Here is a 140,000-nt window from a genome sequence, read left to right as displayed (position 1 = left end):
AACCGAAAGTGAAAGTGAAACCGAAAGTGAAACCGAAACCGAAAGTGAAACCGAAACCGAAAGTGAAACCGAAACCGAAAGTGAAACTGAAACTGAAAGTGAAACCGAAAGTGAAAGTGAAACCGAAAGTGAAACTGAAACCAAAAGTGAAACCGAAACCGAAAGTGAAACTGAAACCGAAACCGAAAGTGAAACCGAAACCGAAAGTGAAACCGAAACCGAAAGTGAAACTGAAACTGAAAGTGAAACCGAAAGTGAAAGTGAAAGTGAAACCGAAACCGAAAGTGAAACTGAAACCGAAAGTGAAAGTGAAACCGAAAGTGAAACTGAAACCGAAAGTGAAAGTGAAACTGAAAGTGAAACTGAAACTGAAAGTGAAACCGAAAGTGAAAGTGAAACCGAAAGTGAAACTGAAACTGAAAGTGAAACCGAAACCGAAAGTGAAAGTGAAACTGAAAGTGAAACTGAAAGTGAAACCGAAACGGAAAGTGAAAGTGAAACCGAAAGTGAAACTGAAACTGAAACCGAAAGTGAAAGTGAAACCGAAAGTGAAAGTGAAAGTGATAGTGAAAGTGAAACCCAAACTGAAAGTGAAACCGAAAGTGAAAGTGAAACCGAAAGTGAAAGTGAAACCGAAACCGAAAGTGAAAGTGAAACTGAAAGTGAAACTGAAAGTGAAACTGAAACCGAAAGTGAAAGTGAAACCGAAAGTGAAAGTGAAACCGAAAGTGAAACCGAAACCGAAAGTGAAACCGAAAGTGAAAGTGAAATCTAGAACCTGATCTAGAACCTGATCTAGAACCTGATCTGGAACCCGATCTAGAACCCGATCTAGAACCTGATCTAGAACCTGATCTAGAACCTGATCTAGAACCTGACCTAGAACCCTGACCTAGAACCCTGATTTAGAACCATAACCTGGAACTTGAGCCTGGAATTGCAACCTGGAACTCGAGTCTGGAGCTGTAGCTTTGAATTTCAGATTAAATATGGCGGCTGCTAAGTATTTCCGGCAAAAACATGGCCGCCCCCATGTATTTCCGGCAAAAACATGGCCGCGCCCTATATTTCCGGGAAAAACATGGCGGCGCCCTATATTTCCGGTTCAAAATGGCCGCGCCCATGTGGTTATGCTTAATTATAGTGTCGTGCTTGTGTGTGGCTTTAAAACGCGGCGCCGAGAAGCGCGTGAAAAACGGCACCGAATGCCGCGCTGTCGCGCGGCATTCGGTGCCGTTTTTCTCGCGCTTCTCGGCGCCGGGATTTGGGATTCTCGATTTGATTTTTTTCCGGGACAAAATGGCGCCGCGCATGCGCCGTGGGGGCTTCCGGGCGGGTGCCGTCGCGCCGGTGACGCGCTTCCGGTCAAGATGGCGGCGCCCGTGCCGGGGGGTTTACCGGAGCCGCGCGGCCGCGGGAGCGCCCGGCGCCGACCCGGAACGACCCTCCGGCGCGCTGGCGCGCGCCGGAGGGTCGTTCCGGGTCGGCGCCGGGCGCTCCCGCGGCCGCGCGGCGCTTGGGTGTGTGACGATGGTCGGGATTGTTTCAGGGGCTTCGGGACGGGTTTTTTGGCGCGGCGGGGTCGGCGGCGTGTGTTCGGGGTGTGGTGCTTGTGTTACGGTGTGTTTTTGTCGTGTTTCTGGACCTATTTTATTAAAAATGTTAATGTTTATATTTTTTTACAAAATGGCGGCCGTGTGATGTCATCGGGGCGGAGCGCCTTGACGGGCAGGCGGGGGGGCGGTGCCGGGGGGCGGGGCGGCGTGACGGACGGCTCGGGGGCGGTACCGGTGGGCGGGGCGACCAGGACGGCAGTTCCGGGCGGTTGCCGTGGCGCCGGTGACGCACTTCCGGTCAAGATGGCGGCGCCCGTGCCGGGGGGTTTACCGGCCCCGCGCCGCCGCGGGAGCGCCCCGAGCCGACCCGGAACGACTCTCCGGCGCGCTGGCGCGCGCCGGAGGGTCGTTCCGGGTCGGCTCGGGGCGCTCCCGCGGCGGCGCGGGGCTTGGGGGGGTGACGGTGATCGGGACTTTTTCTGCGGCTTCGGGACCGATTTTTTGCAGTGGCGCGGTCGGCGGGGTGTGTGCGGGGTGGGGTGGTTGTGTTATCGTGTTGTTTTGTCGTGTTTTTGTATGTATTTCATTAAAAATATGAATGTTGATATTTTTTTACAAAATGGCGGCCGTGTGATGTCATCGGGGCGGAGCGTGTTGACGGACAGCTGCGGGGCGGTGTCGAGGGGCGGGGAGGCGTGACGGGCGGCTCGGGGGCGGTGCCGGGGGGCGGGGAGGCGTGACGGGCGGCTCGGGGGCGGTGCCGGGGGGCGGGGAGGCGTGACGGGCGGCTCGGGGGCGGTGCCGGGGGGCGGGGCTCGGTGACTGACACGCGTGGGGCGGTCCCGAGGGGCGGGGCCGCGTGACGGATGGCGCGGGGGTGGTGCCGGGGGCGGGGCCGTGGGGAGGGGCTGGGGGACGGACGGCGTGGGGGCGGCCCTGGGGGGCGGTGCTGGGGGTGGGGTGGCGTGATCGACGGTTATGGGGCGGTCCTGAGGGGCGGAGCGGCGCCGGGGGGTGGTGTGGTGTGATGGGCAGCTCGGGGGCTCTGCTGGGGTTGAGGGGTGGTGTTTTGGTGGGTGTTGTGTTGATTGGGGGGGGCTCCCCTTGTTGCTGCCGTGTTGGGAGTGGGGGTGCTGGGGTGGGGGGCTGTGTTTGGGGCTGGGGTGTGCTTGGGGGGTGGGGGTATGGGATGGAGGGGTGTGTATAGGGGGTGGGTGCTTGGGAATGGGGGGTGCATAGGGGGAGTGGGTGCTAGGGGATGGGGGGGGTGTGCAGTAGGGGTGGGTGCTTGGGGATGGGGGGTGTGCAGGAGGGGTGGGTGAAGGGCTTGGGTGAGTGCTAGGGGAGGGTCATTGGTGTGTCAGGAGTGAGTGAGAGTGGGATAGGGGTGGGGACTAGGTATGGTGTAGGTGTGAGGGGGTGGCGGCCCCCCATATAGTATATATACTATAAAGAAAAAGAATAAAAACTATAAGTCTGGTGCAGCAGTAGAAGGTTTTGTGCTCCCGGGGAGTAAGTGGTATGTATTTTATAATTTTTATTTAAATTGTTTTTTTACTCCCCGGGAGCACAAAAGGTTCTACTGCTGCTTTTTCTAAGTTTAACTTTGAAGCTAGAAAGCAAAACAAGAAGTTAGAGAGGAGAGAAAAGAGTTAAAGTTTGAGGGAAAGAAAATAGAGAGAGAGTGAAGAGAAACAAAGTCAGAGTCACAGAGAAAAGGGAAAGAGAGGGGGAGCAAAAAGAAACTAAGTCCAAGTCAGAGTCAGAGTCAGAGAGAAAAGGGAAAGAGAGGGGGAGCAAAAAGAAACTAAGTCCAAGTCAGAGTCAGAGTTACAGAGAAAAGGGAAAGAGAGTCAAAGTGAAAAGAAAGAGAGGGACAGTGGAGAGAAACCAACTCTACTTCCTTTCCATCTAACTCAGAGGCAGAGAGAAAGGAAACAGAGACAATTCCTGTTCACTGTAACTCGGAGTTACGGTGGAAAGGAATAGAGTCCAGTTTCTTTCTGTCTAACTCAGAGCTAGAGAGGAAGGAAACAGAGTTGGAGAGAAAAGAAACCGAGGGAGAGTGGAGAGAAACCGACTCTATTTCTTTTCTGTCTAACTCAGAGGCAGAGAGAAAGGAAACTGAGACAATTCCTGTTCACCGTAACTCGGAGTTACGGTGGAAAGGAATAGAGTCCAGTTTCTTTCTGTCTAACTCAGAGCTAGAGAGGAAGGAAACAGAGTTGGAGAGAAAAGAAACCGAGGGAGAGTGGAGAGAAACCGACTCTATTTCTTTTCTGTCTAACTCAGAGGCAGAGAGAAAGGAAACTGAGACAATTCCTGTTCACCGTAACTCGGAGTTACAGTGGAAAGGAAGCAAGTCCAGTTGCTTTCTGTCTAACTCGGAGCTAGAGGGAAAGGAAACAGAGTTGGAGAGAAAAGAAACAGAAAAATAGAGTGAGCAACAGTGACAGAGACTTAGAGAAAGTTAGAAAGAGATTGAAAAGCAAGAAATAGAACGAAAATAATGACTACACCACACCAAAAACACAAGAGCCATGGGGGGAGGGGGGAGGGGGATGAAAGTTTATTCACCTTTATTTACTGAATTTATTTACACTACAGCAAAACACAGAGAAACTAGAGACAAATACATTACAATACAATCCATGTACACACTGAAAAATTCCTAATTCACATACAGAGTAATACAGCAAAACACAGCAGCAAATGCAAATACAGAACAATACAAGCCAAATATGTATTAACAGAATATAACTACTTCTACAGTTCTGAAAAGGTCAATACATGCTGTTTCATTATTACTGCTATGCCAAACCACAAGGAGCACACAGAAAACACAATACTCATTCGCCACAGAAGCCGGCTTCAGCTCGCACACATACTCACCTTCACTCTCCTCTCCACCGCCCCGTTATAATCCTGCTGTCGGTGGTCCTCGGGAACGTGGTTCCCAGGAGCCTGAAAACCAGCCTGCCTGACGAAAACCTCGGTCCGGGGCCGGTCCGTGCCCAAACTTTGGCGATGACTGTCGCCTCGCAGACCGGCCGGGACCGAGGAAAAAAAACCCCAGCTGGGAGGGAAAAAAAAAAACCCCCCCCAGCTGGGGATTTTTTATTCTAAATTTAAAAGTGAATTGCAAGTCCTGAAAAGCAAAAGCAATGCATACCAGGTTAGAACCACTCCATACACACCCCCCTCCTACCCCACGGGAACTCGGTTCCCGGGGGGCCTCGAATTCAGCCTGCCTGACGAAAACCTCGGTCCGGGGCCGGTCCGTGCCCAAACTTTGGCGATGACTGTCGCCTCGCAGACCGGCCGGGACCGAGGAAAAAAAACCCCAGCTGGGAGGGAAAAAAAAAAAACCCCCCCAGCTGGGGATTTTTTATTCTAAATTTAAAAGTGAATTGCAAGTCCTGAAAAGCAAAAGCAATACATACCAGGTTAGAACCACTCCATACACACCCCCCTCCTACCCCACAGGAACTCGGTTCCCGGGGGGCCTCGAATTCAGCCTGCCTGACGAAAACCTCGGTCCGGGGCCAGTCCGTGCCCAAACTTTGGCGATGACTGTCGCCTCGCAGACCGGCCGGGACCGAGGAAAAAAAACCCCAGCTGGGAGGGAAAAAAAAAAAAACCCCCCAGCTGGGGATTTTTTATTCTAAATTTAAAAGTGAATTGCAAGTCCTGAAAAGCAAAAGCAATACATACCAGGTTAGAACCACTCCATACACACCCCCCTCCTACCCCACGGGAACTCGGTTCCCGGGGGGCCTCGAATTCAGCCTGCCTGACGAAAACCTCGGTCCGGGGCCGGTCCGTGCCCAAACTTTGGCGATGACTGTCGCCTCGCAGACCGGCCGGGACCGAGGAAAAAAAACCCCAGCTGGGAGGGAAAAAAAAAAAACCCCCCCAGCTGGGGATTTTTTATTCTAAATTTAAAAGTGAATTGCAAGTCCTGAAAAGCAAAAGCAATACATACAAGGTTAGAACCACTCGACACAAACGCACACCCCCCTCCTACCCCACAGGAACTCGGTTCCCGAGGGGCCTCGAATTCAGCCTGCCTGACGAAAACCTCGGTCCGGGGCCGGTCCGTGCCCAAACTTTGGCGATGACTATCGCCTCGCAGACCGGCCGGGACCGAGGAAAAAAAACCCCAGCTGGGAGGGAAAAAAAAAAAACCCCCCCAGCTGGGGATTTTTTATTCTAAATTTAAAAGTGAATTGCAAGTCCTGAAAAGCAAAAGCCATACATACGAGGTTAGAACCACTCGACACAAACGCACACCCCCCTCCTACCCCACGGGAACTCAGTTCCCGGGGGGCCTCGAATTCAGCCTGCCTGACAAAAACCTCGGTCCGGGGCCGGTCCGTGCCCAAACTTTGGCGATGACTGTCGCCTCGCAGACCGGCCGGGACCGAGGAAAAAAAACCCCAGCTGGGAGGGAAAAAAAAAAAACCCCCCCAGCTGGGGATTTTTTATTCTAAATTTAAAAGTGAATTGCAAGTCCTGAAAAGCAAAAGCCATACATACAAGGTTAGAACCACTCGACACACATGCACACAAGCAGACCCTGACCCACTGACTCTCACAGACAGACACACTCTGACACACAGCAGGAGACTAACTCACACAGTGACCGCAACCCTTATTTGAAACACTCTGCTGAACAAAATGCCCTGAGATATCTTCTCACTGCTGCTTCTCAACATCAAACGGTAGATCCTCAGAAAATAGGCATCAGAGACCTGCAAGACAACACAAGGTGGTCAGTGAGGAATTCTATGGTAGCTATGACTCAGCCACCCTCTAGGCCCACATATTTTCTACACAAAAACCTGATAGAAAAAAGGACCTGTAACCTTTTATAATTGTTCCACCTAACTCTAACTATGTGCCAGGGCAGGGCAGCTCCAAACCAATGCAGTTAAAGTTAAGTTACAGAGGCAGGCACAATGCAGTTAAAGTTAAGTAAAGTTACAGAGGCAGGCACAATGCAGTTAAAGTTAAGTAAAGTTACAGAGGCAGGCACAATGCAGTTAAAGTTAAGTAAAGTTACAGAGGCAGGCACAATGCAGTTAAAGTTAAGTAAAGTTACAGAGGCAGGCACAATGCAGTTAAAGTTAAGTAAGGTTACAGAGGCAGGCACAATGCAGTTAAAGTTAAGTAAGGTTACAGAGGCAGGCACAATGCAGTTAAAGTTAAGTAAGGTTACAGAGGCAGGCACAATGCAGTTAAAGTTAAGTAAGGTTACAGAGGCAGGCACAATGCAGTTAAAGTTAAGTAAGGTTACAGAGGCAGGCACAATGCAGTTAAAGTTAAGTTAGGTTACAGAGGCAGGCACAATGCAGTTAAGGTAACTTAGGTTACAGAGGCAGGCACAATGCAGTTAAGGTAACTTAGGTTACAGAGGCAGGCACAGTGCAGTTAAGGTAACTTAGGTTACAGAGGCAGGCACAATGCAGTTAAGGTAACTTAGGTTACAGAGGCAGGCACAATGCAGTTAAGTTAAGTTACAGAGGCAGGCACAATGCAGTTAAGTTACAGAGGCAGGCAGAATGCAGTTAAGTTAAGTTACAGAGGCAGGCAGAATGCAGTTAAAGTTAAGTTAGGTTACAGAGGCAGGCAGAATGCAGTTAAAGTTAAGTTAGGTTACAGAGGCAGGCAGAATGCAGTTAAAGTTAAGTTAAGTTACAGAGGCAGGCACAATGCAGTTAAGGTAACTTAGGTTACAGAGGCAGGCACAATGCAGTTAAGGTAACTTAAGTTACAGAGGCAGGCACAATGCAGTTAAGTTAAGTTACAGAGGCAGGCACAATGCAGTTAAGTTAAGTTACAGAGGCAGGCACAATGCAGTTAAGTTAAGTTACAGAGGCAGGCACAATGCAGTTAAGTTAAGTTACAGAGGCAGGCACAATGCAGTTAAGTTAAGTTACAGAGGCAGGCACAATGCAGTTAAGTTAAGTTACAGAGGCAGGCACAATGCAGTTAAGTTAAGTTACAGAGGCAGGCACAATGCAGTTAGTTTTACAGAGGCAGGCACAATGCAGTTAGTTTTACAGAGGCAGGCACAATGCAGTTAGTTTTACAGAGGCAGGCACAGTACAAGGCAGTCGCAGGCAATGTCTGCCGGGTGAACGTGGCGATAGCTGCGGATGCGAAGGCCGGTTCCTCGGACGAAAAAATCCACGATGACGTCGAGAGGCTGAGATGGCCGATGACGTGAAATGTGAGAGAACGAGAAGATGGATTGGAAATGCCCTGCCCGGCAAAAGCTCTGGGGAGCTTGCAAAGAAACCCTCTCCCTTGGCTTCAGAGGGGCCTATCCCACTACAGCCCTGTCCTCTAACTTAACTTCAAAATGCCAACTCACCTGCACATCTCTGCTCCTGGCCAGGCTCGGGGCAACACCGACTCCTGCAAAGACAGAAAAGAAAAAAGCACTGAGTTACTGTCACAATGCACAAGGTGGAATTCCCAATGTGGTTCCTTTATTCCATCTTGGACTACAAAAGCTTGTCAGCCAACCAGGGACTGAAACAGAAGAAAAACCTCTCAGTCCCACTTCTCATACTCAAAGATCCCCTGTAAAGTTCTGATGACAGAGCCCTCAAACGAGTGTGGGGTGCTTTGCCCTGAGGCATGTGCTGTTTTTAAAAAATTCGAGTCACCTCCCTTGCTTTCTAGACACTGCTCACCAACGTGGCAGGCTAGGGGCGGCTGAGGTGAAACGTCTTTCCCCTGATAATGACTGCACGATAAACCTGCAACCCCTTCTGTCTCTCAGAATCCTGTCCGTGACACCGATGTGTGTCAGGATCCACAAGGTGGGATTTGTGATGTGGTTCTTTCCTTCTATCTTAGAGAACGAAAGATTAGCAGCAAACCAGGGACTTTAAACAAAAACCTCTCAGTCCCACTTCTCATACTCAAAGATCCCCTGTAAAGTTCTGAAGACAGAGCTCTCAAACGAGTGTGGGGTGCTTTGCCCGGAGGCATGTGCTGTTTTCAAAAAATTCGAGTCACCTCCCTTGCTTTCTAGACACTGCTCACCGGCGTGGCAGGCTAGGGGCGGCTGAGGTGAAACGTCTTTCCCCTGATAATGACTGCACGATAAACCTGCAACCCCTTCTGTCTCTCAGAATCCTGTCCGTGACACCGATGTGTGTCAGGATCCACAAGGTGGGATTTGTGATGTGGTTCTTTCCTTCTATCTTAGAGAACGAAAGATTAGCAGCAAACCAGGCACTTTAAACAGAAAAACCTCTCAGTCCCACTTCTCATACTCAAAGATCCCCTGTAAAGTTCTGAAGACAGAGCCCTCAAATGAGTGTGGGGTGCTTTGCCCTGAGGCATGTGCTGTTTTTAAAAAATTCGAGTCACCTCCCTTGCTTTCTAGACACTGCTCACCGGCGTGGCAGGCTAGGGGCGGCTGAGGCGAAACGTCTTTCCCCTGATAATGACTGCACGATAAACCTGCAACCCCTTCCGTCTCTCAGAATCCTGTCCGTGACACCAATGTGTGTCAGGATCCACAAGGAGGGATTTGTGATGTGGTTCTTTCATTCTATCTTTGAGAACTAAAGTTTAGCAGCAAACCAGGGAATTAAACACCAAAACACACACAGCTTGCACGCACCTGTCCTTCAGCATCCTGGGCTGGGATATCTTGCAAGTAGGCCACCTAAAATAAAAAAAACCAAGGGATTAAAGTTATAGCAGAAACTGCGACCCCAACAAAAACAACTGCTTCTCTCCACCAACCGAGGCTCACCTTCCACCTGCTTTGCCTTCTCCGCTACTTTCCAGCTTTACTTCCTAGAAATAAATACAAAGAGCAGAGCTGTAACAAAGTGACCGCTTCCAGCCCCGCTGCAAAGTAAAACCGTGACAGACCTTCTCAGGGGAACCCCCTCATCTGGGACAGGTGTTCTGCCAGGAGGTCAATCCATCTGCATCTGAAAGAAAGTTAGGAAAAAAGTCAAAGTGCTGCAGGGTAACTGCACAGCTCCAACCACCTGCTGCCAACATAAGAATACCACCTAGACTCCAACTACAGCCTGTACTACAAGTCTCTGATTACAAGTGCCCAGGACTTATCCTTAAACACCTACAACCGGGCTGGGCGCCAGGGCAGAGCAGCTCCGGACCAAATACCCCCAGACACCCGTGACACGTGAGACGAGCGGACGTGACAGGGAGATAAAACTCTCTGAGACAAGAAAGTCCTCACAAGGACCGAGAGAATGCTGAACAAGATGACTGAAGAGGGACCCAAGGAGAGCCTGCTGGGCTCCGATGACCCTGGAGGAAAAAGATGCTAAAGGAACAAGTATTTTCCAAGAACCACAGAGACGGATGCCTGAGAATCCTGTGGCTGGAAGCCTCTGCCTGCCTTTGAATCGGCACAAGTCCTTATCCGCTGTAAAGAAACACTGCTGCATATAGCTGTCGACACAGCTGAGAACGAGACCTAAAAAGACATCCAATCACGTGCTTCTAAAGACAGATGCGATTCTGATGCCTGTCCGACCTCCCAAATCAAAGCTTCGCCAGCGCCGGGCCGAAGAACGCAAAGATGGGAGATGAATGGAATGACCCCGGGGTTTCTCATAAGCCCCTGGGAGGGCTAAGGCAATAGAGATGTTACACAAGATGCACATAAGACACAGAAGGCACGAGAGACAAGTGACAACACACCCTGGGACTGCTCTGCCCTGTTCGCCTCAGCATTGCAAACCAAAGTGAGGCTTTCCTTCACTGGGGCCTATGGGGTCATTTCCAGAACCTCCCCATCCCCAAAGCTCACTCAAAAACCCAAACCGATCTCAGTCCCGACCCGCCGCCCTGCTTTGATCCCCTCTGCGGGCTCCACTTATCTCACAGAGGGCTGAAGATGTGAGTCACAGAGAGAGGCCGGTCAGGAGCCAAACAAAGCCACCTCGCTGTCTGGGAAGTTCTTCTCTCACCGGGCTGTTGTCTCAGACAAGTATCATCACCTATGATAAAGAAAACCAAATATAAGAACACAATCTAAGTGGCATATTCACCAAAACCCAACTCCTACTCACCATCTCTTAGGAACTCCCAGGTCCTCCGGCCACACGCTTTGGCCACGTTCCGGGGTGGATGTCATCGTCGCAGGGTACACCTTGGATAAATGGAGAGGAGGTAATGTAGCATCGCTGAAAGTTGACCACGCCCTCGCCGCTCCTTGCGACGTCCCCGACTCGCCGTGACTCCTCGGCCGCACCTAAAGGGTACCCGGACCGCACCGACACGTGGACGAGGTCGAGGCTTCGTCACGGACTCCGGTAATATTTGCTGGGGCTCACCAGAGAAGCAAACCAGGTCTCCTAGCAGGTCAGTGAGGGGGTCTCAGCACAGCATCAGGAGGCAGCCTAAAACACACAAACAAGCAGGGACTTGCACCAAAAACTGAGACCCCAGCAAGAACAACTGCTTCTCTTCACCAACTGAGGCTCACCTTCCACCTGCTTCGCCTTCCCTGCTGCTTTCTGGCTTTACTTCCTAGAAATAAATACAAAGAGTAGAGCTGTAACACAGTGACCGCTTCCAGCCCCGCTGCAAAGTAAAACCGTGACAGACCTTCTCAGGGGGATCCCCTCATCTGGGATGCGGCGCTCTGCCACGAGGTCAATCCGTCTGCATCTGAAAGAAAGTTAGGAAAAAAGTCAAAGTGCTGCAGGGTAACTTCACAGCTCCAAACACCTTCTGCCAACATAAGAATACCACCTAGACTCCAACTACAGCCCGTACTACAAGTCTCTGATTACAAGTGCCCGGGACTTATCCTTAAACACCTACAACCGGTCTGGGCGGCAGGGCAGAGCAGCTCCGGACCAAATACCCCCAGACACCCGTGACACGAGGGGACAGGACAGGGAGAGAAAACTCTGAGACAAGAAAGTCCTCACAAGGACCGAGAGAATGCTGAACGAGATGACTGAAGAGGGACCGAAGGCGAGCCTGCCGGGCTCAGATGACCCTGGAGGAAAAAGATGGGAAAGGAACAACTTTTTCCAAGAACCGCAGAGACGGATGCCCGAGAATCCTGTGGCTGGAAGCCTCTGCCTGCCTTTGAATCGGCACAAGTCCTTATCCGCTGTAAAGAAACACTGCTGCATATAGCTGTCGACACAGCTGAGAACGAGACCTAAAAAGACATCCAATCACGTGCTTCTGAAGGCAGATGTGAATCTGACGCGTGTCAGAGCTCCCAAATCAAAGCTTCGCCAGCGTCGGGCCAAGGAACGCAAAGATGGTAGATGAACGGAATGACCCCGGGGTTTCTCATAAGCCCCTGGGAGGGCTAAGGCAATAGAGATGTTACACAAGATGCACATAAGACACAGAAGGCACGAGAGACAAGTGACAACACACCCTGGGACTGCTCTGCCCTGTTCGCCTCAGCATTGCAAACCAAAGTGAGGCTTTCCTTCACTGGGGCCTATGGGGTCATTTCCAGAACCTCCCCATCCCCAAAGCTCACTCAAAAACCCAAACCGATCTCAGTCCCGACCCGCCGCCCTGCTTTGATCCCCTCTGCAGGCCCCACTTATCTCTCAGAGGGCTGAAGATGTGAGTCACAGAGAGAGGCCGGTCGGGGGCCAAACAAAGCCACCTCACCGTCTGGGAAGTTCTTCTCTCACCTGGCTGTTGTCTCAGACAAGTATCAGCACCTATGATAAAGAAAACCAAATATAAGAGCACAATCTTAGTGGCATATTCACCAAAACCCAACTCCTACTCACTCTCTCTTAGGAACGCCCGGGTCCTCGGGCACCACGCTTCGGCCATGCTCCGAGGCAGAACCCGTCATCGCAGGGTTCGCCTAGGATAAACGGAGAGGAGCGATGTAGCGTCGCTAAAAGTTGACCGCGCCCTCGCCGCTCCTTGCGACGTCCCCGACTCGCCGCGACTCCTCGGCCGCACCTAAAGGGTACCCGGACCGCACTGACACGTGGACGAGGTCAAGGCTTCATCACGGACTCCGGTATTATTTGCTGGGGCTCACCAGAGAGGCAAACCGGGTCTCTTGGCAGGTCAGTGAGGGGGCCTCAGCACTGCATCAGGAGGCAGCCTAAAACACACAAACAAGCAGGGAGTTGCACCAGAAACTGAGACCCCAGCAAGAACATCTGCTTCTCTTCACCAACTGAGGCTCACCTTCCACCTGCTTCGCCTTCCCTGCTGCTTTCTGGCTTTACTTCCTAGAAATAAATACAAAGAGTAGAGCTGTAACACAGTGACCGCTTCCAGCCCCGCTGCAAAGTAAAACCGTGACCGACCTTCTCAGGGGGATCCCCTCATCTGGGATGCGGTGCTCTGCCACGAGGTCAATCCGTCTGCATCTGAAAGAAAGTTAGGAAAAAAGTCAAAGTGCTGCAGGGTAACTTCACAGCTCCAAACACCTTCTGCCAACATAAGAATACCACCTAGACTCCAACTACAGCCCGTACTACAAGTCTCTGATTACAAGTGCCCGGGACTTATCCTTAAACACCTACAACCGGGCTGGGCGGCAGGACAGAGCAGCTCCGGACCAAATACCCCCAGACACCCGTGACATGAGGGGACATGACAGGGAGAGAAAACTCTGAGACAAGAAAGTCCTCACGAGGACCGAGAGAATGCTGAACGTGATGACCGAGGAGGGACCGAAGGCGAGCCTGTCGGGCTTGGAGGACCCTGGAGGAAAAAGATGCTAAAGGAACAACTTTTTCCAAGAACCGCAGAGACGGATGCCTGAGAATCCTATGGCTGGAAGCCTCTGCCTGCCTTTGAATTGACACAAGTCCTTATCCACTGTAAAGAAACACTGCTACATATAGCTGTCGACACAGCTGATAACGAGACCTAAAAAAACATACTATCACATGCTTCTAAAGACAGATGCGATTCTGACGGGTGTCCGAGCTCCAGTATCGAAGTTTCGCCGGCATCGGGCCGAGGATCTCAAAGATGGGAGATGAATGGAAGGATCTTGGGTTTCTCATAAGCGCCTGGGAGGGCTAAGGCAAGAGACACGTTGCACAAGATGCACAGAATATACAGAAAGAACGAGAGACAAGTAACAACCCACCCTGGGACTGCTCTGCCCTGCCCACCTCAGCATTGTTAGCTAAAGTGAGCCTTTCCCTCACTGTGGACCCCGAGGCCATTTTTCAAACCTTCCCCTCCCCATAGCTGACTCAAAACCCCTAAATGGTGTGAATCCTACCCCACCGCCCTGCTTTGATCCCCTCTGTGACCATGGCCCTTGACTTATCTCTCCGAAGTGAATCTGTGCGAGAGGCCAATCCGCTGCTAAGGAAAGCTGCTGCGGGGGCGGTTCCCTTTTGTGTTACAATGAATCTGCTGAGAAAATCTGAAGTATCGCACTTGACGTGGCCTAGAACTTCTAGAAATTGCAATCCTGCTAAAAAAAAAAAAGCCAAGAAGAAGAGTCATGATAAAAGCATCTTATTTCCCCTGAACCCCCAACCCAAAATCATGAGCTTAAATACTCCCTGTGTTCAATATTGTTTTCTTCAAGGTGTTTTCAAAGCTTCGGCTGCTGCAAATGCCCAAAAGATGCCTGCTCTTAGCAGGCTAAAGTAAATTGAAAGAGCTGCTTCACTGAAATGAGAGAGGAGCTCTTTACCCCCACTGATTCCCCTGGAGGGAATAATGCCCCTTAGCACAGCCTGGGGTTAATATACCCCTAATTGGGCCCGCCTCTTTTTCCCACGATGCCTGGGAAAGGGGAGGCGGCAAATCCCACCGGGTATAAAAGCCCTCAGAGGGACCGTAGCTGTTTGGCTCCTCTGAGTTAAATTTGAGGCAAGAAGCTCCATGTAGCAGAAGACTCTTTAGGAAAAAACAGTGTTTTCTTTTTTGCTACAGTTACTCCAAACAATGAAGCAAAGAAAAAAAAAAGGTAAGAAGAAAAACTTTGTGTTTCAGCAGTGTTGCCAGCTAAGTTGGATAATTTATAGACTTGCATAATTATTTTTCAGTGATTACTAAGTAGCATTGCACCTGTGATTAACTAGAGTGGAGAAGAATAGTATTGATTCGGATGGTGTCTCATAGGGACCTTTAATCAGGGCTCTCTACATTCTGAATAAAAATAAGAAAAAGAATGGACTCCCAGGTGCCATTACCATTACATACCTGCTGGCCTCGCTCCCGTCGCAGATATTTGGTGCCAGGGTGTGGGTAAAATTGCCCAAAAATGTAGCTTTAAACCCTTGAAATTCTGGAAAAGGCAAAGCTTAAAATGAGCAAATGGGACAGCTAACTCCATTTAAACAGATACAGTGGTAAATAAATGGCTTCTCCCCGTTAATTTAAACCCCTCAAATATTGGGGAAAAGAGTGGTTTTCCTCGCTTTAAATCTCTCTGTTGATGGAAAAGGGGGCATTTTTCCCTTAATTCAGATGCATAAAAAAGCATCATCCATGCTTTCCCTTTCCACTTAAAGTGGAAAAAAATAGAAAATGGGCAGTCTCTATCAATTAATACTTCTAACAGCACAGAAAAGGCAGAGTTACCTCCAATTGAGACTACTAAAATTGCAGGGAAAGTGGATTTCTCTTCAATTTGAACACAGGCAACGGTGGAAAAGGAAGCTTTTTCCCTCAGCTAAAACCCCTTTTTTCCTGATAACCCATCCCTTCTTTGGGGCGCTGAAAAAGGAGTGCTGAGGTGGAAGAGCAAAGATGAAAACTGGTGCCTTTTCCCCCCCGCCCCACCCGATTCCCCGGGGAGCATGCATGCTGCCCCACCCACTCAGAGGTCACTGCTCAGCAGGACGGGCTTTTCCCTCAGCTTTCTCTTAAAGTGACACTTCCCACCGGGGTAGAACCGGCTGCTCCCCACATCGCTGCTGGGTGCCGTGACCCTCGTTCCCAGAGAAACTCCCAGGATGCCCCCGCTGGCCCCTCTGGCGGCTCCCTGCACAGGTCTACCCAGGTTACCTCCTAAAAACTGCCTCTGCCGTGAGCTGCTCCCTTCTCGTCCTCACCAGTCACGCCTGGAGCTGCTGCACCTTGGGGTGGGGGTGGGGCGGAGAAAGGTACTGCCGGTCATTCCCTCCTCTACGTGTCCCACTGTCCGTTCCCGAAACGCTGGGGTGCTGGGCTTCCATTTCCGTGATAGAGAACCGGCCTCCTCCTCCGGGTGCCGAGGCTGCAATTGATATTCTGCCACATAAATCCCCTGCGTGCTGGCTTTGTGATTACTGAGGAAATTGCTCACAGGGTACTAGGCGATTACCGGTTACTGACTTCTGCTTCCCTTGAGCGGTGGGGGATTTGGCTGGCTTGTTTAAGGGTAATCCTGACCAAACCCGAGCGCCCCTGTCGCTGCTCTGCCCTGAATTTCAGTGAAATATCAATATAGTTTATAAATGCTCCCTGTGGTCACCGCTCAGTCTTTCCCCGCGCAGCCACGGGGACCAGGCTTGCTCTGTTCCTTTGATGCCGGCCCTGGGGGTCCCGCCTGGATGCTGGTGTCAGAGACACGAGCTGCGGAATGCTAAAAATACTGCCTTTTAAAGTGAAAATTCTATTAAGCCCATCTAAAATGATCAAAATAACTACGTGTATTAATAATTGCTGGGTAAAGCTTTTCAGGGAAGAAAATAGCCGTTTTGGTAGTGCGGATCCCGTTTTGACGATATTTCATTCTTTTGGGTTTGGGAATCCTGCCAGTATAACACATCTGAGAATTAGTATTTTGTAATTGGATATTTTGAAAAGGGGTGATTTTCATATTTTGGAACTTGATAGTTTACTATTTTGAAACGGAATCATTTTGGTATTTTGGAACCCGCTATTCTGGTATTTTGCTATTGGGTTATTTGAAAAATTTGCAACTCGGTGATGGGAAACTGGGTTACGCTGGTATTTTTGGACTAGTTCTGGAATCTTAGAAGTGGGTTACATTGGTATTTCTGCATTTGCTATTTTGGGAATTGGAAACTGGGGGGTTTTTTGGGTACTTTGGAAATGGTTATTCTGGTATTTTAAAACTGAGCTTTTGGAATCTAGTTCTTTGCTGTTTTGAAATTTGGGGTACTATTTACTTGAAATCAGTTTATTCTGGCATATTGGAACGCAGTTTTTCAAGGCTTTGTTTTGGTGTTTTGCGACATGACCTTTTTTAGTGTTACCACTTGCATTTATGATAGTCTCAATTAGAAGCAAGTCTGCCTTTTCAGTGCTGTTTGGGGTATTAATGTCCTGTAGAGAGACAAAATACTGAGCAATTGGTTAATCTTACCATGTTGCAGGCGGATAAATTTAGTCTGACACTACCTGAGGTGGCTGGGCGTAGGTGAGACACAATCTGCTGTGGGGGCGAAGGGCCGGTGGGCATCTTTGACCCCAGACCATTTACATCTGACCCATGAACTTTGAATGCCAGACTTGTCACTTAAATTATTGACCCCTTATTTCAGAGTTTTGACCTTGACCTCAGCCCTTCGACCTTGCCCCAACAGCAATATCACTGAATTACAGTGATTTCAGCATATAAATGCTACCATAGTTATCTCACCCAGCAGTGTCAATCCAATTATCAGTCTCTTTCCCAGCCCTACAGTGATTATAGCAAAAACCCGAGAGACCCCTTCCGTGGCCAAGTCATTTCAACTCTTGCCCAAAAGCTTTATTTCAAAGCTACCTCTGTTCCTCCAGTTCCAGATGAGTTTCTACGACTCAGCTGGTTGAAACTTCCACGGCTTCAAGGAGCAGGATCATCCTCTTCGGTCGGGTTCTCCCACTACAGTCTCTGAGCCCACACCACAGTCAATATGCCATCCCCACAGTGACTACAGATCCAACCCTAGAATGTTCTTCCCTGACCCAGTGATTTCAGCTCTTGGCCCACAAGCTTTATTTCACTGCAAGCAATCTTCTAGCACCAGATGCGCATTTCTCCAACGCTGCTAGCTGAAAATTCCCCAGGTTCAATGAGCAGGATATTCCTACTGTCTCCAACTCTGAAACATTTCAGCTCCCACCCTACAGCTTATAAGCCATCCCCACAGTCAATATCCCAGCCCCACAGTGATTTCAGCAGCAGCCCTACAGTGGCTATCAAAGACGCAGGCAAAATACCAGAACTGCCAGAGGTTGAGGTCCCCTGTTACATACCCATATTTTTCTACCCTGCCCATCTTGTTCTATTTCCAGTCACAGAACCCAGCCCCAACATCCATATCACAGACCTACAGTGATTCCAGCACACAGATCCTACAGTGGCAATCCCATTATCAGTCACTATCCCAGCCCCACAGTGATTTCAGCTCTTGGCCCACCAGCTTTATTTCACTGCAAGCTCTTCTTCCAGCTCCAGATGCATATTTCTTCAGTGCTGCTGGCAGAAACTTCTCCAGGTTCAAGGTGCAGGATCTTCCTCCTGTCTCCAGCTCTGCAAAATTTCAGCTCCCACCCTAGGGCTTATAAACCGTCCCCACAGTCACTATCCCAGCCCCACAGTGATTTCAGCGCCAGCCCTAGAATGCCTTCCCTGCCCATTGATTTCAACGCCAGCCCTGGAGAGCCCTTCCCAGCCCCAGCGATTTCAGCTCTTGGCCCACAAGATTTATTTCACTCCAAGCTCTCTTCTTCCAGCTGCAGATACATGTTTCTCCAACGTTGCTGCCTCAAACTTCCACAGGATCTAGAGCAGGATCGTCCTCCTGTCTCCAGCTCTGCAACATTTCAACTCCCACCCTAGGTCCTAAAGGCCCACCCCACAGTCAATATCCCAGGCCCACTGTGAATTCAGCACTAGTCCTACAGTGCTTATTGCAGACGCAGGCAAAATCCCGACTCTGCCAGCGTTTCAGCTCCCATGTTACGGTCCCTTTTTTTTGGCCCTACCCATGTTGTTCTATTTCCATTCAAAGGACCCAGCCACAACATCCATCATCACAGGCCTACAGTGATTCCAGCAGACAACTCCTACAGAGGCAATCCCATTAGCAGTCCCTATCGCAGTCCCATAATGAATTCAGCACCAGCCCTAGAGTGGCAATCACAGATGTAGGCAAAATCCCAGCAATGCCAGAGTTTCAGGTCCCATGCTCCAGTCCCATTTTTTTGGGCCTACCCATCTTGTTCTATTTCCAGTCACAGGACCCAGCCCCAACATCCATATCACAGGCCTACAGTGATTCCTGCACACAGACCCTACAGTGGCAATCCCATTATCAGTCCCTATCCCAGCCCACAGTGATTACAGCGCCAGCCTTGGAGAGCCCTTCCCTGCCCCAGTGATTTCACCTCTTGGCCCACAAGCTTTATTTCACTGCAAGCTCTCTTCTTCGAGCTCCAGATGTGTGTTTCTCCATCGCTGCTAGTTGAAACTTCCCCAGGTTCAAGGAGCAGGATGTTCCTCCTGTCTCCAGCTCGGCAACATTTCAGCTCCCACCCTAGGGCCTAGAAGCCCACCCCACAGTCAATATCCCAGACCCACAGTGATTTCAGCAGCAGCCCTACAGTGGCTATCAAAGACACAGGCAAAATCTCTAACCCAAACCCATTTCAGCTCCCGTGTTACAGTCCCATTATTTTGCCCCTACCCATCTTGTTCTATTTCCAGTCCCAGGACCCAGCCCCAACATCCATATCACAGGCCTACAGTGATTCCAGCACACAGATCCTACAGTGACAATCCCATTATCGGTCCCTAAACCAGCTCCACCCCTGGAGTGCCATTCCCAGCCCCAGTGATTTCAGCTCTTGGCCCACAAGCTTTATTTCACTCCAAGCTCTCTTCTAGCTGCAGCATATGTGTGCTTCTCGAACGCTGCTGCCTGCAACTTCCCCAGGTTCAAGGAGCAGGATGTTCCTCCTGGCTCAAGCTCTGCAACATTTCAGCTCCCACCCTTGTGCTTATAAGCCGTCCCCATAGTCAATATCCAAGCCCCACAGTGATTTCAGCGCCAGCCCTAGAATGCCTTCCCAGCCCCACATTGATTTCAGCTCTAGCCCTGGAGAGGCCTTCCCAGCCCCAGTGATTTCAGCTCTTGGCCCACAAGCTTTATTTCACTGCATGCTCTCTTCTTCCAGCTCCAGATGCGTGTTTCTTCAATGCTGCTGGCTGAAACTTCTCCAGGTACAAGGCGCAGGATCTTCCTCCTGTCTCCAGCTCGGCAACATTTCAGCTCCCACCCTAGGGCCTAGAAGCCCACCCCACAGTCAATGTCCCCGCCCCACTGTGAATTCAGCACCAGCACTACAGTGGCTATCAAAGACGCAGGCAAAACCCTGGCACTGCCAGTATTTCAGCTCCCATGTTATGGTCCCATTATTTTGCCCCTACCCATCTTGTTCTATTTCCAGTCACTGGACCCAGCAGCGACACCCGTATCACAGGCGTGCAGTGATTCCAGCAAACAAATCCTACAGTGGCAATCCCATTAGCAGTCCCTATCCCAGCCCCACAGTGATTTCAGCTCTTGGCCCACAAGCTTTATTTCACTGCAAGCTCTTCTTCCGGCTCCAGATGCGTGTTTCTTCAGTGCTGCTGGCTGAAACTTCTCCAGGTATAAGGCGCAGGATCTTCCTCCTGTCTCCAGCTCGGCAACATTTCAGCTCCCACACTAGGGCCTAGAAGCCCACCCCACAGCCAATGTCCCCGCCCCACTGTGAATTCAGCACCAGCGCTACAGTGGCTATCAAAGACGCAGGCAAAATCCCTAAGCCGTTTCAGCTCCCCTGCTACGGTCCCATTATTTTGCCACTACCTATCTTGTTCTATTTCCAGTCCCAGGACCCAGCCCCAACATCCATATCGCAGGCCTACAGTGATTCCAGCACACAGATCCTACAGTGGCTATGACATTGTCAGTCCCTATCCCAGCCCACAGTGATTTCAGCTCTAGCCCTGGAGTGCCCTTTGCCAGCCCCAGTGATTTCAGCTCTTGGCCCACAAGCTTTATTTCACTGCAAGCTCTTCTTCTGGCTCCAGATGCGTGTTTCTTCAGTGCTGCTGGCTGAAACTTCTCCAGGTACAAGGCGCAGGATCTTCCTCCTGTCTCCAGCTCGGCAACATTTCAGCTCCCACACTAGGGCCTAGAAGCCCACCCCACAGTCAAAGTCCCCGCCCCACTGTGAATTCAGCACCAGCGCTACAGTGCCTATCAAAGACGCAGGCAAAATCCCTAACCCGAACCCATTTCAGGTCCCCTGTTACGGTCCCATTATTTTGCCCCGACCCATCTTGTTCTATTTCCAGTCACAGGACCCAGCCCCAACATCCATATCACAGGCCTACAGTGATTCCAGCACACAGATCCTACAGTGGCTATGTCATTGTCAGTCCCTATCCCAGCCCACAGTGATTTCAGCTCTAGCCCTGGAGAGCCCTTCCCAGCCCCAGTGATTTCAGCTCTTGGCCCACAAGCTTTATTTCACTGCATGCTCTCTTCTTCCAGCTCCAGATGCGTGTTTCTTCAGTGCTGCTGGCTTAAACTTCTCCAGGTACAAGGCGCAGGATCTTCCTCCTGTCTCCAGCTCGGCAACATTTCAGCTCCCACCCTAGGGCCTAGAAGCCCACCCCACGGTCAATGTCCCCGCCCCACTGTGAATTCAGCACCAGCGCTACAGTGGCTATCAAAGACGCAGGCAAAATCCCTAAGCCGTTTCATCTCCCCTGCTACGGTCCCATTATTTTGCCCCTACCCATATTTTTCTATTTTCAGTCACAGGACCCAGCCCCAACATCCATATCGCAGGCCTACAGTGATTCCAGCACACAGATCCTACAGTGGCTATGACATTGTCAGTCCCTATCCCAGCCCACAGTGATTTCAGCTCTAGCCCTGGAGAGCCCTTTCCCAGCCCCAGTGATTTCAGCTCTTGGCCCACAAGCTTTATTTCACTGCAAGCTCTTCTTCCGGCTCCAGATGCGTGTTTCTTCAGTGCTGCTGGCTGAAACTTCTCCAGGTATAAGGCGCAGGATCTTCCTCCTGTCTCCAGCTCGGCAACATTTCAGCTCCCACACTAGGGCCTAGAAGCCCACCCCACGGTCAATGTCCCCGCCCCACTGTGAATTCAGCACCAGCGCTACAGTGGCTATCAAAGACGCAGGCAAAATCCCTAAGCCGTTTCAGCTCCCCTGCTACGGTCCCATTATTTTGCCCCTACCCATCTTGTTCTATTTTCAGTCACAGGACCCAGCCCCAACATCCATATCGCAGGCCTACAGTGATTCCAGCAGACAGATCCTACAGTGGCTATGTCACTGTCAGTCCCTATCCCAGCCCACAGTGATTTCAGCTCTAGCCCTGGAGAGCCCTTCCCAGCCCCAGTGATTTCAGCTCTTGGCCCACAAGCTTTATTTCACTGCATGCTCTCTTCTTCCAGCTCCAGATGCGTGTTTCTTCAATGCTGCTGGCAGAAACTTCTCCAGGTACAAGGCGCAGGATCTTCCTCCTGTCTCCAGCTCGGCAACATTTCAGCTCCCACCCTAGGGCCTAGAAGCCCACCCAAAAGTCAATGTCCCAGCCCCACAGTGAATTCAGCACCAGCGCTACAGTGGCTATCAAAGACGCAGGCAAAACCCTGGCACTGCCAGTATTTCAGCTCCCATGTTATGGTCCCATTATTTTGCCCCTACCCATCTTGTTCTATTTCCAATCACAGGACCCAGCAGCGACACCCGTATCACAGGCCTGCAGTGATTCCAGCACACAGATCCTACAGTGGCAATCCCATTAGCAGTTTCTATCCCAGCCCCACAGTGATTTCAGCTCTTGGCCCACAAGCTTTATTTCACTGCAAGCTCTTCTTCCGGCTCCAGATGCGTGTTTCTTCAGTGCTGCTGGCTGAAACTTCTCCAGGTACAAGGCGCAGGATCTTCCTCCTGTCTCCAGCTCGGCAACATTTCAGCTCCCACACTAGGGCCTAGAAGCCCACCCCACGGTCAATGTCCCCGCCCCACTGTGAATTCAGCACCAGCGCTACAGTGGCTATCAAAGACGCAGGCAAAATCCCTAAGCCGTTTCAGCTCCCCTGCTACGGTCCCATTATTTTGCCCCTACCCATCTTGTTCTATTTTCAGTCACAGGACCCAGCCCCAACATCCATATCGCAGGCCTACAATGATTCCAGCAGACAGATCTTACAGTGGCTATGTCACTGTCAGTCCCTATCCCAGCCCCACAGTGATTTCAGCTCTAGCCCTGGAGAGCCCTTCCCAGCCCCAGTGATTTCAGCTCTTGGCCCACAAGCTTTATTTCACTGCATGCTCTCTTCTTCCAGCTCCAGATGCGTGTTTCTTCAATGCTGCTGGCTGAAACTTCTCCAGGTACAAGGCGCAGGATCTTCCTCCTGTCTCCAGCTCGGCAACATTTCAGCTCCCACCCTAGGGCCTAGAAGCCCGCCCCACAGTCAATGTCCCAGCCCCACAGTGATTTCAGCCGCAGCGCTACAGTGCCTATCAAAGACGCAGGCAAAACCCTGGCACTGCCAGTATTTCAGCTCCCATGTTATGGTCCCATTATTTTGCCCCTACCCATCTTGTTCTATTTCCAATCACAGGACCCAGCACCAACTACCGTATCACAGGCCTACAGTGATTCCAGCACACAGATCCTACAGTGACAATCCCATTATCGGTCCCTAAACCAGCTCCAGCCCTGGAGAGCCCTTTCACAGCCCCAGTGATTTCAGCTCTTGGCCCACAAGCTTTATTTCACTGCATGCTCTCTTCTTGCTGCACCAGATGATTGCTTCTCCAACGCTGCTGCCTGCAACTTCCCCAGGTTCAAGGAGCAGGATGTTCCTCCTGTCTCCAGCTCTGCAACATTTCAGCTCCCACCCTAGTGCTTATAAGCCGTCCCCACAGTCAATGTCCCCGCCCCACAGTGATTTCAGCCGCAGCGCTACAGTGGCTATCAAAGACGCAGGCAAAATCCCTAACCCGTTTCAGCTCCCCTGTTACGGTCCCATTATTTTGCCCCGACCCATCTTGTTCTATTTTCAGTCACAGGACCCAGCCCCAACATCCATATCACAGGCCTACAGTGATTCCAGCACACAGATCCTACAGTGGCAATCCCATTATCAGTCCCTATCCCAGCCCCACAGTGATTTCAGCTCTTGGCCCACAAGCTTTATTTCACTGCAAGCTCTTCTACCGGCTCCAGATGCGTGTTTCTTCAGTGCTGCTGGCTGAAACTTCTCCAGGTACAAGGCGCAGGATCTTCCTCCTGTCTCCAGCTCGGCAACATTTCAGCTCCCACCCTAGGGCCTAGAAGCCCACCCCACAGTCAATGTCCCCGCCCCACTGTGAATTCAGCACCAGCGCTACAGTGGCTATCAAAGAAGCAGGCAAAACCCTGGCACTGCCTGCATCTCAGCTCCCATGTTACGGTCCAATTATTTTGCCCCTACCCATCTTGTTCTATTTCCAATCACAGGACCCAGCACCAACACTCGTATCACAGGCCTACAGTGATTCCAGCACACAGGTCCTACAGTGGCAATCCCATTAGCAGTTTCTATCCCAGCCCCACAGTGAATTCAGCACCAGCCCCACAGTGGCTATCAAAGACGCAGACAAAATGCCTAACCCAAACCCATTTCAGCTCCCGTGTTACAGTCCCATTATTTTGCCCCTACCCTTCTTGTTCTATTTCCAGTCCCAGGACCCAGCCCCAACATCCATATCACAGGCCTACAGTGATTCCAGCACACAGATCCTACAGTGGCTGTGACATTGTCAGTCCCTATCCCAGCCCACAGTGATTTCAGCTCTAGCCCTGGAGAGCGCTTCCCAGCCCCAGTGATTTCAGCTCTTGGCCCACAAGCTTTATTTCACTGCATGCTCTCTTCTTCCAGCTCCAGATGCGTGTTTCTTCAATGCTGCTGGCTGAAACTTCTCCAGGTACAAGGCGCAGGATCTTCCTCCTGTCTCCAGCTCGGTAACATTTCAGCTCCCACCCTAGGGCCTAGAAGCCCACCCCACAGTCAATGTCCCCGCCCCACTGTGAATTCAGCACCAGCACTACAGTGGCTATCAAAGACGCAGGCAAAACCCTGGCACTGCCAGTATTTCAGCTCCCATGTTATGGTCCCATTATTTTGCCCCTACCCATCTTGTTCTATTTCCAATCACTGGACCCAGCAGCGACACCCGTATCACAGGCGTGCAGTGATTCCAGAAAACAGATCCTACAGTGGCAATCCCATTAGCAGTCCCTATCCCAGCCCCACAGTGATTTCAGCTCTTGGCCCACAAGCTTTATTTCACTGCAAGCTCTTCTTCCGGCTCCAGATGCGTGTTTCTTCAGTGCTGCTGGCTGAAACTTCTCCAGGTATAAGGCGCAGGATCTTCCTCCTGTCTCCAGCTCGGCAACATTTCAGCTCCCACACTAGGGCCTAGAAGCCCACCCCACAGCCAATGTCCCCGCCCCACTGTGAATTCAGCACCAGCGCTACAGTGGCTATCAAAGACGCAGGCAAAATCCCTAAGCCGTTTCAGCTCCCCTGCTACGGTCCCATTATTTTGCCACTACCTATCTTGTTCTATTTCCAGTCCCAGGACCCAGCCCCAACATCCATATCACAGGCCTACAGTGATTCCAGCACACAGATCCTACAGTGGCTATGACATTGTCAGTCCCTATCCCAGCCCACAGTGATTTCAGCTCTAGCCCTGGAGAGCCCTTTCCCAGCCCCAGTGATTTCAGCTCTTGGCCCACAAGCTTTATTTCACTGCAAGCTCTTCTTCCGGCTCCAGATGCGTGTTTCTTCAGTGCTGCTGGCTGAAACTTCTCCAGGTATAAGGCGCAGGATCTTCCTCCTGTCTCCAGCTCTGCAACATTTCAGCTCCCACACTAGGGCCTAGAAGCCCACCCCACAGTCAATGTCCCCGCCCCACTGTGAATTCAGCACCAGCGCTACAGTGGCTATCAAAGACGCAGGCAAAATCCCTAAGCCGTTTCAGCTCCCCTGCTACGGTCCCATTATTTTGCCCCTACCCATCTTTTTCTATTTTCAGTCCCAGGACCCAGCCCCAACATCCATATCGCAGGCCTACAGTGATTCCAGCAGACAGATCCTACAGTGGCTATGTCACTGTCAGTCCCTATCCCAGCCCCACAGTGATTTCAGCTCTAGCCCTGGAGAGCCCTTCCCAGCCCCAGTGATTTCAGCTCTTGGCCCACAAGCTTTATTTCACTGCATGCTCTCTTCTTCCAGCTCCAGATGCGTCTTTCTTCAATGCTGCTGGCTGAAACTTCTCCAGGTACAAGGCGCAGGATCTTCCTCCTGTCTCCAGCTCGGCAACATTTCAGCTCCCACCCTAGGGCCTAGAAGCCCACCCCACAGTCAATGTCCCCGCCCCACTGTGAATTCAGCACCAGCGCTACAGTGGCTATCAAAGACGCAGGCAAAATCCCTAACCCGAACCCATTTCAGCTCCCGTGTTACAGTCCCATTATTTTGCCCCTACCCATCTTGTTCTATTTCCAGTCCCAGGACCCAGCCCCAACATCCATATCGCAGGCCTACAGTGATTCCAGCACACAGATCCTACAGTGGCTATGACATTGTCAGTCCCTATCCCAGCCCACAGTGATTTCAGCTCTAGCCCTGGAGAGCCCTTTCCCAGCCCCAGTGATTTCAGCTCTTGGCCCACAAGCTTTATTTCACTGCAAGCTCTTCTTCCGGCTCCAGATGCGTGTTTCTTCAGTGCTGCTGGCTGAAACTTCTCCAGGTACAAGGCGCAGGATCTTCCTCCTGTCTCCAGCTCGGCAACATTTCAGCTCCCACACTAGGGCCTAGAAGCCCACCCCACAGTCAATGTCCCCGCCCCACTGTGAATTCAGCACCAGCGCTACAGTGCCTATCAAAGACGCAGGCAAAATCCCTAACCCGAACCCATTTCAGGTCCCCTGTTACGGTCCCATTATTTTGCCCCGACCCATCTTGTTCTATTTCCAGTCCCAGGACCCAGCCCCAACATCCATATCACAGGCCTACAGTGATTCCAGCACACAGATCCTACAGTGGCTATGTCATTGTCAGTCCCTATCCCAGCCCACAGTGATTTCAGCTCTAGCCCTGGAGAGCCCTTCCCAGCCCCAGTGATTTCAGCTCTTGGCCCACAAGCTTTATTTCACTGCATGCTCTCTTCTTCCAGCTCCAGATGCGTGTTTCTTCAATGCTGCTGGCTGAAACTTCTCCAGGTACAAGGCGCAGGATCTTCCTCCTGTCTCCAGCTCGGCAACATTTCAGCTCCCACCCTAGGGCCTAGAAGCCCGCCCCACAGTCAATGTCCCAGCCCCACAGTGATTTCAGCCGCAGCGCTACAGTGCCTATCAAAGACGCAGGCAAAACCCTGGCACTGCCAGTATTTCAGCTCCCATGTTATGGTCCCATTATTTTGCCCCTACCCATCTTGTTCTATTTCCAATCACAGGACCCAGCACCAACTACCGTATCACAGGCCTACAGTGATTCCAGCACACAGATCCTACAGTGACAATCCCATTATCGGTCCCTAAACCAGCTCCAGCCCTGGAGAGCCCTTTCACAGCCCCAGTGATTTCAGCTCTTGGCCCACAAGCTTTATTTCACTGCATGCTCTCTTCTTGCTGCACCAGATGATTGCTTCTCCAACGCTGCTGCCTGCAACTTCCCCAGGTTCAAGGAGCAGGATGTTCCTCCTGTCTCCAGCTCTGCAACATTTCAGCTCCCACCCTAGTGCTTATAAGCCGTCCCCACAGTCAATGTCCCCGCCCCACAGTGATTTCAGCCGCAGCGCTACAGTGGCTATCAAAGACGCAGGCAAAATCCCTAACCCGTTTCAGCTCCCCTGTTACGGTCCCATTATTTTGCCCCGACCCATCTTGTTCTATTTTCAGTCACAGGACCCAGCCCCAACATCCATATCACAGGCCTACAGTGATTCCAGCACACAGATCCTACAGTGGCAATCCCATTATCAGTCCCTATCCCAGCCCCACAGTGATTTCAGCTCTTGGCCCACAAGCTTTATTTCACTGCAAGCTCTTCTACCGGCTCCAGATGCGTGTTTCTTCAGTGCTGCTGGCTGAAACTTCTCCAGGTACAAGGCGCAGGATCTTCCTCCTGTCTCCAGCTCGGCAACATTTCAGCTCCCACCCTAGGGCCTAGAAGCCCACCCCACAGTCAATGTCCCCGCCCCACTGTGAATTCAGCACCAGCGCTACAGTGGCTATCAAAGAAGCAGGCAAAACCCTGGCACTGCCTGCATCTCAGCTCCCATGTTACGGTCCAATTATTTTGCCCCTACCCATCTTGTTCTATTTCCAATCACAGGACCCAGCACCAACACTCGTATCACAGGCCTACAGTGATTCCAGCACATAGGTCCTACAGTGGCAATCCCATTAGCAGTTTCTATCCCAGCCCCACAGTGAATTCAGCACCAGCCCCACAGTGGCTATCAAAGACGCAGACAAAATCCCTAACCCAAACCCATTTCAGCTCCCGTGTTACAGTCCCATTATTTTGCCCCTACCCTTCTTGTTCTATTTCCAGTCCCAGGACCCAGCCCCAACATCCATATCACAGGCCTACAGTGATTCCAGCACACAGATCCTACAGTGGCTGTGACATTGTCAGTCCCTATCCCAGCCCACAGTGATTTCAGCTCTAGCCCTGGAGAGCGCTTCCCAGCCCCAGTGATTTCAGCTCTTGGCCCACAAGCTTTATTTCACTGCATGCTCTCTTCTTCCAGCTCCAGATGCGTGTTTCTTCAATGCTGCTGGCTGAAACTTCTCCAGGTACAAGGCGCAGGATCTTCCTCCTGTCTCCAGCTCGGTAACATTTCAGCTCCCACCCTAGGGCCTAGAAGCCCACCCCACAGTCAATGTCCCCGCCCCACTGTGAATTCAGCACCAGCACTACAGTGGCTATCAAAGACGCAGGCAAAACCCTGGCACTGCCAGTATTTCAGCTCCCATGTTATGGTCCCATTATTTTGCCCCTACCCATCTTGTTCTATTTCCAATCACTGGACCCAGCAGCGACACCCGTATCACAGGCGTGCAGTGATTCCAGCAAACAGATCCTACAGTGGCAATCCCATTAGCAGTCCCTATCCCAGCCCCACAGTGATTTCAGCTCTTGGCCCACAAGCTTTATTTCACTGCAAGCTCTTCTTCCGGCTCCAGATGCGTGTTTCTTCAGTGCTGCTGGCTGAAACTTCTCCAGGTATAAGGCGCAGGATGTTCCTCCTGTCTCCAGCTCGGCAACATTTCAGCTCCCACACTAGGGCCTAGAAGCCCACCCCACAGTCAATGTCCCCGCCCCACTGTGAATTCAGCACCAGCGCTACAGTGGCTATCAAAGACGCAGGCAAAATCCCTAAGCCGTTTCAGCTCCCCTGCTACGGTCCCATTATTTTGCCCCTACCCATCTTTTTCTATTTTCAGTCCCAGGACCCAGCCCCAACATCCATATCGCAGGCCTACAGTGATTCCAGCAGACAGATCCTACAGTGGCTATGTCACTGTCAGTCCCTATCCCAGCCCCACAGTGATTTCAGCTCTAGCCCTGGAGAGCCCTTCCCAGCCCCAGTGATTTCAGCTCTTGGCCCACAAGCTTTATTTCACTGCATGCTCTCTTCTTCCAGCTCCAGATGCGTCTTTCTTCAATGCTGCTGGCTGAAACTTCTCCAGGTACAAGGCGCAGGATCTTCCTCCTGTCTCCAGCTCGGCAACATTTCAGCTCCCACCCTAGGGCCTAGAAGCCCACCCCACAGTCAATGTCCCCGCCCCACTGTGAATTCAGCACCAGCGCTACAGTGGCTATCAAAGACGCAGGCAAAATCCCTAACCCGAACCCATTTCAGCTCCCGTGTTACAGTCCCATTATTTTGCCCCTACCCATCTTGTTCTATTTCCAGTCCCAGGACCCAGCCCCAACATCCATATCGCAGGCCTACAGTGATTCCAGCACACAGATCCTACAGTGGCTATGACATTGTCAGTCCCTATCCCAGCCCACAGTGATTTCAGCTCTAGCCCTGGAGAGCCCTTTCCCAGCCCCAGTGATTTCAGCTCTTGGCCCACAAGCTTTATTTCACTGCAAGCTCTTCTTCCGGCTCCAGATGCGTGTTTCTTCAGTGCTGCTGGCTGAAACTTCTCCAGGTACAAGGCGCAGGATCTTCCTCCTGTCTCCAGCTCGGCAACATTTCAGCTCCCACACTAGGGCCTAGAAGCCCACCCCACAGTCAATGTCCCCACCCCACTGTGAATTCAGCACCAGCGCTACAGTGCCTATCAAAGACGCAGGCAAAATCCCTAACCCGAACCCATTTCAGGTCCCCTGTTACGGTCCCATTATTTTGCCCCGACCCATCTTGTTCTATTTCCAGTCCCAGGACCCAGCCCCAACATCCATATCACAGGCCTACAGTGATTCCAGCAGACAGATCCTACAGTGGCTATGTCACTGTCAGTCCCTATCCCAGCCCACAGTGATTTCAGCTCTAGCCCTGGAGAGCCCTTCCCAGCCCCAGTGATTTCAGCTCTTGGCCCACAAGCTTTATTTCACTGCATGCTCTCTTCTTCCAGCTCCAGATGCGTGTTTCTTCAATGCTGCTGGCAGAAACTTCTCCAGGTACAAGGCGCAGGATCTTCCTCCTGTCTCCAGCTCGGCAACATTTCAGCTCCCACCCTAGGGCCTAGAAGCCCAGCCAAAAGTCAATGTCCCAGCCCCACAGTGAATTCAGCACCAGCGCTACAGTGCCTATCAAAGACGCAGGCAAAACCCTGGCACTGCCTGCATCTCAGCTCCCATGTTACGGTCCCATTATTTTTCCGCTACCCATCTTGTTCTATTTCCAATCACAGGACCCAGCACCAACATCCGTATCACAGGCCTACAGTGATTCCAGCACACAGATCCTACAGTGGCAATCCCATTAGCAGTCCCTATCCCAGCCCCACAGAGAATTCAGCACCAGCCCCACAGTGGCTATCAAAGACGCAGGCAAAATCCCTAACCCAAACCCATTTCAGCTCCCGTGTTACAGTCCCATTATTTTGCCCCTACCCATCTTGTTCTATTTCCTGTCCCAGGACCCAGCCCCAACATCCATATCACAGGCCTACAGTGATTCCTGCACACAGATCCTACAGTGGCTATGACATTATCAGTCCCTATCCCAGCCCACAGTGATTTCAGCTCTAGCCCTGGAGAGCCCTTCCCAGCCCCAGTGATTTCAGCTCTTGGCCCACAAGCTTTATTTCACTGCATGCTCTCTTCTTCCAGCTCCAGATGCGTGTTTCTTCAATGCTGCTGGCTGAAACTTCTCCAGGTACAAGGCGCAGGATCTTCCTCCTGTCTCCAGCTCGGCAATATTTCAGCTCCCACCCTAGGGCCTAGAAGCCCACCCCACAGTCAATGTCCCAGCCCCACAGTGATTTCAGCCGCAGCGCTACAGTGCCTATCAAAGACGCAGGCAAAACCCTGGCACTGCCAGTATTTCAGCTCCCATGTTATGGTCCCATTATTTTGCCCCTACCCATCTTGTTCTATTTCCAATCACAGGACCCAGCAGCGACACCCGTATCACAGGCCTGCAGTGATTCCAGCACACAGATCCTACAGTGGCAATCCCATTAGCAGTCCCTATCCCAGCCCCACAGTGATTTCAGCTCTTGGCCCACAAGCTTTATTTCACTGCAAGCTCTTCTTCCGGCTCCAGATGCGTGTTTCTTCAGTGCTGCTGGCTGAAACTTCTCCAGGTACAAGGCGCAGGATCTTCCTCCTGTCTCCAGCTCGGCAACATTTCAGCTCCCACACTAGGGCCTAGAAGCCCACCCCACAGTCAAAGTCCCCGCCCCACTGTGAATTCAGCACCAGCGCTACAGTGCCTATCAAAGACGCAGGCAAAATCCCTAACCCGAACCCATTTCAGGTCCCCTGTTACGTTCCCATTATTTTGCCCCGACCCATCTTGTTCTATTTCCAGTCCCAGGACCCAGCCCCAACATCCATATCACACGCCTACAGTGATTCCAGCACACAGATCCTACAGTGGCTATGTCATTGTCAGTCCCTATCCCAGCCCACAGTGATTTCAGCTCTAGCCCTGGAGAGCCCTTCCCAGCCCCAGTGATTTCAGCTCTTGGCCCACAAGCTTTATTTCACTGCATGCTCTCTTCTTCCAGCTCCAGATGCGTGTTTCTTCAGTGCTGCTGGCTTAAACTTCTCCAGGTACAAGGCGCAGGATCTTCCTCCTGTCTCCAGCTCGGCAACATTTCAGCTCCCACCCTAGGGCCTAGAAGCCCACCCCACAGTCAATGTCCCCGCCCCACTGTGAATTCAGCACCAGCGCTACAGTGGCTATCAAAGAAGCAGGCAAAACCCTGGCACTGCCTGCATCTCAGCTCCCATGTTACGGTCCAATTATTTTGCCCCTACCCATCTTGTTCTATTTCCAATCACAGGACCCAGCACCAACACCCGTATCACAGGCCTACAGTGATTCCAGCACACAGGTCCTACAGTGGCAATCCCATTAGCAGTTTCTATCCCAGCCCCACAGTGAATTCAGCACCAGCCCCACAGTGGCTATCAAAGACGCAGACAAAATCCCTAACCCAAACCCATTTCAGCTCCCGTGTTACAGTCCCATTATTTTGCCCCTACCCATCTTGTTCTATTTCCAGTCCCAGGACCCAGCCCCAACATCCATATCACAGGCCTACAGTGATTCCAGCACACAGATCCTACAGTGGCTGTGACATTGTCAGTCCCTATCCCAGCCCACAGTGATTTCAGCTCTAGCCCTGGAGAGCGCTTCCCAGCCCCAGTGATTTCAGCTCTTGGCCCACAAGCTTTATTTCACTGCATGCTCTCTTCTTCCAGCTCCAGATGCGTGTTTCTTCAATGCTGCTGGCTGAAACTTCTCCAGGTACAAGGCGCAGGATCTTCCTCCTGTCTCCAGCTCGGTAACATTTCAGCTCCCACCCTAGGGCCTAGAAGCCCACCCCACAGTCAATGTCCCCGCCCCACTGTGAATTCAGCACCAGCACTACAGTGGCTATCAAAGACGCAGGCAAAACCCTGGCACTGCCAGTATTTCAGCTCCCATGTTATGGTCCCATTATTTTGCCCCTACCCATCTTGTTCTATTTCCAATCACTGGACCCAGCAGCGACACCCGTATCACAGGCGTGCAGTGATTCCAGAAAACAGATCCTACAGTGGCAATCCCATTAGCAGTCCCTATCCCAGCCCCACAGTGATTTCAGCTCTTGGCCCACAAGCTTTATTTCACTGCAAGCTCTTCTTCCAGCTCCAGATGCGTGTTTCTTCAGTGCTGCTGGCTGAAACTTCTCCAGGTATAAGGCGCAGGATCTTCCTCCTGTCTCCAGCTCGGCAACATTTCAGCTCCCACCCTAGGGCCTAGAAGCCCACCCCACAGCCAATGTCCCCGCCCCACTGTGAATTCAGCACCAGCGCTACAGTGGCTATCAAAGACGCAGGCAAAATCCCTAAGCCGTTTCAGCTCCCCTGCTACGGTCCCATTATTTTGCCACTACCTATCTTGTTCTATTTCCAGTCCCAGGACCCAGCCCCAACATCCATATCACAGGCCTACAGTGATTCCAGCACACAGATCCTACAGTGGCTATGACATTGTCAGTCCCTATCCCAGCCCACAGTGATTTCAGCTCTAGCCCTGGAGAGCCCTTTCCCAGCCCCAGTGATTTCAGCTCTTGGCCCACAAGCTTTATTTCACTGCAAGCTCTTCTTCCGGCTCCAGATGCGTGTTTCTTCAGTGCTGCTGGCTGAAACTTCTCCAGGTATAAGGCGCAGGATCTTCCTCCTGTCTCCAGCTCTGCAACATTTCAGCTCCCACACTAGGGCCTAGAAGCCCACCCCACAGTCAATGTCCCCGCCCCACTGTGAATTCAGCACCAGCGCTACAGTGGCTATCAAAGACGCAGGCAAAATCCCTAAGCCGTTTCAGCTCCCCTGCTACGGTCCCATTATTTTGCCCCTACCCATCTTTTTCTATTTTCAGTCCCAGGACCCAGCCCCAACATCCATATCGCAGGCCTACAGTGATTCCAGCACACAGATCCTACAGTGGCTATGTCACTGTCAGTCCCTATCCCAGCCCCACAGTGATTTCAGCTCTAGCCCTGGAGAGCTCTTCCCAGCCCCAGTGATTTCAGCTCTTGGCCCACAAGCTTTATTTCACTGCATGCTCTCTTCTTCCAGCTCCAGATGCGTCTTTCTTCAATGCTGCTGGCTGAAACTTCTCCAGGTACAAGGCGCAGGATCTTCCTCCTGTCTCCAGCTCGGCAACATTTCAGCTCCCACCCTAGGGCCTAGAAGCCCACCCCACAGCAATGTCCCCGCCCCACTGTGAATTCAGCACCAGCGCTACAGTGGCTATCAAAGACGCAGGCAAAATCCCTAAGCCGTTTCAGCTCCCCTGCTACGGTCCCATTATTTTGCCCCTACCCATCTTGTTCTATTTTCAGTCACAGGACCCAGCCCCAACATCCATATCGCAGGCCTACAGTGATTCCAGCAGACAGATCCTACAGTGGCTATGTCACTGTCAGTCCCTATCCCAGCCCACAGTGATTTCAGCTCTAGCCCTGGAGAGCCCTTCCCAGCCCCAGTGATTTCAGCTCTTGGCCCACAAGCTTTATTTCACTGCATGCTCTCTTCTTCCAGCTCCAGATGCGTGTTTCTTCAATGCTGCTGGCAGAAACTTCTCCAGGTACAAGGCGCAGGATCTTCCTCCTGTCTCCAGCTCGGCAACATTTCAGCTCCCACCCTAGGGCCTAGAAGCCCAGCCAAAAGTCAATGTCCCAGCCCCACAGTGAATTCAGCACCAGCGCTACAGTGGCTATCAAAGACGCAGGCAAAACCCTGGCACTGCCTGCATCTCAGCTCCCATGTTACGGTCCCATTATTTTTCCGCTACCCATCTTGTTCTATTTCCAATCACAGGACCCAGCACCAACTACCGTATCACAGGCCTACAGTGATTCCAGCACACAGATCCTACAGTGACAATCCCATTATCGGTCCCTAAACCAGCTCCAGCCCTGGAGAGCCCTTTCCCAGCCCCAGTGATTTCAGCTCTTGGCCCACAAGCTTTATTTCACTGCATGCTCTCTTCTTGCTGCACCAGATGATTGCTTCTCCAACGCTGCTGCCTGCAACTTCCCCAGGTTCAAGGAGCAGGATGTTCCTCCTGTCTCCAGCTCGGCAACATTTCAGCTCCCACCCTAGTGCTTATAAGCCGTCCCCACAGTCAATGTCCCCGCCCCACAGTGATTTCAGCCGCAGCGCTACAGTGGCTATCAAAGACGCAGGCAAAATCCCTAACCCGTTTCAGCTCCCCTGTTACGGTCCCATTATTTTTCCGCTACCCATCTTGTTCTATTTCCAATCACTGGACCCAGCAGCGACACCCGTATCACAGGCGTGCAGTGATTCCAGCAAACAGATCCTACACTGGCAATCCCATTAGCAGTCCCTATCCCAGCCCCACAGTGATTTCAGCTCTTGGCCCACAAGCTTTATTTCACTGCAAGCTCTTCTACCGGCTCCAGATGCGTGTTTCTTCAGTGCTGCTGGCTGAAACTTCTCCAGGTACAAGGCGCAGGATCTTCCTCCTGTCTCCAGCTCGGCAACATTTCAGCTCCCACACTAGGGCCTAGAAGCCCACCCCACAGTCAATGTCCCCGCCCCACTGTGAATTCAGCACCCGCGCTACAGTGGCTATCAAAGAAGCAGGCAAAACCCTGGCACTGCCTGCATCTCAGCTCCCATGTTACGGTCCAATTATTTTGCCCCTACCCATCTTGTTCTATTTCCAATCACAGGACCCAGCACCAACACCCGTATCACAGGCCTACAGTGATTCCAGCACACAGGTCCTACAGTGGCAATCCCATTAGCAGTTTCTATCCCAGCCCCACAGTGAATTCAGCACCAGCCCCACAGTGGCTATCAAAGACGCAGACAAAATCCCTAACCCGAACCCATTTCAGCTCCCGTGTTACAGTCCCATTATTTTGCCCCTACCCATCTTGTTCTATTTCCAGTCCCTGGACCCAGCCCCAACATCCATATCACAGGCCTACAGTGATTCCAGCACACAGATCCTACAGTGGCTGTGACATTGTCAGTCCCTATCCCAGCCCACAGTGATTTCAGCTCTAGCCCTGGAGAGCGCTTCCCAGCCCCAGTGATTTCAGCTCTTGGCCCACAAGCTTTATTTCACTGCATGCTCTCTTCTTCCAGCTCCAGATGCGTGTTTCTTCAATGCTGCTGGCTGAAACTTCTCCAGGTACAAGGCGCAGGATCTTCCTCCTGTCTCCAGCTCGGTAACATTTCAGCTCCCACCCTAGGGCCTAGAAGCCCACCCCACAGTCAATGTCCCCGCCCCACTGTGAATTCAGCACCAGCACTACAGTGGCTATCAAAGACGCAGGCAAAACCCTGGCACTGCCAGTATTTCAGCTCCCATGTTATGGTCCCATTATTTTGCCCCTACCCATCTTGTTCTGTTTCCAATCACTGGACCCAGCAGCGACACCCGTATCACAGGCGTGCAGTGATTCCAGCAAACAGATCCTACAGTGGCAATCCCATTAGCAGTCCCTATCCCAGCCCCACAGTGATTTCAGCTCTTGGCCCACAAGCTTTATTTCACTGCAAGCTCTTCTTCCGGCTCCAGATGCGTGTTTCTTCAGTGCTGCTGGCTGAAACTTCTCCAGGTATAAGGCGCAGGATCTTCCTCCTGTCTCCAGCTCGGCAACATTTCAGCTCCCACACTAGGGCCTAGAAGCCCACCCCACAGTCAATGTCCCCGCCCCACTGTGAATTCAGCACCAGCGCTACAGTGGCTATCAAAGACGCAGGCAAAATCCCTAAGCCGTTTCATCTCCCCTGCTACGGTCCCATTATTTTGCCCCGACCCATCTTGTTCTATTTCCAGTCCCAGGACCCAGCCCCAACATCCATATCACAGGCCTACAGTGATTCCAGCACACAGATCCTACAGTGGCTATGACATTGTCAGTCCCTATCCCAGCCCACAGTGATTTCAGCTCTAGCCCTGGAGAGCCCTTTCCCAGCCCCAGTGATTTCAGCTCTTGGCCCACAAGCTTTATTTCACTGCAAGCTCTTCTTCCGGCTCCAGATGCGTGTTTCTTCAGTGCTGCTGGCTGAAACTTCTCCAGGTATAAGGCGCAGGATCTTCCTCCTGTCTCCAGCTCGGCAACATTTCAGCTCCCACACTAGGGCCTAAAAGCCCACCCCACAGTCAATGTCCCCGCCCCACTGTGAATTCAGCACCAGCGCTACAGTGGCTATCAAAGACGCAGGCAAAATCCCTAAGCCGTTTCAGCTCCCCTGCTACGGTCCCATTATTTTGCCCCTACCCATCTTTTTCTATTTTCAGTCACAGGACCCAGCCCCAACATCCATATCGCAGGCCTACAGTGATTCCAGCACACAGATCCTACAGTGGCTATGTCACTGTCAGTCCCTATCCCAGCCCCACAGTGATTTCAGCTCTAGCCCTGGAGAGCTCTTCCCAGCCCCAGTGATTTCAGCTCTTGGCCCACAAGCTTTATTTCACTGCATGCTCTCTTCTTCCAGCTCCAGATGCGTGTTTCTTCAATGCTGCTGGCTGAAACTTCTCCAGGTACAAGGCGCAGGATCTTCCTCCTGTCTCCAGCTCGGCAACATTTCAGCTCCCACCCTAGGGCCTAGAAGCCCACCCCACAGTCAACGTCCCCGCCCCACTGTGAATTCAGCACCAGCGCTACAGTGGCTATCAAAGACGCAGGCAAAATCCCTAAGCCGTTTCAGCTCCCCTGCTACGGTCCCATTATTTTGCCCCTACCCATATTGTTCTATTTTCAGTCACAGGACCCAGCCCCAACATCCATATCGCAGGCCTACAGTGATTCCAGCACACAGATCCTACAGTGGCTATGACATTGTCAGTCCCTATCCCAGCCCACAGTGATTTCAGCTCTAGCCCTGGAGAGCCCTTTCCCAGCCCCAGTGATTTCAGCTCTTGGCCCACAAGCTTTATTTCACTGCAAGCTCTTCTTCCGGCTCCAGATGCGTGTTTCTTCAGTGCTGCTGGCTGAAACTTCTCCAGGTATAAGGCGCAGGATCTTCCTCCTGTCTCCAGCTCGGCAACATTTCAGCTCCCACACTAGGGCCTAGAAGCCCACCCCACGGTCAATGTCCCCGCCCCACTGTGAATTCAGCACCAGCGCTACAGTGGCTATCAAAGACGCAGGCAAAATCCCTAAGCCGTTTCAGCTCCCCTGCTACGGTCCCATTATTTTGCCCCTACCCATCTTGTTCTATTTTCAGTCACAGGACCCAGCCCCAACATCCATATCGCAGGCCTACAGTGATTCCAGCAGACAGATCCTACAGTGGCTATGTCACTGTCAGTCCCTATCCCAGCCCACAGTGATTTCAGCTCTAGCCCTGGAGAGCCCTTCCCAGCCCCAGTGATTTCAGCTCTTGGCCCACAAGCTTTATTTCACTGCATGCTCTCTTCTTCCAGCTCCAGATGCGTGTTTCTTCAATGCTGCTGGCAGAAACTTCTCCAGGTACAAGGCGCAGGATCTTCCTCCTGTCTCCAGCTCGGCAACATTTCAGCTCCCACCCTAGGGCCTAGAAGCCCAGCCAAAAGTCAATGTCCCAGCCCCACAGTGAATTCAGCACCAGCGCTACAGTGCCTATCAAAGACGCAGGCAAAACCCTGGCACTGCCTGCATCTCAGCTCCCATGTTACGGTCCCATTATTTTTCCGCTACCCATCTTGTTCTATTTCCAATCACAGGACCCAGCACCAACATCCGTATCACAGGCCTACAGTGATTCCAGCACACAGATCCTACAGTGGCAATCCCATTAGCAGTCCCTATCCCAGCCCCACAGAGAATTCAGCACCAGCCCCACAGTGGCTATCAAAGACGCAGGCAAAATCCCTAACCCAAACCCATTTCAGCTCCCGTGTTACAGTCCCATTATTTTGCCCCTACCCATCTTGTTCTATTTCCTGTCCCAGGACCCAGCCCCAACATCCATATCACAGGCCTACAGTGATTCCTGCACACAGATCCTACAGTGGCTATGTCACTGTCAGTCCCTATCCCAGCCCACAGTGGTTTCAGCTCTAGCCCTGGAGAGCCCTTCCCAGCCCCAGTGATTTCAGCTCTTGGCCCACAAGCTTTATTTCACTGCATGCTCTCTTCTTCCAGCTCCAGATGCGTCTTTCTTCAATGCTGCTGGCTGAAACTTCTCCAGGTACAAGGCGCAGGATCTTCCTCCTGTCTCCAGCTCGGCAATATTTCAGCTCCCACCCTAGGGCCTAGAAGCCCACCCCACAGTCAATGTCCCAGCCCCACAGTGATTTCAGCCGCAGCGCTACAGTGCCTATCAAAGACGCAGGCAAAACCCTGGCACTGCCAGTATTTCAGCTCCCATGTTATGGTCCCATTATTTTGCCCCTACCCATCTTGTTCTATTTCCAATCACAGGACCCAGCAGCGACACCCGTATCACAGGCCTGCAGTGATTCCGGCACACAGATCCTACAGTGGCAATCCCATTAGCAGTCCCTATCCCAGCCCCACAGTGATTTCAGCTCTTGGCCCACAAGCTTTATTTCACTGCAAGCTCTTCTTCCGGCTCCAGATGCGTGTTTCTTCAGTGCTGCTGGCTGAAACTTCTCCAGGTACAAGGCGCAGGATCTTCCTCCTGTCTCCAGCTCGGCAACATTTCAGCTCCCACACTAGGGCCTAGAAGCCCACCCCACAGTCAAAGTCCCCGCCCCACTGTGAATTCAGCACCAGCGCTACAGTGCCTATCAAAGACGCAGGCAAAATCCCTAACCCGAACCCATTTCAGGTCCCCTGTTACGGTCCCATTATTTTGCCCCGACCCATCTTGTTCTATTTCCAGTCCCAGGACCCAGCCCCAACATCCATATCACAGGCCTACAGTGATTCCAGCACACAGATCCTACAGTGGCTATGTCATTGTCAGTCCCTATCCCAGCCCACAGTGATTTCAGCTCTAGCCCTGGAGAGCCCTTCCCAGCCCCAGTGATTTCAGCTCTTGGCCCACAAGCTTTATTTCACTGCATGCTCTCTTCTTCCAGCTCCAGATGCGTGTTTCTTCAGTGCTGCTGGCTTAAACTTCTCCAGGTACAAGGCGCAGGATCTTCCTCCTGTCTCCAGCTCGGCAACATTTCAGCTCCCACCCTAGGGCCTAGAAGCCCACCCCACAGTCAATGTCCCCGCCCCACTGTGAATTCAGCACCAGCGCTACAGTGGCTATCAAAGACGCAGGCAAAATCCCTAAGCCGTTTCAGCTCCCCTGCTACGGTCCCATTATTTTGCCCCTACCCATATTGTTCTATTTTCAGTCACAGGACCCAGCCCCAACATCCATATCGCAGGCCTACAGTGATTCCAGCACACAGATCCTACAGTGGCTATGACATTGTCAGTCCCTATCCCAGCCCACAGTGATTTCAGCTCTAGCCCTGGAGAGCCCTTTCCCAGCCCCAGTGATTTCAGCTCTTGGCCCACAAGCTTTATTTCACTGCAAGCTCTTCTTCCGGCTCCAGATGCGTGTTTCTTCAGTGCTGCTGGCTGAAACTTCTCCAGGTATAAGGCGCAGGATCTTCCTCCTGTCTCCAGCTCGGCAACATTTCAGCTCCCACACTAGGGCCTAGAAGCCCACCCCACGGTCAATGTCCCCGCCCCACTGTGAATTCAGCACCAGCGCTACAGTGGCTATCAAAGACGTAGGCAAAATCCCTAAGCCGTTTCAGCTCCCCTGCTACGGTCCCATTATTTTTCCGCTACCCATCTTGTTCTATTTCCAATCACAGGACCCAGCACCAACATCCGTATCACAGGCCTACAGTGATTCCAGCACACAGATCCTACAGTGGCAATCCCATTAGCAGTCCCTATCCCAGCCCCAGAGAGAATTCAGCACCAGCCCCACAGTGGCTATCAAAGACGCAGGCAAAATCCCTAACCCAAACCCATTTCAGCTCCCGTGTTACAGTCCCATTATTTTGCCCCTACCCATCTTGTTCTATTTCCAGTCCCAGGACCCAGCCCCAACATCCATATCACAGGCCTACAGTGATTCCTGCACACAGATCCTACAGTGGCTATGACATTATCAGTCCCTATCCCAGCCCACAGTGATTTCAGCTCTAGCCCTGGAGAGCCCTTCCCAGCCCCAGTGATTTCAGCTCTTGGCCCACAAGCTTTATTTCACTGCATGCTCTCTTCTTCCAGCTCCAGATGCGTGTTTCTTCAATGCTGCTGGCTGAAACTTCTCCAGGTACAAGGCGCAGGATCTTCCTCCTGTCTCCAGCTCGGCAATATTTCAGCTCCCACCCTAGGGCCTAGAAGCCCACCCCACAGTCAATGTCCCAGCCCCACAGTGATTTCAGCCGCAGCGCTACAGTGCCTATCAAAGACGCAGGCAAAACCCTGGCACTGCCAGTATTTCAGCTCCCATGTTATGGTCCCATTATTTTGCCCCTACCCATCTTGTTCTATTTCCAATCACAGGACCCAGCAGCGACACCCGTATCACAGGCCTGCAGTGATTCCAGCACACAGATCCTACAGTGGCAATCCCATTAGCAGTCCCTATCCCAGCCCCACAGTGATTTCAGCTCTTGGCCCACAAGCTTTATTTCACTGCAAGCTCTTCTTCCGGCTCCAGATGCGTGTTTCTTCAGTGCTGCTGGCTGAAACTTCTCCAGGTACAAGGCGCAGGATCTTCCTCCTGTCTCCAGCTCGGCAACATTTCAGCTCCCACACTAGGGCCTAGAAGCCCACCCCACAGTCAATGTCCCCGCCCCACTGTGAATTCAGCACCAGTGCTACAGTGGCTATCAAAGACGCAGGCAAAATCCCTAAGCCGTTTCAGCTCCCCTGCTACGGTCCCATTATTTTGCCCCTACCCATCTTGTTCTATTTTCAGTCCCAGGACCCAGCCCCAACATCCATATCGCAGGCCTACAGTGATTCCAGCAGACAGATCCCACAGTGGCTATGTCACTGTCAGTCCCTATCCCAGCCCCACAGTGATTTCAGCTCTAGCCCTGGAGAGCCCTTCCCAGCCCCAGTGATTTCAGCTCTTGGCCCACAAGCTTTATTTCACTGCATGCTCTCTTCTTCCAGCTCCAGATGCGTCTTTCTTCAATGCTGCTGGCTGAAACTTCTCCAGGTACAAGGCGCAGGATCTTCCTCCTGTCTCCAGCTCGGCAACATTTCAGCTCCCACCCTAGGGCCTAGAAGCCCACCCCACAGTCAATGTCCCAGCCCCACAGTGATTTCAGCCGCAGCGCTACAGTGCCTATCAAAGACGCAGGCAAAACCCTGGCACTGCCAGTATTTCAGCTCCCATGTTATGGTCCCATTATTTTGCCCCTACCCATCTTGTTCTATTTCCAATCACAGGACCCAGCACCAACTACCGTATCACAGGCCTACAGTGATTCCAGCACACAGATCCTACAGTGACAATCCCATTATCGGTCCCTAAACCAGCTCCAGCCCTGGAGAGCCCTTTCCCAGCCCCAGTGATTTCAGCTCTTGGCCCACAAGCTTTATTTCACTGCATGCTCTCTTCTTGCTGCACCAGATGATTGCTTCTCCAACGCTGCTGCCTGCAACTTCCCCAGGTTCAAGGAGCAGGATGTTCCTCCTGTCTCCAGCTCTGCAACATTTCAGCTCCCACCCTAGTGCTTATAAGCCGTCCCCACAGTCAATGTCCCCGCCCCACTGTGAATTCAGCACCAGCGCTACAGTGCCTATCAAAGACGCAGGCAAAATCCCTAACCCGTTTCAGCTCCCCTGTTACGGTCCCATTATTTTGCCCCGACCCATCTTGTTCTATTTTCAGTCACAGGACCCAGCCCCAACATCCATATCACAGGCCTACAGTGATTCCAGCACACAGATCCTACAGTGGCAATCCCATTATCAGTCCCTATCCCAGCCCCACAGTGATTTCAGCTCTTGGCCCACAAGCTTTATTTCACTGCAAGCTCTTCTTCCGGCTCCAGATGCGTGTTTCTTCAGTGCTGCTGGCTGAAACTTCTCCAGGTATAAGGCGCAGGATCTTCCTCCTGTCTCCAGCTCGGCAACATTTCAGCTCCCACACTAGGGCCTAGAAGCCCACCCCACAGTCAATGTCCCCGCCCCACTGTGAATTCAGCACCAGCGCTACAGTGGCTATCAAAGACGCAGGCAAAATCCCTAAGCCGTTTCATCTCCCCTGCTACGGTCCCATTATTTTGCCCCGACCCATCTTGTTCTATTTCCAGTCCCAGGACCCAGCCCCAACATCCATATCACAGGCCTACAGTGATTCCAGCACACAGATCCTACAGTGGCTATGACATTGTCAGTCCCTATCCCAGCCCACAGTGATTTCAGCTCTAGCCCTGGAGAGCCCTTTCCCAGCCCCAGTGATTTCAGCTCTTGGCCCACAAGCTTTATTTCACTGCAAGCTCTTCTTCCGGCTCCAGATGCGTGTTTCTTCAGTGCTGCTGGCTGAAACTTCTCCAGGTATAAGGCGCAGGATCTTCCTCCTGTCTCCAGCTCGGCAACATTTCAGCTCCCACACTAGGGCCTAGAAGCCCACCCCACGGTCAATGTCCCCGCCCCACTGTGAATTCAGCACCAGCGCTACAGTGGCTATCAAAGACGCAGGCAAAATCCCTAAGCCGTTTCAGCTCCCCTGCTACGGTCCCATTATTTTGCCCCTACCCATCTTTTTCTATTTTCAGTCACAGGACCCAGCCCCAACATCCATATCGCAGGCCTACAGTGATTCCAGCACACAGATCCTACAGTGGCTATGTCACTGTCAGTCCCTATCCCAGCCCCACAGTGATTTCAGCTCTAGCCCTGGAGAGCCCTTCCCAGCCCCAGTGATTTCAGCTCTTGGCCCACAAGCTTTATTTCACTGCATGCTCTCTTCTTCCAGCTCCAGATGCGTGTTTCTTCAATGCTGCTGGCTGAAACTTCTCCAGGTACAAGGCGCAGGATCTTCCTCCTGTCTCCAGCTCGGCAACATTTCAGCTCCCACCCTAGGGCCTAGAAGCCCACCCCACAGTCAACGTCCCCGCCCCACTGTGAATTCAGCACCAGCGCTACAGTGCCTATCAAAGACGCAGGCAAAATCCCTAACCCGAACCCATTTCAGCTCCCGTGTTACAGTCCCATTATTTTGCCCCTACCCATCTTGTTCTATTTCCAGTCCCAGGACCCAGCCCCAACATCCATATCGCAGGCCTACAGTGATTCCAGCACACAGATCCTACAGTGGCTATGACATTGTCAGTCCCTATCCCAGCCCACAGTGATTTCAGCTCTAGCCCTGGAGAGCCCTTTCCCAGCCCCAGTGATTTCAGCTCTTGGCCCACAAGCTTTATTTCACTGCAAGCTCTTCTTCCGGCTCCAGATGCGTGTTTCTTCAGTGCTGCTGGCTGAAACTTCTCCAGGTACAAGGCGCAGGATCTTCCTCCTGTCTCCAGCTCGGCAACATTTCAGCTCCCACACTAGGGCCTAGAAGCCCACCCCACAGTCAAAGTCCCCGCCCCACTGTGAATTCAGCACCAGCGCTACAGTGCCTATCAAAGACGCAGGCAAAATCCCTAACCCGAACCCATTTCAGGTCCCCTGTTACGGTCCCATTATTTTGCCCCGACCCATCTTGTTCTATTTCCAGTCCCAGGACCCAGCCCCAACATCCATATCACAGGCCTACAGTGATTCCAGCACACAGATCCTACAGTGGCTATGTCATTGTCAGTCCCTATCCCAGCCCACAGTGATTTCAGCTCTAGCCCTGGAGAGCCCTTCCCAGCCCCAGTGATTTCAGCTCTTGGCCCACAAGCTTTATTTCACTGCATGCTCTCTTCTTCCAGCTCCAGATGCGTGTTTCTTCAGTGCTGCTGGCTTAAACTTCTCCAGGTACAAGGCGCAGGATCTTCCTCCTGTCTCCAGCTCGGCAACATTTCAGCTCCCACCCTAGGGCCTAGAAGCCCACCCCACAGTCAATGTCCCCGCCCCACTGTGAATTCAGCACCAGCGCTACAGTGGCTATCAAAGACGCAGGCAAAATCCCTAAGCCGTTTCAGCTCCCCTGCTACGGTCCCATTATTTTGCCCCTACCCATATTGTTCTATTTTCAGTCACAGGACCCAGCCCCAACATCCATATCGCAGGCCTACAGTGATTCCAGCACACAGATCCTACAGTGGCTATGACATTGTCAGTCCCTATCCCAGCCCACAGTGATTTCAGCTCTAGCCCTGGAGAGCCCTTTCCCAGCCCCAGTGATTTCAGCTCTTGGCCCACAAGCTTTATTTCACTGCAAGCTCTTCTTCCGGCTCCAGATGCGTGTTTCTTCAGTGCTGCTGGCTGAAACTTCTCCAGGTATAAGGCGCAGGATCTTCCTCCTGTCTCCAGCTCGGCAACATTTCAGCTCCCACACTAGGGCCTAGAAGCCCACCCCACGGTCAATGTCCCCGCCCCACTGTGAATTCAGCACCAGCGCTACAGTGGCTATCAAAGACGCAGGCAAAATCCCTAAGCCGTTTCAGCTCCCCTGCTACGGTCCCATTATTTTTCCGCTACCCATCTTGTTCTATTTCCAATCACAGGACCCAGCACCAACATCCGTATCACAGGCCTACAGTGATTCCAGCACACAGATCCTACAGTGGCAATCCCATTAGCAGTCCCTATCCCAGCCCCACAGAGAATTCAGCACCAGCCCCACAGTGGCTATCAAAGACGCAGGCAAAATCCCTAACCCAAACCCATTTCAGCTCCCGTGTTACAGTCCCATTATTTTGCCCCTACCCATCTTGTTCTATTTCCAGTCCCAGGACCCAGCCCCAACATCCATATCACAGGCCTACAGTGATTCCTGCACACAGATCCTACAGTGGCTATGACATTATCAGTCCCTATCCCAGCCCACAGTGATTTCAGCTCTAGCCCTGGAGAGCCCTTCCCAGCCCCAGTGATTTCAGCTCTTGGCCCACAAGCTTTATTTCACTGCATGCTCTCTTCTTCCAGCTCCAGATGCGTGTTTCTTCAATGCTGCTGGCTGAAACTTCTCCAGGTACAAGGCGCAGGATCTTCCTCCTGTCTCCAGCTCGGCAATATTTCAGCTCCCACCCTAGGGCCTAGAAGCCCACCCCACAGTCAATGTCCCAGCCCCACAGTGATTTCAGCCGCAGCGCTACAGTGCCTATCAAAGACGCAGGCAAAACCCTGGCACTGCCAGTATTTCAGCTCCCATGTTATGGTCCCATTATTTTGCCCCTACCCATCTTGTTCTATTTCCAATCACAGGACCCAGCAGCGACACCCGTATCACAGGCCTGCAGTGATTCCAGCACACAGATCCTACAGTGGCAATCCCATTAGCAGTCCCTATCCCAGCCCCACAGTGATTTCAGCTCTTGGCCCACAAGCTTTATTTCACTGCAAGCTCTTCTTCCGGCTCCAGATGCGTGTTTCTTCAGTGCTGCTGGCTGAAACTTCTCCAGGTACAAGGCGCAGGATCTTCCTCCTGTCTCCAGCTCGGCAACATTTCAGCTCCCACACTAGGGCCTAGAAGCCCACCCCACAGTCAATGTCCCCGCCCCACTGTGAATTCAGCACCAGTGCTACAGTGGCTATCAAAGACGCAGGCAAAATCCCTAAGCCGTTTCAGCTCCCCTGCTACGGTCCCATTATTTTGCCCCTACCCATCTTGTTCTATTTTCAGTCCCAGGACCCAGCCCCAACATCCATATCGCAGGCCTACAGTGATTCCAGCAGACAGATCCTACAGTGGCTATGTCACTGTCAGTCCCTATCCCAGCCCCACAGTGATTTCAGCTCTAGCCCTGGAGAGCCCTTCCCAGCCCCAGTGATTTCAGCTCTTGGCCCACAAGCTTTATTTCACTGCATGCTCTCTTCTTCCAGCTCCAGATGCGTCTTTCTTCAATGCTGCTGGCTGAAACTTCTCCAGGTACAAGGCGCAGGATCTTCCTCCTGTCTCCAGCTCGGCAACATTTCAGCTCCCACCCTAGGGCCTAGAAGCCCACCCCACAGTCAATGTCCCAGCCCCACAGTGATTTCAGCCGCAGCGCTACAGTGCCTATCAAAGACGCAGGCAAAACCCTGGCACTGCCAGTATTTCAGCTCCCATGTTATGGTCCCATTATTTTGCCCCTACCCATCTTGTTCTATTTCCAATCACAGGACCCAGCACCAACTACCGTATCACAGGCCTACAGTGATTCCAGCACACAGATCCTACAGTGACAATCCCATTATCGGTCCCTAAACCAGCTCCAGCCCTGGAGAGCCCTTTCCCAGCCCCAGTGATTTCAGCTCTTGGCCCACAAGCTTTATTTCACTGCATGCTCTCTTCTTGCTGCACCAGATGATTGCTTCTCCAACGCTGCTGCCTGCAACTTCCCCAGGTTCAAGGAGCAGGATGTTCCTCCTGTCTCCAGCTCTGCAACATTTCAGCTCCCACCCTAGTGCTTATAAGCCGTCCCCACAGTCAATGTCCCCGCCCCACTGTGAATTCAGCACCAGCGCTACAGTGCCTATCAAAGACGCAGGCAAAATCCCTAACCCGTTTCAGCTCCCCTGTTACGGTCCCATTATTTTGCCCCGACCCATCTTGTTCTATTTTCAGTCACAGGACCCAGCCCCAACATCCATATCACAGGCCTACAGTGATTCCAGCACACAGATCCTACAGTGGCAATCCCATTATCAGTCCCTATCCCAGCCCCACAGTGATTTCAGCTCTTGGCCCACAAGCTTTATTTCACTGCAAGCTCTTCTTCCGGCTCCAGATGCGTGTTTCTTCAGTGCTGCTGGCTGAAACTTCTCCAGGTACAAGGCGCAGGATCTTCCTCCTGTCTCCAGCTCGGCAACATATCAGCTCCCACCCTAGGGCCTAGAAGCCCACCCCACAGTCAATGTCCCCGCCCCACTGTGAATTCAGCACCAGCGCTACAGTGGCTATCAAAGAAGCAGGCAAAACCCTGGCACTGCCTGCATCTCAGCTCCCATGTTACGGTCCAATTATTTTGCCCCTACCCATCTTGTTCTATTTCCAATCACAGGACCCAGCACCAACACCCGTATCACAGGCCTACAGTGATTCCAGCACACAGGTCCTACAGTGGCAATCCCATTAGCAGTTTCTATCCCAGCCCCACAGTGAATTCAGCACCAGCCCCACAGTGGCTATCAAAGACGCAGACAAAATCCCTAACCCAAACCCATTTCAGCTCCCGTGTTACAGTCCCATTATTTTGCCCCTACCCTTCTTGTTCTATTTCCAGTCCCAGGACCCAGCCCCAACATCCATATCACAGGCCTACAGTGATTCCAGCACACAGATCCTACAGTGGCTGTGACATTGTCAGTCCCTATCCCAGCCCACAGTGATTTCAGCTCTAGCCCTGGAGAGCGCTTCCCAGCCCCAGTGATTTCAGCTCTTGGCCCACAAGCTTTATTTCACTGCATGCTCTCTTCTTCCAGCTCCAGATGCGTGTTTCTTCAATGCTTCTGGCTGAAACTTCTCCAGGTACAAGGCGCAGGATCTTCCTCCTGTCTCCAGCTCGGTAACATTTCAGCTCCCACCCTAGGGCCTAGAAGCCCACCCCACAGTCAATGTCCCCGCCCCACTGTGAATTCAGCACCAGCACTACAGTGGCTATCAAAGACGCAGGCAAAACCCTGGCACTGCCAGTATTTCAGCTCCCATGTTATGGTCCCATTATTTTGCCCCTACCCATCTTGTTCTATTTCCAATCACTGGACCCAGCAGCGACACCCGTATCACAGGCGTGCAGTGATTCCAGCAAACAGATCCTACAGTGGCAATCCCATTAGCAGTCCCTATCCCAGCCCCACAGTGATTTCAGCTCTTGGCCCACAAGCTTTATTTCACTGCAAGCTCTTCTTCCGGCTCCAGATGCGTGTTTCTTCAGTGCTGCTGGCTGAAACTTCTCCAGGTATAAGGCGCAGGATCTTCCTCCTGTCTCCAGCTCGGCAACATTTCAGCTCCCACACTAGGGCCTAGAAGCCCACCCCACAGTCAATGTCCCCGCCCCACTGTGAATTCAGCACCAGCGCTACAGTGGCTATCAAAGACGCAGGCAAAATCCCTAAGCCGTTTCATCTCCCCTGCTACGGTCCCATTATTTTGCCCCGACCCATCTTGTTCTATTTCCAGTCCCAGGACCCAGCCCCAACATCCATATCGCAGGCCTACAGTGATTCCAGCACACAGATCCTACAGTGGCTATGACATTGTCAGTCCCTATCCCAGCCCACAGTGATTTCAGCTCTAGCCCTGGAGAGCCCTTTCCCAGCCCCAGTGATTTCAGCTCTTGGCCCACAAGCTTTATTTCACTGCAAGCTCTTCTTCCGGCTCCAGATGCGTGTTTCTTCAGTGCTGCTGGCTGAAACTTCTCCAGGTATAAGGCGCAGGATCTTCCTCCTGTCTCCAGCTCGGCAACATTTCAGCTCCCACACTAGGGCCTAAAAGCCCACCCCACAGTCAATGTCCCCGCCCCACTGTGAATTCAGCACCAGCGCTACAGTGGCTATCAAAGACGCAGGCAAAATCCCTAAGCCGTTTCAGCTCCCCTGCTACGGTCCCATTATTTTGCCCCTACCCATCTTGTTCTATTTTCAGTCACAGGACCCAGCCCCAACATCCATATCGCAGGCCTACAGTGATTCCAGCAGACAGATCCTACAGTGGCTATGTCACTGTCAGTCCCTATCCCAGCCCCACAGTGATTTCAGCTCTAGCCCTGGAGAGCTCTTCCCAGCCCCAGTGATTTCAGCTCTTGGCCCACAAGCTGTATTTCACTGCATGCTCTCTTCTTCCAGCTCCAGATGCGTGTTTCTTCAATGCTGCTGGCTGAAACTTCTCCAGGTACAAGGCGCAGGATCTTCCTCCTGTCTCCAGCTCGGCAACATTTCAGCTCCCACACTAGGGCCTAGAAGCCCACCCCACGGTCAATGTCCCAGCCCCACTGTGAATTCAGCACCAGCGCTACAGTGGCTATCAAAGACGCAGGCAAAATCCCTAACCCGAACCCATTTCAGCTCCCGTGTTACGGTCCCATTATTTTGCCCCTACCCATCTTGTTCTATTTCCAGTCCCAGGACCCAGCCCCAACATCCATATCACAGGCCTACAGTGATTCCAGCACACAGATCCTACAGTGGCTATGACATTGTCAGTCCCTATCCCAGCCCACAGTGATTTCAGCTCTAGCCCTGGAGAGCCCTTTCCCAGCCCCAGTGATTTCAGCTCTTGGCCCACAAGCTTTATTTCACTGCAAGCTCTTCTACCGGCTCCAGATGCGTGTTTCTTCAGTGCTGCTGGCTGAAACTTCTCCAGGTATAAGGCGCAGGATCTTCCTCCTGTCTCCAGCTCGGCAACATTTCAGCTCCCACACTAGGGCCTAGAAGCCCACCCCACAGTCAATGTCCCCGCCCCACTGTGAATTCAGCACCAGCGCTACAGTGGCTATCAAAGACGCAGGCAAAATCCCTAAGCCGTTTCAGCTCCCCTGCTACGGTCCCATTATTTTGCCCCTACCCATATTGTTCTATTTTCAGTCACAGGACCCAGCCCCAACATCCATATCGCAGGCCTACAGTGATTCCAGCACACAGATCCTACAGTGGCTATGACATTGTCAGTCCCTATCCCAGCCCACAGTGATTTCAGCTCTAGCCCTGGAGAGCCCTTTGCCAGCCCCAGTGATTTCAGCTCTTGGCCCACAAGCTTTATTTCACTGCAAGCTCTTCTTCCGGCTCCAGATGCGTGTTTCTTCAGTGCTGCTGGCTGAAACTTCTCCAGGTACAAGGCGCAGGATCTTCCTCCTGTCTCCAGCTCGGCAACATTTCAGCTCCCACACTAGGGCCTAGAAGCCCACCCCACGGTCAATGTCCCCGCCCCACTGTGAATTCAGCACCAGCGCTACAGTGGCTATCAAAGACGCAGGCAAAATCCCTAAGCCGTTTCAGCTCCCCTGCTACGGTCCCATTATTTTGCCCCTACCCATCTTGTTCTATTTTCAGTCACAGGACCCAGCCCCAACATCCATATCGCAGGCCTACAGTGATTCCAGCAGACAGATCCTACAGTGGCTATGTCACTGTCAGTCCCTATCCCAGCCCCACAGTGATTTCAGCTCTAGCCCTGGAGAGCCCTTCCCAGCCCCAGTGATTTCAGCTCTTGGCCCACAAGCTTTATTTCACTGCATGCTCTCTTCTTCCAGCTCCAGATGCGTCTTTCTTCAATGCTGCTGGCTGAAACTTCTCCAGGTACAAGGCGCAGGATCTTCCTCCTGTCTCCAGCTCGGCAACATTTCAGCTCCCACCCTAGGGCCTAGAAGCCCACCCCACAGTCAATGTCCCCGCCCCACTGTGAATTCAGCACCAGCGCTACAGTGGCTATCAAAGACGCAGGCAAAATCTCTAACCCAAACCCATTTCAGCTCCCGTGTTACAGTCCCATTATTTTGCCCCTACCCATCTTGTTCTATTTCCAGTCCCAGGACCCAGCCCCAACATCCATATCACAGGCCTACAGTGATTCCAGCACACAGATCCTACAGTGGCTATGACATTGTCAGTCCCTATCCCAGCCCACAGTGATTTCAGCTCTAGCCCTGGAGAGCCCTTTGCCAGCCCCAGTGATTTCAGCTCTTGGCCCACAAGCTTTATTTCACTGCAAGCTCTTCTTCCGGCTCCAGATGCGTGTTTCTTCAGTGCTGCTGGCTGAAACTTCTCCAGGTATAAGGCGCAGGATCTTCCTCCTGTCTCCAGCTCGGCAACATTTCAGCTCCCACACTAGGGCCTAGAAGCCCACCCCACGGTCAAAGTCCCTGCCCCACTGTGAATTCAGCACCAGCGCTACAGTGGCTATCAAAGACGCAGGCAAAATCCCTAACCCGAACCCATTTCAGCTCCTGTGTTACAGTCCCATTATTTTGCCCCTACCCATCTTGTTCTATTTCCAGTCCCAGGACCCAGCCCCAACATCCATATCGCAGGCCTACAGTGATTCCAGCACACAGATCCTACAGTGGCTATGACATTGTCAGTCCCTATCCCAGCCCACAGTGATTTCAGCTCTAGCCCTGGAGAGCCCTTTCCCAGCCCCAGTGATTTCAGCTCTTGGCCCACAAGCTTTATTTCACTGCATGCTCTCTTCTTCCAGCTCCAGATGCGTGTTTCTTCAATGCTGCTGGCTGAAACTTCTCCAGGTACAAGGCGCAGGATCTTCCTCCTGTCTCCAGCTCGGCAACATTTCAGCTCCCACCCTAGGGCCTAGAAGCCCACCCCACAGTCAATGTCCCCGCCCCACTGTGAATTCAGCACCAGCGCTACAGTGGCTATCAAAGACGCAGGCAAAATCCCTAAGCCGTTTCAGCTCCCCTGCTACGGTCCCATTATTTTGCCCCTACCCATATTGTTCTATTTTCAGTCACAGGACCCAGCCCCAACATCCATATCGCAGGCCTACAGTGATTCCAGCACACAGATCCTACAGTGGCTATGACATTGTCAGTCCCTATCCCAGCCCACAGTGATTTCAGCTCTAGCCCTGGAGAGCCCTTTCCCAGCCCCAGTGATTTCAGCTCTTGGCCCACAAGCTTTATTTCACTGCAAGCTCTTCTTCCGGCTCCAGATGCGTGTTTCTTCAGTGCTGCTGGCTGAAACTTCTCCAGGTATAAGGCGCAGGATCTTCCTCCTGTCTCCAGCTCGGCAACATTTCAGCTCCCACACTAGGGCCTAGAAGCCCACCCCACGGTCAATGTCCCCGCCCCACTGTGAATTCAGCACCAGCGCTACAGTGGCTATCAAAGACGCAGGCAAAATCCCTAAGCCGTTTCAGCTCCCCTGCTACGGTCCCATTATTTTTCCGCTACCCATCTTGTTCTATTTCCAATCACAGGACCCAGCACCAACATCCGTATCACAGGCCTACAGTGATTCCAGCACACAGATCCTACAGTGGCAATCCCATTAGCAGTCCCTATCCCAGCCCCACAGAGAATTCAGCACCAGCCCCACAGTGGCTATCAAAGACGCAGGCAAAATCCCTAACCCAAACCCATTTCAGCTCCCGTGTTACAGTCCCATTATTTTGCCCCTACCCATCTTGTTCTATTTCCAGTCCCAGGACCCAGCCCCAACATCCATATCACAGGCCTACAGTGATTCCTGCACACAGATCCTACAGTGGCTATGACATTTTCAGTCCCTATCCCAGCCCACAGTGATTTCAGCTCTAGCCCTGGAGAGCCCTTCCCAGCCCCAGTGATTTCAGCTCTTGGCCCACAAGCTTTATTTCACTGCATGCTCTCTTCTTCCAGCTCCAGATGCGTGTTTCTTCAATGCTGCTGGCTGAAACTTCTCCAGGTACAAGGCGCAGGATCTTCCTCCTGTCTCCAGCTCGGCAATATTTCAGCTCCCACCCTAGGGCCTAGAAGCCCACCCCACAGTCAATGTCCCAGCCCCACAGTGATTTCAGCCGCAGCGCTACAGTGCCTATCAAAGACGCAGGCAAAACCCTGGCACTGCCAGTATTTCAGCTCCCATGTTATGGTCCCATTATTTTGCCCCTACCCATCTTGTTCTATTTCCAATCACAGGACCCAGCAGCGACACCCGTATCACAGGCCTGCAGTGATTCCAGCACACAGATCCTACAGTGGCAATCCCATTAGCAGTCCCTATCCCAGCCCCACAGTGATTTCAGCTCTTGGCCCACAAGCTTTATTTCACTGCAAGCTCTTCTTCCGGCTCCAGATGCGTGTTTCTTCAGTGCTGCTGGCTGAAACTTCTCCAGGTACAAGGCGCAGGATCTTCCTCCTGTCTCCAGCTCGGCAACATTTCAGCTCCCACACTAGGGCCTAGAAGCCCACCCCACAGTCAATGTCCCCGCCCCACTGTGAATTCAGCACCAGTGCTACAGTGGCTATCAAAGACGCAGGCAAAATCCCTAAGCCGTTTCAGCTCCCCTGCTACGGTCCCATTATTTTGCCCCTACCCATCTTGTTCTATTTTCAGTCCCAGGACCCAGCCCCAACATCCATATCGCAGGCCTACAGTGATTCCAGCAGACAGATCCTACAGTGGCTATGTCACTGTCAGTCCCTATCCCAGCCCCACAGTGATTTCAGCTCTAGCCCTGGAGAGCCCTTCCCAGCCCCAGTGATTTCAGCTCTTGGCCCACAAGCTTTATTTCACTGCATGCTCTCTTCTTCCAGCTCCAGATGCGTCTTTCTTCAATGCTGCTGGCTGAAACTTCTCCAGGTACAAGGCGCAGGATCTTCCTCCTGTCTCCAGCTCGGCAACATTTCAGCTCCCACCCTAGGGCCTAGAAGCCCACCCCACAGTCAATGTCCCAGCCCCACAGTGATTTCAGCCGCAGCGCTACAGTGCCTATCAAAGACGCAGGCAAAACCCTGGCACTGCCAGTATTTCAGCTCCCATGTTATGGTCCCATTATTTTGCCCCTACCCATCTTGTTCTATTTCCAATCACAGGACCCAGCACCAACTACCGTATCACAGGCCTACAGTGATTCCAGCACACAGATCCTACAGTGACAATCCCATTATCGGTCCCTAAACCAGCTCCAGCCCTGGAGAGCCCTTTCCCAGCCCCAGTGATTTCAGCTCTTGGCCCACAAGCTTTATTTCACTGCATGCTCTCTTCTTGCTGCACCAGATGATTGCTTCTCCAACGCTGCTGCCTGCAACTTCCCCAGGTTCAAGGAGCAGGATGTTCCTCCTGTCTCCAGCTCTGCAACATTTCAGCTCCCACCCTAGTGCTTATAAGCCGTCCCCACAGTCAATGTCCCCGCCCCACTGTGAATTCAGCACCAGCGCTACAGTGCCTATCAAAGACGCAGGCAAAATCCCTAACCCGTTTCAGCTCCCCTGTTACGGTCCCATTATTTTGCCCCGACCCATCTTGTTCTATTTTCAGTCACAGGACCCAGCCCCAACATCCATATCACAGGCCTACAGTGATTCCAGCACACAGATCCTACAGTGGCAATCCCATTATCAGTCCCTATCCCAGCCCCACAGTGATTTCAGCTCTTGGCCCACAAGCTTTATTTCACTGCAAGCTCTTCTTCCGGCTCCAGATGCGTGTTTCTTCAGTGCTGCTGGCTGAAACTTCTCCAGGTACAAGGCGCAGGATCTTCCTCCTGTCTCCAGCTCGGCAACATATCAGCTCCCACCCTAGGGCCTAGAAGCCCACCCCACAGTCAATGTCCCCGCCCCACTGTGAATTCAGCACCAGCGCTACAGTGGCTATCAAAGAAGCAGGCAAAACCCTGGCACTGCCTGCATCTCAGCTCCCATGTTACGGTCCAATTATTTTGCCCCTACCCATCTTGTTCTATTTCCAATCACAGGACCCAGCACCAACACCCGTATCACAGGCCTACAGTGATTCCAGCACACAGGTCCTACAGTGGCAATCCCATTAGCAGTTTCTATCCCAGCCCCACAGTGAATTCAGCACCAGCCCCACAGTGGCTATCAAAGACGCAGACAAAATCCCTAACCCAAACCCATTTCAGCTCCCGTGTTACAGTCCCATTATTTTGCCCCTACCCTTCTTGTTCTATTTCCAGTCCCAGGACCCAGCCCCAACATCCATATCACAGGCCTACAGTGATTCCAGCACACAGATCCTACAGTGGCTGTGACATTGTCAGTCCCTATCCCAGCCCACAGTGATTTCAGCTCTAGCCCTGGAGAGCGCTTCCCAGCCCCAGTGATTTCAGCTCTTGGCCCACAAGCTTTATTTCACTGCATGCTCTCTTCTTCCAGCTCCAGATGCGTGTTTCTTCAATGCTTCTGGCTGAAACTTCTCCAGGTACAAGGCGCAGGATCTTCCTCCTGTCTCCAGCTCGGTAACATTTCAGCTCCCACCCTAGGGCCTAGAAGCCCACCCCACAGTCAATGTCCCCGCCCCACTGTGAATTCAGCACCAGCACTACAGTGGCTATCAAAGACGCAGGCAAAACCCTGGCACTGCCAGTATTTCAGCTCCCATGTTATGGTCCCATTATTTTGCCCCTACCCATCTTGTTCTATTTCCAATCACTGGACCCAGCAGCGACACCCGTATCACAGGCGTGCAGTGATTCCAGCAAACAGATCCTACAGTGGCAATCCCATTAGCAGTCCCTATCCCAGCCCCACAGTGATTTCAGCTCTTGGCCCACAAGCTTTATTTCACTGCAAGCTCTTCTTCCGGCTCCAGATGCGTGTTTCTTCAGTGCTGCTGGCTGAAACTTCTCCAGGTATAAGGCGCAGGATCTTCCTCCTGTCTCCAGCTCGGCAACATTTCAGCTCCCACACTAGGGCCTAGAAGCCCACCCCACAGTCAATGTCCCCGCCCCACTGTGAATTCAGCACCAGCGCTACAGTGGCTATCAAAGACGCAGGCAAAATCCCTAAGCCGTTTCATCTCCCCTGCTACGGTCCCATTATTTTGCCCCGACCCATCTTGTTCTATTTCCAGTCCCAGGACCCAGCCCCAACATCCATATCGCAGGCCTACAGTGATTCCAGCACACAGATCCTACAGTGGCTATGACATTGTCAGTCCCTATCCCAGCCCACAGTGATTTCAGCTCTAGCCCTGGAGAGCCCTTTCCCAGCCCCAGTGATTTCAGCTCTTGGCCCACAAGCTTTATTTCACTGCAAGCTCTTCTTCCGGCTCCAGATGCGTGTTTCTTCAGTGCTGCTGGCTGAAACTTCTCCAGGTATAAGGCGCAGGATCTTCCTCCTGTCTCCAGCTCGGCAACATTTCAGCTCCCACACTAGGGCCTAAAAGCCCACCCCACAGTCAATGTCCCCGCCCCACTGTGAATTCAGCACCAGCGCTACAGTGGCTATCAAAGACGCAGGCAAAATCCCTAAGCCGTTTCAGCTCCCCTGCTACGGTCCCATTATTTTGCCCCTACCCATCTTGTTCTATTTTCAGTCACAGGACCCAGCCCCAACATCCATATCGCAGGCCTACAGTGATTCCAGCAGACAGATCCTACAGTGGCTATGTCACTGTCAGTCCCTATCCCAGCCCCACAGTGATTTCAGCTCTAGCCCTGGAGAGCTCTTCCCAGCCCCAGTGATTTCAGCTCTTGGCCCACAAGCTGTATTTCACTGCATGCTCTCTTCTTCCAGCTCCAGATGCGTGTTTCTTCAATGCTGCTGGCTGAAACTTCTCCAGGTACAAGGCGCAGGATCTTCCTCCTGTCTCCAGCTCGGCAACATTTCAGCTCCCACACTAGGGCCTAGAAGCCCACCCCACGGTCAATGTCCCAGCCCCACTGTGAATTCAGCACCAGCGCTACAGTGGCTATCAAAGACGCAGGCAAAATCCCTAACCCGAACCCATTTCAGCTCCCGTGTTACGGTCCCATTATTTTGCCCCTACCCATCTTGTTCTATTTCCAGTCCCAGGACCCAGCCCCAACATCCATATCACAGGCCTACAGTGATTCCAGCACACAGATCCTACAGTGGCTATGACATTGTCAGTCCCTATCCCAGCCCACAGTGATTTCAGCTCTAGCCCTGGAGAGCCCTTTCCCAGCCCCAGTGATTTCAGCTCTTGGCCCACAAGCTTTATTTCACTGCAAGCTCTTCTACCGGCTCCAGATGCGTGTTTCTTCAGTGCTGCTGGCTGAAACTTCTCCAGGTATAAGGCGCAGGATCTTCCTCCTGTCTCCAGCTCGGCAACATTTCAGCTCCCACACTAGGGCCTAGAAGCCCACCCCACAGTCAATGTCCCCGCCCCACTGTGAATTCAGCACCAGCGCTACAGTGGCTATCAAAGACGCAGGCAAAATCCCTAAGCCGTTTCAGCTCCCCTGCTACGGTCCCATTATTTTGCCCCTACCCATATTGTTCTATTTTCAGTCACAGGACCCAGCCCCAACATCCATATCGCAGGCCTACAGTGATTCCAGCACACAGATCCTACAGTGGCTATGACATTGTCAGTCCCTATCCCAGCCCACAGTGATTTCAGCTCTAGCCCTGGAGAGCCCTTTGCCAGCCCCAGTGATTTCAGCTCTTGGCCCACAAGCTTTATTTCACTGCAAGCTCTTCTTCCGGCTCCAGATGCGTGTTTCTTCAGTGCTGCTGGCTGAAACTTCTCCAGGTACAAGGCGCAGGATCTTCCTCCTGTCTCCAGCTCGGCAACATTTCAGCTCCCACACTAGGGCCTAGAAGCCCACCCCACGGTCAATGTCCCCGCCCCACTGTGAATTCAGCACCAGCGCTACAGTGGCTATCAAAGACGCAGGCAAAATCCCTAAGCCGTTTCAGCTCCCCTGCTACGGTCCCATTATTTTGCCCCTACCCATCTTGTTCTATTTTCAGTCACAGGACCCAGCCCCAACATCCATATCGCAGGCCTACAGTGATTCCAGCAGACAGATCCTACAGTGGCTATGTCACTGTCAGTCCCTATCCCAGCCCCACAGTGATTTCAGCTCTAGCCCTGGAGAGCCCTTCCCAGCCCCAGTGATTTCAGCTCTTGGCCCACAAGCTTTATTTCACTGCATGCTCTCTTCTTCCAGCTCCAGATGCGTCTTTCTTCAATGCTGCTGGCTGAAACTTCTCCAGGTACAAGGCGCAGGATCTTCCTCCTGTCTCCAGCTCGGCAACATTTCAGCTCCCACCCTAGGGCCTAGAAGCCCACCCCACAGTCAATGTCCCCGCCCCACTGTGAATTCAGCACCAGCGCTACAGTGGCTATCAAAGACGCAGGCAAAATCTCTAACCCAAACCCATTTCAGCTCCCGTGTTACAGTCCCATTATTTTGCCCCTACCCATCTTGTTCTATTTCCAGTCCCAGGACCCAGCCCCAACATCCATATCACAGGCCTACAGTGATTCCAGCACACAGATCCTACAGTGGCTATGACATTGTCAGTCCCTATCCCAGCCCACAGTGATTTCAGCTCTAGCCCTGGAGAGCCCTTTGCCAGCCCCAGTGATTTCAGCTCTTGGCCCACAAGCTTTATTTCACTGCAAGCTCTTCTTCCGGCTCCAGATGCGTGTTTCTTCAGTGCTGCTGGCTGAAACTTCTCCAGGTATAAGGCGCAGGATCTTCCTCCTGTCTCCAGCTCGGCAACATTTCAGCTCCCACACTAGGGCCTAGAAGCCCACCCCACGGTCAAAGTCCCTGCCCCACTGTGAATTCAGCACCAGCGCTACAGTGGCTATCAAAGACGCAGGCAAAATCCCTAACCCGAACCCATTTCAGCTCCTGTGTTACAGTCCCATTATTTTGCCCCTACCCATCTTGTTCTATTTCCAGTCCCAGGACCCAGCCCCAACATCCATATCGCAGGCCTACAGTGATTCCAGCACACAGATCCTACAGTGGCTATGACATTGTCAGTCCCTATCCCAGCCCACAGTGATTTCAGCTCTAGCCCTGGAGAGCCCTTTCCCAGCCCCAGTGATTTCAGCTCTTGGCCCACAAGCTTTATTTCACTGCATGCTCTCTTCTTCCAGCTCCAGATGCGTGTTTCTTCAATGCTGCTGGCTGAAACTTCTCCAGGTACAAGGCGCAGGATCTTCCTCCTGTCTCCAGCTCGGCAACATTTCAGCTCCCACCCTAGGGCCTAGAAGCCCACCCCACAGTCAATGTCCCCGCCCCACTGTGAATTCAGCACCAGCGCTACAGTGGCTATCAAAGACGCAGGCAAAATCCCTAACCCAAACCCATTTCAGCTCCCGTGTTACAGTCCCATTATTTTGCCCCTTCCCATCTTGTTCTATTTCCAGTCCCAGGACCCAGCCCCAACATCCATATCACAGGCCTACAGTGATTCCAGCACACAGATCCTACAGTGGCTATGACATTGTCAGTCCCTATCCCAGCCCACAGTGATTTCAGCTCTAGCCCTGGAGAACCCTTTCCCAGCCCCAGTGATTTCAGCTCTTGGCCCACAAGCTTTATTTCACTGCATGCTCTCTTCTTCCAGCTCCAGATGAGTGTTTCTTCAATGCTGCTGGCTGAAACTTCTCCAGGTATAAGGCGCAGGATCTTCCTCCTGTCTCCAGCTCGGCAACATTTCAGCTCCCACCCTAGGGCCTAGAAGCCCTCCCCACAGTCAATGTCCCCACCCCACTGTGAATTCAGCACCAGCGCTACAGTGGCTATCAAAGACGCAGGCAAAATCCCTAACCCAAACCCATTTCAGCTCCCGTGTTACAGTCCCATTATTTTGCCCCTACCCATCTTGTTCTATTTCCAGTCCCAGGACCCAGCCCCAACATCCATATCACAGGCCTACAGTGATTCCAGCACACAGATCCTACAGTGGCTATGACATTGTCAGTCCCTATCCCAGCCCACAGTGATTTCAGCTCTAGCCCTGGAGAACCCTTTCCCAGCCCCAGTGATTTCAGCTCTTGGCCCACAAGCTTTATTTCACTGCATGCTCTCTTCTTCCAGCTCCAGATGAGTGTTTCTTCAATGCTGCTGGCTGAAACTTCTCCAGGTACAAGGCGCAGGATCTTCCTCCTGTCTCCAGCTCGGCAACATTTCAGCTCCCACCCTAGGGCCTAGAAGCCCACCCCACAGTCAATGTCCCCGCCCCACTGTGAATTCAGCACCAGCGCTACAGTGGCTATCAAAGACGCAGGCAAAACCCTGGCACTGCCTGCATCTCAGCTCCCATGTTACGGTCCAATTATTTTGCCCCTACCCATCTTGTTCTATTTCCAATCACAGGACCCAGCACCAACACCCGTATCACAGGCCTACAGTGATTCCAGCACACAGGTCCTACAGTGGCAATCCCATTAGCAGTTTCTATCCCAGCCCCACAGTTAATTCAGCACCAGCCCTACAGTGGCTATCAAAGACGCAGACAAAATCCCTAACCCGAACCCATTTCAGCTCCCGTGTTACAGTCCCATTATTTTGCCCCTACCCATCTTGTTCTATTTCCAGTCCCAGGACCCAGCCCCAACATCCATATCACAGGCCTACAGTGATTCCAGCACACAGATCCTACAGTGGCTGTGACATTGTCAGTCCCTATCCCAGCCCACAGTGATTTCAGCTCTAGCCCTGGAGAGCGCTTCCCAGCCCCAGTGATTTCAGCTCTTGGCCCACAGGCTTTATTTCACTGCATGCTCTCTTCTTCCAGCTCCACATCTGCTTCTTTTTCCCCCCCTCTCTGCTAGGTGAAGCTGCTCCAGGTTGAGACAAAGGGTCTTTGTTCTTGGTTCCAGCTCTGAGGTTGCACCTCTAGGCTGAGAGATGCCACTCCAACCCCATAGTAATCTTTACTGTATTTACAGCCTGCCCCGTTGTGTACCATTCTATGCTTGCTTCCCACATGTACAGTCACTTTGGCCTCAGAACAGTGTTTGCAGCAGTCCCCATCCCAGCCCCAGTGATTTCAGCTTCAGTCCCACAAGCTTTATTTGACTGCCAGCTCTTGTGCTGCACTTCTGCCTCCTCATCTTCCCAGCATTGCCACATCATGCTGCTTTCTGGCTCTCCAGGCAGGATTTCTGTTTTAGCTCTAGCTCTGTGGTTTGAGCTTAGCTCTTGAACCCACATTCCAACCCCAACCTGACCATCCTTACTGGAGGAACAGCTCTTCAAGGCCCTATCCCAGCCCTGACACTGATTTCAGCTCCAGCCACGCAGTTCGCATCCCAGCTCCATATTCCTTATCCCAGCCCCACAACAGTTTTACCCTAAACCCTACCATGTTTCTGTCTGCTCCAGCTCTGCTTCCGGAGTTCCTGCTCTTCAGCTTCCCACTACTGGTGGCTGAAAGCTGCTCCTGCTTCTCACTGCAACCCAGGGCTGTTGATAAGGCCACAAGTCAGTTATTATTGTCACTTCAATGTCTCTAGATATTGTCCTACCCACCCTAATGGGAGCCCAACTTTGGCGACACTTGAAGCCTCTAGCCCAACAGGTACCTTCCCCCTCCCCCTGGGTCTCAGCCCAGCACTTGCCCAAAGGCCCCCCCTCACCCCCCCCCCGGCATTACCAGGGGCTGGGAATAGCCATTGGGCCCCTGCTCCCCCATCCCAAAAGGTGCCCTTGGGCTGGTTCTCAGGCCCTGGAGCCCTCCCAGCCCCCAGACCCTCAGACTCTCCTTGGTACCAGCAGACAGGGGCTGCTAATCCCCCAGGCACCTCCTGCAGGCCCTGAGCTGCAGCTCCATCCCCTTCCCCCATGGCATTTATCCAGCTCCAGCCTCAGTATTTCCATTGCCCCACATTGGTTTAGGCATGATTCCAGTGCCAAGGTCTTTATTCCACACCCTGGGGCTTTATGTCTCCACTGGTCCCACAATGGGTGTTTCAGCCCCAGCCCCACAATCTCTACTGAATTAACATCAGCTATCCAGCAAAAAAGCCCCTAAAGTAATTTATTCTAATAATTAATTAATAGTTAATTAACGTTTAATTAATAATAAGAAATAATAATGAACTAATAAATAATTACTCAATATTTAATTAATAATTAACAGATATTTAATTAATATTTAATTAATAATCAATAAATAATAAATATTAGCTAACGAATAAATAATAAATGTTTAATTAATTATTGATAGATAATATTTAATATTATTAAATAATAATTAGTAAATAATAAACTTATAAATAATGAATATTTAATTAAATAATGATTAACAAATAGTATTTAATAATAGTAGATAATATTTAATCATTATTTATTAATAGTTAAACTAATACATATAAAGATAACAATATATCTTGTTAAAAGTAATTATAATTAATAATTTTTTTATTTTAATAGAACGAGCAAAGCTAAGCAATGTAACAAAGAAAACCGTTATTATTTTAAATAAAGTCAAACTAAAATATTAAAAACCAAAAAATCCCAGCTTTATTTCCGATATTTTAAACATTATCTTCAATCCAGAAACTACAAAACAGCTCCTCTCTGTTCCGTAGAAGCAGCAGCTCATCTCCCTGTGCCACTCCAGACCCCGCACCCGCCTCCGGCCGCCCGAAAAGCGGGCATGGCGCCCGACCTCACCGGCGCAGGGCTTCCGTCCTGGCGCACCGGCGCTCCCTTGATCGTGCCCGCGCAGCTCCCGCTCCCGCCGCCGCCGCCGCCGCCGCCGCCGCCGCCGCCGCCGCCGCCGCCGCCGCCGCCGCCGCCGCCGCCGCCGCCGCCGCCGCCGCCGCCGCCGCCGCCGCCGCCGCCGCCGCCGCCGCCGCCGCCGCCGCCGCCGCCGCCGCCGCCGCCGCCGCCGCCTCTCTACCGCTTGCCGCCGCGCCGCCGAACTAACGCCCACACCTCTCCAGCTCACGCTATTTATAGCCCACGGCCGGCCAGCCCAGCCAATCACAGCCCGAGGCAGCACCGGGCCCGCCAATCCCAGCCCGCCCGTTCCCGCCGCGCTCGCCTCCGCGACCCCCCGCTGTCCCCTCAGGCTCCGCTCCCGCGATCCCCCCCGCTCCCCCCCCTTCTCCCCGTTTCTTTGGGCGAAATTACGGCCGGGACCTGAACGGGGAGCCCCCGCCCACCCTTCCCGGGACCCAGCAGCACCTCTCGGGGCTGCGACAGCTCGGCTCCGCCGGCTCCCAAAGCGACAGCGGCCGGAGCAGCACCCCAGCAAAACGGGGGAGCGGGACCGGGCCGCGACTGAGCGGGCTGAGCTTGGCGGGACCGCGCCTGGATTCAAAGGGTGGCTGTGATTGGCCAGCGCATAGCAAGGCGGGCCGGGATTGGCGGAAGCTTTGAGGCTGCGGCCCATGGGAGCGCGAGGTGCTCAGTTGGGCGGAGCCAGGGGTGCTCGCAGGGTCCGCGGACGCCCTGGGCCCCGCTCGCCAGACTCCCGTCCCCTTCTCCGGCCCTCTCTATTGCCCTGGTCCCGCCTAAAAGGCCCCCGCAGAGCCTCTATCGGAGCGCCCCAGCGGCACTCGGGGCAGGGGGCGGGGAGGGGCGTAGCCGCCAGCTCGCCCGGGTGTGGTGCCAGCTCGCAAAGCTGCGATGGCAAGCGCGGAGCAGGGAGCGGCGGTGGGGAGGGCGTGCACAGCTCGCTGCAGGCTCTGAGCGCCTCTTCCCTCGCAGCGGTTCCTCTTCTGCGAGGACTTGGACTGCCCGATTAGGTGCTGGCTGAGATAAACACCTTAGGAAAATACCTAAGTGCCCGCCCCTCTCCTGCTGCGGGTCCGCTGCTCACCGTCCTTCTCCCCGCAGTCCGTCTGTGAAGCTGAAACTGATCTGCCGCCCGCCACTGCTGTTATTCTTAGCCGCTGGCCTGCACGGCCGCTGCTCCTTTTAGCGCCGTGTCCCTGCTCCGGGCCGTGTCACTTTACACACTTAACGCTATTTCACCCCTCCCTGCTATTTACAGACACCGCCCCGCTCACTCCCTCCCCAGGCTCGGCAGCCGCGGAACTGCCGTAGCTCCCGCTGCCGCCTCCCCCCCGTCACCCAGCGGAGCGGGGCAGGGCCCCGCTCGGGGCACAGCGGCAGTAGCGTTCTGTGCCCACAAGAGCTCAACATAACATAACTGACTCAAAGGCAGCTCACACAAGAAGGGAAAGAGGAAAGACTAAAACATCTGCGGAGCTCAAAAGCAGAAACTTTGTATCCGTGTGCACTAACATCCATGATTTTTTACATTTCCATTTTTTCTTTACATTTGACTTCATCCCCAACAGTTGTCTAAGAAATAATGTTATTAAATCTTTGTTTCTCTTGGTACACCGTGAGAACTTGGTGTTGCTCTGTATGTGTGGCTTTGGCCACGCTTGTGGACATGTAAAGTCAGTACTTGGAGTCTTCTGCACACATAATGGGCAAAGTGTGTCGGAGGGCCCCAGTGGATAAATTGCTGTTCTGTACATCTGTAGTGGTGCTGAGTTTTGCTTTGGTTAAGGAGACCTTAACCACGTTCACTGTGGGGAAAGCTGATGGACTCCTGACTGCAGGGCTGGGGTGATGGTGCTGCCTTCTGCATGCCTTTCCTTTGTGGACACAAACCAGTGGAAGAGCAAGGCCCTGAAGAAACCAGGATCCTCCTGAGAGGGCCACTCCGTTTTAGCAGCAGTGCTGAACACACTCCCCCTCCTCTCCCAGTCCTGGCCAGCGATACAGCATGCAGGGGGAGCTGCCTGGGGAAAATGGAATCTCGGCCCTGCTCCACCAGGTACCAACCTCTTCTTCTGCTAGACAATGTGCCTTCACACAAAAGACGAGTCCCCAAAGGATAGGCCTTGCAGGCTCTTGCCTTGGAGTGGGAGCAGCTCCACCCTGCTTTTTTTCTGCTGACTGTGTGAGTGTGCTGCCTCTCCCTGATGAATTAATCTTGATCTGTGGTGTCATAAAATACGCTCTTCTGATTTTATTATATTCATCTAAGGTTGTATTTCTTCTTAACTTTAGATTTCTCGTAAATGTGAGATGAAAGCGGAAATATCTGCTCTGTGTTTTCAAGATGCAGATGGTCCCTGTACAGCTCAGTTTGGGTGTGTGGTTTGCCTCATCTTCTCACAAAAAGATGTTGAAAGGGCAGGAATAGTGAATGAGTTATAAGAAGCAAACTACTCCCTGCTGTGAGAGTAAATTAAAAACTTGCAGTATCTTTGTCTAAATTGCAAACTAACCAGCGGATCTTGTACTTTGGAGACTTGAATTAAGGGCTTTATTCCTCCTGTTATTTAAAATCTGATGATGATTCTGATTTCTCTGCTTTTTCATGTCTGTGAGGGACCAATAAGGCTACAGAGTCACAGACTGAGAAGTAGCTGTAATGATTTAAATGACCTAAACCTAAGGAGAGAGTACTGAAGTGTTCAAAAGAGAACCCAAACCTTTCCACCTGATGAGCTCTGAGGAAATATTAGCTGATCGTTCCATTGTGGCTCATTTATTTAAATCAGATCCTGGTGTCTTCTGTAGTGTGGCCAGCATTTGTCAGCAGCCATTTAGTGTGATATATTGGTGGCAAACTTCTTGTCAGGATGTTGGTTGACAGCAGCAGTAAAAACTGTTGAACACAGCAAAGAGATTTAAAAATGCTCAAGTGTTTTTTGTAATGCTTGTCAGGTACCTTTCTGTGGCTGTGTCACACCTAATGGGCTGTAAAGATGTCACTATAAATCAGTGCTGAAAATGGGACTGGGTACTAAATGCAGGGGTATAAGGAAGGGCAGAGAGAAGAGATCCTTGGAAGGCATTTTGGAAAACTGCTGTGAGGCCAGAAGGCCTTCGGTTCATCCCCAGTGATGCCACGGTTGGGTTAGTCCTGCCCAGCAGCGACAATCCAAGTGTTACATGGACAGTTTTTCTCCCAGCTTCTCTGCCCCAGGAGGCCCACTCCCAACAGGAGGAGATGAAAAGAAGCCTGGACTTCTTTTTGAGAAGGAAATTTTAGGAGGCTCTGTGCCAGCTAAATCCCTGGCTCAGCTGAGGGTTCACGGGGCAGCCTGACTTGGATCAGAACCAGCCAAAACCGAGTCCTCATGCCTAAATATGTCTGCTTCCTGTAGTTTTTCCCTGCCTTGCTCTTTCTGCTGCACATTTCCTCCCTGTTGTTCATTTTCCAGGGACAAGAATTAGTTCCTTCAGCCAGGCAGACTTGGCCTCTGGCAGCATCCAGTACATCCACACCAGTGAGGAGGAAAAGCACACGGATGCCTTCATCTTTTCTGATGAAAAGAAAAGGTCTGATGTCCTGAAAATTGAAAAAGAAAAAAGAAAAGTGAAAAAGAAAAGAAAAAAGAAAAAGATGAAAAGTGTCTGATGGGACAAACGAGGTCAGTCCCAGCCTGACTTTTGCCTGAGTGGGCAGATGTGGCTGTTCCTCCTTCACCTGCTGTGGGATTTCCCACATCCCTCAGGTCAGGAAGGCAGCAAGGCCTGTGCAGGGAACAGGAACAGGGAACACCTGCCCAGTGGGCTCACCAAGAGCTGAGTGCCTGGTTTTCAGCTGCTTGCCAACTGTTCCTGGAGCTCAGCTTTGATTCAGTGCACTGACAGCGTACTGACGACATCCAGCCCCTGGAGAAATGCCTTTTTCCTGTTTTCTGAAAGAGAAGAAGTCTAGCTGCACATAGAGGGAGAGGGGAAAAACTGAGTGAGAGAGGGAGGGAAAGTGGATGTCCATAAATATCACAGAAAGAGGGAGAATTAATGAGTGGGGAGGGATAAAGAAGTGATCTGGGCTTAGCAGCTCAGACAAGGCTGAAATGAAGAGACCCAAACTGGGGATCGCTGTGCTCTTGCGGTGAAGTCACACTCTTGGAAGGCTGAATTCGGCAAGGGAAGCATTTCTTCCTGTCCCAGGTGAGCCAGACATTTGACATCACCATAAACCCCGTGGATGACTCCTTGCCCATCGTGCAAATCTTTGGGATGACAGTTCAGGAAGGGGTGAGAAAAACCATCATGGAGTTTGAGCTCAAAGCGACAGATGCTGACACAGAGGTAAGGCAGGACCACCCCCAGCCTCCTTGCTCCCCTCTTGTGCTGCACACCTGGGCTTGTGTTTAAAGACTTAACGCTGAATTTACGCTCAGCATGGATGGAAATGGCACTTCCTCTTCTTCCTGGGTCTGGCCAGAGGCTGAGCTGTCTAACATTGGCTCTATCTCACTGCTGTTTCCCCTGCAGCAAGAGATCTGGCTGCCTGAGCCAAAATCCTGCCCCAAAGGTTTTTGCCCTGGCAGAAGTAGCAAGGGACACACTGCCCGGAATGGCTGCAGGACTGGGGGCTGCTCTTGTGTTCGTGGAGCAGGCACAGGGGTGGGTGGGAGCTGTCTCAGACCAGCTGAAGCAGGAATTCGGTGGGATGTGCCTTGTTTTATAGGGAGACACCTACAAAACAAAATCCCTTGGGAGAGGGACAAGGACAGGGCGGGGCTCAGGGGGAACCAGGAATGTTCTGTGCTAACCCTTGTGTTGGGAACACCAACACAGGGGAGCTGCCTGGCCAGAATCCCTGTCCAGCTCTCCTGAGCTGGAAGGGCAGTGTCCTGAGGTTGTGTCCCCAGCTTTGCCCCTCCATGTCCGGGCACAGGTGGAGTCCCTGATGTTCGGGGCGGTGCAGCCGCCCCGGCACGGGCTGATGTAGCGCAGCGGCCGCGGGCAGCGTCCTCTGCAGGCCACCACCTTCACCACGGATGACATCACATCTACCAGAAGCGCGGCAGCTGCAGGCACGGCGGCGGCAGCGCGCTCAGGGACCGCTTCACCCTCACCGTCTCCGACGGCACCAGCCCCCTCTTCGTGGTGCAGGAGGGAGGGAAGAAGGTCGGGGAGGAGAAGGGATGGGAGGGGGCCTTGGGAGCTCACAGGGAGCTGCCTCCTCTCGGGGCAGGGGGGACTGAGATGCTGACTGAATGTTCTCAGTCACATCTTTGCTTCTTCCCCTCCCTGCAAACTCTGCCCTTGGTGCCAGCAGAGCCGAAGGGAGCTGAGCTGGTGACGTGGTGGCTGAGGCTCTGACTCGCACAGTAAGCCCCGTGTCTCTGAACTGTTGTCAGGTGTGGCCCACATCATGTTTAAGGTGGAGATCATGTCCAACGAAGACCGGGAGTGGCACGAGTCCTTTTCTCTGGTGCTGGGCCCAGATGATCCTGTGGAAGCAGGACCTAGGGACCTGCTGATTCAAGGCTGAAGTGAACCTTTAAGAAATGAGGAACAGGTTGAGTATGGAATTATCAGAGCGCAGCACAACTCGCTGCCTGTTGGGGAGGGTGAAACAGGGAAACCTTATGAATGTGATTGTTTGGCAGAACATTCTGAAAAAAGAAGGCTAGAATTGAATAGAAATGAAAGCCTGCTTTGAGTCATAAGATACAGAGTACTGGTTACTATATGACCAGAGAACAATAGCCTAGCCAGCTAAAGGAAAATCCCTGCTGATAAAACAATGCCCTTCTGCTGACAGAAAGCCCAAAGGCCAAGAAGCAAGGAAAGAACTTGTAAAGCTTGTACAGCCTCAAATGCAACACTGTATGTAAAGTCTTTAGTGGGTGTATCTCATAGTGATTGGATACTGGGAATTAGAATATTCACTGTAGAAAAAGATACATTGGATTGTGACAAGAACTTTGCTCTCTTAGCTTTTCACTCTTAAACCTCTCTCTCTTACCTCTTAACCTCTCTCGTACCTCTCGGCTCTTCTCTCTTACCCCTTTACTCCTCTCTCAGCTCCCCTCTCCCCCTCTCTTACCTCTTCCACTCTTTCCCTCTCTTACTCTTACCCTCTTGGTTTTTCCCCTCTTACCCCTCTCTTGTCTCCCCCATCTCCTAAGCCTCCCTGGTTTCCCCCGCTCTCCCTCTGTTGCTCTTACTCCCTCCCTCCCCTTTTCCAACCTCTCCTCCCCTGCTCTCCCCACTCTCTCCCCTCCCCTGGACCACGTGGATGCCGAGGCTGGTGGTGGACACAGGTCTCCCCTTTCTTTACCCTTATAATAAATTGCTTATACCTGAACAGCTTGACCCTGGAGAAGTCTCTCACCGCAAGCGAGCATTTTACACAGCAATATCTAAGCAATGATTTCTAAACATTTATCCAAGCTTAAACAGCTTATTCCTAATTATCACCACCCTTATAACCAGCGCTCACCTGCCCCTGCAATACACAGGCACAGGGAGGGCACTGCAGTTATTTACACAACAGAACAAGTAACATACCAAATTAAACACCCAGCACTATACCTCACTTCTGGAAACAAAACCTGGGCACACACTTTAGTGTGCAAAACCCCTGTAAGAATAAAACCTGCTCTAAATATCTTAGGCATCAAGCCACAGACACGCCTATGAGATTCAGTGCAGCAGTGACAAAAAAAGGAATTATTTCCTTAACTTGTGAATAATCACCTCTAAGATTCTGTGATGCAGTTGCCACTGCACACAGCCACAAGCGGCCTTTTTATTAACAGGCAAAAGAACAAAGGCAATCCCAATTTCTCCCTTTTTGTCTGCAAAGAAACAGAGAAGGGAGAGATGCTTCTCAGAGGAGCATGGTAAAAAGACACATGGTGTAGAATATGGAACAGCTGATGGTTCAGCATCTCTTCCACTGCAAGATCTAGAGGATATCTGATGATACCTTGGAGGCAGGAGTCACAAAAGCTGACGGAGAGGGAATAGAAAGGAGCTCAACGCTATCTGCTCTTACGTTTTAGCACTGTGACCTTTACCTTAACTTACAGTTAAGTGTTTCTGACAGTGTAAATGCCTTTTGTTTTGATTTTAACAGAGTACAAGAATTCAGTGATGAAGTAACAGTGGCATACAGCCTTTAATTTCCCCTGGTCCTCTCACCCAGCAATGAGGTCTCACAACAACAATACAACAATAAATAGTTATAGAAGGTAACTCACTGTGCTGAAGAGTTCTTCAGAAGGATGGGAGCCACAATTGAGGCAGATCCTTGGACAGACAAGCCAGAGGTGTTTAGGCCTCGTGTTTCCTCGTTACCCCAGAACCAGCCCCTAAAGGGGAACACAAAGTTCACAGGCTTGTATTTGGAATTAACGACATATAAAGAACAAAACATCCTAAAAAAGCTACATATCATACAAATAAACCAGCTACCTTCTTTATGCCGCTTTTCTGTGCAGCCACAACTTCACAGAAGTAGATCTTGTTCTATCAATACAATGTTTTATTATTGATGGGCTTGTTGAAATCAGAGTGAACTCCAAGCACCCAGATATTCACAGCAGGCAAACATCTCTCTGAATACAACTGAAAAGGCCAGAAAGGCTGCTCCATGTTACCTCTGATAGCCACGTTTGTCTCTAGAGTACATCAGATGATCAATGCACGGCCTTGAATCTATTTTTTTCCCCCTGGGTTCCTCCTTTCCATCCTTCTGCGTAGCCTTGTAGCAGATAAATCTGTTCAATAAAGGGCCCAGCTGACTGTGAGCAGAAGGCAAAGCAGAGGATTTGTCAGCATGAAAACCCACACTGCAAAGATGAACGAGCATCAGGGGCAGTTAAAAATCTGCTAGAAATTAGTGCTAATGTCACACTACCCTCTCTTCCCTGTTTTCCATATCTAAAAGGAAAGGAAGTTGTGTGTGAGCCAGAAAAGCTAAAAGGGTAGGGCAATGTGCTCACCTGCCATCCCACACAGCTTGGTGTGACTTAATGCACCAAACACAAGGGAATCGTTGCCAGCTGGGCAACAGACACCACGAAGCACACAGGTTTTCCGTGCTGTCAGCAGCTGCAAGGGGAGGATTGCCTCCGAGAAACATACCAAAACAATGAAAATTAAAAAAAACCAAATTAACATCTATTTCCACCACACATGTTTAAATTTATATACCATATTCATTTATATATGACAAGCAATATATAAAGTATCAAAATATATTATTTTAACATGTATACGTACGTTATTATATATTAAATATATTATATACATTTTAATGATATATATTTATTATATATATAATACATATATTAAATCAATATATATAATATATATATTAAATATAAATCAGTTTGTATATATTGGCATTACTTATATATCTTTACTTTTCTGGTTGCACATACGTCTATATCTTTATATATTTAATATACATTTCTATGTTTTTATTTTTGTAGTATTTATTTAAAAGCCCCGAAGCTAACCTAATAAAAACCAAACAGTCCCTTTATATTAAACGGTATTTAAAAATATTTTAATATATAATTTTTATCATATTTATATACCTTGTTGATATACATAACACATAACATATCCTAAAATATATCATATTACCATCTATACGTACAGAAATCATATTATAGATTATAAATCAATATATATGTACATATTTCTATTACTTATTTGTACTTATTTTTACACGTACATATATATGAAATCATATTATAGATTATAAATCAATATATATGTACATATTTCTATTACTTATTTGTACTTATTTTTACACGTACATATATATGAAATCATATTATAGATTATAAATCAATATATATGTACATATTTCTATTACTTATTTGTACTTATTTTTACACGTACATATATATATGTCTATATACATTTCTCTATACCTTTATATATTCATTCTTTAAAGATTTTATTTATTTTTATTTTTCTTATTTATTTAAAAGCCCTGCCTCTAACTAAATAAAAACCAAGCAGTCCCTTTATCTTCAATAGTTTTTAATATCTATTTTGATCATCTTTATACTTACAGGTATATACTCGGTTGATAACCTGCCCCCGCCCCGCCCGCCGCTCTCACCGTTCCGGCACACAGAGCAGCCACCTCCTTGGGCTGCTTCGGTCCCAGGGCCAGGGAGCGACCGTTTGGTCCCGATGCCATTGGGGTTTCCGCCATTTCCCCGGGCCGTGGGGGAGAGAACAGAGCGAGAGGAGCGGTGGCAAGGTACAGGTTGTCGCGAGTGCCATAAGCCCCAGAACACGGCCGCAGCAAGGACCCCGGCAGAGAGAGGCGTCTTCACCGTTGCCTGTCGGCACCCGACCGACTCGCGCCCGGCCCTGGAGCCGTCGAGCGCACAGCCCGTGTCTGCACGGCCGGAAAAGCTGCAGAAAATTGCGCCAGAGTGGCGTTGGCGCCGGGATGTTTGTCAGGCAGTCAAAAGCACGCACCCACCGCCCGGGGTCCTTCCATTTTCCCGCCTTTTTGGCCGCCATCCTTGGAAGGTCAAGCCAGCCACGACCAGGCAGCCATCTTGTGCATGGTGTGACGTCACTTCCACCCTTCCTTGCCGCCATCTTTGTTGTGGCTGAAGCCACTTCCGGCCGAGCAGCCATCTTTGTTATGGCACAATTAAGGCCCCCGCTGCTCTCAGCACGTCTGTCTTACTTACTTGCCTGAACGAAAAACCTGCCGACGCTGACCGACTCCAAGCACTCTGCCTGATTTTCCGCCACCTTTCCCGGGGCGAGGACGATGGCGGCGGGGCTCAGCGGCTCCATAGCTGGGTGGCGGCCGCACCTGCGGCGGCAGGCATTGGAGTCAACGCCTCTGCTGGGGTCCTCCCGGCCGGCTCCTGCAGGGGGTTGGTCCTGACGCAGCTCCGCTCGGTTCGGCTCTTTCGGGCCCACTTCGGCTCGTCTTGGCCCCGCCCGCTTCAGCTCGGCCCCGCCTGGCCCCGCTCGGCCAGGCACCACCCAGCTCGGAGCACAGCTGCAGTACCGCTCTGTGCCCACAAGGCGGCAGCACTGCCGCAGAGCTCAGCCCAGGGTGGGCGGGGGGCGTCCCTGCACCTGCAGAGAAGAGAGGCAAGAAACCACATGTGCAACCCCCTTCCAAAAACTCTTCTCCAAGGAACGCCCCAAAAAACCCCCCCATCGAAACTTAGCAAGCCCTGCCTCTAACCAAATAAAAAACAAAATACCCCTTCATTTAAATGTATTTAATATTTATTTCTATCATATTGATCTATATTTATACACATAGATATAATGCATAATCAATATAAAAATATATTAACGTCTATCCATATATTTTTCATATTGAATATTAATCTAATTGTCTAGTTTTAGATTACTTGTATTTATTTGTTTTTATTTCAATTTATATATATATCTCCCTATATTTATTTCTTTATTATAGAGGTGTATATTTTCATTTCTATATTAATCATTTAAAAGCCATGCCTCTAAGCCTCTAACCAAATAAAAACCAATTAAACCCTTGTTTTAAATGTTTTTAATACCTATTTCTATAATATTGATCTTCTAGATTTATACACATAGATATAATGCATAACAGATATTAAAGTACATTACCATCTATCTGTATAGCTTTTATACTGATTATTAATTTACTTGTCCAGATTTGGATTACTGGTATTTATTTCTTTTTTATGGCTCTATCTATCTATCTGTCTGTCTGTCTATCTATCTCCCTATATGCATTTCTTTATTATAGATCGGTATATTTTCATTTCTATATTATTCACTTAAATGCCCTGCCTCTAATCCTCTAACCAAATAAAAAACCAAAAGTCCCTTCATTTAACTCTTTGTAATATTTATTTCTATCATATTGAACTTCTTTATTTATACACATAGATATAATACATACCAGATATTAAAATATATTATATTAGCATCTATCCATATAGTTTTCATACTGAATATTAATCTGCTTTTCTAGATTTAGATTACTTGTATTTATTTCTTTTTTATGGGTCTCCATATATATATATCACCCTATATTTATTTCTTTATTATAGATGTGTATATTTTCATTTCTATATTATTGATTTAAATGCCAGGCCTGTAACCAAATAAAAAACAATAATCCCCTTCATTTAAAAATTTTTAATATCTATTTTTATCATATTGATCTTCTTTATTTATACATACAGATATATTGCATAATAGATATTAAAATTTATTATATTAACATCTACCCATATAGTTTTCATACTGAATATTAATCCACTTGTGTAGATTTGGATTACTTGCATAGACAACTTTTTTATGGCTACATATATAAATATATATCTATCTCCCTATATTTATTTCTTTATTATAGATGTGTATATTTTCATTTCTATATTATTCATTTAAATGCCGTGCCTGTAACCAAATAAAAACCAGTAATTCCCTTGATTGAAATATTTATATCTATTTCTATAATATTGATTTTCTTTATTTATACACACAGAGATATAATGCACAACAGATATTAAAATACATAACCATCTCTCCATATATTATTCATATTGAATATTAACCAGCTTGTCTAGATATAGATAATTTCTATTTATTTCTTTTTTATGGCTATATCTCTTTATCTCTCTATCTGTCTCTTCTCTCTATCTCCCTATATTTATTTCTTTATTATAGATGTGTATATTTTCATTTCTGTATTATTCATGTAAATGCCCTGCCAGTAACCAAATAAAAAACAAAAATCCATTTGATTTGAATATTTTTAGTATCTATTTATATCGTATTGATCTTCAATATTTATACACACAGATACGTTGCATAATAGATATTAAAATTTATTATATTAACCTCTATCCATATAGTTTTCATACTGAATATTAATCTACTTGTCTCGATTTGGATTACTTGTATTTATTTCTTTTTTAAGGCTGTGTATATATATATCTATCTCCCTATATTTATTTCTTTATTATAGATGTGTATATTTTCATTTCTATATTATTCATTTAAATGCCAAGCTTTTAAATAAAAAACAAAAAGCCCCTTGTTTAAAAAAAAATTAATACCTATTTCTATAATATTGATCTTCTATATTTATACACATAGATATAATGCATAACAGATATTAAAGTACATTACCATCTATCCGTATAGTTTTCATACTGATTATTAATTTACTTGTCCAGATTTGGATTAATGGTATTTATATCTTTTTTATGGCTCTATCTATCTATCTATCTATCTATCTATCTATCCATCCATCCATCCATCCATCCCCCCTATATTCATTTCTTTGCTATAGATGTGTTTATTTTCATTTCTATATTATTCATTTAAATGCCCTGCCTCTAATCCTCTAACCAAATAAAAAACCAAAAGTCCCTTCATTTAACTCTTTTTAATATCTATTTCTATCATATTGAACTTCTTTATTTATACACATAGATATAATACATAACAGGTATTAAAATATATTATATTAGTATCTATCCATATAGTTTTCATACTGATTATTAATCTACTTGTCTAGACTTGGATTACTTGTATTTATTTCTTTTTTATGGGTCTCGCTATATATATATATCACCCTATATTAATTTCTTTATTATAGATGTGTATATTTTCATTTCTATATTATTCATTTAAATGCCCTGCCTCTAAGCCTCTAACCAAATAAAAAACCAAAAGTCCCTTCATTTAACTCTTTTTAATATCTATTTCTATCATATTGAACTTCTTTATTTATACACATAGATATAATACATACCAGATATTAAAATATATTATATTAGCATCTATCCATATAGTTTTCATACTGATTATTAATCTACTTGTCTAGACTTGGATTACTTGTATTTATTTCTTTTTTATGGGTCTCGCTATATATATATATCACCCTATATTAATTTCTTTATTATAGATGTGTATATTTTCATTTCTATATTATTCATTTAAATGCCCTGCCTCTAAGCCTCTAACCAAATAAAAAACCAAAAGTCCCTTCATTTAACTCTTTTTAATATCTATTTCTATCATATTGAACTTCTTTATTTATACACATAGATATAATACATACCAGATATTAAAATATATTATATTAGCATCTATCCATATAGTTTTCATACTGATTATTAATCTACTTGTCTAGACTTGGATTACTTGTATTTATTTCTTTTTTATGGGTCTCCATATATATATATATATATATAGATCTATCTAGCTTCCCTATATTTATTTATGTATACATTTATTTCTCTTTCTAATATTCTGCTTTTTGAAATTTGCATTTCTTTCTCTTGGAAACTCCCAATTCATTCAGCTAACACGTCAGAATGACAAAAATATAAATCCCTACTCAACCCCAAAGTGCAGAACGTGCTCGTCTCTATGGAACTTAGGCACAGAAATTTCTCTCAGCGCATTTTAATACCTCAGGGATGTACAGATGTGTTTTATACACTCCCATTTTACAGGGAAGTAAGAGGTGGAAAGACAAAACCCACTTTCTTAATCCTCAGCTGTTCCTGACATAACAAAACCCTAACGACGGAGTGCACAGAGAGGGGGTTCCTTTCCAAGGGAATTTAGAGAGGTCAATTCCTGTTCCGTGCCAATACCTACCGTAAAAACCAGAACAACTCCACAGGTTTTTGGATTCTGCACCCCAGCCCTCCCAGGGAATTTCCTGGCAGCTCGGGGTCCCCTCTGGGCAAGGGTACCCAGCACGAGCCCTCCCCATTCCCCGCTCACCTTGCTTCTCCAGCACAGCGTGTCCCTCCCTCTGGTGGGGACCTCGGCGTGCCCCAAGGGACACGGGAGCCCCCCAGTCTCCATCCCGCCCCCCTCAGCCTTTGCTCCTCACGCCCAAAGAAGGCAGAGAACAACTCCAACTGCCAAGGACAGCAGCACCTTGCTTTATTGGAAGCCTTTCTAGGTGTGGACTACAGGGCTGGGGTGATGGTGTTGCCTTCTGCATGCCTTTCCTTTGTGGACGCAAAGCCCTGAAGCAACCAGGATCCTCCTGAGAGGGCCACTCCATTCCAGCAGCAGTGGAATGGTGGTGGTTGTGTTTTTCTGGTTCACATTTGGTGCTGTGCATTTATTTTTAGGTAACTATGGTGGTTCATGTGTATTTCTGGTTTGATATGGTGGTCTGCAGATGCATTTTGGGTTGAATATGGTGATGTGCATTTATTTGTGGTTAAAAATGGTTGTGCTCATGCATTCCTGGCCAAACACGGTGCTGTACATTTGTGTGGTTTCCGGATGCTGTGCCACATGTGTTTTGGTGGGCCTGGGTGGTGTGGTTTATTTGGAGGGCTGTGTGGGTTGGTTAGTGGATGGTACAGCAGTGTGCATGTGCTGATGCGGTGTGGTGGATTTACATGGCTGCCGTGATGTATGTACTATTTATTGGAAATATTGCCAATAAGATTTTGGTGAACATGGAGGGGTGTTGCTGTCATCGGTGACCTTGCAGTAGGGAGTGAAGAAGCATACATAACATATAAGCATATATAACATCTATACATATCTTATTCATATTGAATATTAATCTACATGTCTATGTTTATATTACTTATATTGCTTTTTTATATCAATCTCTTAATGTATTTATTATAGATTTGTACATTTTAATTTCTATATTATTTATTTAAAAGCTCTACCTCTAACCAAATAAACACCAAACAGCCCCTTTACCTGAAATGGTAATCAAACATTTTTTTAATGTCTATTTTTATCAAATTTATATTTATATACTACATTGATATATGTATAATGCACAATAGATATTTTTCCTGGTTTGGGAGAAAAGTTTTGAAGGGGGTTTTTAATAAAGAAAATTTAAGTGTTTTTTTTATTTTGTTTAATTGGTTTGGGAACAGATTTCTTTGGAGGAAAATTGAAAAAATGTTTATTTAATGAGTAAAGTATTTATAATTCTAAACAAATGACTAATAAATAATGAAATTAGGTGTTGTTTGAAGAGATGGTAAATTTAGAAAGTTCTTGTTGGGAAGTGTAGTTTTGTTTGTTTAGTTATATATCAGTTTTTTTGGTGTTGCAAAGTGTTGAGGCCCAGACCCCCGAGGGCTGGATGTGTGAGTTTTTGGTGTTTGCGTTTTTAGTTTAGAGTACATTAGAATAGAGTTAAGAGAAAGAAAAAATATATATAGTTTGGAGAATTTTTTTCTTTTAGTTTGTTAAAAATTAATTCAAAGTAAGGGAGACGTTTGTTATAGATAATATCGTTTGGAGAAAGATGTGGGGGAGTGAGTGTCGTTTTTGAAAATAACTTGTGTGGGGTGTTTTGTTTCTTTTGGAAATTAGTTATATATATAGACAGATAAGAGTAGAGATATTGAGTAAAAAGTGAGGCTTATATGTATTTTTTATTTAACGCTTAGACTTTTTTTGAGGTATATATTGTGTTATTTTTTCGTATTATTTATGATGTGTCATTTGGTTTTTGAGTTAAGACAATTTTATGGAGTTTTTTCTATTTAACCTGGAATTTATTTTAATTTCTTTTTTAAATACATTTTTTTATTTGTTACTGGGATTTTGGTTTTGTTAATGATATGTCAGGGTTTAGATTGGGTAGGGTTAGTTTGCTTGGTGGAGTTTGGGGTGTTAATGAATTAGGTGGCTTTTGCTAGATGTTTTTTAATATTTGAAAGACTTTTTTATTTAATGTTTTTAAGATGGTTTTTAATAGTTTTTTGGTTTGGGTTTTTTTTTGTACTTGGTGCATGGTAGGGGATATGGTATATTTACTGAATATTATGTTTTTTACTTTAGGTGTTGATAAGGTTGTTTTTGAAATGAGTTTTATGGTTTGATTAAATTTCTTAGGGGTATTATGTTTTTAAAGGGCTTGTTTTTTAAGGTTAAGTATGACGTTTTGAGTAGCAGTGTGAGGTATAGGGTACGTTTTTATTTATTTAGTGTTGTTTTTTTATTATTGTGAGTATGTAGTGTTTATTTTGGTGTGTTTGGGGTACAGTAATGTAGCTAATTTGTTAGGTTTCTTATATTTCTATTTGGATTATTGTTTCTTAGAGGGGGTTCATTTGTTCGATTGTAGTATGTTTTAAACTTATGGATAATGTGAAAAATATTGTTTATGGTTAAATTTATTTTTTGGTTTTGTGTTTATTTGGAGATAGTATTTTTATTTTGATGATTCAAGGTATTACGAGATTATTGAGTTAAAACCAAATTGTTCCTGTATGGTTAATTGCAGTTTATTTTTGATTTTTTTTTTTTTTTTTTTGTAGTTGCATGTACCTGTTTATTGCTTTGGTGGTTTTTATTAGTTGTATTTTTGGGGATATGAATATTTATATGATGGATTTTTAAAGGCAGTTTGTTTTTATAGTGATTTCTTATTTTTTAGTAGTTTAATTTTTTTTATTGTTAATGAGGTCTTTATTTTTATAGAGCATTGATTATTATTTATGAATTAGAAGGTAGAAATTTGGTTAGGTTGTTTTTAGTAATGCTTAGGGCTCATTGAATGGTTTTCAGTTTAGTAAGTTATTGAGGTTTTTTTAAGCAGATTTGGTTGTGTTAGGTTTTATATAGCTTTTTGTGTTTTGTTTTACTTTTATGATGTGGTATGAATTATTAGTAAAAAGAGTGTAGTGGGGTTTTTTTGCTCCTCTTCTAAAAAACAGGGTATAATTACTAATACATTTTAAAACATGTTACTGGGATTCGGATGTAGGGTAGGCCAAGGAAACAATAAACTAAAGCTATTTGGTACAAATTTCAGTACTTTTATAAAGTTTTTATCCATCATTATTACTGAGCTTAGCATAACAGCTATTTTAATCTGTGCTCTTTTACTGTGAAAGTTATGTAGAAGCGACACTATTGGAGTTATTTTTGGATAAGAAAATAAACTTAGGGACAAGAAAGGCATTAAAACCTCGAAAAAAACTCAGAGACTAGAACAACATAAAGGCCTCCACCCTGAGAGACATGAACTTAAGTAACCCCATTACAAAGTCCTTTATCCCAGCACACAGTAAGTACCAATACAACATAATCAGCACAGGTTTTCCTTACTCTTCTGAACCCCACATTGGGCAGCAAATAATAAAATACTTAGAAAGCTAAGACAAAACTCAAAGCGCTGCAGGATAACTTCACAAATGCAGACATCTAGTGTCGATGTAGGAAAAGCACCTAGATTACAAAGTAAAACGTATGTCACAAATTTCAAATTACAGGAGCCTGGGACTTGGCCTTTTACACCTACAGCCAGGCTGGGCAGCAGGGCAGAGCAGCTCCGGGACAACTACACCCAGACACCCGTGACACACCAGACAACAGACGAGGGGACACAATGGGGAGACAAAACTCTGGGCCACAAGAACGACCGCAAGCACTGAGAGAATGCGGAACGAGATGAGCCGGGTGAGAACGAAGGCGAGCTGATGAAGCTCACAGAACCCGGGAGGAAGAAGATGCTGACGGAATGACAAACTCCAGGAACCGCCAGGATGGATGCCCAAGAATCTTACGGCCGCAATCCTCTACCTATCTTTGCGTTTCTTCAAGTCCTAAGCCGCTACAATGGATCCTCGCGGCGCACGGCTGTTGACACAGCTCGGAGCAAGACGTCTAAAAGACATCCGATCGGATGCTTGTCAAAAGAGACGCGATTCCAAGGCCCCTGAGAGCTGCCGAGCCGAGGGGCCCAGAGATTGGAGATGCTATAAGCGACGCTGGGGTTTCTGGTAAGCCCCCAGAAGAGATAGGGCAAGGCACGTACAACACAAGAGGCACAAAAGACACAGAAGGCACGACGGACAAGTGACACGATGCGCCCCGAGGCTGCTCTGTCCTGCACACCTCAGCACTGTGAACAAAAGTGAGGCTCTCCCACCGTGTGGCCTAAGGGGCCACAGCCTGGACCTCCCCATCCCCAAAGCTGACTCAAAAATCCCAGGGCACATGTCCCGGCCCGGCACCCCGCTTTCATCCCCTCTGCGGGTTGTAGCCTTCGACTCAGCTCTCGGATGCCCGCTGAGGAGGATCCACACGAAGCGCCAAGGAAGGCCGCCTGGCTATCCGGGAAGTTCCTGCCATCGCCAGGCTGTCGTCTCTCCGTCAACTGCAAAAAACAAAACAGAAAATCAGCAGCTGATCTTTGCAGGGCATCGGCCAAAACCCGACAATTCCGCTACTCACGGTCTCCTGCGAACGGCCGTGTCCTGAAGGCCGCATGATACCGCCACGCCGAAACCAGACACCGTCGTCGCAGAGGGCGCGCCTGAGTTCAGAGAAGAAAAAGTGATGTGGCATTGCTGAAACGTGAACAGGCCCTCGCTCCTCCTCCCGACATCCCCAACTCACGGGAAGCCCTCGGCCCCTTCCTGAAGGCCACCCACACGGCCCCTTTACGTGGAAAAGGCTCCGTCACGCGGTCCCTGTGACGCTTCCGCAGGGCTCACGGGAGCGGCGAAGCAGGCGTGCCGGCCGGCTGGCGACGGGGTCTCGACGAAACGCGACTGGACCGCCTAAAGCACGCAAACAAGAAGGGACGCTTGGCGTTGCACCAGAAACTGAGAGCCCAGCGATAACAACAGCCTCCCTCCACCGCTCAACGCTCACCTTGCCCACTTCACCTTGACTGCTGCTAGCCGGCTCTATTTCCTAAAAATAAAGACAAAGAGGAGACCTGTAACACAGTGACCGGTTCCAGTTGCCCTGCAAAGACAAACATTGACTTACCTTCTCGGGGGAACCCCCTTACCCTGGATGGGGCTCTCTGCCACTGATTTCATCCATCCGCATCTGAAAGAAAGCTGAGACAAAAGTTAAAGTGCTGCAGGGTAACTTCACAGCTCCAGACATCTTGTGTTGATCTAGGGATATGTTCTAGACCCCAACTATACCCTACATCACAGATTTCAAATTACGGGGGCCTGGGACTTGGCCTTTTACACCTACAGCCAGGCTGGGCAGCAGGGCAGAGCAGCTCCGGGACAACTACACCCAGACACCCGTGACACACCAGACAACAGACGAGGGGACACAATGGGGAGACAAAACTCTGGGCCACAAGAACGACCGCAAGCACTGAGAGAATGCGGAACGAGATGAGCCGGGTGAGAACGAAGGCGAGCTGATGAAGCTCACAGAACCCGGGAGGAAGAAGATGCTGACGGAATGACAAACTCCAGGAACCGCCAGGATGGATGCCCAAGAATCTTACGGCCGCAATCCTCTACCTATCTTTGCGTTTCTTCAAGTCCTAAGCCGCTACAATGGATCCTCGCGGCGCACGGCTGTTGACACAGCTCGGAGCAAGACGTCTAAAAGACATCCGATCGGATGCTTGTCAAAAGAGACGCGATTCCAAGGCCCCTGAGAGCTGCCGAGCCGAGGGGCCCAGAGATTGGAGATGCTATAAGCGACGCTGGGGTTTCTGGTAAGCCCCCAGAAGAGATAGGGCAAGGCACGTACAACACAAGAGGCACAAAAGACACAGAAGGCACGACGGACAAGTGACACGATGCGCCCCGAGGCTGCTCTGTCCTGCACACCTCAGCACTGTGAACAAAAGTGAGGCTCTCCCACCGTGTGGCCTAAGGGGCCACAGCCTGGACCTCCCCATCCCCAAAGCTGACTCAAAAATCCCAGGGCACATGTCCCGGCCCGGCACCCCGCTTTCATCCCCTCTGCGGGTTGTAGCCTTCGACTCAGCTCTCGGATGCCCGCTGAGGAGGATCCACACGAAGCGCCAAGGAAGGCCGCCTGGCTATCCGGGAAGTTCCTGCCATCGCCAGGCTGTCGTCTCTCCGTCAACTGCAAAAAACAAAACAGAAAATCAGCAGCTGATCTTTGCAGGGCATCGGCCAAAACCCGACAATTCCGCTACTCACGGTCTCCTGCGAACGGCCGTGTCCTGAAGGCCGCATGATACCGCCACGCCGAAACCAGACACCGTCGTCGCAGAGGGCGCGCCTGAGTTCAGAGAAGAAAAAGTGATGTGGCATTGCTGAAACGTGAACAGGCCCTCGCTCCTCCTCCCGACATCCCCAACTCACGGGAAGCCCTCGGCCCCTTCCTGAAGGCCACCCACACGGCCCCTTTACGTGGAAAAGGCTCCGTCACGCGGTCCCTGTGACGCTTCCGCAGGGCTCACGGGAGCGGCGAAGCAGGCGTGCCGGCCGGCTGGCGACGGGGTCTCGACGAAACGCGACTGGACCGCCTAAAGCACGCAAACAAGAAGGGACGCTTGACGTTGCACCAGAAACTGAGAGCCCAGCGATAACAACAGCCTCCCTCCACCGCTCAACGCTCACCTTGCCCACTTCACCTTGACTGCTGCTAGCCGGCTCTATTTCCTAAAAATAAAGACAAAGAGGAGACCTGTAACACAGTGACCGGTTCCAGTTGCCCTGCAAAGACAAACATTGACTTACCTTCTCGGGGGAACCCCCTTACCCTGGATGGGGCTCTCTGCCACTGATTTCATCCATCCGCATCTGAAAGAAAGCTGAGACAAAAGTTAAAGTGCTGCAGGGTAACTTCACAGCTCCAGACATCTTGTGTTGATCTAGGGATATGTTCTAGACCCCAACTATACCCTACATCACAGATTTCAAATTACGGGGGCCTGGGACTTGGCCTTTTACACCTACAGCCAGGCTGGGCAGCAGGGCAGGGCAGCTCCGGGACAACTACACCCAGACACCCGTGACACACCAGACAACAGACGAGGGGACACAATGGGGAGACAAAACTCTGGGCCACAAGAACGACCGCAAGCACTGAGAGAATGCGGAACGAGATGAGCCGGGTGAGAACGAAGGCGAGCTGATGAAGCTCACAGAACCCGGGAGGAAGAAGATGCTGACGGAATGACAAACTCCAGGAACCGCCAGGATGGATGCCCAAGAATCTTACGGCCGCAATCCTCTACCTATCTTTGCGTTTCTTCAAGTCCTAAGCCGCTACAATGGATCCTCGCGGCGCACGGCTGTTGACACAGCTCGGAGCAAGACGTCTAAAAGACATCCGATCGGATGCTTGTCAAAAGAGACGCGATTCCAAGGCCCCTGAGAGCTGCCGAGCCGAGGGGCCCAGAGATTGGAGATGCTATAAGCGACGCTGGGGTTTCTGGTAAGCCCCCAGAAGAGATAGGGCAAGGCACGTACAACACAAGAGGCACAAAAGACACAGAAGGCACGACGGACAAGTGACACGATGCGCCCCGAGGCTGCTCTGTCCTGCACACCTCAGCACTGTGAACAAAAGTGAGGCTCTCCCACCGTGTGGCCTAAGGGGCCACAGCCTGGACCTCCCCATCCCCAAAGCTGACTCAAAAATCCCAGGGCACATGTCCCGGCCCGGCACCCCGCTTTCATCCCCTCTGCGGGTCGTAGCCTTCGACTCAGCTCTCGGATGCCCGCTGAGGAGGATCCACACGAAGCGCCAAGGAAGGCCGCCTGGCTATCCGGGAAGTTCCTGCCATTGCCAGGATGTCGTCTCCTAGTCAGCTACAACCAAGAAGACAAAATATCAATGCAGGAGCTTAGTGCAACATATGTGAAAACCCAGCACTTACCTTCTCTAGAGAATGCCCAGGTTCATGGGCTGCACACTTCACCCCACAGGGAGGCAGAGGCTTGCTTCACAGCAGTATTGGCTGACAGCCAAATGACCACCACCTCAAGGAGGGGAGGAAGACTCTCCAGTCAGTGAGGGACAGAAAGCCCAGGGTACCCCAAGGATAGAAACCCCAGCTTATATGACAGCAGTAGCCCCTAACACTCACTATCTCTTCCTGGCTGGCCCTAGCACCAGGGAACTGCCTGCACCTCTCGGGGGTTCTGGCACTCTGCTGCTTTAGGGTTCCTGCCTGCAGCTGTCTCAAGGAAACGGGAGCGCTGTTAGGGCTACTGTTTAGGGTTTGAATAGTCCTGTACTCTACCTTATATCCCAACCTATACCCCTTTTCTTTTCACTGTTTGTCTCCAGCCCTCGAGCCCTTGACCTCTGAAGCCCTCCCTCGGCCTCTCCGTGTCACTGCCAAGCTGCCCCACTGCACCCTACAAACTTACAGCCCTACGCTTGCAACCGGGGATGCTCCTTATCCATAGGCCCCAAGAGATGTCCCTTAGCCCGGACCAGGCAATCCACAGTTGCTCCCTACCCTACCTAAGTTTGGCCCTGAGACAGGGCAGAGGCTGACAGAGCCGAACTCTTTGCGGAGGCCAGGCACGAAGCCTTACCAACCGCCGCCTCGAGGAGGGGTGGGAGCAATCCCCGGCTGCGGAGGGACAGAGAGCCCAGGGTGGGGCGGGGCGGGAAACCCCCTGTTTCCCCAACCCTGCGGATCGTCCCCCCACTATCTCTTCCTGGCTGGCCCTAGCACCAGGGAACTGCCTGCACCTCTCGGGGGTTCTGGCACTCTGCTGCTTTAGGGTTCCTGCCTGCAGCTGTCTCAAGGAAACGGGAGCGCTGTTAGGGCTACTGTTTAGGGTTTGAATAGTCCTGTACTCTACCTTATATCCCAACCTATACCCCTTTTCTTTTCACTGTTTGTCTCCAGCCCTCGAGCCCTTGACCTCTGAAGCCCTCCCTCGGCCTCTCCGTGTCACTGCCAAGCTGCCCCACTGCACCGTACAAACTTACAGCCCTACGCTTGCAACCGGGGATGCTCCTTATCCATAGGCCCCAAGAGATGTCCCTTAGCCCGGACCAGGCAATCCACAGTTGCTCCCTACCCTACCTAAGTTTGGCCCTGAGACAGGGCAGAGGCTGACAGAGCCGAACTCTTTGCGGAGGCCAGGCACGAAGCCTTACCAACCGCCGCCTCGAGGAGGGGTGGGAGCAATCCCCGGCTGCGGAGGGACAGAGAGCCCAGGGTGGGGCGGGGCGGGAAACCCCCTGTTTCCCCAACCCTGCGGATCGTCCCCCCACTATCTCTTCCTGGCTGGCCCTAGCACCAGGGAACTGCCTGCACCTCTTGGGGGTTCTGGCACTCTGCTGCTTTAGGGTTCCTGCCTGCAGCTGTCTCAAGGAAATGGGAGCGCTGTTAGGGCTGCTGTTTAGGGTTCGGGGTGGGGTACACCTGAACTCCCCCTTACCTATACCCCTTCTTTTCACTCTTCACTCAGCCTTTTTATTTTTGGAATTCTTGTGACAGATTGAGGGCACTGGGGAGGGACTGCCAAGATTAAATCAAAAGGGAAAAGGAGAAAGATCACCCCTGCAAATCCACACTGGCTCAGCTGTTCCGGTGCTGCTTCCTGGCAAAAAGCTTTGTCCCTCACCACCTCCTTTATGCAGTACTCCACGTCCAGGTGCATCCACGTGCTCCCCCAGACCCTATGAGATGCTCTCACCATCACTCCATCAGATGCCACTGGGAGCCCACCAGAAACTCCTCTCCTCCAGCAGTTCCATGCCAAAGTTGATTTGCCACTCGTATTTGGCCCTGTAATAACAGCAAAATTGTTGCCCTCTGTCAGGTACGTGTTGTTAGACACAGGTTTTTCCATAGCCATCTTTTCAAGAACGAAGTGCCATCCCTGCTTGATTGCTAAATTAACAGTAAATTCTGGAAAACCTAAATGAGAAAAAGAATCTAAAAGACTGACGAGTTAATATGGGAACCTTTATGTGATTAAACTAGTATGTTTTGAAATAAAGTGAATTCTTCCAGGTCTACTGCAAAAATCCAATTCCTAAAAAAAAAAATAACCAAAAAACAAACAGCATCAAATTCCCACCCATATGATCAATAAAATCACAATACCTCCACCAGCCAAGGGAAAAAATTCTTAACCTAGAAAAAATCCAAACCACCTCAAAAAGATTCAACACTGAAACACAATGCATCCTAACACTTCATCTAACAATACTAAAATAAATTTCAAAAACAAATATTCCCTCTATCCACACCACCAATACCACATAAAACAAATAAAGTACTCTCATCACAGCACCCCCAAATCAAAAACCTAAATTGCACTAAAATCTTTAAAATAATCACAAATTAACCCCAAAATAATGTTTAATCTCACTAACAAAAAAAAACCCAAAACAGGTAACACAAACAAAACCCACACCGTACAACCACCAGCAAAAACAGATGCTATGCTCTTTCACTAACAGTTCTTATCACATCAGCGAAGTTAAACATAAATAAAAAGCAACACTATTGAACTCCACACATCACACCAACGATTAAAAAAAAAAAATCAAACCAAGTCACTGAACTCAAAGCCATTCAACTAACCCTAAACATTAGTAAAAAAACCCCAAAGCTCTACATTTATAGTAATACTTAAATAATTACCAAGACTCTATAAAAATTTTTAATAACTAATTAAAAACAAAAAACCAATCTAAACTACAAAAAGTTAAAAAACACCACCCCCAAAAATATACCTATAAAAAGCCACCATATAAATGCCTGTGTCCCCGGAAATGAAGCTAATAAGAAACACCACAACAGAAAGGAATCCAAACTTATCCTCAACACCTAAACTAAAAAACACAACATTAAATAAATAGAACATATACATTATTATACACCAACTACAAACAAAATAAAATTATACAATCAATTACTAAAAATCACCTTAAGACCACTCAAAAAACTTCCAAAAATTAAAAACTGCATGTAACAAAAGCCGCCTAATTAACACCCAAAACTCAGCTAACCAAACAAACCCTACCCCATCTGATCCCCTACATACAATAAACAAAACCAAATAATGCATATCAAAATCTATTTTAATTGATTCTACCTAAAATACAAACCAACCCATTCATAAAATCATCTTTATTCAAAAACCAAATTTCACGTAGTGAACAAAAAAATGAAACAACACACTATGTGCCACCAAAAAAACTAATATTGAATAAAAACCACATAAATAACTCTGCTTACTAAATATTACTACCACTATTTATATTTACCTGTATCTCTATAAAAGTATATCTAAAAGTAAAAAATAATTTGACCATTAAGCCAAAGATACACAATAAAAATTAAGATGTCCTAAAATTACATTATATTATATCCCCACCATCTGCTTTATGCTTAAACATAAATTCTGTAACTTCAAAACTAACAAAGAAAAAAAAAAACTTTTAACGTACAATCTGTATACAATACTAATACACTCTACCCCAAATTCTCTCTCAACTCTATTGTTTAACAGAGACAACAAAAAATCCATTTTGTACTTTTTTGAAAATAACTTCTCAGAGAGGAATGACGGGTTTGTCTTTACTAACAAGCTGTGGGTCTGCTGATAAGATGCAGCTATCAGTGAGAGACAACAGAAACAATGGGATGGATTCCACTAAAAGATCAAAGAGGCACTGAAAGAGTATCATGAATTCCACAAAAGTTAAGAATTAAGAAGGGATTATGCGTGGGGGGGGGAAAAGGTATCCCAGGTGTCAGGCGTTCCGGGAAGCCTGTACCTCTCAAGTACCTCAGCCTATGGGGAAAGAGAGAAGGGACAAGCACAGCTGGCCCTCCAAAAATTTGAGAAACCCCAGGGGAATGCCCTATGGCCTCTCCCTTTATTCGAATAAAGTAAAAGGACTCCTCTGTCTCCTTTTTGGACATAAACCTCTGGTGTTTGTGGATTAATTTTCCTGACATCATTGATTAGTGAATACAAAATAATTGCCAAAACCATAGTAACTTCTTCTAAAACTGTTTAACTTCACTCCAATCCCAAAACCCAAGCTACCACCAAAACACCCCACGGCTCAAAAAGACCCACGCCACATCCCAAACACACGTGAAAAAAACCACAAAACCTTCTAAATCTCCTGATCTTTACTCCACAACAAATAAACTATCTAACGTTATTCATTCTTCTTCCCACGCCCTACTTATTAAAATAAACATTTTTTTTCACTTTTCCTCAAAAAAAATTTCCTTTAAAATCTATTAAAAAACTAACTGAAACCTGATTTCTATCAAGAAACACATTCATTTTAAAACATTTCCTCCCAATTGGTCTCAGACCTTTCCAAGGTTTGGATCCTGTTCCAGTGCACCTGAACCAAATCAACCTGCTCTGGCTCTGGAAACATCAACACCAAACCCAGAGCACAAAGCACCTCGCTGTTCCTACCCTGCTGTCCCCCGGCCCTGCTCTCTCGCATCCTACGCTGCAGAGCGCTGGGAGCCAGGTTCAGCCCCGAGAATTGTCACATCCATTCCCTCGGACATTCCAGCTTCCACGCGGATATTGAGGGGACCCCCTGCTTTCCATTCCCCAGTACAGCACCAAGACAAAGTTCTCACTCGGCCCGCGTCTCCAAAAAATCGTGTGCAAGGCTTAAACAAACCCCAAGGCCTGAGATATACGGTCTGCCCAAAAAGCCCAGCTCTGCATCCAGGGGAAATGAACATCACAAACAGATTCATGCACACCACATGCACGGGACACTGTCAGCTTAGACCTGCAGTTAACTCGGCAATGGAAAAACCTGAGCTCGAAGCCCTCCTGCGAGGGTACAAAAGGTATTGGACACAGTTTCTAGAAGGCACCACATCGTTATTTAAAGGCACAGCTCGGCTAAAGAGCAACATCGACAAAGCCCCGAGACAAAAAGCCCGGCAGGTCGGGCTTTTCCCCCTCCCCTCCTCCCAGCGGCTTTTGCCAGCGCACTCTGAAGCTGACAAGCCACAAGTGTCCCCCAGCGCCCCCGCCGGGACTCGCTCCCGGGCTGGCGCCGCTCCAGGTGCGGGGGGACCGGGGGAGCCACGCGAGCCCCGGCAGCGACGGCACTCGGCACCCGGGGGCGGCCCCGCGCTCCCGGCCGGAAAGCGGCTCCTCCGGCGGGCGGGGGCAGCTCCGGCCCCGGGAGAGCCCGGCCCGCCCAGCGGCACCGGGACCGGCCCAAAGGGGCCCCGGCGGTGCCCGAGCCCCGCGCCCGGAGCGGACAGAGCAGCCGGGACAGACACAGCTCCGCGCCGCGGCTCCCGCCTGCCCGCCCGGCCTCAGCACGGCTCTGTCACTCCTCGGGGGCTGCCCAGCCGCCAAATTCCCCAGGGAATGCCAGAAGCGCTGCCGTGCAGGGCTGTAAGGGGTCAGAATCGCTCTCAAAAGCAGCGCCACGGCTCCATGTGACCCCGCCTAATGCTGGAAAAGCCGGTGTTTCTGTCAATTGAACCCCGGAAACTGAGGCAATGGGGGGGTGTTCGTGCCTTCTTAAACCAATACGATGGCAAATAAATGAGTGCTCCCCCCCTTCAATTTAATCCCCTAAAAGTAAAAAGTTGTTTTTCCCTTGATTGAAATCTCTCAAATGATTGGAAAAGGGGAACACTCAATTCAGACCCTTAAAATGTAGTGACAATAAGGCTTCCTCCTCAATTTAAACCTCAGGATGATAGAAAGTGGGGGGGTTCCTCTCAAGTCAAACCCATAAAATAGCAACAATATTTCCCCCTTTCCATTTAAAATGGAACATGGGGATTCCCTGTTCACTGATACCCCTAACACCCTGGAAAAGGCAGGTTTTCCTCCAATCAGTACCCTTAAAATCATAGGTGGACTCCCCCCAGTTTAAAAATAGATAATAACAGGAGCTTCTTCCCTCAATTTATGCCCCTTTTGTCCTCATAATACCCATTTCTTCCGGGGGGATTGGGGGAGCAAACGGCAAAATGAAATCAAAAGGGAAAATCCCTTTTGCAAATCCCTGCGAACCCGCACTGGCTTACTTGCTCAGATGCTGCTTTAAACAATGCTCCATGTCCAAGTGCATCCAGCTGTTCTCCCAGCTCCTATGAGATGCTCCCGGTATCATTCCATGAGATACCCCCAGGGAGCTCACCGTAAATCCCTCTTCTCCAACTGCTCCGTGCTCAAGCAAAGTGAGACAAACCCGCCCCCTAAAATAGCCCCGGGCAGGACCCACCCATTCTTTACCATAACTGCTCACACCTGGGGCTGCTCTGAGAGCTCATCAACCTCACTGCTCACACCTGGGGCTGCTCTGAGCATTCATCAACCTCACTGCTCACACCTGAGGCTGCTCTGAGCGCTCATCAACCTCACAATTCAGTTTGTGCTGTTGCCATCCTACGGGTGAGGGGAGGGGCAGAAGGAACTTGTTGCTCATTCCCTGGACAGCTCATTGTCTGCACCTGACACACTGGGGCACCAGGCTTTCCTTGCTATGTATGAGGACACCTCTCCTCCTCCTGGTGCCCAAGGCTGAAAATGGAATTCCACCTCCACAATTCCATGTGTTTGAGTTTCACAATTCCCAGTGTAATTCCCCATGGATCATAAGCCATCACCTCTAATTTTTCCTCTAGAATCACTGCTGACTTGCCTTTCTGTGGAAGTGCTTGACACATGGATGCAGAGTTCAGGGGCTTGTTTATGGCTTATCCTGACGAGCACAAATGAAATCCAAACACCCACAATTACAGGGAAATATGGATAAAGTTTATAAATACTCCTCTTCCCTGCAAATCCCTGGCAACCTCCCATTGACCTTTTCCTCTTAACCTCTGAATTTTGACCTTTGACTCTTTAGCTCTCTGAAGTTTGATTCCCTGATAATTGACCTTGAACCACATAACCTTGGAAAATTAACCCATAACATTGCACCTTGGACCCTTTACTCTTGATCTTTGAACACTGACCATTCACATGTGACCCTTGAAGTTTGAATCCCTGACTTTCCAATTTAACCATTGACCCCTGACCTTTTGCACTTGACCTCAGCCCTTTGACCCTGCCCCAACATCAATATTACTGACCTACAGTGATTTCAGCATATGAATGCTACCACAGTTATCTCACCCAGCCGTGTCAATACCACTATCAGTCTCTATCCCAGCCCCAGTGATTATAGCTCCAGTCCTAGTGATCCCTTCCCTGCCCCAGTGATTTCAGCTCTTGACCCACAAGCTTTATTTCACTGCAAGCTCTCTTCTTCCAGCTCCACATCCGCTTCTTTTTCCCCCTCTCTGCTAGGTGAAGCTGCTCCAGGTTGAGACAAAGGGTCTTTGTTCTTGGTTCCAGCTCTGAGGTTTCACCTCTAGGCCGAGAAATGCCACTCCAACCCCATCCCAACCCCAAAGCAATCTTTACTGTATTTACAGCCTGCCCCGTTGTGTACCATTCTATGCTTGCTTCCCACATGTACAGTCACTATCCCCTCAGAACAGTGTTTGCAGCAGTCCCCATCCCAGCCCCAGTGACTTCAGCTTCAGTCCCACAAGCTTTATTTGACTGCCAGCTCTTGTGCTGCACTTCTGCCTCCTCATCTTCCCAGCAGTGACACATCATGCTGCTTTCTGGCTCTCCAGGCAGGATCTCTGTTTTAGCTCTAGCTCTCTGTGGTTTGAGCTTAGCTCTTGAACCCACATTCCAGCCCCAACCTGACCATCCTTACTGGAGGAACAGCTCTGCAAGGCCCTATCCCAGCCCTTACACTGATTTCAGCTCCAGCCATGCAGTTCGCATCCCAGCTCCATATTCCTTATCCCAGCCCCACAACAGTTTTACCCTAAACCCTACCATGTTTCTGTCTGCTCCAGCTCTGCTTCCTGAGTTCCTGCTCCTCAGCTTCCCACGTCTGGTGGCTGAAAGTTGCTCCTGCTTCTCACTGCAACCCAGGGCTGTTGATAAGGCCACAAGTCAGTTATTATTATCACTTCAATATCTCTAGATATTGTCCTACCCACCCTAATGGGAGCCCAACTTTGGCGACACTTGAGGCCTCAAGCCCAACAGGTACCTTCCCCTTCCCCCTGGGTCTCAGCCCAGCACTTGCCCAAAGGCCCCCCCTCACCCCCCCCAGGCAGAACCAGGGGCTGGGAATAGCCATTGGGCCCCTGCTCCCCCATCCCAAAAGGTGCCCTTGGGCTGGTTCTCAGGCCCTGGAGCCCTCCCAGCCCCCAGACCCTCAGACTCTCCTGGGTACTAGCAGACAGGGGCTGCTAATCCCCCAGGCACCTCCTGCAGGCCCTGAGCTGCAGCTCCATCCCCTTCCCCCATGGCATTTATCCAGCTCCAGCCTCAGTATTTCCATTGCCCCACATTGGTTTAGGCATGATTCAAGTGCCAAGGTCTTTATTCCACACCCTGGGGCTTTATGTCTCCACTGGTCCCACAATGGGTGTTTCAGCCCCAGCCCCACAATCTCTACTGAATTAACATCAGCTATCCAGCAAAAAAGCCCCTAAAGTAATTAATTTTAAGAATTAATTAATAAATAATATTTAATTACTATTTAATTAATAATTAAATAATAAATAATAAAAACAAACAAATAAAATTAATTAATAATTAATTAATAATTAATCAATAATATTTAATAATCAGAAATAATAATAAATATTAGCTAACTATTAAATAATAAATATTTGATTAAATAATTATTAATAAATAAGATTTAATTAATATTTAATTAATTGTATTAAATAATTCGTAAATAATAAACTAATAAATAATAAATATTTAATTAAATAATAATTAACAAATAATATTTAATAATTGTGGATAATATTTAATCATTATTTATTAATATTTAAACTAATAAAGATAATATATCTTGTTAAAAATAATTATAATTAATAATAATTTTATTATTTTAATAGAACGAGCAAAACAAAGCAATGTAATAAAGAAAATCGTTATTATTTTAAATAAAATCAAACTAAAATAATAAAAAGCGAAAAAACCCCAGCTTTATTCCCGATATTTTAAACATTATCTTTGATCCAGAAACTACAAAACAGCTCCTCTCTGTCCCGCAGAAGCAGCAGCTCATCTCCCTGTGCCACTCCAGACCCCACACCCGCCTCCGGCCACCCGAAAAGCCCAGGATGTGGCAGAAAGAATTGGCCACGACCGGCCCCGCCACCCCAAGACACCGCCAGCCCCCAGATGCTGGTCCCGGCAGACGCGGGCATGGCGCCCGACCTCACCGGCGCTCCCCGGATCAGCGAGCCCAGGGCTCCCGTCCCGGAGCACCGGCGCTCCCTGGATCACACCCGCGCAGCTCCTGCCACCGCCCGCCTCTCCGCCGCTCGCCGCCGCGCCGCCGAACTAACGCCCGCACCCCTCCAGCTCACGCTATTTATAGCCCACGGCCGGCCAGCCCAGCCAATCACAGCCCGAGGCAGCACCGGGCCCGCCAATCCCAGCCCACCCGTTCCCGCCGCGCTCGCCTCTGCGACCCCCCGCTGTCCCCTCAGGCCCCGCTCCCGCGATCCCGCCCGCTCCCCCCCTTGTCCCCGTTTCTTTGGGCGAAGTTACGGCCGGGACCTGAACGGGGAGCCCCCGCCCACCCTTCCCGGGACCCAGCAGCACCTCTCGGGGCTGTGGCAGCTCGGCTCCGCCAGCTCCCAAAGCGACAGCGGCCGGAGCGGCACCCCAGCAAAACGGGGGAGCGGGACCGGGCCGCGACTGAGCGGGCTGAGCTTGGCGGGACCGCGCCTGGATTCGAAGGATGGCTGTGATTGGCCAGAGCGGAGCAAGGCGGGCCGGGATTGGCGGAAGCTTTGAGGCTGCGGCCCATGGGAGCGCGAGGTGCTCAGCTGGGCGGAGCCAGGGGTGCTCGCAGGGTCCGCGGTCGCCCTGGGCCCCGCTCGCCAGACTCCCGTCCCCTTCTCTGGCCCTCGCTATTGCCCAGGTCCCACCTAAAAGGCCCCCGCAGAGCCGCTATCGGAGAGCCCCAGCGGCACTCGGGGCAGGGGGCGGGGAGAGGCGTAGCCACCAGATCGCCCAGGTGTGGTGCCAGCTCGCAAAGCTGCGATGGCAACGCGGAGCAGGGAGCGGCGGTGGGGAGGGCGTGCACAGCTCGCTGCAGGCTCTGAGCGCCTCTTCCCTCGCAGCGGTTCCTCTTCTGTGGGGACTTGGGCTGCCCGATTAGGTGCTGGCTGAGATAAACACCTTAGGAAAATACCTAAGTGCCCGCCCCTCTCCTGCTGCGGGTCCGCTGCTCACCGTCCTTCTCCCCGCAGTCCGTCCGTGAAGCTGAAACTGATCTGCCGCCCGCCACTGCTGCTATTCTTAGCCGCTGGCCTGCACGGCCGCCGCTCCTTTTAGCGCCGTGTCCCTGCTCCGGGCCGTGTCACTTTACACACTTAACGCTATTTCACCCCTCCCTGCTATTTACAGACACCGCCCCGCTCACTCCCTCCCCAGGCTCGGCAGCCGCGGAACTGCCGTAGCTCCCGCTGCCGCCTCCCCCCCGTCACCCAGCGGAGCGGGGCAGGGCCCCGGTTGGGGCACAGCGGCAGTACCGCTCTGTGCCCACAAGAGCTCAACATAACATAACTGACTCAAAGGCAGCTCACACAAGAAGGGAAAGAGGAAAGAAAAAAACATATGCGGAGCTCAAAAGCAGAAACTCTGTATCCGTGTGCACTAACATCCATGATTTTTTACATTTCCATTTTTTCTTTACATTTGACTTCATCCCCAACAGTTGTCTAAGAAATAATGTTATTACATCTTTGTTTCTCTTGGTACACCGTGAGAACTTGTTGTTGCTCTGTATGTGTGGCTTTGGCCACGCTTGTGGACATGTAAAGTCAGTACTTGGAGTCTTCTGGACACATAATGGGAAAAGTGTGTCGGAGGGCCCCAGTGGATAAATTGCTGTTCTGTACATCTGTAGTGGTGCTGAGTTTACCTTTGGTTAAGGAGATCTTAACCACGTTCACTGTGGGGAAAGCTGATGGACTCCTGACTGCAGGGCTGGGGTGATGGTGCTGCCTTCTGCATGCCTTTCCTTTGTGGACACAAACCAGTGGAAAAGCAAGGCCCTGAAGCAACCAGGATCCTCCTGAGAGGGCCACTCCGTTCCAGCAGCAGTGCTGAACACACTCCCCCTCCTCTCCCAGTCCTGGCCAGCGATACAGCATGCAGGGGGAGCTGCCTGGGGAAAATGGAATCTCGGCCCTGCTCCACCAGGTACCAACCTCTTCCTCTGATAGACAATGTGCCTTCACACAAAAGATGAATCCCCAAAGGATGGGCCCTGCAGGCTCTTGCCTTGGAGTGGGAGCAGCTCCACCCTGCTTTTATTCTGGTGGCAGCTTGCTTCCTTCCAAGGTAGAGACTGGTGCTCCCAGGGTGAGCACTCCCGGTGGAATGGCCAGGCCTCCCAGCCCTGCAGTTTAAAAAGGAGCACAGACACACACAGAGAGAGAACCATGGACAGGTGAGAAAGAAATGCTCCGTGAGGCGAGGCTGGCTTGAACAGCTGCATCCTGGGCATTGCTTTGTTGTCTCCCATCACCCAGCTCTGCAGCCAAGAGGCCCCTGTGGTCTGTAGCACCCGCTTGGTGCACGTGGGACCGCTCGGGGAAGGCGGCCAGAGCAGGACGTACTGGGGACCCGGGTGCAGCAGCCACGTAGAAATGCTGTGAGGTCCAGAGACACCGAGCGGTACGGCCAGCCCGGGTCACAGCCACGCTGGAAGGGGAGCGGGAGCTGAGAGTATGGAATGGGATCATACTTGGTTCTAAGGCAGGTAAATTCCCCACCATTTTTCCTTGTTATTTTGAACTTTAACAGCATCAAACACTTTGTGCTTCTCTGCATTTAACATACAGTTTTCCAGTGAGTTGGCTGCTCACGGTTTTTCTCTGTTTCACCACAAAATCGGTTGTAAGATCTTTTGGATCAAATCCCAACATCTCCCTTTACTAGTTGATTAGGAAGGAAAATGTTGAAATATGCCTATAAAATACCTGTGAAAAAAAATCAAAAAGGGTTGGGGGGGGCGAGTTTTTAAAATGCAGGTAATCAGATTTCACTCCAATGAACTTGACTGTTCAGTGAAATGGTATGATAATGAAATCATCACATATACACACACACACAATATAACCGTAATACACAGACACATCTCAATGATATACTTGATTATATAATGGCTTACACAATTCTTAAACAACTATGGGCCAAAAATCATATTCCAAAGATCAATTCCTGTCCCTTGCCAATACCTACCGTAAAAACCAGAACAACTCCACAGGTTTTTGAATTCTGCATCCAGCCCTCCCAGGGAATTTCCTGACAGCTCGGGGTCCCCTCTGGGCAAGGGTACCCAGCACGAGCCCTCCCCCCGCTCACCTTGCTCCTCCAGCGCAGCGTGTCCAGCGCAACTCCATCCCGCCCGGCCTCCCTCTCGCGGGGACCTCGGCGTGCCCCAAGTGACACGGGAGCCCCCCAGTCTCCACCCCGTCCCCCTCAGCCTTTGCTCCTCACCCCCAAAGAAGGCAGAGAACAACTCCAACTGCCCTGGACAGCAGTACCTTGCTTTATTGGAACTCTGTCCAGGTATAGACCCCTCCCAAAAAGGAGCTCTGCTGCAAAAAGAAAGGGGGGCAGGTCCCAGAAATTCCTCCCCAGAACCCCCAGGCACAGGCCACAGAAAGAGGGAGTGGTGGCAGAGAGGACAGAGGAACGGCTCGGCTCGGCTCGGTTCTACACGGCACGGCCCGCCTCGGCCCTGGCCGCTTCGGCTCGGCCCGCCCGGCCGCTTCGGCTCGCCTCGGCCCGGCCCGCCCCGGCTCGACTCGGCTCAGCCCGGCCCGCCCGGCCCTCTTCGGCTCGGCCCGCTTCGGCTCGGCTCGGCCCCGCCCGCCCGGCCCGCTTTGGCTCGGCTCGGCTCGGCTCGGCCTCGCCCCGCCCGCCCGGCCCGCCCCGGCTCGGCCCGGCTCGGCCCCGCCCGCCCGCCCCGCCCCGCCCCGCCCCGCCCCGGCTCGGTTCGGTTCGGCTCGGCTCGGCCCGGCTCGACTCGGCTCGGCCCGCCCCGGCTCGACTCGGCTCGGCCCGGCCCGCCCGGCCCTCTTCGGCTCGGCCCGGCTCGGCCCGCCGGCCCGCTTCGGCTCGCCTCGGCTCGGCTCGGCTCGGCCCGGTTCCGCTCGACTCGGCCCCGCCCGGCTCGGGGCACAGCTGCAGTACTCCGCCCGGAGCGGGCAGAGCGGCCGGGACGGACACAGCTCCGCGCCGCCGCTCCCGCCTGCCGGCCCGGCACAGCCCGCCCCGCATCAGCGCGGCTCTGCCGCTCCCCGGGGGCTGCCCGGCCGCCAAATTCCCGTTGCCCCTCAGCAATTCCCCCGGGAATGCCAGGAGCGCTCCCGTGCGAGACGTTTGGTGCCAGGGGGCAGAAGCGCCCTCAAACGCGGCGGCACAGCCCGATGTCAAGCCGCTGATAAGTGTGTGCTCCACCCTTCAATTTAATCCCCTACAATAGCAGAAAAGGAGGGATTTTCCTCGAATTAAATCGCTCAAATGACGGGAAAAGAAGGATTTTTACCACAATCCAAACCCTTATAAAGGGCAGACAACAGGGCTTCCTCCTCAGTTTAAACCGCAGGATGATGACAATGAGGGAGGTACCCTCAAAACAAAGCCATTATATGGCATCGATATTTTTCCCCTTCCAATTAAAATCGACCAAAGGGATTCCCTGTCAACTGATATACCTAACACTCGTAAAAAGGCAGGTTTTCCTGCTATCTGTACCCTCAAAATCACAGGTGAAAGGGGACTCCCCCAGTTTAAACACAGACAATAATGGAGGAGCAGTTTCTTCCCTCAATTTTATCTCCTTTTATCCTGATAGCCCCTATTTTTTTATTTTTTTTTTAGGGGATCAGGGAGAGAATGCCAAAATGAAATCAAAAGGGGGAAGAAGAAAAGTCCCCCCTTGCAAATCCATGCTGGCTCATCTGCTGCACCTTCTGGAAGGCGCTCAGCAGCTTCTGGAAGTCCCTCAGCACCCTGGGGACAGATCCAGCATCTTCTGGAAGGCGCTCAGGACCCACCGGGTGGTCTAGAACCTCAACACCATTCAGCACCAGGCAAGATAGTCTAGAACACCCCGGGGTGGCTCCAGAACTTTCTGGAAGTCCCTCAGGAACCTTTCCTGGATCTTTGGACCCAAACCTGCACCAATCTCCCTCTTTTTTTCCCCTTTTTTCCCCATTTTTACCCCAAATTTTGTCTCTTTTTTTCCTGTTTTTGACCCAAATTTAGCCTCATTTGTTTCTTTGGGGCCTCTTTGGAACCAAATCCGGACAAATTTTGGGATTTTCACCCATTTTTGCCCCAAATTTTGTCTCTTTTCTCCATTTTTATCCCAAATTTTCTCCTTTTTTTCCACTTTCCCCTGAAATTTTGTCCTTTTTTTTCCCATTTTTTCTTCCAATTATCTTTTTTTCCCAGTTTTTAGCCCAAATCTTTTTTTTTTTTCACTTTTCCCTTTAATTGTGTCTCTTTTCCCCCATTTTTTTCACAAATTTTCTCCTTTTTTCCCACTTTTCCACCAAATTTTGTCTCTTCTTTTTCCCCTTTTTCTTCAGATTTCCTCTTTTTTTTCGGTTGTTCCCCCAAATTTTCTCATTTTTTTTCCACTTTCCCCCCAGTTTGGCCTCATTTTCCCTTATTTTGTAATCTGAGCTTAGCAGGCACCGGGGGCATCCTAGTTGTGTCTCTTGGCTTCCTTTGCTACCTTCCACTGTGATTACCCTGGCACGGAACTGTTAAGTCGTGGACTATATGATGAGATGCTTCCTGAGATGGGAATAAATTCCAGCTGCAGCAAGAAAACCAAGAAAAGAACATACAGGAGGTAATACCATTTTAATAGTCTCCCAATCTCCAATATGTCAAAGAAAAAATAATAGAGTGTGGCAGTATATAGCCATTACCAAGAGAAGCAGTGTTAGTCAGCTTCTCAATGTTGCTTTTTAGTATTAGGAAAAGGGAGTTTAGGGAAAAACATTTGGCCTAAAACTTATCCATAAGTTGCTGGGGGTTACGGGAGATGGAACCTGACACTCAGTAAATTGCATGAGAACCACAGCTTATGTTACTCAATGTCTTCTGGCCTCACAGGATGAGGCAGAGGTATAACCGATTTCTTCTCTGTATCTCTGGAAAGAGCTTTTCTCATATCTATAGCAAAAGGAAAAAATGTTATAATAGTAACAGTCATTATACAAAGCCATATTAAGTGAATACTCCATTAAAATAAGATAACTTTTAATCAAGGAAATTTCCTAGAATCATAAGACTACCTCAAGTAGGAAGGGACCCATAAGGATGCAACTCCCTGCTCCACATAGTACTACCTAAAATTATACTGTATGATTAGAACACTGTGCAGCTATTCCTTGAGCTATGATGGGCTTGGCGTTGTGACTGTTAATTTATAACAGTCAATTTAATGTTAATTTATAGGTAGACATCTGAGAAAAACAAAGTTTCAAGTCCCTGTTATGGGATGAAAGGAAGAAAGCATTGAGATTCTTTCTTGTTTATTCTTGTTTTGCAGTTTATTTTGCTGGAGATGCTACAAAATGTGTAAATGGCAAGATTAAGTTTCGTAACTGATATAATCTTAAGTGGGAAAAGTTATCTAAAAGAGGATACAAAAATCCCATTAATCAGCAACTATCTGAAATTATTTCACATACCAAAAAAAAGAATAATTGTCTTACAAACAAGCTCAGGAACCCTCAACATGAGAATCGCTCCATTCAATTTGAGACCGAACGAGAACTTACCGTAAGCATCTTCATCTGGCTCCCCACTGCTAGCTGAGTAGTACTCTAAGACTGTCCGGTACACACTGTAGCCTAGTTGCTTATACATATTTACAGCAACCTGATTTGATACTCTCACAAAGAGATCGACAAAAAATCCACCCTTTCTTTAGCAGGGGAGGGAAAAAAAACAAACAGACAAAACCACATTAAGGAATAGTAGGTAAATGTATTTCTAAGTAAGAACCCATAAATTGTAATGAAAACAAAGCAAGTCTGATGTAGTATGCTAATCAAACATCTTTCACGATGTAATAACAGATACACTCCTTTACCAAGAGAAAATTCAACTATAGACATGGATTTTATTTTTGTCACACGGCCCTTCTACAAGAGTCAGTGGGCTCAGAAATTTGAACAGAAAGAACAGGACAAGCTAAACACCCCCACAGGCCTAAATCCATATGACATGATTAAAGAAATATCCATATTTCTTATTGCTTGGATTAGGAGGAGTGGAATCAGTTATGAAATGCAGTTGCCTAACAGGAGATGATAGACCCTTAACTTCACAAGGCAAATTTTTCAAAATGTTGTACTATTTTTCCAATTTTCCCATTTTTCCAGTGATTGCCCTACCAGAATCAGTTAGGGCCATTTCCCAGTTGGTTCATCTGACACTGAATTAAATTTTCTCAGGTACAAGTAACTGAGCATGGGATGGCAAGTAAGCTAAGATACTCTCTGCAGTGCAAAATCTGTTCAGGACTGTGCCTGAGGGCATTGTACAAAGCCCAGTTACTGAACAAGTATGTTGGAGGCCCTACAGGAAACAGTGCTGACGTTTCACAAAGCTCTTTTCCTGTCAAGAAATGTTCTTTTATGGAGTATCTCTACTGGAATTCAGGCTATGTCCTTAGTCTGGCAAGTTAGCTTTCAGAGAAACCCTGAGATTTTAAACTGCTAAGCAACTTTCGTAACTCCTCTTCTCCAACTATGAGGAATTTCAGAAAATTACAACACCAGTAAAGCAAAATTCTGCCACATAAACCAGGGACAGGTGTCTGTAGAAATACTGCTTTAAAATATTACTTTAAAAGATAAATTTAAAGATAGACATATTACTCACTTTTCTGAAATTTCTTCCAGGAGCTCCATCAATTTAGCAGCCAAACCCAGCCGTCGAAATTCTGGTGCAACAGAGAGAGCAGTAACGTGTCCGTGCCATTCTTCCCTAGCCACAGAGCCTTCAGCTTTGCCCATGACTGTGAACATACAGAGCATCAGTGCAGCAGCACCTCTGGAGTAATGCATTGCCCGCAGCCAGACAACTTCACGAGAGGTATAAGCCATGCGTAAACATATGTCACAATGGTTATGGTAAAAGCTAAAACAGGGATGCCTACCTTTCACTCTAAGATTCAGCAGCCACTAAAAATGTCATTTTGCTCATGTATTACAGCAGTTCCTTGACTAGTGTTAAAAAAACACCAAACAAGTTTGCAAAGTCCTTGCTGGATGTGACTTCTAAATGCAAATTTCAAGCGATTCTCACAAGTCTTTCCCTGAACCAAAATTTAAAACGGGACTAAAGTAAAGGAGGAGGAAAGGGCTAGAAAACTACCAAAACTACCATCCTAGCCACTGTTTGAGACTTTTGGAAATTATGGGGGAATAGAGCTTGGGAAGCTTTGCCAATCTGGCAATAGAAAGCTAAGGCCCTGCAAACAGGATGTGCTTAAGGGGGGGGGGGGGGGAAGTGGAGGTGGAGATGGTGTTTTGGGGTTTTTTTCCCCCTAGTTTCTCTCCTTTCTACACTGGACCAATCCAATGTTAGTTTATTAATGAACATTTACACTTCTACCCTGTGCTTTTATAGATATCACAGTCACTGCTAATACGCAACAAGTGTGGTGGGTACAGAGAAATGTTCTATACAACACATGTATTTTCAGCTTTAGTATTAGACAAATACTTTTATTTTCTGGGTCCCTGCAAAAACCCTTACTCTGCCCCACCCCCCCTCCTGGCAGTTCTCTTTGGCATGATTTATGAAAAACACAAATATTCCAGAGCAAAACAGCAAATGACATCCAGGCCCAGAGCTTTCCCTTACAGAGCAATGCAAAACGCAAGCCCAGTACTTTTACTGACTGTAAAGGCAGCGTAGGGACTTAACTTCTGATTACAGAAATACCCATTCATCAAATACCGGTGGATGTTACCACAGCCAAGGCTCCCCGCTGCGCTAGGAACATCAAACTGGAAGCTACGGCCACGAGTGCTGCATAATACCCTAAGACATTTAAGAAAGGGGAAGATGCAACGCAACGTTGCTCTTCCGTGTTGGGTATTCGGTGAACGCGAAGAGTAAGAAAAGCTCCAGCGTTATAATCCCCGTAATAGGTAACGAAGGGAGACGTTACCGCCGGAACACCCGGCACTCACTGTAACCCATCAGCTCCCCGCCGGGCGCCTCGGCGACGATGAAATACTCGGGCCAGTGGGCGAGGTACTGCAAGTAGAAGGGAATCCCGTACTGGGCGCTCGGTTAAGGAGCAACTGCGGCCGCCACGGCTGCGCCCGACACCGCGCCCCTGCCCCGGCGGGAAGGATACGGTTTCGGTCAGCGGGTCCAGATTGCTGTGGCGGAAGAGAGAGAGCGGAGCTCAGCACGGGCCCGCGCCCGGGCCCGCCCGGCCGGCGGGGCGCCGCGAGGACCCCGCGGGGTGGGGAAGCGCGCAGGGGTTCGGGGGCAGGGAAAGGGGACGGCCCGAGCTCACATGTTGTTGAATCGGAAGAGGTCGTCGCAGGTGAAGGCGCGGAGCGTTGTCATGATGATGGTAATCACGACGGCGACGGTGATGGCGCTGCCCCGGAAGCGCTCCAGCGCCCAAGGAACACTTCTGCCACGGAAAGGCGGCAGCCGGAGCGCCCCTACGCAGCCCTGCCCCGCCCCGCCCCGCAGAACCGCCCCGGCCGCGCCCCCGCCTCGCAGTGGGGCCCCGATCCGCGGGCCGGGCCGAGCGGGGGTGGCGCGGGACCCTCGACCCAGGGCAGCGGGCGGCCGGCTGGCACGGCTGAGCCGGCCCGTAGTGGCGTGAGGCGCGGTGTGACGGGGCCCAGCGGGGCCGCAGTACTGGGAGTGGTATGATCTTGTGCAGCTCCACCCCGAGCACACACCGGCTACACGTAACACGACGTGACCGTAGTATGCGAGACTACCATAGGCAGAAAAAACAACTCTGGATCGGGAAAGATACCGCCAGACGAGGCCGGACACAGGCGGGAGCTGCCGTGCCCAGCACATGCTCGCCTCTTGTGGAATGAATCCTACGCCGGCTCTCAGCACCAAAACATGACCGATCCTAAACACCCCTCACCGCTGCACTGATGTAAGCACCTCGCCCGTCCTGCTCTGCAGTCTCTCCACCTTACCCCCTCAGACCACTGTCTGTTCGACTTTGCTTTCAGAGGGCTGTGCATCAGAATCCATCCTCAAGAAGGTCAACATCGATTTAACTGGGACGCTGCTACCATCGGCAGATAGATGCCTCTTCATCCTTTGCAAAAACACAGGGCTGGAGGTCGTGCCAGCCAACCCTGACCTCTTCCAGAAACACGCTGTACTCAGCAGTGGATGATACTCTGCTCACCGGTTGCAAAGCACCTCCTGTGGCACCCAAAAAAACAAAAAGATGAGATGTCCACTACACCCATTAGCATTCGCCTACTCCACACAGCCTGCCGTGCCATTCGTCTCACCTCCATCAGTGTAATTCAAACGCTGAGCTATTTCTGAACGGTTACCACTGCACGGGACCCAGATCACTCTAGTTATTCTGAAGGAAGGTTCTCTCAAAAGTTTGAGGCTATACTGCGGGTTTGATTTTTGTCTTTGAAAATTCTGCAAGAGATGCAGTGAATGGAATTTGGGTACGTGTCTTGGGACAATGAAAGGTGCCTTCCTTGACCTGGAATTTGGAATCGGGAGATGCTGGCAAGGCTACGCCAGGCAGAGCGTAGCCTGTCAGATTCGAGATCTGTCAGACTTCTGATAATTTAAGGGTCAACATTTTGGTAGGAGGAAGTTGATTCAAGGTCTGTAGTTGTGGTGCAACAGTGATGTGGGATTTCAGAGCTGCTAGAAGCAGAAAGAGACTGCTTTTCAGGATGGTGGTGGAGGTGTGAGGGGGGGGATATGAAACTTGGGAGAAGGAATAGACCATTTTAAGGCTGGTTCTTGGTCCTTTGAGGTGTTAGGAAATGTATAGCTTTAGAGTGCTTTTCCGCTTGAGGCATTCTTTTCCTGCAGAACACACCCTTAAGAGGAGAAAAAGCTCAACCATTCACTTGACCGCCGTGACTAAGGCACTCTCCAGCCAAACCAGACCTCAGGCTGTTCTGCTGTACTCGAGAGAAAGCCTTTACGTCTGAAGTGCTAAAAGGCACTTTGTTACTGTGACTGAAGTTGTTTCAAAACCTGGTGGTCATGGCTAGAGTATTCTTTGCTATTATCAAATTAATTCCCAATATTGTAGCCTAAACCAGTATTTTCTATTCAGTGAGTCTGGGTTTATATGTCAAATGGCTACACATCTGTGCAGGCCAAATCTTGGGTAGCTATCTCTGCTGAGTGAAGTTCAGGTGAAACAACTTCAGGCCTTACTTAAGCATAAGTACAGAGATTAACCAAAACTTCTTCCCCTTCATAATTACCTTTTACTGTATGTTATAAGTAGAATATCATTCAGTCTCAGCTAGGATGTGTAGAATGTAAATTAAGAGGCAATTCTAGCACTTCTATGAAGACAAAGAGGATTTCACCCTTCAGAGAACAAGTATTTTCCACAGATAGTTTTATTTTCAATTACAACATAATCAAGTATTGGCAATTAGTGTCTTAAAAGCTACAGAAGCAGGATTTCAGCCCAGCAACAAAGGTAGAATCAACTCTATGTTCTAAAACAAAGCAATTGGTCATATAAACCTTTTGTCTCTACAAGGCTTAGCTTACAAGCTCAGGCTGCACGTTTATTCTTCGAAGGATGTCTTCTGGCATACAATAAAACAGGATTAATGGCCTTAATTTGTTCTTCTCCTAATAGAGATAGCCCAGCAATACCATATAAGGTGTGAAATGGATCCACCTGGGAAAAAAAAGAAAGCTTGTGTCCATTTACAAAAGTCAATTGGTTTTTCATTTGTATAGAACGAAATTTTTGTTTGCCAGCAAGAAACTGAAAATCTCTGTGGCTGGGGAGGACAATACAACTGAATAAACTTTCATTTGTGCTAACATGTGTTGACAGGCAAGACAATTTCTGTGGCAGGCATTTAGAATACCACGATTTACTCAGGAATGCTTGTCAGGAATAGCTTGTCAGTTATCTGCTGCTAAGACGATTTTCAACTCTGAGTTAGATGGAATGCACTCACGTTTGTCTATTAGCATGCAATATCACAAGGTGGTAGAAGCAAAGATAATTAACATTTTTAAAGTAAACTGTTATCACCCACACATACCACTTCTATAAATTCCCCATTTGTTCTTCAGAAACATCATAATCCTCTTTAATGGTCTCCAAATACAGAGCTGTGCTGCAAAACCTTGAGAGGAAAGCAGCAACCTATTTTGCTAGAAAACCTCACAGAACCATAAATAAAAACAAAAACCCCCCAAACCTCTACTCCCGAAACCATGCAATCGCCACTCCCTCTCTGCCTCACAAAATGAAAAACAAATGAAAAAACAGCCCAAACACAAGGTCTACTAGGAATGAGTTTCTGCAGGAACAAAGCAAAAACCTGGGCTACGTTTCTGGCAACATTTCTACAGGAGCAGAAATTTCTACACATCAGCAATCAAAGATGGGTAAAAATAATATGAAATGACTGCTAATATAACAGAAAAATTCTCCCAAAGGTGCTCTCCTTAGATACAGAGAAAAGGCTCTGCAGAGCTGCTTTTCCAAGAAGACACAAATATTTCAGTACTCAAAGATAGGAAAACATTTAGACTTCAAGTTCTGGGCTTCACTTGGAGAATTCTGAAAACAGAAAAGGTCTTCCTGTAAGCTCCTTAGAAATACAAAACTTTTCCTATTTTAAGAACACAAAAACACTTTCCAAATGACAGATTTGAGTTAGTAGATTTCTCCCTCGACTGGGAATAAAGCAGCTGCTTGCAAAAACAAAGTTAACTTATTTTTAATGCATTTGTGGAGAAGGGAGCAGACATGGTCAATGTCTGCAATAAAAGCAGCTAATACCACTCCAGACCATTAACAAATAAGCCAAGTGTTTGATAGGAGCTGCAATGAAGTCTCATAGTATTTCTTATTTTATCTGTCCAGCACTCTTGAAAGATACAAATTTTTTTTGCCATTTCACTGGGACTGGTATCAATCACTTCCAACTGAAACCAGAGAGAACAGACCAGCTAAATTGTAACTGCCCTCTCAACAAGCAAAGAATCCGTACCACCAGCCTCTTGAAGGTATTATCACAAAAACTTCTTCCTCCCTCAGCTAGACAAATGCCAGCTACAAGACTTATTCAGTGTCTGGGCTAGCAAAGAATGAAAGTTAGTGTATAGGGATTCTTAATAAAAACTCGTGATTTATTTAGATCAGACAAAACCACCAAGAGAGTTGAAGACTACTTAACCTACACCAGGCTTTAGCTTACAGATCATTTCACGAAACAAAATAATAAACCCCAAAAACCCCCACAGCCACCAGAAAACCCATCACCAAACAATGTTTTTACATAGATCTTCCAAACGGTCTTGTGAGAAATGGTTTGAGTTGCACGTGTTAAGGGAACCAAACCAGATTTTGTAAGGAATGGCAACTGACTTCATTGGGGAATACAAGTGCATCATAAAGTATGTGCTCCCCAAGTATGCCTTCACTAGCAATTCTACCCTATTCTTCCTTTTGAGTATATTGCAGCTTCTGCAAGACTCACCTGGACCACGAGTTGAGTCACACTCCAAAAAAAAGTTGAAATTTCCGGTTGAGAATTTCATGCATCTTTTATTTAGAAAAAATATTACTTACCATATCTCCCGGTCTATCAGCAAATCCTCCGGTCTCCTCATCTTGGCAAGCCAAAATAAAGCAGCTCAGTTTCTCTCTGTCAATCCACTGTATCCTACCAATCATCTTCAAAGAAGCTAGCACCCACCACAAATAAAATACATCAGGTAACTGGCAAGCATAGAAGCAGATTAATATTTCATTTGGTTTTAAACATAACGTTGCAAATTTTACTGATAATTCTGCACATTATCAGGTGCGCTGTCATAATACTCTTGCAGAGACACAACACTTAAGAGTGTCTTTGGAGTAAAAGACTTTCTTGACAGCGTCTCTTTTTGGTGGGCTTCTGTCTTCAGGAAGGGAAAATATCTTTCTCAAACTTCTTCCCTTCATCAAGAAACAAGACCACAAGAATGTGATTTTTAAAGACTGTGAGAAATGCTGAAAAACCATGGCACTTTTTTCAAGAGAAAATACAAAGAAGTTCATATCAACCATTTGTATTTTGGGGGCAAGGGCGGAAGCAGGGGAATCTGCTGATTATCTATTTGCCAGAGATTTTTCTAGGTTACACAAATTTCTAGTGTGATGTGGAACACTATGACACAGGATTTACATCCAGTAAAACAATAATTTTTATACAAATCCTATGGAAAAGATCATTCCCAAAGTCAAAGACCCAGTTTAACGGAACAACGGTTCAAGTCGTAACCAAAACATCCTTTAGTATGTGTACTTTCCTACATTGAGGACTCAAACAAAGCATAGCTAAGGACTGCAGGACAGGTGTTAGTAACAGAAGGAAGAATCAGGATGAAGGCCTGATTTTTTGAAAAGTTTACTAAATGTTTTGTGGAAGTTCTGACATTTTGCAGAAGTTCAGCTTCAGAAAAAAAAAATCTCTGTTGAGGTTTGAACAAAGAAAAGAAGCCACACAATACCTTCTCTGGTCGTCCGTTGAGACCTCCGGAAGGTAACTGACATTTGCAAAGCCTGCAAATCAACATTTACTTGATGGAACTGGTCTGTTATAGCCAGAAATCCTGTGCAACAATACATCTAAAATTACAGACATAATTTTTTTGTGTATTTAAAAACTAAATATAGTTTAGCAGACTAAATGCAGGAAGATCTCAAAGCAGCAATACAGTCATGTAAACGATGCACAATGAGGTCACACACACTTCAGCTTTTCGTTTCAAAGACTGCTCCTTCAGGAAAGTATGTTATTGTTACAGTTGCTTTTGTAAAAAAGTACCAGTAACACAATTTAATGACATAGCAGTAGTATTTTACTAATATAAGACACTGACGCAAGGTTTGAAAAGTGACCCTAGGAGATCTGAGAAAGCCATGTAATTTTATTTTAAAAACACCGACTCTCAAGCCAGAGCAGTCAAACTGACTTCCTCAGGATGGATACGGTCTTTGTCGAAATTTTGCATCCAGTCTATGGTTTCTTCCTGTACCTGCCTTTTACCTTTTAATGCTTGCCGAGAGTAATCAAAAGACCGAATGAAATCCCCGGCAGAAACAGGCTAACCTGGTTCATTAACCATCTTGATAATTCCCTCTATGTTTGGTCATGTCATGCTTACTTTCAGTGTGCCATGTAATATATCTGCACTGATTCATCCCCTTTTAATAATTAATTTAAAAATTAATAGTCTTTTCCTGGGAGATAACATTTATGGTGCAACAGCATACTTTGGTCACATTTCATGCAGTCTCTAAGAAAGCACTGAAGCACAAAAAGCAAAGAATCGTAAAATCATTAAGGCTGGAAAAGACTTCTAAAATCATCAAGTTCAACCTTTAACTTAATACCACCAAATAACACTAAACTATATCACAAAGTGCCACATCTACTCATTCTTTGAACACTTCCAGGGATGGAGACTCTACCGCTTTCCTAGGGAGTCCATTCCAGTGATTAATCTCTGGTGAAGAAATTCTTCCTAATATCCAACCTGAATTCGGTGCAACTTGAGGCCATTTTCCCCTGTCCTGTTACTGACTGACTGGAAGAAGAGGCTGACCCCCACCTTGCCATAACCTCCTTTCAGGTAGTTGTAGAACATTAAAGTCTCTCCTGAACCTTCTTATCTCAGGACTGAACACTCCAGTACCCTCAGCTGCTCCTCAGAGGCTTAATGTTCCAGTCCCTTCCCCAGCTCCATTACCCTTCTCTAGACATGCTCCAGCACCACAATGTCCTTTTGGAAGTGACAGGCCCAAAAGTGCCTTTGGGACTGGAGGTGCCCCAGCAGTGCCAGCACAGGGGACAGCAAGTGCCGTGCTCAGTGACCAGGTCAGTGACCAGAGCGACCACACTGTGGCTGCTACAGCCAATGGCCTTCTTGCCCACCTGCGCACACCCGGCCTGATGTTCAGCTCCTATTGACCAGCACCCCTAAGTCCCTTCCTGCTGGGCAGCCTTCCAGCCACTCTTCCCCAAACCTGGAGCACTCCACGGGGTTGTTGTGACACAAATGCAGGACCAGGCACCTTGCCTTGCTGGACATCACACAGTTTTCCTTGGCCCATGCATCCAGCCTGTCCAGACCCCTTAGCAGAGCCTTCTGCCCTCACATGAATCAAAACTTCCACGCAAGCTGGTCCTTCCTGGGACCTTACTGAGGATGCACTTGATTCCTTTATCCAGACCACTGTTGAGGATATCGAACAGGACCAGCCCCAAAACTGAGCCCTGGAGAATCCCATTTGTGACTCTTCGCCAACTGGATTTAACATCATTTCCCACCACTCTCTGGTCTGGCCATGCAGCCTATTTTACTTCCAGCCAAGACTGCACATATCCAAGCTGTTGGCTGCAGCTTCTCTGGGAGAATGCTGTGGGAAAGCATGTCGAAGGCTTTACTCAAGCCTTTTTTACTTTATCCACTCCCTTTCTCTTTCACTAGGCAGGTCACCCAGTCATAAGAGGAGATCAGGGTTTGGCAATATTCCCAGAAAACTACTGAACTTACATGGAGGTGAAAGAGACCTTTTTAAGGAGTATGTGAATAAGCTCACAGGAAATGCCACCTGCAAACAGAGTGGGTTCGGCTATTGAACTGACTTCCTTGAACACTAGAGCACGGTCCAGCCATTTAGACTATATGGGTAATGCTACTGTACACAGAACTATAAGGTAAGTAAGTGCATGTAACAGATTTAACTTTTTTTCCCTGATTGTAAACAAAAAAGAGACAGGAAACCCAACACTTGGGTCAACAAAATGGCTCTAGCATTTTCATATGATGAGGTGAATCCTGGCTATGGCATTATGGCACTCACCACAATTATTATGTTGGTAACTGCAACAGCATTAAAAGTTGATATTTTTTTCACACATTCAGGTTAAGTGCTCTTCTATGAAAAGAAATAGAAACAGGAAAGGTAAATTAAAATTTTAAATAATTTAAATTCTGTCAATTTCCTGTTGAAAGAGGTTATTTAGATTGTCTTCCTCAGGGGATCCCTTAATTTGTTTTAACAATACTACTGCATTTTCTTCTCAAGTAGATTTTACTGGGCTTTTTTCAGAATTCACTGTCACCAATAACAGTGAGTAACACTAGCGATACTAGCTGATAAATATTCCCGTTACTAAGTTAGGTATGTCATCCTTAAATGGACTTTCCTCAAAAAATTAAGTAATGCTTGACAGGACTCATGTCTCATTTTTATTAGGGGTCACTGGCTGATAAATCTCAAATGCACTATACAATCGACCTTTAAGTCTCATTATGATCTGTGTCAGAAACAGTGATAAATCTTGTCCACCATCTCCATTGATACCCTTTTCAAATTCTCTAAAAATCCTGATGCTAGCAGTTTCAATATCACTATGGGAAGATTGAAATACAGTCATAAAAGCAGTTCCGTTATGATCTTTTTTTTCTACTAGACTAAACTCTTGAGTTTCGACTTGTCTTCTCAGATTAGGTTACGTATCTGTGCAGTTATTTTAACTAAAATACTAGAATCAGGCATTTGGGGAACAGATTTGGTACACTGATTGTCATCACTGATACACGTTGTATCAGTTATAGGCAGTATGTGATGCTTGCTAGTTTAAAATATTTCCATGTAAGGAGAAACTCACCTGTCCTGCATGTGATTCGGAAGCTAGGCTACAACCAAATCCTCCATCAAAGTTCATACAGGACAAAACGAATTCTACTGCTTTTTCCACATCAGTAGCATCCAGCTTTCCCTGCAAGTCAGAAAATAACTAATGCATTTGATATTCTACCAAGCTCATCTGCAGAAACTTCAGCAGCACCAAAGAGCAGTACCATTCAATTCTCTGCTTGTGCAAGTGATGGTTTAGGACTTACCAGAAGTGCAAGAGTTGCTGGAGCACAGAAAGAGAATCTTGCATCTATTTTGCCTATAATGTGGGGGGTAAGGAATTAAATAAGATTACTTTTTTGACAAACATACATTTAAATCGCTACCGAAAATACGAAACAAAATGTTAAAATCCTAGGCTCTGCATCGAAAAACAAAAATCAGATAAAGAAGTCTCCCCATAAAATTTAATCTTCCAGCTAATCAATTATTTCCGCACTAAGTTTATAGATATGAGACATTAAGCTATTAGAGAGCATCCAAAGGACAGCAATGAAGATTGTGAAGGGCCTTGTGGGGAAGCTGTATGAGGAGTGGCAGAGGTCGCTCGGTCTGTTCAGCCTGAAGGAGTTGGAGGGGAGACCCATCACAGCCTACAACTTCCTTGTGAGGGGAAGAGGGGTAGGCACTGATCTGATCTCTCTGGTGCTCAGAGACAGAAGCTGAAGGAATGGCTGGAGCTGAGTTAGGAAGGCTCTTCCCCCAGAGGGTGGTCAGGCACTGAACGGGTCCCCCAGGGCACTGGTGACGGCCCCAAGTCTGCCAGAGCTCAAGCAGCATTTGGACCGTGCTCTCAGGCACAGGGTGGGATTTTTATGCAGGGCTAGGTGTTGGACTTGATGGTCCTTGTGCATCTTTCCCATCTCGGTGTACTTTGTGATTCTGTATTTAAATATATGGATTTTAAATAAAAAACATACTGTAAGTCATTCTTAAGGGAAAGCTACACATTTTCACTTTAAGTGATTCATCCTCATTTAATACGTACATGCTTCAGAGTGTAAAGGCCAGAGTCTCTCAAGCTGATACTGATACTTCTGGATAGTACATAAATCCTCAGCACAGACATGGTTCGTTCACTACTCATTAAGACATGCTGGTTAAGTTTACCACAACTGCTATTGCAGTTACACACAACTCTGCTATTGCAGAGAATAGCAATGCAGGCCTTCCAGCTGCCTAAATGGAACGGCTCTTCAGCTGCTTGGGGCAAGAGCATAAAGAAACTGAAATACGGCTACTAACATGCTTCAGAATTTGTATTTTGGGTTAGTTGTCCAGTGTAAGTGATATGATAAGAAAAATGAATACAAACCAAACACAATTTCTCTTAAAAATATTTTATTGAAATGCAGCATTGACTGTCAAAAATTACATTCTGATTATCTTATTTTATAGTGAGAAGAGAATTAGTGCTTGATAATGAACCGAATAAAAGTATTTTGAAGGAATTATTTTCTTCATCCCTTTTTAATTCTATTGAGAAACACACTAAAATCTTTTTCCGTAAGAACACAGACCACTACAGCCGCGGCCTGTGTAAAGGAGGCACTTTATACATATTTTAAGCCTTAAATTTGCCAACGTGTTCACGAGCTATGATCATCCTTTGAATCTGGGCAGTTCCCTCATAAATCTGAAAAGAAGAAATGCAATGATGTTACTGGGTGATTTTTAGAAAGGTTTTAACAGGTACATATTTGTAAACCTCCATGGCACTAATCCAGTGTGGATTAGGATGTGCAGGAATAAAGAAAAAACAGAGAAAATTCCAGTGTGACAGAGTAATTACAGTGGGCTAAATGGAATGTAACTCATACAAGATGCTGAGAAAATCTTGTTCTCTCAGGTGCTTTTACCTAAAGTCAGAGGGGCTCTCATGCAGATAGGCAGATAGACAACATTCCTCTTATTTGAGGAAGAAAATACATTATTTAGATTTTTCAAAGTAGGATATGAAATCATGGGTAGAAGGGAAGAGATAACTTGTCCTTAAGTGTTTTCTTTGACTAGCTTTTCAAGGTCCTACCACATGTTGTCTTGGATCCATTTGTTTCCATTGCTTCTTGTTAACAAGTACTCTCTCCCATACAGTATTGCTTGTGATTTTCTCTATTCTTGCATTTTCTTCTAGAAACAGCCTGCATCACCCCTCTGTTCTGTTTGTTTGCTGGCAGCAAAGTCAAAAATAGACAAAAAAGCACCTATGAAGTTCTAATGCCAAAGGAGGATGTATGCTCCACAGGCATACTGCAATGGAATGCAAGGGCTGAGGCAACACAGTTTACCGGTCTTAATGTTTCTGCTCCCAGTTCTGCCATAACTTGATTTGGCAAATTGCTGAAAATCATGCAAATTCAGTTATAGGAATAAACTTTCCAGAAACCTTAAAAAGCATTTTAAAAATAAGAACGCTATAACCTGCGTTCACATTAGTGTTCTGGTCCAGAACAAGCTGTTGATTCCCAGGGCGAATTCTCTGCTGCCCATGTTGATCCAGTCCACAAAGCAGATTCTGTTTTGTGAATACTAGTGCCTTCTGAAACCAACTGAAATGGAAGCTCTGCTTTCTCTCTATACTAAACATTCACCAATCCCTAGGAAAGCCGTAATGGTCCAAGCCTGCAAGGCTTTCTGTGAACTCTATGAGCCTGCTCAAACTGCTTTGAGTGTAGCTGGTCTTGGAAGCTGTTCCTGCAATTTACAAAACAGCTGCTATTGCACTAAATATCCAATTGCCAACAGCCATGGAATTCAAATGTAAAGACATCACAACTCACAATCTTCTTAAGTAATTACAGGAAAGGTTTTGGTTTTATAAGCTGATGGAAACAGTTTCAAGATTCCTTGACAATTAAAGAAAGGAAGTTTTCCAAATTTAAGAGTTTCCAAACCTAAGACTTTCTACCAAAGTAGCTGAGATTTGTAGCCAGACAAAACTAGGGCACAGTAAGGACATCTTAAAATGCTATCAGTAAACGCAATAAAAGGATCATGTAATAACAAAAAAGAGCAAACATATGAAAAACAAGTTGAAAAAATCAAGTTTTTTAGCATGCAACGTATGGCCAGAAATATACACCATCTGGAACTGAGCAGTAATACAGCAAAACACAGTGAAGTGCAAGATATAATCAAAAGACATGGACAAAATAATTGCAAGACAAAACCCTTTCCTGACTTCTTTAGGGGATGAAATGGAACTATTAATGTTAGATGTCAATGAAGATTACTGGTTTCGCTGAATGCAATGAAAATATTCTTGGTGAATGAAGAGCTGCAGCATAGTATATGCCAATATACTAATTATAACATGACATGGAAGAATTTCTCGACACTAACTCTGCAGTAAAAAACCTGGGGATTACAGTGAACTATGGGCTAAACATGACTACAAAAAGGTCTTGTTGTTAAAAAAAAAAAAGTATAATCCCTCTAGGTTATGTCATGCTTCTGTTGATACAACACATGTAATCATTTTAGATGTCATGGTGTCAGCTGGGATAGGGTTAATATTTTTTCCAGTAGCTGGTCTAGTGCTGTGTTTTGTGAGAATAGTGCTGGCAACACGTTCATGTTTCAGTTCTTACTCTGTAGTGCTTACTCCAAATTCAGGATTTCAGTTTCCTGTGATCTGCCAGTGAGGAGGTGCACAAAAAGCAGGGAGCATGGCCAGGAGTGCGGACCTGGAATGGCCAATGGGATATTTCATGCCATAGAGAGTCATACCCAGTATATAAACTTAGGGGCAGTTGACCAGGAGGGTGCCGATTGCTGTGGGTGGATTGCGTGGGCATTGGTCATCAGGCGGTGAACAATTTTATTGCGCATCGCTTATTCTTCTTGGGTTCTATTCCTATCCGTGTCTCCCTTTTATAATTACAATTTCTTTTATTTCTGTTATTAAACTGTTCTTATTCTCAATCCACGAGATTTACCTTTTATTCAAATTCTCTCCACCACCCCTCCGGAGCAGGGAGGACAAGGGAGTGAGCAGCTGTGTGGCAACTTAGTTGCCAGCTGGGGTTAAACATTAATTAAACATTAAACATCACTATTGTGATACACAATAGTGGTGGTACCTCAGCCACAGCATTCTACACAGCTTATAATGCCAAAGTTTCAAACAGAAATTTTAACGGGAAAGAAAAACAAAAATCCCAACCGAACAAAAAACACCTGTTCCCTCAGAAGTCACTGGGGTAAGGAACTGCTTTAGTGTTCAGGCTAAGAAGACAGCTAAACTGTAAGAAGACATCAATCCATACAGATAGATAGATACAGATAGATAGATACAGAGAGATAGTCAGAAGATTTGCATCTTGGAAGGTTTTCAAGAGCCATATGATACGTAAACCACCTCTACTTATAAAATGCCAAAGCAAGCGTTGGTATTTTGATCAGGATTATTTTCCTAAGAGTTGAAAAACATCAAAATTGAGAAGCCAAGAATTGCAACGAGCAACCACATTGGAGGAAAAAAAACCCCAAAACCACACAACATGGTTTATTTCTCTTAGCGGTTTCAGTTTTCATCAAATGCAATGACTTTTGTATGGAAGTAATTCCCCGATCTGAAGTAATTTCCTGATTTGAATTACTCTTTCTTTAAATGGAAGGATTACTGCTTTCATTCTAAAATTATGTTTTTAGTATGTGTTCATCGTGCTTTGAAGCAAGTAACCATTAGTTTATTCTATATAAAATCTATGCATTATCACATTCTCTTTTACTTACCTGGTAGATTTTAGCATCCCTCATTAGTTTTTCTACAGGATATTCAGTATTAAATCCATTTCCTCCAAAAATCTGTACTGCATCTGCAGCTACTTGGTTTGCAATGTCACCAGCAAATGCCTTCGCAATGGAAGCGTAGTAGGTATTCCTGCGACCGGCATCAACTTCCCATGCAGCTCTCTGGTAAGCCATCCTAGCGAGTTCAACTTTCATTGCCATTTCAGCAAGCAGGAATGACACTGCTTGATGCTATGATGAAATAAACTAGGTTAATATTGCCTGCTTAAAATTCTATGACATCCGAGAAAGATATAATCTCCTTAATACAGGGACCTTTTTAAAAAAACTCAGTGAGTTGTACAAAATAAGTTCTACAGAATATGCATCATGCTGTCATATATGTATGTTGAAGTATACTTTTAAGCTTTCTATTTCCAAATCCATTTAGTCACAGGGATTAAATACTGATTAAAGAACAGTTGAAATTCTTCTTTCCTATTTATGAGATTGGTATTTACTTTCCTGTTGATTCATATTTTTTCAAAACTAGTAAGCAGCATGATGGGCAATGTATTATATTGGTGTTAATGCTGTATGTCTTGTTTCACATACCTCAGATGTTTTCTTCTTTCCTGAAAATCCCTCTTTATTAGCACTGAAGGACTTAAGTAAGCCCTGCTGGTATGTAAGTTCTGAGCTTCTGGGCAGAGTTTTCCTTCTGCTTTTACTCCTATCATTGATAAATTACCAAAAATTCTTGAAGTTACCACATAGCTAAGTTTACTTATGGTGCAACCTACATGCTTGGAAACCACTAAATGGCAGAGTTCTAATATAAAAATTAAGGAAATATAAATATCAAGGAATAACCTTGAAAAATCAGTAGCCGTACATCTGGTGTGAAAACGTAAGGTTTTATTATATTCTGTCTGCCCTCATACTTACTTCTACAATTGGTTTCCCAAAGGTTTTTCTCTCCAAAGCGTATCTAGTAGCTTCATCAAGGGCTCTTTTTGCTAATCCAACAGCACCGGCTGCTACCTAAATTGAATACAGGCCAGAATAAAAAAATCAGAAATTCCTGCTATATTTCATAACCAAGTTTTTTCTGATACTTACGGGTGGTCTGGTCTTATCAAAAGCTCCCATTGCGATTTTAAAGCCAGCTCCTTCAGCTATCAATACATTTTCTTTTGGGACTCTCACATCTTCAAAGACAATGCCTCTTGTATCTGAGCAGCGTTGACCCATATTCATTTCCTGAAGTGGGAAGTTCAGAGATGTGCTACTAAATTGGATTATTAAAAGGTACAATATGTTTTTATTCTTTAAATATGTGACTCAAAGCATATAGTTTTTCTTCCCCAAAACATTTAATCTAAAAATTACCATATACAAGGCAAATACTAGTTTTGTACTGGCATACCAGCGTGCCCTTAACTTGTCTAAGCTGGGCAGTTTACTTTCTCCTTATATGTAGCTAGTTCTGTCACTGTAGTCAGTCTTCTTGTCTTCTTCTAGTTTAACTATCTTTGAGATGCAAGTGGAAAAAGAAAAGAATCTAATATGCAGGAAGTACAGGTATACTACAAGTGAATAAATAAATGAGCTTTTCCGGTTTTCAGATTTCTTGCCTAACACTCAACAGTCAGTTTTACCTAGTTAAAAATAGTACTTTTTTGTACAGAGAGGACTAACATCAGTACCTCTAAGGCCTCTTCTTTGACCAGCAGTAGCTAAAATTAAAACTCACTGTGTGTATTTACAGTCAAAATTGTCCAACTTGCTTCTTATTCTTTCAAGGCATACTACGTCTCATTTATTGGCACCTGCCAGTACAGTAGTTCTCAAAGACTCTCTTGCAGCCATTCAAAGTAGTCATCCTACTGCAGACAATTCTGAGTAATTCCTTTTCTGGAATAATAGCTTTGAAATTATGCTTTATGAACAGTTCCTCTATGTTGTGAAAATGAAAAGATGGTCGTACATAAGCATCTGAAACTGTTCAGTTGTGTAACAGTCTTTTTCTTTAGTGGTATACTTGTTTTATTATTAGTTTAGAAATGAACAATAATTCCTGGCTTGTTGAACAAGAAACAACAGTCTTCACCTTTCTTCCAATTTGGATCCCCGGGCTATCTGCTTCCACAATGAATCCAGTAAAGGCTTTGCTTGCCGGAGTTTTTGGATCTGGACTGGTACGTGCTAGCAAAAAATACCTAGTGTAAAACAAAGTAGATGGATACAGTTTATCCTCACAATTAATAAGATATATTTCTACAGCGCTTTAAACATTTTTATGTGCATTTCTACCATATAAGAGATTCTGTCTCTGAGATAACAACCTTTCTTTCTTGCTCATCCTGAAAATAAAAAGAGAGGGAGCAAGAGAGTAGAAGTTTCAAAGATTCAAGGTTTCATAAGATTTAATAAAATTATTCAGATCAACATGCAAAGATTCCCTACTTTTTCCATGTATTCTAAGTCTTTAGGATATTAACACCTTCCCAAATAGTACAAAAGAAACCTATTCATAGCACGTACATAAAAATTAATGCTTAGGACATACATTCTCGGATGTAAAAGTTTGAAATCACCTGATTTCAAAGATCTTCATTTTATTTTTCTAAATGTAAGTTGTAAATAAGTATTTCTCTTAGAAATTACACAGCTTTTATGGTACTCAGTAATCTGATAGACTGTCTTTGGTGGGTCTGCCTTCAACAGGAAAATAACTAGAAAATTCAGTTTTTGGGTAGGTGTATAAAGTTTTTTCCTGGAATTCAGGGAAATTTGTGTGTTGTGAATCAGCGTGATGTAAGACATGATTTAAGAGGTTTATATGGTAATAGCATGCTACAGACAACAGAGTCATATCTGCAATCTTTGACAGATAGAAAATGTCTTCTTTTCAGAAATCAAGTAAGTAACACTACAATCCAACAGTGTTTCTAGCTTCACTAGGATTAAAGGTGCTTCTAGTAGAATCACATTTCATTTTGATAGCCGCAAGAGGCCATTCTTGGGTATGGAGCCATGACGTCATCACTCATTTTGCTTTTTAGGCTTTGGATAGCACTCAGGACTGCATTTGTATATGCTATCCTGATAAACTGGGCAGAAATTAAAATGTAATCCGCTGAAATGCAGAGAACATTCATATCTATATCTGAAGGATAGGTCGTTAAAGAATTTAACTGAGATTTGAGGGGTGGGGTAAAGCCACTACATAACAGCATAGAACTATGACACCAGTTAACATACCAGTTTGCTTTCCCCCCATTTGTGATCCACATCTTCTGACCATTAATAACGTATTCATCTCCTTTCTTCTCAGCTTTTGTTTTTATACCAGCCACATCAGAGCCTGCTCCAGGCTCTGTTACACAGTAAGCCTAAAAGAAATTAAGATACGACATCTTGGGGAGTAAAAGTACTGTCTTTAGTCAGCTACAAATTAATGCAGATTAAGTGCATCAAACTAGTTGTCAAAGGTTTAAGTGAACTGCATTGTAAAATCCAAACACCAAATAAACAAAACCCCTCCAATAAAACCCCAAAACAACCCAACACCCACCCGCCTCCCTCCTGCAGACAGCTAGCTGAAATTACAATTTTCTTTATAAATCTGTAATAATACATAAAATTGGCTTTTAATCAAACAGAAACATTCTGTAACCCTTCAGTTATTACTTCCTCAGGCTTCAAAAATTATGATGTCAAAGCTGAGGATCTTTAAAGTCTGAAAATAAGAGCACTGAGTAACATTTTATGTTTACCGAGTCCTTCAGTTAAGGAGGCTTAGTTGTAGATTTACATACATTGCACACAAATCTCTACTTCTTTCTATGTAACAACTATTGTTTATGTAATATTTAAGATCACAAATAAGGTTTCATTCCCATCCAAGCTAAGGGTCTCCTTACATAAACCTTGTATTTTTCTTAAACGTGTTCAACCCTTCTTAAAAGGGAAATAAAAACTATTAGTTTTTGTTAAGTGACTTAGGATGGAGATAATTTTCCAAGTAATATCTTCTGTTTACTTACTGGATGTATCTCTTTAGGTATTTGCCAACTCTCAGTAAATGTCACTGTTTACATACAAATCAAAAAGGGCTAAGTTGTGAGTACACATAAGTGTTCGGGGGGGAAAAATTGCAAAAAAAAAAAAGAGGAAAAAGTAAGAAAAAAAAGGTAGTAATACTATTAATGCAGTTTAGAAACGTTCTACAGTGTAGCAGTTATACTTACACACATCATTGGTTCCTCTGTCATTCTTCCTAAGTATTTTTTCTGCTGATGCTCATTTCCTGCAATGATGACTGGCATTTGCTGAAAGAGAATATTTAGACCACTAATGTGGCTCTTTCAAGTGCAGAGATTGTCGTTTAAGGGATCTAAGGAAAGACAGAACTTACCCCTAGAGAGTTTGCTTCAATGGCAGTTTGAACCCCTGTACATCCGTAAGCTAACTCTTCTGTAATAAGGCACGCTTCAAAACTGCCAAGGCCAAGGCCACCTATGGTTGAAGTGTTTATGTTACCCGAGGGGGTTTAAATGATAACTATTAATAACAGTGATTTACACAACATAATTGACACAAATGTATTCTTCCACATACATGTAATTGTGTACTGTATTTGGTTAGGCATTCTCATGCAAGCATTTTAAATAAATATTCATCAGAAGAGTAACAGATAAAATTGCATATCATGTATCCAGAGTTACTGTTTGACTAATGTGAGACAACTTGCACAAAGTGGCAAGAATGTACCACTCACATTTTTTTACTACTGTACATTCAAGAATTAAGAGTTCCTAGGAAGCAGAGAAAGGGCTCCTGAGCCAAAAGCATTTGGGAACAAAAAAGTGTTGCTATCAGTAGACAACCAACGCAATAATCTGTTTCTGACAGAAGCCAACACTATGGCCAAAACTGCATATAAATACAGTAGCAAATACCTCAAAAATATTTTCCTGAGAAATAATTATCTTTGGTATCTTTGTTACGCCAACCCCTCACAGCCATCTGCTACATTAATTTGTCCAGTCTCTTTTTGAATCTGTATAAAATTTTAGCACCTATATTCTACAGGGGGCAATAAGTCGCAAATTAACTCCACACTGCATGCAGAACCATCTCCTTTCACGTATTTTGAATCTAGCACCTGCTGACATAATTTGATGCCTTCTAGTTATATTGAAAGGGACAGTGAACCATCAATCCCTTTTCACAGTCTCCCATGACACTGACATTTTAGTCATTTCTCCTACAGAATTTACATCTCACACAGAAAAAAACTTCTGTAAGCTTTGTCATCATTTTACAAACCTTCTCCATTTCCCCAATACCCTCTTGAGATGGAAGGATCTGACTATATGAGTTAAAGAGGCAAGTGCAATTTGGATTCAGAAAGCAAGCAGCAAAATTATGCCTTCTGCTTGCCTTTTTTTTTTTTTAAATTCCCTTAAGGATCCCTCTTGACCTTAGATTTTACAGTTTTGACCACTTCTGAGCATTACACCTATGTTCACAGGATCCAAAGAAGTCTCTTCTGAGAGGCATTATCTAGTGCACAGCATACCTTTTCTCTGTGAAGTTCAGATTGCCTTTTTCCCTTCACATGTGCATCACTTTTCCTTTTTGGAATCGCATTGCTCTGTTTTGTGACCTCTTCCTGCAGCTCTCTGAACCAGATCATCTTTTCAACGCTGAATAACTTAGTATTACCAGCAAACTCTATCACTTTGCATTTACGCCCTTTTCCAGTTTATTTATAGGCATCCCAAATAGCACAAGACCTAGCAAGGGTGTGCTGCTAATTTTGTCAGTATGAAACCTGATGATTTTTAAGACTTACTTTGGAAGCTCAGGCACTCTCTCTCAACCAGCGACCCCTTGTTCACACATCGATCAGCTATTTCAGAGAACTGCTATGATTTTATGAGGCATGAGTTCCTTTCACTAAAACCCTTCAGCACATCATGTTTGTCTGTATCACACATACATCTTACAAGCCAGGACTCTGCTGTACTGGACTTAATCTAAACTGAAAAACTGTCCTTCTGGGATAAACTCCTGGATTGCTCCAGCCTGTAGGAGAGACTAGAACGAAACATGACCTTCTAATGGCCCTGCCTAACCAGCTGACACTGCACCAGGGGAACATTAAGCTGCTGTAATCACAGTAGAAAAATCTGGTCATAAATTACTAAACCATAATCTGTCTAATTTGTCTCCTGATTACACCCACACCTAGTAACACACTTGCATGTGTCAACCTGCCTATTGATTAAATTTACAGTATTCAAATATGTGACTATTTAGTTGGTACAAAATCCATAACTACACATAGGAATCTCATCTAATGTCTTTTCGTTGTTTCATTTTACAAATTAAAAAGAATGTTTACTTACCACAGCTTTCTGGTATGTGTGAATTCATAAGACCAAGCTCCCAAGCCCGCTTTATAAGTGGAACAGGATACTGAAACAGACATGGAAAAATCACCTTCTGATTCACCACAACCAAAACTTTAGATTTTATGCAGGTTAAGGTAAAAGTCAGTTTTTCCCTACTCTTCTCTTACACTATGGTAGATTTACCTCTCCAGTTTTGTCATATTGTGCAGCAACAGGAATAATTTCCTCCACAGCAAATTTACGAGCAGTAGCTTGAAACTCTTTCTGTTCATCAGTAAGTTCTGTTTTAAAAAAGGAAGAGAAAAAGATCATAAATCCTCTGCTGTCTTCTATTTTTCCAATTATCAGGACTACAATAAAAAAGAAACCAGAGCATCCTTCCAGGACAACCCGAACCACCACTGTTTGGGGCTCTCCAGGAAGCAAAAAAGCTCAGGTTCCTCTTTCTCCTGGGAGAAAACCTCCGTTGTTCTCTGATCAACCCCTACATGCACTTACTTACATCTGATGAAATTATCCGCACAATACTGAAAATGAAGTAGAGAGGACTGTGCAAAATAAAATGTGTTACCAAAAGAAACAAGAAGAATGCTATGCTAATTAAATGCATAAAAAGACAGAGGTTGCCCAAAGATCCTGACTCTTCAGTTTCAAACATCTAGCTCTGATCCTCTAAATTTGCTTGCATATATATTGTATATAATATACCAAGATGAAGATGAATTTCTTTTTTTTACATTTCTTGACAACTAAGTTCAACTATGACTACATTTGGGTACTGTAATATTGAAAACAGCAATAACAGGTAAGTATTCAAACCTAAGACACTTTGGCAATTAAAAAAGACTTAAGAGGGACATGAGTTAAAAAAAGAAGAAAATCTTAATTAGGATCACAACACACATATCTGCCTTGCCTCAGATGAAGATAAAGTCACTTTGTTTTTCAAACTATTTTTTTTATAGAAATATATTTAGAACAAACACCTTCATTTTAAAATCATGATGAACTACAATATAGGGTATTATTTCTTTTTAACTCTGCAGTTTGCCCATTACTGTTACATTTATTTGAAAAACTGTACCACTTACCAAAGCTAAAGCCAGCTCCAGGTTTGCCTACATGTAAGTTTTGCGCAGGTTTACTAGAATAGGACCTCCATCCATGCCCTGTGATGGTTTGAAGCATTTGCTAAAGAAGAAAAGAACATGAGTTGTAAGACCTTTACACCTCAAACCTCCTAAAGCTACTAACCTATCCACAGCACAACTTTACATGTAGACTCCCTCTCTAGAAACGGTATCACATGAAGTATAATACAATTACTACAGTGATAAAAGATTTACTGGCTACATTTTTGTGTTTTCCTCCTGTGGCGAGCAGCACTTACATGAACTGACACCTCTACCAGGAATCTCAGGGTTTAACAGGATAAAGGACAAGTAAAGTGCTGTATGCGCTTTTAAGTATTGTGCAATTGAGTATTTAAAAATTATTAAGCATAATTCAAATTTATCTTCACTGAGACACAGCAATATGTATTTCTTGCATTTATACACACACGCTCATCAAACTTCATTTTCTGTCCCTCTAGTGAAATAATATCCTATTACTCAATGTTTACCTACGTGCAGATTTAGCAAGGTTTTGAAAACAATCTACTTATTAGCAAATAGATCAAATATTTTAATAATGTACTAGACTAATCTCTGATTATTTCTCTAATTTCTATTTAAAGAAAGTAGCTTTCTTTAAATAAGCTACTGCCATAACATCATTATTATTATTATCATTATTATCATTATTATTATTATTATTACTATTATTATTACTATTATTATTACTATTATTACTATTACTACTATTACTATTATTATTATCCTCCATATAGGAGAGAACACAGCAGACTATCTGAAATTTATTCTCCTCTTAATAATTATCTCAAATTTATTCTTCTTCATTGTAAGTACTTTCTCTGCTTTTCTTAGTTCAGAGTCCCAAATACCGTTGCTACAGCTAATTTCAGAATGTCTTAATACCGTGCAAAAGCAGGTCTGAATTTGTTTTAAGGGCATGGTTCACTCTCTTCAAGAGCTACGAATCTCTGAAATGTTTGGAAATTAGTGAAAAATATGTAATTGGATAATTTTTTAGGATGACTCAAATCAATATTGCAAAAACAAATTTGCCTGAACACTAAGGAAAGGCTTCTTGATTTTCTTCTGTGAAAATGCAGACTTCTTTTTTTTAAATTGTGATCAGAGTAGTCACTTATTTCCTAGCATTAAAAAAGGAATTAATTATTGATAGTAATGAAAACAACATCACCAAAATTTTACTGGTAAATCTAGAAGACAAAGACATTTGAGAAAGTTACACAGCTGGGGAGGCAACAAGTATCTTCAAAAAAGTTACGGTAGATAAACTGTGCTCTTAGAAATAATAATACTGTCATAGGTGGTTATAACACAGCACAAGAAGCATGAAGAATACTGCCAATAATAGGTATCAACACAGTGAAAAAAAAGTATTTCCAGAAGATACCGAAAACTTCTATAAAGTGCAAAGGTGAAGAAATGCAGAAGGACCACTGCTAGGCACAGAAGAGAGTCTACAACATATTTGCACACTGTGCTGGTAATGTCAGTTTATTAATAGTTCAGGTTAGCATTTTGCAGTAGGTAATATGTTATTAATTTCAAGTTTTTAGAAACAATAGACATTGCAAAACAGTATCTTGCTAAGTCTTCTGTTACTGCTACCTCTCATATTAAAAACCAAAACAATACCACAAAAACCTAGAAAGACCTTAATCCTTCAGAATTATTTACACCTTATTTTATGTGGAAAAAATACAAGATGAAGTTGAAAAAAAGTCAGATGATTGTAAATTTTTTTTTCTCTTTTTTTACGCAGCAGCCCTTGGTAGACTAATGCATAGTTTTGCCACTAATAGGTTTTACCTACATTTGGAAAAATACTGGATTCAAACTGATGCTAAAAGAGATATCCTATATGAAAGAAGCTGTAAAACTTAAACCAGTGAACTTATGCCTGTTGTGGTATAGTATGCAAGGAAACACTGAGGATTACTCTGGAAAAACTCAACAGTACCCCACAAACAAATATGGACAGATGGGATTCATAGCTGGAAGCTGCATGACCGATCACGTGACAAAGGATGAGGGTTTGCTACATGTAAGAATTTGGATGACCATCTATCTACTTGTCAACTTTCCTGTTGCTTGACTCTGAGGAACAGTTAGATCCAGTGACAAACTACTGCTAGTGATGTTCAGATGCAACTCCTACTGCATTTCCCTGCACTATTGTATAAACTGTCGCAATTACAAATACGGTCATCAATGTAGCGAGACTAACACTGGAAGAATGTGCTATCAGGAAAAGGGTATGACAACGCTACTCACAAAAGTGATGCAATCTCTTTATTACCTTGATGCCAAAAGAACTATAGAACCTGTTGAAAAAAAACACATCACAGAAAACAGCGGGAGAACAATAAGCTAAGGGTTGCTAATCATGATTCTCCCTCATGTATCTCAGGGCAAAAATGAAAAGAATTATCAAGAGCAGTTTGTTGCTGGGGTAATATGTCAGGAGGTCGCTGAACTTGAAATAATGATTTCCTTCCTGTGGGCTTCCTTTATCTAAGGCATTACTTTTGATCCATAAGATACCAACTTCAGATGGAGACTTCTTCCCTCACTCTCACAGCAACGCTTAGGACCTGTAGCCAAGCTGCATCAATTTGGGGCAAACTAACACTGCTGCCAGGAGGCTGTGAAGGGCCTTTCAAGTAATTCAGACTCATGAACGTCTCTGAAAGTGGAGAATCCAGAAAAAGGCACGTAGACATTCTAAACGTGTTTTGAAGTTTTTATTTTCTAGTTTGAACCTGTGAGGTTATTGGTGGTTCAATACAGTAGAAAGTTCGTACTTTAGAGAACCAACTATTATATTTCACCTATATTTTAAAAAAACTAACATAGGTAGTACAGCTACGCACGCTAAAGGAAACGCGTTGGATAAAATACCCTGAACTCTAACCCCGGTGTTTTGAAGCCGTCTCCTCTGTTAAATGGGAGGTGCCAGACACACTTGGCACGACGCGGCCTTCGCCACCTGAGGAACCCCAGGGCTGTGCAGTAACTCCACTAAAGAACACCAGATGCCAATACCCATTCGAACCGTGAGGATTACGGCCATAAACTCGGGCAATACTGCGAGGCAGGAAAAGCAGCACAGCCGGCGGATTCCAGCCTCGCCGGCCCTCCCCACCGGCGCAGCTCCTACGCCTGCAGCTGTCCCGGCGGTCACGGCGGGCGGAACCCGGGCTCGCCCTGCCTCTTCCGCCCTTCGCCCTCTGCGATCCATCGGCCCTTTCCCGCCACCCGGGCTCCCTCCGCGCCAGCACCGGCAGCGCCTCGGTCCGGTCCGGTCCGGTGCGGTCCGTCCCGCCCCGTCCCGTCCCCTGCCTCTCCCTTGTGTCCTCCGAGCATTCGCCCGCCCGGGCCGCTCACCCGCGTCGCCCTCAGCGCAGCCATCTCGGCGGGAGTGCCCGGCAGCCGCAGCGGCTCGGCGGGGCGGTGCTCGGGCGGCTTGGGCGGTGCCACGCGGGCCGCCCACTGAGCCGGGGGGCCGGGGAAGCCCTGCGCTCGACCGTCCCGTCCCGCCTTGCTCTGCTCCTGCGAGAAGAGCGTCGGCCGGGCTGTTGTTCCTCCGCCCGCTCGTGCGAGGAGAGCCGCGTCCTGTGACCCGGCCGGCCCGTTCGCCCGGACGTGGGCAGTGTCCGTGTCCCGGGCTTAGCTGGTTTGCTGCCTTTTTGCTGAATGTACTAGGCTGGCTCAAATCACCTATATCATTCACCTGTTAGCAGAAAAGCCCATGTAAGCAGTTTTATTTGCACCTCATTTGCATCTCAGAGAATCATAAACTCATGTTTCGGAGGTGTGCCAGGAACTAGAGAGTGGGCCTGACGCACAGGAGTTGTTGCCAACTGTGTTGATAGTTACATAAAATATTCTCATAAATGCTCTTAATTCCGGTTGTATATTAAAGGAAATGCAGTGCTTTAGGTAATTATCTGCGGTGCATAAAATAAACGCTTTTGAATATTATTGTTTCACAGCAGTGTTATTTGGGGGTTTACTTAAACAAGGATTTCAAGGAAAATGGCAGCCATTGATTTTTCTGTGAATTCCTTATTGGGTGTGAAATTTTAACAGAATTAACAAAATAAAGTATTTTTCTGGAAGCTGCATTTTGAATACCATTTTATTTTACATAATAATACAAAATAATACGTAACAAATATTTTTGCCTCATTTTTGCCTTTTTATGTTTGGCTCTTAATTGCTTGTTTTGTTTCTGATGGTTGAGAGTATTGATTTTGTAGTTAATACCAAAGAAACAGTTTGATAGAAAACTAGCCATATAAAAGTTATTTCCAGGCATATTTATCAACTGTCTGAAAGGAGATGATTGTAATGTTTTGCGGACTTCATACTGTTGTGATTGCAGGTGTTTACCTAAGGGAGGCACGTAGGCAGCTTTGATTCAGTGCATAGGCTGCAGCTTTTTCAATCTAATATCAGTTGAATTTTTTCTCCTATACTTTAAGGGTAATTGAATAAAAGACAGAAGGATAATTTATAACTCTGTGTTGCTTAAGTATTTTTGAAGATTCTGTATATTCCTGTTTCAAGTACACATACCTTTGGAATGTAAAGCTGTAGTGGGACTTTTAAATACCAGCACTCAAAGTCAGCCTTTTGTGTTCCAATTTATATAGTGTTCTCTTCCATAGGTCACGTTTCAGAATTTAGTGTAAGAATTTCATTACTGAGCAGTCCATTTTCTGTCTAAATATTATTTAACAATTTGTGTGGTATGTGTGTATGCAATATCTTTGTATTCCTCAGTTTATTTATCATCGCAAGACTTTGTTGCGACAATATATAATGAAACACACTAATATCATTTGAAAGCTTTAAAGTTTTAATTTTTATATTTGCGGCATGGATTATACTGTGCATTTTCTAAGATGGCACACATCAAAATTCTAAAGATGCATAGATAGGTTCAGAGTATGTATGAAAAGCCGATGTCATATGTAATATATCCTGTCACATGTAAAAAGCAACTTCAGCTGACTGATCATGATTAAACACCTGTAAGAATGCTATATACTAAGCATAGTTCCTAGCTGCATGATTCAAATCCCACAGTGGATCAGAAATGAAACATTATTTCTAGATGCCTTTGAGATTAGGATCCATAGACCTTTAGTAGTGAATAAGCTCTTTTTTGAGATGAAGAGACAGCTATGAATGGGGTTGAGGACATCCCTAAGGCAGGGAGATTGAATAAATCAATACATTGAGGGAATTTTGACATTAGGAAGTAATGCAGAACAATGCTATTTCGTTTATACAGTGAAGTGTTTTATTCAAGATCTAAAAAACATTTTGGAGTGTTTCTAGTTCCAGCTTGACAGAGTATTCCCTAGTAAGGAGTTGGAACACTTTGGGTACACTCCTAGACCATGTCTTCGCGTAAACTTCATCTGAAAATCAGTTAACGTGTTTTGAGATCTCTCTGTGACTCAAGTAAGACACAGTAAGTGGGGGCAATTTGGAGACTCCCCTCAAAACTAGACTCCTCACCTGAACTGAACTGTTCATGAGACTGAGAAAGCTATTGTCTTTCTCAAGAAAGAGAAATTGAAGGAATTGAGTCAGGAATACATCATAATATTTGCTGTTGTCTGGGTTTGCCTTGTGATAGAAACAAGTGAAATTTGCTACTTGCTTCTGAAGACAGATGTCTATACTGTCTGGAAGGAAGCTTCTGTAGTAAAAAGCTGCTAACCATCTGTGATCTCCTGCAGGGCTGTAGATGTTAAAGTACAGAAATTGGTCCAGAAAAAGGAAGGAAAGACCGCGTGGAGCCAAGACAAAGGTATTCCAGGGCATTCCTGCTAAATGACAGGAGCAATTGGGTTAAGGTACTAAAACTGTTCGCTATGCAGCTTTGACTCTTGAAGCTATACCCTTACCTTCCTTCTCTCCTTCAAATCGTTTGCTACCTCTCTTCACATCTCCATGGGTAAATGAAAGAGATTTTTTTTGCCAAAATGTTGTCAACATAGTTTTTCCAAAGCCAACATGGAGAAGAAAATTCAAAGCCTGGATGATCCATGTCTACAAAGTGTTTGGGAATAGAGGGGTATGAAAGATGGCAAGGTTATCTCTCAAAGCCTGAACTACTAGAAGCTTGAGGTTCAAAGTTATTTACATAAGAAGTGACAATAGATAAAATTTTCCATAATGTGTGCTTAGACTTTTTTGCATTTTTCTCTGAAGCAGGAAATACAGCATCTGTATTTTTGCTTTTATTTTCTCAAATACTTACTACCGTGTCATATTTCTTAATTAATATTCCTCTGCTAACTTTTACTACAGTAAGAATTGTATACTGCACAGTATGTTGCTTTATTAGCCTAGAATAATCTCTTATATATTAAGCAGCAAAATGCATGATGCTTATTGCTGAAATGTATAACTTAGCAAGTAAACACAGTAAGATCATTGTATTACAAACTACAGCTCATTGTCATGGTTTAGGAATAGTATTCCCCAAGTTAGTGCTCATGCTGAGACTCTTGAAACTGCCCTGCCACTTGCTCACTCCCTCTCCTCCTGTGGCAGGCTGGAGAGAATTTGGCATCTCTTTCTTGGCAGGGTATTCAGGGCAATAAATCCAATGATAAAACATGGAGGGAGACACATTCTTACAGGAGCAAGCTAAATGGATTATGTGCACAAGATTTGACATTGCTTAGTCATAATCTGAGTTTGTACAGTCAGTTAATAACCTGATCTCTGAATTTAATTTCTGCAAATTCCATATTTTTCCATGCTCCTCCACTAAACATAAAAAATTACAAATTGTATTACGTAATGTTAGATATAGGATTGTTTGAAGATATTGTAATGTCGTAGTTTAGGAACAGTACTCCCCGACTTAGAGCTCCCAATGTGACTCTCCAAACCACACTTCTGCTCACTCACTCCCTCTTCCCTAACCCTCTCACTCCTGCTATGGAAGGCTGGGGTAGAGAATCGGAGGCTCAAAAGGTAAAGATCGTGGGTTGAAATAAGCAATGAGGTAAGAAAAATTACTCGTAACTGTAACAATAATAATAAAAGTGTGCAAAAGAGAGTGATTCACATGCAAAATGTTCATTAATCCTGACTACTCCAACCAGAAGCAGCCCCTTCCCCCCCACCCCAACAGTTGTGAGGTGGTGAAGAGTAACCTCTGGGTCCTGGTCATGTGCCTTCTGGCCACTGCAAAAATTAACCTTGTCCTGGCCAGAACCAGGATACTTATCAACTTAACAGCTGTATTCTAGGCTGAAGTGTTATTTTTTTTTCATTAGTAATTGTAAGTGTTTTACAGGTTTGGAGTTTTTTTGATTGTTAACAACAAGCAGGATTTTACCATTTGTTAATGAACTTTTGTTTTAGAAATGGAAAGCTACTGGAGTTTCTGCAATGATTTATGTATTAAAAGTTACTGAAGTTACTGCATTAAAGAAACATAGTAAAATTTAGTGTGTAGGTCCTGAATTCTTGATCTCTAAAGTAGATTAATTTTTGATGCAGTGCAATGCAACAAGCATGGCAACTTTTTCTTAATAGAATTATGACATGTTTTACTTTTCTGCGATCCTTGATACAATAGAAACTTAAATCATCTTAAATGCAACACTTTTTTCTAAATTTCTGTTGCAAGCTCTTGTGATTTTTATAATTTTTCTTGGGGTTTAGTGGGAGGCACAGGGTAGGTAGTTAGGGTTTTTTCCCAGTTTTTTAATGGTTTTTAAAGCAATAACTTTATGGGGGGGGGAAACAAAAAAAAAAAAAAAAAGAAAGCATCCCTATGGAAACATCTGAATGATCTAAAATCAAGATAATGTGATTCTTGAATTAAAATATTTTCAAGTATATTTTTAGATTGGAAATTTGACATTAAGCACTGTTTGTGATACTCAGGAATTAAAGAATCTTATTTAATTACAGTCATAGCTGCTCTAAGTCTTGAAAGTTTTTTATTTAACTACTGTATGTAAGCACTCCAAATCTTTTTCCTTAGTGTTGTATAACTACACTGGGTTACATTTATGTGACTATCAAACATGAACTGTAAGGAAAGAGAAGGGACAGATGTACAGAGCTTGAGAACAAATAAAAAACAATCAGTGGCATCCAGTAATAATTTTGCTCTCTATTGCCTTTCTGAAGAAACAGAAAGTCAGTTGAAACCTGAGAAGATGATTTTTGAACTGTGCCTTAGAGTAAAAATCACTTGTCCTAATTTTTTTTTTTTTAACGTATGGTGAGACTTTTCCAGGACTAACTGCTTTAAGAAACCATTGCTTGGTTAGACAAACATGGCTTTTGCTTGCATGAAATATAAACAAGTTAATCATTAAGAAAGAGGGGTAGGCCTAGCCACATGTAAAGGAAGGATCTAGGATATTTTTTGCACTAAACATGCTGCAGCTGGTACTTTAGCAGCCTAATAATTCTCAAGATATGTTTTTTGTACATTTCTCCTTGTATAATCAGATATTAATAAAAGTCCAGTTATAGTGAACATACCTCTCTCAAATGAATTTAACACTTGTATGTTGGAACTCAGAACAGTGAAGTTACCACTCTGCCAGCCCAAGCTGACTAAAGGTGAGGTACCACATAAGCAGCACTGTGACAGTACAGCAGGTGTGATTTTTAATAAACATTTATATTGTAAAACTCTTTGTGGCTCTGTAAGACCATACCAATGCTAACACTTAATAGTATACAAGAACCTAACCATGTAAATATGTATTGATACAATGTAGACACTAATTTTATAGTTAAACATGTATACTTTTTTCACTAAGTGCAGTAAATGACAAAACACAAAGTAAACTATGCCTTAAAGCACAAGAATTCTGTTTCTGTAACAGCTGAGAGAATTTATGCCAGCATAATAAAGACAGAATTCAATAATGATTATAGCTGTTGCTTGTTGTTGAATTGTATAAGGTAGAGTTTAGAAACACTAGCTGAGATTATAGCCCTATTGAGGCACATAGAGTGAAAAAGTAAAGAAGGGGAGAAATCTTGGGCTGGAGTTTCTGGAAGAAGAATATTGGGATTGAGAACACAAACACAAGAAGGTGATTGAGATTTTCATCTAACGTTCATATGACAAACAAAGAGGCCCTTTACAACATGAATAGCTGAAACTCATTTTGCCATGGAAGTAACAAGATTTGTACTAGGTCATACCAAAGATCTCTTTGGCATAGTATCCAGTTTATGGCAGTGCAATGAAGAATGGTCAGGACATGGTTCCAGAACAGATCATTTGCCAGTAATGTAGTGATTGTTTTTATATTTTTTTCCAAAATTTTTTCACCCTCCAAAAATTTTTCAATTTATAAGTTTCCTGAGCTGGAGGTGATGTCTTTGTGTTTAATCATGCTTCATAGATGTCTCTGCCATTAACTTGATTTTTGAATGTGTTGGGAACCACAGCTTAGTTTCTACACTATGAAGAACCACTTCAGGCTGCTTCCTTTTAATCAGGCATCTGCTAAATTCATTTGTGGTCCCTACTACTTGAATTCAGACACATTCAAACATAACATCTTTGAGGCAGTCATCCTCTTTGCATCAAAGATTTAATAAAATGTGTTGATATCCCCATAGCATTTTATTTTCCAAGCTGAATAATCATATTTGAGTGTTTTCTACAATGTCTTAGCTTTGTGTCAAAGAATTAGAATCAGAACGTTGCTCATGTTCTCACAAAAAGATAAAGAGTATAACTTCTGCGGTCTTTTTGTGTGATTTTTGGTTACCCTTTTTTTTTACTACCTCTGGAGACCGAAGTGAAAATTTTCATGTTATCTGTGATAACAAGATGTGGGACCTAATGGTCAACTCAAAGCTCATCTTTGTATATAATTATTTCTCTGCACCTGTTGTCCATGTCATTTTACATTCTATTTGCCCTGAGCTTATCTGAAATTCTTTCGACCCCATAACTATTGGCATTGATTTTTCCCACTTCAGTATTCCTCTCCTTTTTAAAATCTTTGATGAGTATCTGGAACAAGAGTCCCTACATACGGGCCTTTGAAATTCTATGGGTGACCTCACCAATTTAAAAAAATGTTGATTAGTCTTCAGATTTGAAAAAAAAAATAAATTATAAGGCTATGTGGAAGGAAGATATGTGCTTCTTTGAGGTCATCTGGTCATGAACCTTTTCAGTGCAGAAATGGGGGAAGCCATAAACAAGAACATGAAGATACAGAGACCTGACTGACAAATGGTAAGGAAGTCAGAGATGAGACACAAATCAGACACTCATACTAACTGATGAGGAATGTTTATTTCAGTACGATTATCTGATCAAAGGTCTTGTCAAGTGCGATAATAAGAAAAGGTGGAAAGCCATAAATGTGGAGACACAAACTTGACAGTCAAAGATAACAATGATAAGGACAAGAAACAAACTGCCTCTTAATAAACCGCAGGGAGACTGGGACTTTGCACCTGATAAGATGCAAACATGAGGGTCCATAATGTTGGAAATGGATCTGTGGAGCTATTCAAATTAATGAAGGAATGTGCAGGGGAAGGGCATCTAGAGGAACAGAGGAGAAAGTAAAGAATGGAGCATTAAATGGACCAGTCATGTTAAAAAGGGCAGTAGGTACATTTGTCTGACTGATCCCTATCTCACTATCCCATGTGTATGTGTGTTGTAAGGATCAAGTGGCAACTACTGAGAGTCCTCTGTGAGTGGGTTTGGTACCAAGGTTAAATTTTGGGATGTGGATGCCCATGGCTGCTGCTCGTGTTGGGGAGGTCTCAGTATCTGCTGCTGGAGTGGTTGGAGGTCTTAGCTGCCAGCTGCTGAGGTGGGAACAGTGCATGTCCTGAAAATCTTCTGCTGGGAGGGACTGGTGTGGGTGAGGTGAGTGACGGGTTCAGCACCAATAGCTGGAGAGTGACCACATGTCATAGCTTGCGTGCATGGTGCTTGATGCTGAGGGGGCCATTATCTTCCCCATAGTGGGTGTGCATGTCTCATTTCCTGGCAAACTTCAAGCTGGGCTTGCCAATGAGTAGCAGATGTTGGGTCATCAGGCAGGCAGGGATCCATCCTGTCATCCATGGCAACTGTGAGTGTGGAGTGCCTGTGGGATGTGTGAGTGCAATATGTTTGCAGCAAGCATCAAGCTGAACTAGCCTAGAAATAGGCACTCCTGAGGCAGGTAAGGAAGGTGGGATCTGGGCAGGGGTACCGGGTGTGCGTGCATGTGCTTGGGCATCCAGGGAATCTTGTGTGTGTCTGCACTAGTGACCTTTTGCCTCTGCCAGCCCAAGAGGAGGAGAGGACATGGCTGCCTGTACTCTATGCTGGAGCTGAGGGTGAGTCGTGCATGTAGGTGCTGTTGAAGACTGTGCACCACAAACAGGAAGGCAGCAGCAGCCACGTCACTCTGCCTGGTAGGGACCCTGTGTCCCCAGGCACTAGCATGGGCTCCGGCAGCTGGGCAGGACAGGAGGGGTCCTGGAGCTGCAAGAAATGACAGGCCCTCCTAACACCCTTTAACAATTTTTAGCCATAAAAGGACTTTTCCCTCTTTGGTGGCTCATTTTGTTTAAAACTTTTTTTCATGAGGAAACTTATGGAATGTTTTCAGAAATACAAATAACTTGAAAATCAGCTGCATTCCCTCATTTTCATGTCTGCTGGCTCCTTGGGAAGTCTTCAGTAGTTCTCTGAGTCCTGACTTCTTTTCACAAAAATTATACTTTCCAATGCATCACATTTTCCAAATCTGTCTGCAATACTGTAGTTTTCACTATTTGCAAAATGCAGAGGCAAGGTCTGCAGTTTTATGGATTTTCATCAAAAGGATTTTCAAAAATTTTGAAAATGTTTATCACCTCCAAGGCTATATGTGCATAGGAAGCTTAAGGAAAAGATCTTCTTAACTCTACATGTTCTCTTCCTCCTCTTAGCCTTTAGAAAAAGGATTCTTTTTAACATCCATACTCTTTTGAAAATTAATGGTCAAACTCTTTTTTGGCCTGTCTTTTACACTTAATGTGCCAAATTTTGTGATCCTTTATAATTTATTCACTTGAACAAAACTGTTCCTTATTTTCATGGTTATAGGAATATAGGAATATTCCTCCTAGTTTATAACTGCTGCCCTTTTAATTCTATCTAATCTTGGTGACTTCCTTCTGCCATTTCTCAGGCCATCCAGAGAAACATTAATATGCAAAGATGATCTGCTGAGTCTCAAAGTGGTCTCCTTACATAGCCCTCTATCTATCCCTATAGCTGTTTTATAGTTTTTAGCACTATTCTAACCTTTTGAATTCTTTTTAGCAAGTTTTTGCTTTTATTTTAGTGTATTTTTAAGTTATTCCTTGGTTCTGGAATAACTTCTTGGAACCAAGTCAAAAGTTATTTCTTCTCCTGGAGAATATAAATACTGTATTATATAAATTAGTATAGTATAGACACAATATTGTATATGCTCTGTATTATATATAATATATATAATATGTGATACCTATATATCTTATATATTTATTTGTAGAACAGGCTATACTACCTGTATTACCTATGTTTTTTATTGTTGAGGTTCCAATAGTCATTCTCAGAGGCAGGCTGTTGTGATTTGATGCTGGCCCAATGACAGGTACCCATGAAGCCATATCAAACCAATACAGCTACGGATAGATACATTCCTCTGTTCAAGGGGAACAGAAGAACACTGAGCTGTAGAATAATACTGAAGCTTCCTCAAGCATGCTACTTAAGCTCTGACTATCAAATCCGGTCATGCCCTGCTATCTTTAGGTTGCTGTGCCTTATCAGAATGAGCCAGAAGCCATTAATACACCTCCTTCCTTCTTACAAAGCTGCCCTATGCCACTTTTCTCATGTTTGGCTCAGGCTTTGCCGCAAGAAGCTCTTTCTTCTGTAGGTGTGATTGTCTGAATTGTTTTCCTAGTCAACATCACTGAGATGAAATAAGAATTTCTTCTTAGATAGCAAAGTGTATCAACCCTTTTCTACATTGTCTATTTACTTGAGGTCCATTTCCTGGAACACAGACAGGCATCTTGGGTAGCTAGGCTAGGTAAGTGGCCTAGAGGATGGGGGACTAGGTTAAGAAGGAGCTCTCATTAAATTTGTAGACCATGAGCAGTGCACAGAATCATAAACCTCTGCCCAGACACTACTTTGATGATGTGGGATGACTGAAGGAAGCATGCACTCAATTGAAAATATAATATTTAAAAGTATAAACTCTAACACTTCAGTATAGGGGGGGGCAGGGTGAGTGGGTAATGACTCCACACAGTATTTCCACTACTAGCAGACAAAACTACATATGTGAAAATCAGTAACTGTTGGAGCAATTAGCCTGAACTGAGATCCCTAGGAGGATGGGTTAAGTTGTACATATGCCTGATTCAGTTTTCTTGAAACTAGCCAAGGCAGCTACCTCTACAAGACGCGACGATGCACGGACCATGTATGTAAGAGACACGTACCCTCTAATACACAGATGATTGGTTTACATTTCCATACAAGCATAGCAACAACTTCCATGATCTATGGACATTAACTTACTCATAAATAAATGAGACATGTGCTTTTGAGGTCTTAAGCCAGTTTTTGAAAGGGTACCTTTATTTGCAAGCCTTGGAAAGAAACTTTTCCTATAAAGTTCATGCCTGAAAATACAAGTGACAGTGCATTTCTGTCGTGTCAGAATGTTTTCTCTTACAAAATACTCTGTGTTGGACTTAGGGACAACAGACTAATAGCATTGTGACATCTGCGTATAGTCGCCTTTTGCTATAGTGATGATTTGTGCTGCCACGACTGTGAAAGAATCTCAGCAATCTGACTAATTGCTCGTAAGTGGCCATTGCCCCGTTCAGATAAAATGCATGGGGGATGTCAACTGAAGGAAAGTTTATAACCAGAAATGCGTATTTCTCAGGGTGTTTTTTGACTGAATCATGAAAATGCCCCAACCCAGAACCAACGGAGCTTTCCCTCCGTCAGGAGACACACGCACGGCTGTCGGTGAGCACGTAAGAACACTTCGTGCTCCTCCAGCCCCGGGAGCCCGTGCCGGCTGCTGTGCACGAGACTGCTGCTCGAGGGCGGCGCGGCCGGCCCGGCGCTCAGCACGGGCGGCACGGACAGCTCCGCCAAGGGAAGCGCTTCCCGGCGGGGCCCGGGCGGGCGGCGATCGGCTTCAGGGCCGGCCGGCCGCCTCCCACCAGGGCCAACACCTCAGGGCTCTGCGCAGGGCACTGGCACAGACGGGCAGCGCACCCGGCTGCGACCAGCGTCGGTTGGTGCGGGAGGATGGAAACCGCCCTGCCAGGTACGGCCCCGCCGGGTCGGGCCGCGCTCTCGCCGGATGCCGAAGTTGCCGCCGGGGCCAAGGGAAGTTGGCGACGCGCGACCCGTCCCGGCTGCCCTCGCCGGCACTCGACGCGGCCGCTCCGCCCGCACCCCCCCTCCTCGCGACCCGGGCACCGGCACCGCCCCCGCGGGTCGGCGCAGGCGTCGCCGCGGAGCCGGCGGGACGGCAGGGTGGGCGTGGGGTGCGGGCGGCCGCGGCAGAGTGGAGCGGGAGGCTGCCCGGCCGCTGCCGCCTCTCATGCCTTCTCGGCAACAAAGAACGCGTTGAGCGGCGGGCGGAGGCGCCGGGCCCCTGGCTGTGCCCCGGCAGTGCCGGCGCGGAGGGCAACGGGAGACGATGGCGAGGAAGGGCGAAGCCTCCGCACATCTCTACGGTGAGCGCGGGGTACGGCGGGGCGAGCGCCGGTGCTGGGGCGGGTGCGGCCGGCGCCTGCACTGCCCTCCGGCCTGTTTACAGCGCGGATCCGCCCGGTGGGCAGCGACGGCCAGAGGCAGACGGAGTTTGTTTCCCTTGGCGAATGTGGGGGCGCGGTGGCCGCGGGGTCCCCCGTGTCGGAGGTAGACCCCGGGACGCCGGAGCACCTGGCCCGGCCTGAAGCAAACAGGACGATCGGTTCAGGGAAGGAGCCGGTGGGCGCAGAGATGGGGGCGGGCAGACCTGGAGCTTCCGCCGCCGCCGCCGCGGGAGCAGGTGCGTTGTGGCCGCTTTGTCCGTGTTCTGGGGTACAGAGGGGCCGGGCGGCAGGTGCGCGGGCCGGGTCGGGCCGAGACGAGCCGAGGCGACTCGACTGTGGGGTTCCTGAAGCGTTGTGCGGGGCCGGGGGGTGCCCGGAGCGGTGTGCGGGGGCGGAGCCCGCTGAGCGGTGGTACCTGTGGGCTGCTGGTGTTCGGGGCGCGTGCAGCGGGAGCTTCCCGCTGGTCCTGCTAACCGGCGCTGCGGGAAGGTCACCGGGGGCAGAACTTCATCTGGGTGTTCGAGCTTTGCTTTAATTGCTCCTTGGAAGGCGATGTATTTGCGTTGGAGACACGGGGTTTGAAGGTGTCGCTACAAAGCCGATTTCCTCTTCCAGTGTGCGCGAGATTTCCATGGCAAAACAAACGTGCAGAATAAGCAAACCCCCTTAGGACAGGTCTGCTGCTCCAGGAGCCTTGAAGGCCTCCAGTAATGAGTCGAGTTACGCAAAAGGGTAAACGTGGTTTGGTAAAGCAGACTTTGCCTCGGTACAACAGGCATGCTTTGTGACATGTTTACACCTTGGAAAAATCTGGTTTTTAATTCACTGCCATGGTCTGAAGCTTGATCTGTCTAAAGGAAAATCCATGTTTTGGCTTCCTTCGAAAAAGGGAAATGAAAAAAAAAAGCCTTTAGGGAGGGATGACAAGCCACAGAACTAAGGTGAAATAAAAATTGGTGAGTCAGAAATCATTTACCTTCTGAGAGAACCTTTTTATACTCCTATGGAATTCAAATAACTTTGCGGGTTACTGCAGAGAGCGTGTAGGCCTACGATCACAGATACTCAACACCGATGGCAGAAAGAGTGGAAGTATTATTGTGAAAGAAGAGCGCACAGTATTCAGGAAGGGAAAAATAGCTTTCGAATATAGTTCAGTAAGTGCTATGTATGCTTCCTCATTTACTGTTTGTTAGCAAGAAGACTCT

At 47.6% G+C, this 140,000-nt stretch overlaps 2 protein-coding genes and 8 long non-coding RNA genes across 18 annotated transcripts; 2 read left to right on the top strand and 8 right to left on the bottom strand.

The window, feature by feature from the left end:
- Window positions 1–6,311: 6,311 nt before the first annotated feature.
- On the bottom strand, window positions 6,312–10,713 carry LOC147645665 (uncharacterized). The gene is made up of 7 exons (XR_015282223.1): window positions 10,634–10,713; window positions 10,447–10,561; window positions 9,459–9,520; window positions 9,337–9,380; window positions 9,202–9,246; window positions 7,936–7,979; window positions 6,312–7,767 (listed from the first exon to the last, which is right to left on the bottom strand). It is a non-coding gene; the product is annotated as an uncharacterized LOC147645665 (long non-coding RNA).
- Window positions 10,714–10,815: 102 nt separating this feature from the next.
- On the bottom strand, window positions 10,816–11,257 carry LOC147645664 (uncharacterized). Its single transcript, XR_015282222.1, has 3 exons — window positions 11,172–11,257; window positions 11,050–11,093; window positions 10,816–10,963 (listed from the first exon to the last, which is right to left on the bottom strand). It is a non-coding gene; the product is annotated as an uncharacterized LOC147645664 (long non-coding RNA).
- A 1,261-nt stretch (window positions 11,258–12,518) lies between these two features.
- LOC147645663 (uncharacterized) lies at window positions 12,519–13,121 on the bottom strand. Its single transcript, XR_015282221.1, has 3 exons — window positions 12,875–13,121; window positions 12,753–12,796; window positions 12,519–12,666 (listed from the first exon to the last, which is right to left on the bottom strand). It is a non-coding gene; the product is annotated as an uncharacterized LOC147645663 (long non-coding RNA).
- Window positions 13,122–14,383: 1,262 nt separating this feature from the next.
- Window positions 14,384–24,162, top strand: LOC111922045 (uncharacterized). Its single transcript, XR_015282224.1, has 5 exons — window positions 14,384–14,505; window positions 19,653–19,698; window positions 21,020–21,065; window positions 21,951–21,996; window positions 22,848–24,162. It is a non-coding gene; the product is annotated as an uncharacterized LOC111922045 (long non-coding RNA).
- A 40,176-nt stretch (window positions 24,163–64,338) lies between these two features.
- On the bottom strand, window positions 64,339–72,522 carry LOC111943851 (uncharacterized). Of its 3 annotated transcripts, none has more exons than XR_015282227.1 (6): window positions 71,936–72,522; window positions 70,850–70,976; window positions 70,320–70,648; window positions 70,106–70,216; window positions 66,675–68,395; window positions 64,339–66,444 (listed from the first exon to the last, which is right to left on the bottom strand). It is a non-coding gene; the product is annotated as an uncharacterized LOC111943851 (long non-coding RNA). The 3 variants fall into 3 exon arrangements; XR_015282225.1 differs by having other exon boundaries at window positions 70,505–70,648; XR_015282226.1 differs by lacking the exon at window positions 71,936–72,522 and having other exon boundaries at window positions 70,505–70,648; window positions 70,850–70,985.
- Window positions 72,523–79,654: 7,132 nt separating this feature from the next.
- On the bottom strand, window positions 79,655–94,344 carry LOC111946138 (uncharacterized). 6 transcript variants are annotated; one of them, XR_015282217.1, is made up of 14 exons: window positions 94,232–94,344; window positions 92,435–92,535; window positions 86,264–86,355; window positions 84,691–84,780; window positions 84,481–84,583; window positions 83,336–83,409; window positions 83,216–83,257; window positions 82,958–83,121; window positions 82,793–82,874; window positions 81,639–82,715; window positions 81,519–81,560; window positions 81,261–81,424; window positions 81,096–81,177; window positions 79,655–81,018 (listed from the first exon to the last, which is right to left on the bottom strand). It is a non-coding gene; the product is annotated as an uncharacterized LOC111946138 (long non-coding RNA). The 6 variants fall into 6 exon arrangements; XR_015282220.1 differs by having other exon boundaries at window positions 83,216–83,282; window positions 94,232–94,338; XR_015282219.1 differs by lacking the exons at window positions 84,481–84,583; window positions 84,691–84,780 and adding an exon at window positions 84,235–84,412 and having other exon boundaries at window positions 83,216–83,282.
- A 5,162-nt stretch (window positions 94,345–99,506) lies between these two features.
- On the bottom strand, window positions 99,507–103,389 carry NAA20 (N-alpha-acetyltransferase 20, NatB catalytic subunit). 2 transcript variants are annotated; one of them, XM_086874369.1, is made up of 6 exons: window positions 103,212–103,389; window positions 103,047–103,071; window positions 102,877–102,967; window positions 101,558–101,693; window positions 100,450–100,595; window positions 99,507–99,838 (listed from the first exon to the last, which is right to left on the bottom strand). In XM_086874369.1, exons 1-6 carry the CDS (start codon window positions 103,262–103,264, stop codon window positions 99,753–99,755), a joined length of 537 nt encoding a protein of 178 aa, XP_086730495.1. In that variant the 5' UTR covers window positions 103,265–103,389; the 3' UTR covers window positions 99,507–99,752. The 2 variants fall into 2 exon arrangements, with proteins under 2 accessions (XP_086730495.1, XP_086730494.1); XM_086874368.1 differs by lacking the exon at window positions 99,507–99,838 and having other exon boundaries at window positions 100,193–100,595.
- Window positions 103,390–105,270: 1,881 nt separating this feature from the next.
- On the bottom strand, window positions 105,271–111,898 carry LOC147645662 (uncharacterized). Its single transcript, XR_015282213.1, has 6 exons — window positions 111,821–111,898; window positions 111,586–111,696; window positions 110,775–110,849; window positions 108,416–108,467; window positions 107,493–107,608; window positions 105,271–105,578 (listed from the first exon to the last, which is right to left on the bottom strand). It is a non-coding gene; the product is annotated as an uncharacterized LOC147645662 (long non-coding RNA).
- Window positions 111,899–112,938: 1,040 nt separating this feature from the next.
- LOC111932928 (medium-chain specific acyl-CoA dehydrogenase, mitochondrial) lies at window positions 112,939–127,407 on the bottom strand. Its single transcript, XM_023932219.2, has 12 exons — window positions 127,318–127,407; window positions 123,868–123,967; window positions 122,960–123,057; window positions 122,771–122,840; window positions 120,772–120,872; window positions 120,605–120,685; window positions 119,616–119,746; window positions 118,462–118,570; window positions 117,471–117,611; window positions 117,297–117,392; window positions 116,352–116,600; window positions 112,939–113,250 (listed from the first exon to the last, which is right to left on the bottom strand). The coding sequence occupies exons 1-12, from the start codon at window positions 127,339–127,341 to the stop codon at window positions 113,179–113,181; spliced, it is 1,272 nt and encodes a 423-aa protein (XP_023787987.2). The 5' UTR covers window positions 127,342–127,407; the 3' UTR covers window positions 112,939–113,178.
- LOC147645661 (uncharacterized) lies at window positions 127,113–131,410 on the top strand. The gene is made up of 2 exons (XR_015282214.1): window positions 127,113–127,683; window positions 129,687–131,410. It is a non-coding gene; the product is annotated as an uncharacterized LOC147645661 (long non-coding RNA).
- Window positions 131,411–140,000: the final 8,590 nt, after the last annotated feature.

Source organism: Cyanistes caeruleus, unplaced genomic scaffold (assembly GCF_971803275.1).
Source record: "Cyanistes caeruleus unplaced genomic scaffold, bCyaCae1.hap1.1 HAP1_SCAFFOLD_199, whole genome shotgun sequence".
In the NCBI taxonomy this organism is placed as follows: domain Eukaryota; kingdom Metazoa; phylum Chordata; class Aves; order Passeriformes; family Paridae; genus Cyanistes; species Cyanistes caeruleus.
Note: the sequence above shows the minus strand (reverse complement) of the source record. Positions and strands in the feature narration are given on the sequence as shown.

Excerpts from the sequence above, each read along its gene's own strand:
- NAA20 (XM_086874368.1), bottom strand. The coding sequence starts at position 103,264 with ATGACAACGCTCCGCGCCTTCACCTGCGACGACCTCTTCCGATTCAAC. Across the intron at positions 101,694-102,876 it reads CGGGGAGCTGATGGGTTACA|TCATGGGCAAAGCTGAAGGC; the intron begins GTGAGTGCCGGG and ends GTATGTTCACAG. Across the intron at positions 100,596-101,557 it reads CTGGAAGAAATTTCAGAAAA|AAAGGGTGGATTTTTTGTCG; the intron begins GTGAGTAATATG and ends CCCCTGCTAAAG.
- LOC111932928 (XM_023932219.2), bottom strand. The coding sequence starts at position 127,341 with ATGGCTGCGCTGAGGGCGACGCGG. Across the intron at positions 119,747-120,604 it reads CAGAGGAACCAATGATGTGT|GCTTACTGTGTAACAGAGCC; the intron begins GTAAGTATAACT and ends AATTTCTTTTAG. Across the intron at positions 116,601-117,296 it reads TTGGGAAACCAATTGTAGAA|CATCAAGCAGTGTCATTCCT; the intron begins GTAAGTATGAGG and ends ATTTCATCATAG.